The sequence below is a fragment of the Vulpes lagopus genome, chromosome 1 (assembly GCF_018345385.1).
Source record: "Vulpes lagopus strain Blue_001 chromosome 1, ASM1834538v1, whole genome shotgun sequence".
NCBI lineage: Eukaryota > Metazoa > Chordata > Mammalia > Carnivora > Canidae > Vulpes > Vulpes lagopus.
Window position 1 is genome coordinate 67,018,704 of NC_054824.1, and position 140,980 is coordinate 67,159,683.

Here is a 140,980-nt window from a genome sequence, read left to right on the forward strand (position 1 = left end):
CCCTGAGATCAGCACCTGAGCCCAAATCAAGGTCGGAAGCTTAGCCACCTGAACTGCCCAGGCACTTCTAGACCTTGCTTTCTTCACTTCATAGATCTTGGACATTGTATATCTATATCTATATCTATATCTATATCTATATCTATATCTATATCTATATCTATATCTATATTATATATCACATGCAAAGAATGCCCCAGGTTGTATTCCAGCTGAATGTTATTCCACTTGAAGAAGACACCTTAACTTATGTTGCCAGGCCCCCACTGATGGACTTCATCATATGTATGTATAGAAGTGTGTGTATGTATGTATTTTTTATGCAGCTTAATCGTAGACTTGTAGAATCTGGAAGGTCCACATTCCCACCCTGCTTAGGAATTCTTTTAGAGTATCCTCCTGCACTTCGATGACAGAGGTCAATGTCACCTCCTCTGGGAAGTGCCACCTCCCTCTCCCTCCCATAGCTTTGCCAGAGCTCTAATTACCTGTTAGTATTTAGGCAAAGGCAGAATAACAACCGCTTTTGTATACTCTTGAACCATCTCATCATAGCACATAGTAGGTGCGCAACCAAGGTGAACAGAATTGAATTGACTATCCCTGAGAGGAAAATCCTCCAAATCCGGCTGCCAGATCCCTCTAGTGACAGAGATCTCACTGCCTCAAATGCCCATTCTGCCTTTCAGAGGCTGTATCAAAAGTCCTGGATGAAGCAAAATCTGTTTGCCAATGACTTTTATTCCCAGGTTCTAGTGCATCTTCTCAAACGACGTGGAAGTTGAATGCCTTTATCAGGTATTTAAGATACCCATCTTTCTCCAAACCAAATACTCCCAGTTTTCTATGGGTCCTGGTTCCACAGCCTTTCCCTTGTCACCACATTTTAAAATCTTTGTTCTGTGTATGCCAAACCTCTTATAATATGCTCTCTCTATTTGATTAGAAGACTTCCACACTTTTATTGGAATTTTTTATTTTTACTTTTTTGGAATTTTTTTTAAAGGTTTTATTTATTCATGAGAGACATACAGAGAGAGAGAGAGGCAGAGACACAGGCAGAGGGAGAAGCAGGCTCCATGCGGGGAGCCTCATGTGGGACTTGATCCCAGGTCTCAAGGATTACGCCCTGAGCTGAAAGGAGGTGCTCAACCACTGAGCCACCCAGGCATCCCTTTTTGGGATTTTTTTAAAAAAGATTTTATTTATTTGAGAGAGAGAGAGAGAGATGGGATGCCTGGGTAGCTCAGCAGTTGAGCATCTGCCTCCAACTCAGGTCATGATTCTGGCTTCCCAGGATCGAGTCCCATGTCGAGCTCCCTGGGTGGAGCCTGCTTCTCCCTCTGCCTGTGTCTCTATCTCTCTCTGTGTCTCTCATGAATAAATAAAATAAAATCTTTAAAAAGAGAGGGAGAGAGAGAGAGCACATGCAGAGGGAGGGGCAGAGGGAGAGAGAAAAACAGACTCCCTGATGCGAAGGGAACAGGATACAGGCCTCGATCCCAGGACCCTGTGATCATGACATGGGCAGAAGGCTAACAGACACTCAACCGACTGAGCTAGTCAGGTGCCCCTCGAATTTTAAAAAAGTTTTATTTATTTAAGTAATCTCTACACCAAACTTGGGGCTCAAACTCACGACCCTGAGATCAAGAGTCATACACTCTTCTGACTGAGCCAGCCAGGCACCCTGGAATTTCTAATATAAATGCTGAAATGAGCCAAGTCAAAATCAACCCCATGGCACACCACCACTGAGGTTCCTCTACATTGATCTGCATTCCTTGGGTTGAAAGCAATGAGGTTAGCCCTCCATTTTTTTTTTTTTAAGATTTTATTTATTTATTCATGATAGACACAGAGAGAGAGGCAGAGACACAGGCAGAGGGAGAAGCAGGCTCCATGCAGGGAGTCTGACGTGGGACTCGATCCTGGGACTACAGGATCACGCCCTGGGCCGAAGGCAGGTGCTTAAACCTCAGGGCCACCCAGGCTGCCCAGCCCTCCATTTTTTAGTGTGACAGCTAATATGCTGGCTAATGTAGAAACTGTCAGAGGAGCGAAGGTTGAGAGTAAAAGTAGAGCACCAGCTGTGGAAAATAGAATGGCAATTCCTCAAAAATTAGACATAGAATTACCATATGATCCAACAATCCCACTCCTGAGTATATATATCCAATAAATTGAAGGCAGGGAATCAAACACAATTGCACACCCATGCTCATAGTGACATTTTCACAATAGCCAAAAGGTGGGAGCAGCCCAAGTGTCTATTGATGGATGAATGGATAATGAAAATGTGGTCTATATATACGATGAAATATTATTCATCATTAAAAATCAAATTCTGACACTTGCTACAACATGGACGAGCCCTGAAGACATGTTGAATGACATAAGCCTGACACAAAAGGACAAATATTGTACGATTCCACCTGTATGAGGTATGTGGAGTAGACAAATGGATGGGTGGTGGTGATGGTTGCACAGCACTGTGAATGTACTTTATGCCACAGAATAAAGAATACTTGAAATAAACCATATACTTGAAAATGGTTAAAATGGTCAATTTTGTGTTGTATGTATTTTACCACAAGTAACAAACAAATGGAGCAGCAGGCTGTTGAGTGGTGGGAAAGGCCTGGCTCATAGGCCAGATGGACAGCTGAGTCAGGATGAGCTGGAGAGTAGGTTGGCCCTGTCAGAACCAAGAGGAGATGGAAGAGGAGACTCAGCCTGCCCTGGTGAGCCTTAAAATCCAGGCTGAGAAGCTAGGATTTGACATCCTCACTGAGTCACTCCTTGGGGTTTAGCCCTTGTCTCTTTGGAATGAACAATTTCCTGGGAGTGGGGTAGCTCAGGAGCTTGATAGCTAGCTTATTATGTTAGTGAGGATAGGTTTGCTAGTTGGCCATTAGTCGTGGGCTTATGGTCAGAATGAGGACAGGTGGCACAGCACAATGCCTGGCGAAGTCTGGAGGAGGAAGGTTTGGAAGACCCCTCATTGTCCCAGGAGCCTCATAACTCTGGACTCATGATTTCTCCATTCACTGTCTACATGCTTGTAAGTGTTCTATCCCTCAGTTTCCTCATCTATAAACTGGGGATAATAGTGACCTTGTATAACGGGTATAAAATAAAAAATGTACATGCTAAGTGTTTGTCACTTTTCTATTCCACCCTCCCTGCCAAGGCGGAAGCCTGACCTACTAGGATGCTGTTTCAGGTGAAGTAGGCAGAGCAAAGCCCAGGGTAGGTGAAATTTCTTTCTTTCTTTTTTTTTTTTTTTTTTTTTTTAATTTTTATTTATTTATGATAGGCACACAGTGAGAGAGAGAAGAGAGAGAGAGAGAGAGAGAGGCAGAGGGAGAAGCAGGCTCCATGCACCGGGAGCCCGACGTGGGATTCGATCCCGGGTCTCCAGGATCGTGCCCTGGGCCAAAGGCAGGCGCTAAACCACTGCGCCACCCAGGGATCCCTCTTTTTTTTTTTTTTAATCTGAAGAAAACTACAGATTTTTTTTGTTAAGATTTTATTTATTTATTAGAGACACACAGAGAGACAGGGAGACAGGCAGAGGGAGAAGCAGGCTCCATGCAGGGTTCCTGATGCGGGACTCCATTCCGGGTCTCCAGGATCACGCCCTGGGCTGAAGGCGGCGCTAAACCGCTGAGCCACATGGGCTGCTCTGAAATTTCTTTAAATAAAAAAGGGGTGGAGGTGCCTGGCTGGCTCAGTCAGTAGAGCATACAACTCTTGCTCTTGGCATTGTGAGTTCAAGCCCTACCTTGGGCTTAGAGCTAAGAAAGAGGAAGGGAGGAAGGGAGGGAGGAAGGGAGGGAGGGAGGGAAAAAGGAAGAGAGGAAGGAAGGAAGGAAGGAAGGAAGGAAGGAAGGAAGGAAGGAAGGAAGGAAGGGAGACACTACAGGGGAGAGGAGGAGGGCAAGGGAGGGGAAGAGGGGAGGGGGGAGAGGGGAGGACAGGGGAGAGGAGAGGAGGCATGTGGGTGGCTCAGTCAATTAAGCATCTGCTTTCAGCTCCGGTCATGATCCCAGGGTCCTTGAATCGAGTTCCACACTGGGCTCCCTGCTCAGCAGGGAGTCTGCTTCTCCCTCTGCCCCTCCTGCTGCTCGTGCTCTCTCTCTCTCTCCCTGTCAAATAAATACAATCTTAAAAAAAAAAAGAAGGAAGGAAGAGAAAGATGACGTGGGAGGGAGGTAGACAAGGCCAGCAGAACCATAACTTCCTGTGTAGGTGTTGGAGGAGAGGGAGAGCAGAGGGGCTGGAGACGTTCAGTCCCTCTGTTGATATATTTTCCCCTTTGTGCTCCCTTGGGAGGTTTCCAGAGAACACCTATTGTGTTACTTTCCAAGCTGCATTAGAATCCTGAGCTGAATGCTGTCATAGACTTTGAGGTGACCCAATACATCTGGGTTCCATTTGCAAAATGTCAATCTCATTTAGGGGCTCAACAAATACTCCCAGTGATTATTCTGGAAGAAGACAGACCCAGCAGCTGAGTATCTCTGAAAAGTAGACAGAACACTTTCCTGAGATACCAGGATGCTAGGCCAGGTTATAGGAGTGTCAGGCTCCCAAGCTGTCTCTCTCCAGAGAGCTGCACTGTCCACTACAGTAGCCACGAATCACATATAATATTTACATTTACATTTTAAATTTTAATTTATTTATTTAATCTAAAAAAATTTTTTTTTTATTACAAGAGACAGCTGGGTGGGAAGCAGCAGAGGGAGAGGGAGAGAGAGAGAGAGAATCTTAAGTCTTAAGCAGACTCTTAAGTCTGAGCACTGAACATGGAGCCCCAGGGGGAGCTCGATCTTATGACCTAAGACCATGATTTGAGTAAAACCAAGAGTCGGTTGCTTAACTGACCTGTGCACCCAGGTGCCCCTAAAAAAATTCTTTTTAGGCACCTGAGTGGTTCAGTTGTTTAAGTGGCCAACTCTTGATTTCAGCTCAGATTATGATCTCAGGTCGTGAGATTGAGACCCAAGTTGGGTTCCTTGCTGGGCATGGAGTCTGCTTAAGATTCTCTTTCTCTTCCTCTGCCCTTCTCCCTACTTGTGTTCTCTCTCTCTTCCTGAAATAAATACATTTTTAAAAAGATTTTATTTATTTATTAGAGACAGAGAGAGAGAGAGAGAGAGACAGGCAGAGGGAGAAGCAGGCTGAAATAATTTTTTTTTAAAATTCAGTTCCTGGGCAGCCCAGGTGGCTCAGCGGTTTAGTAATGCCTTCAGCCCAGGGCCTGATCCTGGAGACCAGGGATCAAGTCCCACATCAGGCTCCCTGTGTGGAGCCTTCTTCTCCCTCTGCCTGTGTCTCTGCCTCTCTCTCTCTCTCTGTGTGTGTGTGTGTGTGTGTCTCTCATGAATAAATAAATAAAATCTTTAAAAAAAAAATTCAGTTCCTAAGTTGTATTTAGCCACACATTGAATGCTGTTTCAATAGCCACATGTAGCTGGTGGCTTTCAAATTGGACAACGCAGATACAGAATATATCTGTCAGCAGACTCTTCTATTGGACAGTGGTGCTCCAGGAAGATGAGGGGAAAGCCCAAGTAGGTCAGTTTGTTTATACCCTGACTTGTTCCTGAAAGGATCAGAGGCTGCTGAGGACAGCCCTAGGCCATCAGACTGAGGCCAACAGACCAGTGCCCTCTGGACGGAGATGGGAGGGTTGGCGTATGGGCTGAACTCTGTCCTGAGTGGAGCTCTGAGCTGCAGCCTCCTGGGGCCCAGATAGGAAGTGGGAGGGAAGGTGGAGGTGGGCATGCAGTGGGAGTGACTGTCAAAGGTCAAGGCCGTGAGCACTCAGATATTGAGCAATGAGCCAGCTACGGGAAAGGAGCTACAGGAAAGAAGTTCATTCCTCTCAGCAATACATGCTTATCAGACCTGTTTAATCAAGGAGTCCCCTGTGCCCTTCTGTTCTTAAATACAAATTCCAAATTCCAGCTAATCAGATGCAATTAAAGGATATTGTTGGTTGGGTGCGAGTTCTGACTTGCTGCACTGTGGGTAGGATGCCAGGCCTGGATCTGTGCTCACATTCCCCCCCCAGCCCCCCCCCCCCCCCCCCCCCCGCCGCCCCTCCACCCCACCCCCCACTCCCACCCCCTACCCCACCCCCAGTGTTTGAGCAGCTATGCTGGAGGGAGCAGGGCTGGGAGATGTCCTCCCAGTGGGTGATGTAAGTGGAGAGGATCTCACCCAAGCGAGCCAGGCCCTGAGTGCTTACCTGTGGTACTTTAAAAAGAAATTTTTTTAAAAAAGATTTTATTTATTTACTCATGAGAGACACAGTCAGAGGGAGAAGCAGGCTCCTTGCAGGGAGCCCAGTGTGGGACTCGATCCCAGGACTCCAGGATCACACCCTGGGTTGAAGGCGGTGCTAAACCTCTGAGCTACCTGGGCTGCCCCAAAAGATTTTATTTACTTATTCATGAGAGCCACAGAGAGGGAGGCAAAGACAAAGGCAGAGGGAGAAGCAGGCTCCTTGCAGGGGGCCTGATGCGGACTCTATCCCTGGACCTGGGATCAGGCCCTGAGCCTAAGGCAGACGCTTTAACTCCTGAGCTACCCAGGCGTCCGTCCACCTGCAGTACTTTGAAAGCAAAGACACGCTCTGGGGATGAGTTCTTTTTGAGAGGACATCAGAGTTTTTTTTTTTTAAACTGTTTACTAAATTTGACTTTTGTGTTAAACTCATTTCTTGGGATTAAAGACAAGCCAAACATAAATTAAGATATTTTGGGGCGCCTGGATGGCTCAGTCAGTTGAGCGTCTGCCTTTGGCTCAGGTCATGGTCCCGGGGTCCTGGGATCAAGCCCTGCATCAGGCTCCCTGCTCAGCAGGGAGTCTACTTCTCCCTCTCCCACTCCCCCTCCTTGTACTCTCTTTCTCTCTCAAATAAATAAAATATGTTAAAAAAAATGACTTGAAGTTTTGCTAGGAAGTTCAAAAACATCATAGGATGGGGTGTTGTGCCAAGGGTAGCAGTTTATTGCTTAATTTGAGATAATCCCATCATCTTTATTTTTACTTTTATTTGAGGTACAGTAGAGTGCAATAAACTTTACTGTTTAATGTACAGCTTGGTGAGGGTTTTTTTTTTTTAAGATTTTATTTATTTATTCATGAGAGACACATAGAGAGAGGCAGAGACACAGGCAGAGGGAGAAGCAGGCTCCCTGTGGGAAGCCCAATGCAGGACTCGATCCCAGGACCCTGGGATCACCACCTGAGCCAAAGACACTCAACCACTGAGCCACTCAGGTGCCCCAGCTTGGTGAATTTTTACATATGCATATACCTGTGTAATCCCCGCCCAGATCAGGGTACAGAACATTTCCAGCACGCTTGAAGTTCCCTCATGTTCCCTCCTGGTCCATTTTCCTCCCCAGAGATAATTGCTATTTTGATGTCTACCACTGTCAGTTTGCTTTGCCTGTTCTTGAACTTCATATAAATGGGATCATACCCTATCTGTGCTCTGTGACTGGCTCCTTTTACTTGTAAACCCATGAAGTGTTTCAGGGAAAGCTTTGTAAAAACAGACCCATAATCCTTTACCTGAAACATGTGGAGTCAGAAAGGTTTCAGGATTCAGAATCTGTCATAGTTTATGGAATCCTGGGTGACTCAGCAGTTGAGCTTCTGCCTTCGGCCCAGGGCGGGATCCTGGGGTCCCAGGATCGAGTCCCGCATGGGGCTCCCTATATGGAGCCTGCTTCTCCCTCTGCCTATGTCTCTGCCTCTCTCTCTCTCTGTGTCTCTCATGAATAAATAAAACTTAAAAAAAAAAAAAAAGAATCTGTCATAGTTTAGAAAAGGGCCACCGTGGGTTCGCTTACCCTGTGTGCTGTGAAATAGCCCTGGCAGGGTGTGGGGCAGCACCTGGTAAGCACAGAAACAGTGCTGAGCAAAGTCCATGAATGTTCACACACTAAGTGTTGGGAATCAAGGCTGCTGTAAATAGCCTCACATTAATTGAGGTTCATTTTGCTGCCAAATGAGTTCATGTCAGGTCAGGCTTTGTAGTAAAATGCCTTATGACAAAAATGGCTTTATCATACACCTTTCAGCGGTTTGGGGATTTTGAAACAGAGAGTCAGGGATACTGGACCTGGTAGTTTGCGACAAGCCATCAGCCTGTGCGAGGCAAACTTACTGGGTAGCATGAGGTTCTAGTCCTGGAAGAGGGTTTCAGAAAGCAGCCACCTCCACTGGAGAGAGTCCAAGCTCGGTCTGCCAGGACCGGCTCTCTCAGCCAGGCCGCTGAGGCAATCCACGCATGAGCTGCTGACACTGGAGGGAGAATCTTTGCCATGTGCCTGGGCCTTTGGGCATCTTCCTGGGATACTCATCTTTGCTTAGATTTTCAAAAGAAATCTGCTATACATGTAAGGTTAATTGCCGGTTGGAGAGTGCCCTTGAGGATCCCAGCCGAGCATGGAGCCTCTCAGCTTCGACCCTGGATTTCCAAGGGACAAGAGTCTGATGACAGATTCTCCATGACTGTCAGGGCAGGGAGGGCAAGGACAAACAGGGCAGAGGTTTAGGTGTGGAGGACAAGCAGGAAGGGGGAAAGTTGCAGTTAAGATTAGGATGATGGGGGGCAGCCTGGGTGGTTCAGTGATTTAGCGCTGCCCCAGCCCAGGGTGTGATCCTGGAGACTGGGATCGAGTCCCATGTCAGGCTCCCTGCATGGAGCCTGCTTCTCCCTCTGCCTGTCTCTGCCTCTCTCTCTCTCTCTTTCTCATGAACAAATAAAGAAAATCTTAAAAGAAAAAAAAAGATTAGGATGATGGTGGGGGGGATTGGGCGTGGACAGGAAGACAATACACACAGACCCCTGTGCCGGGCTGAGCCCAGGACAGACTCTCCTAGGGGCTGGGGATTACGTCTTCCCTTCAGGAGCCTGTGCAGGGCACCTATTTTATTTTGTGCCTAGTGCCAGGGACACAAAGATGCATAAGACCTGTTCCACACTGCGGGGCCTGTGGGGGGCCATAGCCATCCTCTCTGATGAGCTCCCCGTTCACGTCTGCCCCCTTCCTCCTCTCCACCAAAGAAACACACACCAGGAGTGACCCCACCTTGCTGGCCTCAGGCTCCAGTCCTTTCGGAGTCTATCCCCCACCTCCCATCAAAACACCCAAGTCCTGTGTCCCATGTCAATAAAGCCCGATGTAAAGGAAGGAAGGCCTTCTTTGCTGACAGCAGCTTGCAGGTGTGAAGGTGATGTGTTGATTGGAGGCATGGAGTGGGGTCGCTGGGGCCTGGTTCTGCTCCACCACGTAGCTGTGTGACCTGGTCTCCTGCCCAGAGTCCTAGTCTCCTCATCTGTGGAATAAACTTACGAAGTCTACTACTCCCTACCTCACAGAGTGTTGTGAGGACCAAGTGAAATAATAGGGAGGAAGATGTCAATGGCAACGCTTGCACACATCTGGACTGTGCTTCCATCATGCCTACTGTATGCCTACTGTATGCCCAAACAAGGAGCCTCCATCCAACACTGTAAGTAACCACTTCATTCCACCTGTTAGGCACCCAGGGATGCACCAGGGCTACATAGCCCTATGGGTGACCCAGTAAAAGGTTCTCCACACCCCAAATACGGCTTTACTCTGTGGTTGCAACAGTTCTTTGGAAAATAGTAGTTGCTGACAGATGTTTGTTACAGTGTTACTTATAATAGTCCAAGAAAAGTTATTTTTCACTGTAATCTCCAAGGCCCAGTGAGTGCTCAAGAAATGCATAAGTTAAAGACTTGCAGACCCCACTCCTCACGTTCTCCAATGCTCCCTTTTGTGGTAGAGGGGTAAGTCCTTTTGCTGTTCCTGAACGAGCTGGGTAAGGATTTGGAACAAGAGCCACAGGGACCCCGGAACCTGAGAGTTAAAAACGATCTCTTATGTGGGCAACAGTCCTACTTCTTGGAATGTTCCCGTGTGATGAAGGGGGAGCACGAGGATGGCCACTGCAGAATTATTTGGAATAGCATAAATTGAAAACAACCTTAAAGCCCACCCACTGAGGGATGCTGTGGACACATGCAATTGGCTTCCATGCAGCCAGATGAAGAATGTTACAGAACAGCATTTCCTGCATGATGTTCCACAGACCCAAGCCTCAGGAGGATCCCTGAAGGGATTTCATAGTGAAATCTTCTTAGGAAATGCCAGTCTCCTCTTGATGATTCAGAATGCACATTAGTAAATTAAAGACTGAGAAATCCTCCAGGAAGGAAGCCCATTTAAGTTGGTGTAAGTCAGTATAGCCCAAACAGGTGGGGAAGGAGTCTCCTATTAACAGCAAAATGGTTCTGGGGTTCTGTGGGACGAGTTTGGGAAACGCTGGGATAGTAGCCTTGCCTGCAAAGAGCTGAGTGAAAAATACAGGTTCTGAGAGTCTCCTGCGGCATGATTGAGACTAACAAACCTAGGTACCCATTAGTATTTGAAAAAAGTCCAGCAGGACGCTCCCCAGAACTTTAATGGTAGTTGGAGTGGTGGAAGACAGGTGATTTTTATCTTTTTGTTGTTGCTGTTGTTTTCATCTTTTAGCTTATTTGGGGTTTACAAAACTGCCTTTCATTAATGCACATAACTTTCATAATTAGAAAAAAAGAGAGAGAGAGAGAAAAGAAAAAGAAAAAAAAAAAAAAAAGAAGGCACCTGGTGGGGCTCAGAGGTTGAGCATCTGCCTTTGGCTCAGGGCGTGATCCCTGGGTGTTGGGATCGAGTCCCGCATCGGGCTCCTGCAGGGAGTCTCCCTCTCCCTCTGCCTGTGTCTCTGCCTCTCCCTCTGTGACTTTCATTAATAAATAAATAAAATCTTAGAAAGAAAGAAGAGGAAGAAAGAAGAGAGAAAAGCCAGCCGGGGATCCTGGGCGCGGCCGGCGCGGCCCGGCCCGCAGCTCCGCAGCTGCCCGAGGCCAGGCCTGCTTAGGCGGGGGCCAGCCCCGCTCGCGCTCCAGCGGGAATCCTTCCCGGCGCATTCCTCCCGCCGCGGCCGCTGCAGCCCGACCCCCCCCCCCCCCCGGGGGCCGCCCTCTCCTCGGGTAGCCGCCACCCGCCCGGCCGCACATCTGGACCTCGTTAGGGGCCGCCGCACCAAAGCCGGCACATCTGGCCGCCCGCAGGCGAGGCTCGCGGCGGGGCAGCGGAGGGGCAGGGGCACGTCAGGACAGGGCCGCCGGCGCGCTCCCGGGCATCTGGAAGCCCCGGGCGGTGCCCCGCCAGCCAGGCCGGCCCGGGCCTCCGCGAGCCGCCAGCGGGGCGCCCTTCCTGGCCGCGGGGACCCCCAGAGCAGAGCCGGGGCCTCCGGGCCCCCTGCGCGGTGGGCTCGCGCGCGCCCCGGGAGGCCTGCCCGGTGGGGAGCAGAGGGGAGCGCGCGGCCGCCGCCGGAGGAGGGATGCGCAGGAGCGGCTCCGGGCCGAGCCTTGGGGGGCGGGTTGGGAGGCAGGGTCTTCCACGTTAGGACGGAGAAAAATTCCTGTTTGAAAAGAGCGAAGAAGGAGACGCAATGAGGCCTGTTGGAAACTGCGTCCCCACTGCCTTTTCCTTGCGCTGGGACAGGACCAGGTCCCTGGCTCTACCCTGAGGTGCCATCATTTGTCCTCTTTGGCCTGCTAATCTTTTTTTTTTTTTTTTTTAAGATTTTATTTTATTGGGATCCCTGGGTGGCGCAGCGGTTTGGCGCCTGCCTTTGGCCCAGGGCGCGATCCTGGAGACCCGGGATCGAATCCCACGTCGGGCTCCCGGTGCATGGAGCCTGCTTCTCCCTCTGCCTGTGTCTCTGCCTCTCTCTCTCTCTGTGACTATCATAAATAATAAATAAAAAAAATAATAAAAAAAGATTTTATTTTATTTATTCATGAAAGTCACAGAAAGAGAGAAGAGAGGCAGAGACACAGGCAGAGGGAGAAGCAGGTTCTCTGCGGGGAGCCCAATGTGGGACTCGATCCCAGAACCCCGGGATCACGCCCTGAACCCAAGGCAGCCGCTCAATCACTGAGCCACCCAGCCTGTTAATGTAAGGCTTAGCAGCCCTGCCGCTTCTTGCCCTGAGACAGCAGCAGATGCTTTCCAGATCTTTTCCAAAGTAAGGCCAAGATAAAACAGCCAGTCAGTGAAAGGGAAAGCCCGTCAGCTCAGCCCCTGTGCCTCCTCCCCTTTCTCCTGGCCTTAGAGAAAGTTCTGGCTCCCACCTGGATGGTCCCTGTTATCACTGGGACGTCTGGGTTCCCCTGCCTCTGCTCCTCATCTCCCCACCTCCTCTCCACCCACCGGCCCCTCCCCATCACAGTAAGTGGCTTACCAGTGGGTCCACCCACACTAGTGTCCTTGGGAAAACTCTCAGGGAGATCTAATGGTGCCGGTTGTTCACGCAGAAGCCAAGGAGTACAGCAGGAACCTCAGAGGCTTCTAACCAAGCAGGCAGGGCTCCAAATCCCACTGCTTAGCCCCCTGAACACGGGTTTCCTCATCTATGAGGACAATATCTCTTAGAGAACTCTTTTCAGCTCTGCAATAGAAATACAATAGTAGGGACACCTGGGTGGCTCAGCGGTTTGGTGCCTGCCTTCGGCCCAGGGCGCCATCCTGGGGTCCCGGGATTGGGTCCCACATCGGGCTCCCTGAATGGAGCCTCTTCTCCCTCTGCCTGTGTCTCTGCCTCCCTCCCTCTCTATGTCTCTCACGAATAGATAAAAAAAAAAATCTTAAAAAAAAAAGAAATACAATAATATTGGGGCACCTGGGTGACTCAGTCGGTTAAGCATCTGCCTTTGGCTCAGGTCATGGTCTCAGGGTCCTGGGATCGAGCCCCATGTTGGCAGGCTCCCTGCTCATTGAGGAATCTGCTTCTCCTGCCCCTCCACCTACGTTTCCCTACCCTGTTCATGCTTTCTCCTCTCTCTTTCAAATAAATAAATAAAATCTTTTTTTAAAAGAAATACAATAATATTATATATTTCTCCAAGAGTAATTACATATTTAATTGGGGGAGTATTTTACACTTTTCATTTTGGAATCATTTTAGATTTGTCGAAAAGTTGCCAAGATTGTACAGAGTTTCAGTAAACCCTTCACCCAGCTTCTCCTAAGTTTAACATCTTGCATAACCAAGGGTACAATTGCCAAAACTAAGAAATTAGCATTGGCACAATACTATCAATTAAACAACAAACTTTATTCAGATTTTGCTGTTTTTTCAAAACATATGTAATTTAAAATGCTCTACTAGACACATTTTTTTTTTTTTTAAGGTAAGCTCTACACCCAAAGTGGGGCTTCAACTCATGAGCACAAGATCAAGAGTCTGGCTCTACCGACTGAGCCAGCTATGTGCCACAACTGGCCACATTTTATTTTTTATTTATTTATTTTTTTAAAAAGATTTTATTTATTTATTCATGAGAGACACAGAGAGAAGCAGAGACACAGGCAGAGGGAGAAGCAGGCTCCATGCACCGGGAGCCCGACGTGGGATTTGATCCTGGGTTTTGATCCTGGGTCTCCAGGATCGCGCCCCGGGCCAAAGGCAGGCACTAAACCGCTGCGCCACCCAGGGATCCCCCCGCCCTTTTTTTTTTAAAGATTTAGGCCACATTTTAAAAGAGTAAAATGAAAACAGGTAAAATGAATTTAATATCTTTTATTTACCCAATATACCCCAATATTGTCATATAAGCATTCTTCAATATAAAAAATATTATTGAGGTATTCAACAAAATTTTTATATTCAATTTTTGAAATCTGTGGATTTTACATCCACTGGCACATCTCAATTTGGACACTATATTTTCATTGGAAATATTTGATCTACGGGTGCCTGGTGGCTCAGTCAGCTGAGCGTCAGGCTCTTGTTTCAGCTCAGTTCAGGATCTTAGGGTTGTGAGATTGAGCACCACATCAGGCTCTGTGCTCAGTGGGGAGTCCGCTTGGGGTTCTCTCTCTCGTTCTGTCCCTTCCCCCCTACCCTTTCTCTCTCAAATTATTAATCTTAAAAAAAAAAAGGAAATATTTGGGGCACCTGGGTGGCTCAGCAGTTGAGCGTCTGCCTTTGGCTCAGGTTGTGATCCTGGGCTCCTAGGATCTAGTCCCACATCAGGCTTCCCAGAGGGAGCCTGCTTCTCCCTCTGCCTATGTCTCTGCCTCTCTCTGTGTGTCTCTCACAAATAAATAAATAAAATCTTTAAAAAATATATTTTCCTGAGGGCACCTGGTAGCTCAATCAGTTAAGCATCCTACTCTTTATCTCAGCTCAGGTCTTGATCTCAGGGTCGTGAGTTCAAGCCCCGTGTTGGGTTCCATGCTAGGCGTGGAGCCTACTTTAAAAATGTAGTTCTTCTGTTGCTCTAGCCACTTTTCAAGTGCTCAGTAGCCATGTATGGCTAGTGGCTATGATATCAGCTCAGATTTAAAGGATTAAATGCGGTACTGAATGAAGAACAGTGCCTAGCACATAGTGTGCATGCATTAAGTGGCAACTAGTATTAAAGCCTAGAGTTGCTGCTGGTAAAATGCAATTTCTAATCATGTTATCAAGACTTTTGTGCCCATTGACTGCCACATGTTATAGAAAGAAGAGAAGGAGGATATTGCTGTGGAAAATGAGGAGGAGGGACTAGACAAGGGGATCCCATGTTCTTTAGCTTCTCCACATGCCATGCATCCACAACATGGGCCCCTTCACCTTCTCTTGCCTTCCGTGTCCGGGCAGTCATCAGAGCAGCAACTGTTACCTCTGTTCACAGGTGAGACAACCAAGAGTCTGAGAGTTGAAGCAAGGGGGAGGCAAGAACCTTGAGTTCCCACTCAGCCACTGTTTGCCATATTCTCTGATCTAGGGGTTTGTTTTCCTCCCTGGGGCTCAGTTTCCCCAAGTGGGTTAGGGGAAATTGGTTTGGTTACTAGGTCTATCAGAACATTTTAGAATTATTCAAATCAGGGTCATTTGGCCGCCCTCACTTCTCAGAAATGTCCGCGATGCTGATTTGGAAATAAGCAAAATAGGTAAGAGAGAAAGAGGACTTACTTTTAATTCACATGTAGTTTGTAATATTTGTGTCCACAGGTTGGGACACCATCTCCCAGTCTCGGGGTGCCTAGGAAACCTAATTAATTATGGAATTATGGAGCGCCGCTTGTGCTAATATAGAATCAGGGCTGAGGGAGTTAGGTGTCTCAGGGGATATTTATAACAAGCTGTGGCAGTCTGGTGAGTCACTGCTCTGCTCTCCAAGAGGACACACCTGCCTCCCAGGAGGGGAGGGTATTGCTCACTGGTCAGGTCCCCTTCCCTGGGGAAGGGCCCAAGACACCCACACACACTGTTGGGGGAACACTCCCCTTTCCCTGGGCTCCCCTGGAACACTGATCAATACAATCCATCCCCTTCCTGCATTTTAGCAGAATTTCCCAACAGCCTCCCACTTCCCAGACTGGGGTGGTGATGTCCGTCATCGATGATGCTACAGACCCACTGTCCCCTGGGAACATCTCACTGCAGAGGGACTCCTTCTGGGAAGGGTTTCTATGGTCAAGCCCAGCTGTGCAGCCAGACTCTTGAGCAGCTTCAATCCAGGGCTAGTTCTTCCGGGATGCAGAGAAACAAAGGCCAGAGAGGGGAACATCAAGCCTCTTCTCTGTGCCAAGTCCTGGGCAGCACACTTGGCATCCCTTAGCTCACTATAGTGTCACAATAAGCTCTGTGACATTTTACACACTTTACAGCCAGAGAAACTGAGACTCAGGGAAAAGCAGCTAGGAGGGAGCACAGAAATAGAAAGTGCTAGAGCCAGGATTCCAGCACAGGCCTGTCTAACTCCAAAGGTCTTATTTTTACAAGATCATCTCAAGCTATCCTACTGAGGTACAAAACACTTTCATATCCATCTCTCTCTCTCTCTCTCCATCTCTCTCTCTCTCTATCTCTCTCTATCTTACATAATCCTCAAAATATTGAGGGCAGGGCCAAATAGAGAAAGAGGAATAACTTCCAAAATGATTTTTTGATGGCAAAAAAAAAAAATCATAAATCCAGAAGAAGGAGAAAAATAAAACAGGGGGTAAAAAACACCATAGAACAGATGGAACCAATAGAAAGTACAGAGTAGATATAATCCCAAATATATTTATCTTACATTAAGTATAAATGGACTAATGTTCCCCCAAAAAGCTAAAGATCATCAGAATGGAGAGAGAACAAACTGTCTGGGGCTTACAAGACATAGACCCAAAACATCATAAAGATTCAGTAAGGTTGAGGGAACCAAAGTCTGAAGTCCCTGAGGCTGCATGTAGGAGATGATCCCTCTCTTAGATCTCAGCCCTCTGACTTGTCCCTTTCTTTGCCTTGGTGACCATGGTCCTGTGAGCATGTGATTTAATGGCAGACATTCAGGCATCAGCATTAGATGAACAAACCATGTGACTCTGGGCTTTCTTAGGTGATCTGAGCCTCAGTGTCCTCTTCTGAAAAATGGAACAATAATTCATACCTAATAAGGCTGCTGTAAGAGCCAGAGACAACTTATTCTGGCACCGGGCACACAGTGGAACTCTTACTATGTTTAGTTTTTGTTTATATTATAATTTTGTGTATCTATGTAATTGATAAGACTCTATGGGCTGTCCCTGACAGTCTGATAGAATATTAAAATCTTTTCTCTGTGTGTTTATGGTAGGGGCGGAGCATGGTGGGCTCTTCCTTCTAGGCTGGGAAATTTGAGTGAGGTCAAGAGGTAATTCCAGGATGCCCTCTTCCTGTTTGTTTGCAAGTCTGACTAATCTGTTGCTCTGTCTTCGATTAGGTCACACTCTTGCTCAGATCCTAACCTTGACAATTTCCCACAGTCCATGTGTCAGGGTCCCTTCTGTCTCCAAAGCACCTGATGGCTTGCTTTCTGCCCTCTCCTCCCCCCTGCAGAGAGACAACTGCTTGGTCTTCCCTGCACTGGCAGGCTCTCTCTAGGGTCCTTACCAGGGCCTCCCCTCCTCCTTTATCATCCAGGTTCACACTCCCTTTTCTGCAGTTCTGAAATCTGAAAGCTTTAAAAACCATACTTAAAAAAATAAGCCTGATATAAACTGATTTGGCTGCAAATCTGGTCTGCCTGCCATGAGGTTATTTAAAGTCTTTATTATGTCTCTTACTGCTCATACATTTCACCACAGCAACTTTGCTGTGTTTAATTGAGGGTGCTGCCCCAGACCCTGCTGGGGTGTTATGTAGCGTCAGCATATGCACCACGTGACCCTTCTGAAATCTGGAAAGCTCTGAAAACCCACCCGTGCCTGAACCCAGGGCTATGAATAATGACAGCCTGAGTGCCACCCCCTCCTGCCCCCCCCCCCCCCGCCCCCGCCATGTGGGTGCTTTATGTACTTACCACTCATCCTGGTCACAACCTTAAAGTGAGCAGTTGCCCTCCATTTCACAAATGAAGATACTGAGGTCCAAGGTTACAAAGCAGGGAAAGTGGCCAAACCAAGTCCTTCTGAGTGCCCAGCCTCCCCCACTTTCTCCTTATCTAGTTCCTCTTCTTTCCTGGGGAGTGCCCCGCCGCCACCCCCATCGCTCCCTCTTCTCTGTCCTTTGGATGCTTCTGGGACTTCTGTATACAATATTGCCAAATTTTGTTTGTTCACTTGGCAGTATTCACCGAGAGCTTCTCACACCCTCATGTGCACACAAAATCTTAAGATGCTGGTTGGTTCTGGTTCTGATTTAACAGGTCTGGGTGTGGTATTGTGCATTTCTCACAAGCTCCCAGTTGCTGTTGGACCCCACTTTGAGGAGTAAGGGGCTAGGGGACAGGTGAGGATACAGAGCTGAGTAAGACTCCATCCCTGCTCTCATTGCGTCCATGTGCAAGAGCTCTATATGAGCCTAATGGGACATCAGATGGATGGATACTATTATTATCCTCATTTGACGGATGAGGAAATGAGCACAGAAGTGTTAAGTAATTTGTCCAAGGTTACACAGCTTAGGAGGGACAGAGGCTTTGAACCTGGTGAATCTGGCTCCAGACTTCACGCTGTTAACTACTACACATGACACATGTAGGAGAGATGGACCCTCTCAGTGCACAGTGATGAGTCAATCATTGAGGGCAGGACTGGCAATGCCAGAGCTCCGAGCGAGGACTGGGTTCCTTCTTGGCACATGGTGAACTTTCAGGGTAACTGGGACTCTTCCATTTAAAAAATATTTTTAAAAGATTTTATTTTTCAGCAATCTCTTTTTTTTTTTTTCCAGCAATCTCTATACCCAATGTGGGGCTTGAACTCACAACCCTGAGACCAAGAGTCATGTGCTTCACTGACTGAGCCAGCCAGGCACCCTCAAACCATTCTCTTTAGAAGCTCTTTCTGGGGCACCTGCATGGCTCAGTTGGTGAAGCATCTGTCTTATACTCAAGTCATGATCTCAGGGTCCTGGGATCAAGCCCTGCATCAGGCTCCCTGCTCAGCAGGGCATCTTCTTCTCCCTCTCCCTCTGTCTGCAGCTTCCTCTGCTTGCACTTTCTCTGTCAAATAAATAAAATCTTAAAAAAAAAAAAAAAAGGCTCTTACTGAAATGGATTGTGTATCTTCCTATCTTCCTACTGTCATAATTTAACCTTGTCTCGAATAACTAAAGGCCATGATTATGATTAATGATGTGACTATTCTGAAACCTCCATTCTCAAACCATTAGCTTTCAGTTTCTCATTGCTGTTCCTACGCTTGTTTCCAATAAACTTGGGCAGAGAATCCAAGTGACCAGTCTTGTTAGAATTCTGTGTAAAGTAAGGGTATATAGGCCCGGAGTGAGACATAAGCAGTTATTTTGGGTTTTTTAAAAGACAAACATGCTTTAGCTTTTGTGCATGGAATTTATGAGATTCCGTTTGGTTACTGATTTACATAGTTTTGCTTATTTCCTGGTTCATAGATGTGTTTTTTTTTAAATATTTTATTTATTTATTCATGAGAGACACACAGAGAGAGGTAGAGACATAGGCAGAGGGAGAAGCAGGCTCCACGCCGGGAGCCCAATGCGGGACTTGATCCCGGGACTCCAGGATCATGTCGTGAGCCCAAGGCAGACGCTCATCCACTGAGCCACCCAAGCGTCCCTCCTAGATGTGTTTTTGAGAGTCAAGGGGACTGGATAAGCATCCTGTATATCTGATTTTCAAATTGGAATGTAATCAGACTCCCAGGGGAATTTTTCAAAGCTGCCTGGAGGCCCATTTTGTACTCTCAGGTGACTGTGGACTCTACATTTTGAAAAATTGCGTTTGGAGCCATTGGCACTTATCAAGCACTTAGTGTATCCTCCGTGCACTGGGCACTATGGATGAGAAAACCTGTGAGCCCAGTCCTCATGCCATACAACATCGAGATGAGTAGACACGATGAAACATGTGAAGTCAACTGAGGCTTGTTCACTTTCCAGCAGAGAGGGATAGTGACAGTGGTACAGCAGCATCTCAGGACGTGGGTGGGGAGGGGAGGAGATGCCCCTTGATGTGGTGTGAACAGCTTGATTGTGGAGTCAGCAAACCTGGCTGTGAGCTGCCGGCAGGTTCTATGCCCTCTGAAGGTCAGTGTCCTCATCTGTGAAATGGGGATAAGCTGCTCTGGCTCCCAGGGTGGTTGTGACGACAGGATGTCTGGGAAGGCGCCATGCCCAGGGTGTGCAGTGAGACGCTTGCAGGCTGCAGGGAACTCAGACCCGCTGTGCTTGCTTCCATGAGGAGGCTGCACGGTGAAGCTGTGCGGGAAGGTAGGAAGCCCAGGACGCGGGCTCCTCACACAGAGGAGCCATCTGGAGCCCCAGGGTGCTCCTTCTGGAGTCCTTGGATGCTCATACCCAGTATGGTGATGGCCTCCCTCCACCTCATGTCTTCTGCTGCCTCCTGGCTCCCACCTCCTGGCTCCTTCCCCTCCCTCTCCTGAAGTCGCCCTCAGCTCCTGCCCACCTACTGGTCCTCTGGTTTGCGAGCAGCCCGGTGAGAGGGCGCCGCGTGGGAAGCCACCGTGCAGTCCGGGAGGGCTCCCCGGGCCTGGGAACCTGCTCTGCGCCAGCCGGCGGGCCTGGGCCTGTGGGGCGCGCTGTCCATCGGGGAACCCGAGCATTTTTCTAGAAGGAGGACAGCACGTAGGCATTCAGCCGGCCGGCAAACGGCCCCGCGCCACCGCTGTGCGTTGAGCGATCTGGGGAAGGCTGTGATGCCCTCCGCCCCCTCGTTCTGCAGGCTTCCCGGGGAGGGGGTGACACTTCGTCTCAACCGTCTCTGCCCCAGACCCTGGCATTGCCGCGTGTGCTCCCGGAGCCCGTGACTGAGACCTGCTCGCACTTGTCCGCGAGGACGTTCACTGCAGCACTGGCCATAGTAAAGTTCCAACCAGCTTGTAGGTTCGGCCGTGGGAGGCCGAGCGACCTGCACCGTATCTGGGTACATTTATGTGACAGCACGCACGTATACAGCGAGAGTTGTAGGATCAAAGAATATTTAATGACATGAAAAAATAGTTATTTTCTTAAAAAGGTTTTTTAAAATTTTATTTATTCATTAGAGACACCCAGAGAGAGGTAGAGACACAGGCCGAGGGAGAAGCAGGCTCCCTGCAGGGAGTCCGATGTGGGCCCAGGACCAAGACCCAGGCCAAAGGCAGCCGCTCAACCACTGGGTCATCCAGGTGCCCTAAAATATATTTTTTTAAATGCCAATTTGGTCTTATTTGTATGTGTGTATGCAAATGTGTTTGTGTCCATCTACCTATATATACATAATCTACATAGAAAAAAGCTAAATTGTAATAGGAAAAATGTTAGTAGTGCTTATTTTGGGGGTGATATGGCACATTCTGTTTTGTTTTCTTAGTTATGCTCTTCTCTTTTTTCTACATTTTCCACAACAAATGTGTTATTTTATAATCAGGAAAAGAAAACTATCATTTAAAAAAAAAAAAAAAAAACTGTTTCTTCAGGGGAAAAAAAAAACTCACAATGCATTGTCTATTCCACACTTTTAAAAGATTCATAGTTTCCCTGAGGGAGTTGTATTTTCAAGGAAAATGCAGTTTTCCATTAAAGTTACAATATTCTGATGGTGGAATTTCCAGTGTCAGTGACCTAAAAGGTGTTTGGAGGACAGCAAAGCCTCCTGGTTGCCTTGAAGTCAAATCCCAGAGGCCTCCTCTTCTGGATTTCCTCCCGGGGAAGTTGTAAGGGTGGCTAGAGGTCAGGGAGGTAGAGGCATCCAGAGTGGACAGAGCCAGGACACTTCCTAGGCAGGGCACCTTGTGACCAACATTAGAATAAAATGGACGTTTATGTCATCATTGACAACAGTGACTGTGTCTTTGCTTCCCTTCCTGGGAAAATCCCTCCCTCCAAAGGGAAGAGAAGAAGAGAGAGAGAGGGAGCCTCAACAAAGTCTATCAAGCTGCCACCACTGATGACCTCAGGTATGTGGGGGAGGGGACAGTAGGAGGAAGAAGAGGGCATTTTTGAGGGGGGAGGGGCAGAGGGAGAGAAAGAATCTCAAGCAGACTCCCCACTGAGCTCAGAGACCTCCACCGGGGCTTGATCTCACCACCCTGAGATCAAGACTTGAGCCGATACCAAGAGTCAGACACTCTATGCCCCCCCCCCCAGGTGCCTTGAGGGCATTTGCTTTTTAACTTTTGTCCTTTATAACAGTTTTTTAAAAAGAGCATTGCAGGGACCCCTGGGTGGCGCAACGGTTTGGCGCCTGCCTTTGGCCCAGGGCGCGATCCTGGAGACCCGGGATCGAGTCCCACATCAGGCTCCCGGTGCATGGAGCCTGCTTCTTCCTCAGCCTGTGTCTCTGCCTCTCTCTCTCTCTCTCTCTGTGACTATCATAAATAAATAAAAAGAAAAGAAATGGATCTGTCCCTTTAAAAAAAAAAAAAAGAGCATTGCAGGTAATTTTTATTTTGTTCATATGTGGTGGGTTTTTTTAGTAGTCCCCCCATTTTTTTTTAAATCATGAACACAAGATACTTTTGTAAGGATGGGGGGAAAATTGTCATAATGAAAGGACCAAACAGATGTGGTTGGCCACAGGGAGGCCATCCTGCTGCCCCCACCTGCAGGCTGCTGACTGCCCTCACTGGAGGGCTGGAATCCTTGGGCTGGCAGCTGCTCACACTTGGCAAGAGGGTGCAAAATAGAGCAGAGAACAAGCAGTGTTGGTCCTCTGCTCCCTCCAGCCCCTCTGAGCAAATCTCTGACCTCTGGGTGGTAGGCCCGGTAGTCTCCTATCAATATGATAGCCTTAGCTACCTCCCCAGGCTTGACCTCCTTTGTGCCTCCCTGCCCCGTGCCAGCTGCCTGGCCTCCCTGCTTAGCTGGACTCTGGCCTGACCCCTTCTGACCGGCCCTTTCCTGGGGCTGGGAATGCCCCGGCCTTTCACTCACTGGCACATGGTACTTGGCTGAGCACTGATGTTACAACTGCAATCTCAAGAAAGGCACATCCAGCCTTCACATGGGCCATCCAGAGTTTATTTGGCCTTGGAAGTCAAGGCCCACTCTCGCTTAGCAGGTGAGGGTAGCACAAGATAAACAGAGAACCCCGAGTGAGATGGGGTGCCTGGCCCTAACTTTACAAGGCTGCCTGCAAAAGCATCATGGATTTGGAGGTCCTAAGACACCTGTCAAGTCATTGCCTCCCATAATTGCAATCCTAGCTGTGGGACCTCGAACATGCCCCTCTGAGCTGTGCTTCCCTCCTCTGTAAAAAAGAGATGATAGGGATCTCTTTAACCCCAGATGCTGTCAGGAGCAAAGAGGTTAACGTTTGTGAAAATGCTTTCTGAGCTAAAGGGCTTACATCGTATTTTCTATGAAGACCCATTCTGGCACTTTGAGAAGTTTAAAAAACTCAGCTGTTTCTCAAGTGTTTGTTACCCACTAACTGTGCGTGCCCAGTACTTGACTCACTCCCCCTTAGCAGGTCAAGAAACAGGAGAGGATCCATGCTGCTTGTCAACAAGGCACTTCTTATCAATTTGGGGAAATGGAATACTCACGTTAAAGGTCTGTTTTCTTTCAGTGACTAGCAGCTTGAATCCGTGGTAGTGAGCATGGGGCAGCGGAACCTCAATTTGGAGGTAGACAAACCTGAGTACAAATGGGGCTCTTTGCCTCAGTAAATTCCAAGAGACTGTGGATAAGTCTGTTTCTTTCACTGGGCCACAACTTTCCAGGTGATGAGAAAGAAATAGCAATGCCTGCCACATGAAGTCGTGGTGAGGACTAAAATAATGCATAGAAAAGTGCCTAGCGGGGTCAGTATTATAAATATCTGCAGAGTGAGGAAATTAACAAGGTTCCCCTTGCTTTTGATTTATTTTTATAAACATTACTTATTTTTAAAGATTTATTTATTTATTTGAGGGAGAGAGAGTGTGTTCAGGGTGGGGGGAAGGGCAGAGGGGGAGAGAGAGAGAGAGAGAGAGAAGCTCAAGCAGACTCCCTGCTGAGTGCAGAGCCCAACCCGGGGCTCAATCTCACGACCCTGAGACCACAACCTGAGTGGAAGCCAAGAGTCGGGTGCTCAACGGACTGAGCCACCCAGGCAACCCTAACTTATTTTTATTTAGGATAAAAATAAATATGTATTTAGCATCTTCACAATTTTTAAGTATCCAGTTCAGGAGTGTTAAGTATATTCACATTATTGTGCAATAAATCTCTAGAACTTTTTTATTTTGCAAAACTGAAACTCTATGTCCATTAAACAACGATTCCCCATTTCCCCTCCTCCCCCCAGCCCCTGCTAACCACCATTTTACTTTCTGTTTCTCTGAACATGACCACTTTAGATCCCTTCTGTAAGCAGAATCATGTAATATTTGTCTCTTCGTGTCTGGCTTATTTCACTTAGCATAATGTCCTCAAGGTTGAGGCAGGTGACAGGATTTCCTTCCTTTGGAGAGCTAGGTAATATTCCATTGTATGGATGGACCGCCTTTGGTTTATCCATTCATCCTTGATGGACGTTTGGGTTACCTCAACCTCTTGGTGGAACTGTGAATAACACTGCAATGAACATGGGTATGCAAATATCTCTTTGAGACCCTGCTTTCAATTCCTTTAAATAGATATCTAGAAGTAGGATTGCTGGATCAAATGGTACTTCCGTCTTTTTATTGTCTGAGGACCCTCCAGACTGTTGTCCCTAGTGGTTGTACCATTTCACAATCCCACCAACGGTGCACGCTGGTTCCAGTCTCTCCACATCCTTGCCAATGCTTGTTACTTTCTCTTTTCTTTTTTTAAGAGTGGCCATCCTAATGGGTGAGAGTAAACAGGTTCTTTTTTTGTAAAACTATTATAATTTCTTCTCACTGCTCCAGCAGTGAGACTATTGAGTCTGGTTACATGACTGACCCAGTATTTGGCCAAGGGAATCTGCTTTCTTTGCAATCATTGGAGTACCAAGCAAAGTTAGGTAGCCACACCAGTGCTTTTGACCTGCTGAGAATTGTCAGCTGTGGCCTGTGGCTGGAGAAATGCACACATGAGCTGTTAAGGCAGGCCAAGTCTGCCACTATCTTTGCTTTGATTCAAAAGATGCCCCAAAGGAAACAAGGTCCTCTTAATGGGACCAGATCCCCTCATGCGGCCCCTGTCACCCTTTTCAGTGGCCTGTCGTTGATGTTATCTTACTCCTGACATCTGTCCCAAGATTACCTTTGGTGAAGAAATTGTTGTTGACAAATTCAAAGCCAGGACAGTTTGGCCCTGTTGAAGGAGCTTTGTAGAGCCTCGAGGTATGACTGAGGGCCAAAGAGGCGGCCTGTATTGGGGTGCTGCACAGCTCGTGAGGACTCCATGCTTGGGAAGCTGGATGGAAAGCTCAGGTGCTGCCCAGAAGAGACAAGAGAAAATTCCAGATTGGGGGGCGAGGCCTGCAAAAAGAGAAAATAAGCTGGCTGTGCAATTGAGTGGAGCCAGTGCTATCTCCTAAAAAGAGATGGTGTGCGCAGTGGTCAGTGCATGGCTTGTAAAGTGAGTTAAGATTTGGGTTCGAACGCAACCAGCTCCACCAGTTACTCAATGTGTGGTCCCAGGCAAATTATAGAACTTCTTTGAGTCTGTTTCCTTATCTTCAAAATGGGATTATTTTTGAAAAAGCAGTGGGGGCATGTAGGGGTTGGGGTATGCCTGCCCCGCTCAGTAGGTAGAGCGTGTGATTCTTGAACTCGGGGTTGGGTGCAAGGGATTACTTTTTTTAAAAAGGGAAACAAAAGTGCAACCTCAATGAGATGTTGTGAGATCTGTATTGTTTATCAAATGGCTACTATTTATCAAGCACCCTTTGGGTTCTAGTGGCTTTGTCAAGTACCTTTTAAGCACACAGTATGAGACAGTGGTCAAGAGTGTAGGTTCTGGGGTTTGACAGGTTTTGGCCAAAAGCCCAGATCTGCTATTAACTGTGGGACCAGAGATGAGACTGTTTACTTCTCTGGGCCTCAGTCTACTCATCTTTAAAATGGGGATGATAAGTGGCAATGATAATGCCTGTCTCTCCAGGTTAACATAGGCATCGGGGAGGCATCACCCAGTGCTGGGTACCCAGTACAGGTGCTTTCATTCAACATGTTCATGACATGCCTACTGTGTGCTGGCGCTGTGCTGGGGACAGGTGATCAAGGACGGATTAGGCACAACTCTGCCTTCAGGAAGTTATACTTCAGTGGACAAGACAGACAAGAAAACAGCTCATTTCAACACTGATCTGGAGTGGGCAGGATCGGATGAGTGCTCTCCACTAAGGCAGAGTCTTGAAGCTGCCTTTGCAAGGAGCTTTTACATACAGTAAAGACATTTCTGATCAAAGCTTGGCAGAGCTGATGGAGAGGGGACATTGCTTCCAGCCCCCTCTTGATGCCTCCTGTTTTTCCGGACTCCTGTTGGAGTTTTGGGCGTGGGAGGAGCCCTTCATTCTTTTTTGTCAGTTGTATCTTTCCAGTATAAATGGGAGGAGTGTGATGGAGCATCCCGAGGCTTTTTTGAAAATCATCCTGGTGTCTATTCCAAGCTGGAGAAGAGGTTCACTAGAACTTGCTGGAGAGTTAGCGTTCTGGAATGAAGATGCCATGAGAGTGAGAGCAGCAGGAGTGGGCTGTGGTGCTGGAAAACTGTTGGCCCGGTGTCTGGGGGTCAGGAGAGAGGGCAGTCGTCTTGCCCAAAGGGCCTCCCAAGAGACCCACCACTGATTGCTTGGTACCCTTGTTTTCCCTGGAAGAGTATCCAGCCTCCCGACTGGCTGAGAGCTGGCTCATCAGCTCTTGGCTACAGAGCACCTTTCACCCACCTCCTGGCTTCCAGCACATGCACCCTGCCTGTGGGGCACCAGGTTCATGTGTTTTCAAGTTGACAGCCTCCTGACCCCAGATGCAAACCAGAGGATTTGGACACATGAGCCTGATACGGTGTCGGTGGCGAGACAGTCTCTTGTCAACCTAGACAGAGGAAGAGAGAATGGGAGCTGGGATGCCCCCCACCCCCGCCCCACCAGGCCCAGCTGAGCCCAAAGGGGCCGGAGACTGGCCTGGGAGTGTCACTAACCCCAGCAGCCAGGCCAACCCTTCTCTCCCTCGTTGAGAGGGAGGCTCCAGGAATCAGCCAGCCTGGTTTCTCCTCCTCCACCAGGCCTGTCACCGTTTCCACACACAGCAGTGTCTGTGGGGGTGGAGGCTTTTTCCAGACATGTATTTAAGTGAGGAGAGAAAACAAGGCGAGTCACCCAGGATTTGCCAAGTCAGTAGGCAGGAACGCAACCCGAGAAGCCAAAAATAAGACACCGGTGAGGGTCACCCTGCTGTCCCGAGCTGCAGACGGTTCACGGCCCGTGCGGAACAGTCTATAATCACACTTTTGTTTGAGGCCCCTGATCCCAAGGCATCGGTCTCCTGGTTGGAAGGTAGTAGAGCCCTGATTGTGGGCAGTGAGTAATGGTGACTCAGGAAAATTCACAAGGACACAGGGAACATCCCCGAAGTCATCTGGGGACATGCCCTGGTTCCCCCTGCCGGTCAGGGAGCCAGGAGTACTGGTCCCCATTGTAAAGGAGGAATTTCTAAAGTTTTCTCTGGAACTTTGGCAGAATTCTATGGGATCTTTCAGAGGAAGTATCAGACTTTGGGTGTTTTTCTGGGGGAAATTACTAAAAAATTTTCATCTTTACATCTATTTGTGAATTCTCTTTACTCTGCATTTGTTACTGCTACAAACGGTACTCCAGAAAGCAAATTATGGCAGTAATAATAATAGCTAACATTTATTTAGCTCTTATGACATGCCAGGCCCTGGTCTCTCCATGTTTTTTTGCGTTCTATCATACCTAAGGCTTCATCAGTCTTCAGATAAACCCTTATGGATGTACTACTAAATAATGCTGCCAATTAGGGGCAGCTGGCTGGCTCGGTTGGTGGAGCGTGTAACTCTCTGTCTCTGGGTTGTGAGTTTGGGAGTCACACTGGATGTAGAGATTACTTTAAAATAAAGTCTTTTTTTTTTTTAAAGGTTTATTTATTTATTTAATTGAGAGAGAAAGAGAGAGAGAGAGAGACAGAGATAGAGGCAGAGACACAGGCAGAGGGAGAAGCAGGCATCATACAGAGATCCCGATGTGGGACTCGATCCCGGGCCTCCAGGATCACGCCCTGGGCTGTAGGTGTCACTAAACCGCTGAGCCACCTGGGCTGCCCTAAAATAAAGTTTTAAAAAAAAAAAAAAAAAAAAAAAGAATGCTGGCAATTAATCCATGGCATGTCATTGATTTTAAAATTCACCCTGATTCCAGAAATGTTATAATAGGAATCTTAGGATCAGTGAAATCCAATAACTAATTCTCAGTTGCCATCCTTGCTTTACAGATGGGTTAACTGAGGAACAGAGAGGTTGAGTCAACTTGCCTCAATGTCACATAGCAAGTATATGGTGGAAATGAGATTTGAACCCAGAGTCAGGTTCATAACCCCTGTGATATATTGCATCTGAGGAAGTAATATCTGTCCATGGGCCGATAGAGGGAAGGACACAAAAAAAGAGGGGAAAAAGAGGACCCTGCCCTCTACTCCTTCCTCATCACTGCCTGGGTCAGTGCTGATGTCTCCTTTAAAAACTTCTCCTAGATCTTGCTCCTCCTCTCATTCTCCACAGCTAGCATCCTGGCTTTGTCCTTCCTCACCTCTCTCTTGCTCCTGCTTGGACTATTGCAGTAGCCTGTAAGCTGCCATCCTCCTCCAACTCCTCCCACCCCCAACACAAACTGAGTCAGTGTCATCTTCCAAAAATGTGAATCTGTTCTTGTCACTCTATTCCAAAACATCTAAGGGATCCAGATCCTGGTTTGCATTTGTTCATTCACTCTTCTGTTTCATCACCTACTCTGTTGGGCTCAGAGGATATAAAGGTGAGCAAACCCCAGTATGGTCCACAGCCTTGGAGAAGCAAGATCTCTCAGTGGTCAGATATGACCCAGTGTGAAAATGTGCTGGGCCCATGGGAGGCACATCTACTCTGGGTCTCAGGGACCAGTTGGTGGAGGATGAGTGGGAGTTCACCAGGCAAAGGATGGCAAGGATTCCCAGGGAGAGAGAACAGCATGTGCAAAGGCCCAGAGGTGAGAGAGAGGTTGTAGCAGAGTGTCAGATGGGCTATGTTCCAGATTAATCTAGAAAGACAGGTTTTTGAGGTTGACAGCTGGGCAAGGCTGGCCTCCCCTTTCTTTTTTGGCCTCTACTCCCTTTTCTTTCTTTCCCCACAATATCCCTCTGCAGGGATAAATGCCTATTTATTTCCCAAACAGACATCTCCCTCTTCACACATCCTCCACAGGCAGCAACCCTCAGCTCAGCAAACTCATCCTTCCAGACCTTTCCCAGTGAAAATACTTCTGACCTTTCACTTAGCTCTCTGAGCTCAGAGTTCTGAGCCAGGCAGGAGAAGCCTGGGGAGTTGGTCTTGTGTTCGACTGGCAGGGGGGCGAGGGTGGGGGGTTGGAGCATTTTTACAGCATTCAGTTGAGTAAAAGCTGAAGTTCTTATAAAGGCCTACAAAACCCTGCACAGTCTAAACTAGCGCCTCCCTCTGACCGCATCTTCCACTGCTCTCCCCTTGGCCAACTGCTTCAGCTACACTGGTCTCTCTGCTGTTCTTTCAGTAGGCCCCCCCACCCCCACATTCCTACCACAGGTCCTTTGCACTTGCTGTTCTGGTATACCTTTCTTATCTTCACCTTCATCTGATTTTGCTAGAATATCATCACCTTCTCAGAGAAGTCCCCCAGGACCCCTTATGTAAAACTGCAACCTCTATTTCACACTCTTCCCTGCTTCTTCTCCCTAGCACTCACCATCTTCAAGAGCTTGTGTGATTCACTTATTTATTTGTTTACTGTCTGTCTTTCCCCACAAGACTGTGGATTCCAGGAGGGCAAGGATTTGGGTCTGTCTGGTTCACTCCATATCCCCAGCACCCAGCACCCTGTCTGGCATACAGTAGGTGCTCAATTAATGTCTGTCGGTTGAATGAGTAAATTCTGAGCTCTGTGTGACAGGCAGGCTCTGCCTTAGGTGCCATGGAAGACAGCGGCCGGAAGGAACAAGGTCTCTGCCCTTGCGAGGGCGCTGGCCAAGCTGGTTCTGGCGGGCAGTGGGACAGGTCCCTGACAGCCAGGTGAGTCCTAGGTGAATCACCGCTAATGAGATGGTGAGGGCCACGCCAAGCTGCTTCCCACACGGGCAGCCGACAGGTCACTGCCTGTCGCCAGGAAACTCCTCAGTAAGGATTGAACAGGACCCTGGGCTGGGGCTGGAGGAAGTGCCTGCCTCCCCTTGAGACCCCACCCATTCCTGAGGACTGAGTCGGCTCACCTGGGCTCCCCCACCCCTAGGCCTTGGCCAGACGCTAGTTTGTTAAACTCGGCTCCAAGATTTCCTTCCTAAAAGGAGTTTCGGTCCTTGCGTCCCACACTCCTCCTGGGCAGGGCCTGTTTGTCGGCTAGCCCTGTCTGGGTCACTGTGCCTGCCGAGGGAAGGCAGCTGGGCCTGGCTGGATCCCCCTGGGCAGCCAGGAAGAGTCAACCGACCAACTGCCCAGAATTTATCATGGGTGTAGATGGGATCCATGGGGCTTGACTGGAGTTTGTGAAGTGAAGTGGTCTTCATGGCCACATCCCACCTGCCCCACAGCAGGGCATCGGTTTCCATGAGCCTCCATCTCCTCATCTGCAAAGTGGGGCAAAGCCTCCTGCCCTGTGGGCAGCTGCAGGGCCAGGATGAGATCATGGGTAGACAGAGTGAGGAATGCAGGTGTGTAGCCAGGCCTCCGCCCCGCAGCCCAGAAGATGTGGCTGGTGTGGCAGATGTCTGTGGCCAGAGCTGGCCAGGCTGCGTTGCAGAATGAAAGCGGCCTGTCCATGAGTCCCTCCCTCCCTACCTCTCAGGTCAGGTCCTGGGGGCCCCCGCAGGCCCTCCTGCCCCAGAACCCAAGAGCCTCACCCCAGCCTTCTGTCCAGGTCTGAAATCCCACCCTTGTTCGTTCACTTCACAGTAACGCATCCAGAGATTTCAACAAAAGCATTTGTCGCTCAGTTATCAGATATCCAGGGGGCACGGCTCAGCTGCTAGGCATGGTGCCTGGTGGGTGGGTGCAAAGAAGGGGGCACACAGTGAGGGGTCGGTCTGGTCCATACACCATGCGTGCAAACGCCAGTAGGGCTCTCATACACGCACGTCTCCACGGAGGGGTCCGCGGGTGCTCAGAGAAGGGAGGGTGCTGAGGGTGGGTGTTGGCAGCCCCTCGGAGAAGGGGCAGGGCCGCCTTATGCTTTGCTGACTGCATTTGTCATTTATCCTCACCACAGCCCTGTGATGCTGGCAGCACGGGCACCATCCTGCCCATTTCACGGATGATAAAACCCAGGTCCAAAGAGGGGAAGTGACTTGCCCAAGGCCTCAGTGATGGTGAGTGGCAAGGGCTTATCTGGAATTCCAGTCTCCCAAGTCATGTACAGAGGTCTCTCACGCCCTGTCTTCAATTTCTTCCTCTTCTCACGTATTCGTTTGTGCCATACACACTACACAGGTACTTACCATGTGCTAGGCACTGTCCACAAGCTGGCGACGGAGAGGCAGCAAGAAATAGTCTAGAGGAGAAAACACTCACGTACACACATAGTGAAAGCTTTCATTGAGTCCTCCATTCAGCTTGTTTACTGAGTACCCGTGATGCACGCCTGCAGTACTCCAGGAGCTGGGGATGTAGAGTGAACAAAATAGGCAAGGAATACTGCCCTCGTGGAAGTTTCCTTCCCATAGGAAAGCAGATAATAATCAAGCAAGTGAGAGGATACTCCTGAAGGAATATGACGCAGGGTCAGGGGACAAAGGGTGGTCAGAGCACTATTTGAGACTGCGTGGTCAGGAAGGCCTTTAGAAAATAGGTCAGATTTGCTTGTGGTTGTTTTTTGAGATGACATTTGAGCAGAGGAACCCTGAGGTTATCTGAGAAAATACTCCAGGCAGAGAGAACAGCAAGTGCAAAGGTCCTGAGGCAGGAGTGTGCATGGGGGGTGTTCTGAGAAGCATCAGGAAGCCAAGTAGGTAAGGGAGGGAGTGATAGGAAGTAAGGTCAGGGAGGTCGTGGGAGTGAGGGAGGCATAGATCTTTAAAAGGCCTTTATAGGTCATAGTGAAGTCTTTGCTTTTATGCCCAGTGAGACAGGAGCCACTGGGGGTTTTGAGCTGAGGATTGACGTGGTCTGGGCTAGGTTTTATTTTGTTATTTTGTTATTTTGTTATTTTTTAAAGATTTTACTTATTTACTCATGAGAGACACAGAGAGAGAGGCAGAGACTCAGGCAGAGGGAAAAGCAGGCTCCCCAAGGGGAGCCTGATGCGGGACTCCATCCCAGGATCCCAGGATCACGACCTGAGCCAAAGGCAGTCACTCAACCACTGAGCCACCCAGATGTCCCTTGGGCTGGGTTTTTAAAAGATCTCTTTGGCTGCTGTGGAAAAGAGACTCTAATGAGACAAGAGATAGGGGTGGGCAGGGAGACTGTGACGGGCTACTGAGATCATCCAGGCAGAGATGGACCAGGTTGGTAGCAGTGGAGCGAGGAGAAACAGTCACATTCAGAATGTTCTAAAAGTAGTTCTAACAGGGTGGCTCAGTTGGTTAATCCTCCAACTCTTGATTTCAACTCAGGTCATGATCTCAGGATCCTGAGATGGGCCACTGGGCTCTGCACTCAGCTGGGAGTAGGCCTGACATTCTCTCTTCCTCTCCCTCTGCCCCTCCTCCCCCGTTCCTGCACCTGTCCTCGCTCTATAACAAATAAATCTTAAAAAAATTAAAAAGTAAAAGTGGTCCCAACAGCCCCTGCAGGCAGACTGGACGTGAGGTACGAAAGCGAGGACTCAGCAGCAACCTTGGCTCTAAGAGCAGGAGGGAGGCTCTGCCCAGGCTCTGCTTCCCTGGTCTGTCGTTTGAAATAGCGTAAGTCGAAGCTGCCATCATCTTCCCGTCTAATGTGGGACTGTCAACCTGCACAAGAGGCCTTTTTTGTTTGTTTGTTTTTAAAGATTTTATTGATTTGACAGAGAGAGAGAGAGCACAAGCAGGGCGGGGGGGGGGGGGGGGGCGGGTAGGGGGCGGGTGGTACAGGAGGGGGAGAAGCAGGCTCCCTGCTGAGCAGAGAGCCCTGGGCAGGCCCAGATCCCAGGACCCGGGATCATGACCTGAGCCCAAGGCAGACCCTTAACCCACTGAGCCACCCAGGTGCCCCTGCGCAATCATTTAGGAAGAACTTTATCCATATGTGTCAAGAGCCTTAAAACTTTTCATGCTCAAAATAAATAAATAGAGTTCTAAAAATGAAACTTTTCATGCTCTTTGACCCCAGCGAGTCCCTTTCTAAGAAATGCCCCCTGGCGAAGTTGACCTGAAACACAGGCAGCATTTGATGCCTCAAGACCTCTACTTAGACTGTTGCACTGTCCTTAAATTCATGTTTCCTGAGCGTTTCAATGGCAAAGGACAAGACGTCTGCTACAATGTCAAGTGGATGCCGTATTGCGCATGAGACTCGAGGAAGCGGAGAAGAAATCAGAAATCGGTTGACAGTGATTATCTCTGAGTTGAGTGGATCTTGGATTGCTATTTACATTTCTTCTTTACACTTTTCTGCATTGTGTTGATGCTCTAAGATGGACGTGCGTCACCTTTGTGATAATTTGATTTAAAAAGCAGTATTAAGGGATCCCTGGGTGGCGCAGCGGTTTAGCGCCTGCCTTTGGCCCAGGGCGCGATCCTGGAAACCCGGGATCGAATCCCACGTCGGGCTCCCGGTGCATGGAGCCTGCTTCTCCCTCTGCCTGTGTCTCTGCCTCTCTCTCTCTCTCTCTCTCTCTCTGTGACTATCATAAATAAATTAATTAATTTAAAAAAAAAAGCAGTATTAAAAAAAGAGCGAGGAGATGTGGATTCTCAGAAACTGAGGAAGCACAGCAGCGGCCAAGCCAGGAACAGAGAACCAACCTACCGACCCATCCCTTCCAGGGAGAAGAGACAGCAGCCACGTGGAGCTGGCCCACCTGGTGTCCGGCAGCCTTCCCCCCTTCCCCCCTCACCTCCTCCAGGGCGGTTGTTCAGACCTGGAGGAAGGAACAGAGCCAGGTCCAGAGGCCCCCCCGCCATTGTCAGTGTTACCTGCCCCCCTACCTCCTCCCTCAAGCCCCTGCAGCCCTCAGATTTTGCTGCTCCTCCTCTGCATCCATTACATCTCACCAGAGGCCTGATGCTTCCATCCTTGGTGTGTCTCCCCTGACTGCCTCTGAGCATCCTGTATCCAGCAGTTCTCAAAGTGTGGTCCCCAGATGGCAGCAGCCCATTAGCCATTGAAATTCACGGGACCCACCCTAGACCCACTGAATCTGAGCCTCTGGAAGAAGCACCCAAGCAATCTGTGTTTTAACAAGCTTTCCAGGGTTAGTTTGAGAACTGTGTGGCCTTATGGTACAATCTCGCCGTGGCCCATGTTTGACACTGATTATGTCACTTTACAAATTGGCATGATTCCCGCTTAAAGAAATGAATTAGGAGAGGGTCGGGGACATGCTCAAGGTCACACAGCCAGCCAGAGGCTGAGCAGGAACTTTGAGCCCGTGCTTTTGTTTTAACCTTTATGCTTTGCCGTTGGCTGGGACTTCAGGCTCTCCTGTGAGGTCCAGCTTGGCACTGGGTGGACAGAGTGCCAGGGACCTGGGTTGAACTGGAGTTTGGGCACTATGGTGTCAGGGCCCTGGCTGCTCAGCTGGAAGACCAGACTGGCTCCCCACGCGACCCAGGCCGCCCTGGGCCCCCTAAGGGAGGCTGCTGGGCTTGCCTGCTGAGGCCCCTGGGCCGCGACAGCCAGAGCCAGTCAGGGGTGGACCGACGCCGCAGAGGAAGGACGCAGCGCCACCTGCTGGCCCGGGGCACGTCATCGGTGACGCTGGCATCTAAACACGGGGACCCACAGACACACGTCTCAGGGACACCATGACGGATGTGCACGTGCCTCCTCCCACTGCACGTGGGCATCCACATCCACACGTGGATGTCTGGGCCTGTGGGCACGTGGGTCTCTCAGCCACCCGGCCTAGCAGATAGCACTAAATCCACTCATTTATTCATTTATTCCCTCACGAAATGTTCGCTGAGACACGCCAAGCCCACAGTTGCTGTCGCTCAGGATCCCACAGCCTGGGTGATGGTTAAGAGACCAGAAATCATGAGGTGATGTGGATGAGGGTCCTGAGAGTGGTGCGCCCAGTGAGGTCATGAGGGCAGCCTCCAGCCCACCTGAGCTGGAACTGGGGGCAGAGAAGACTTCCCTAGGAAATCCCTGCCCTGCTAGGTCTCGTGTGAATGGGAGATGGCTGGGTGAAGGAGGCAGAGGCTCATCAGATCAACGCTCAGAGGAGAAGCTGCAGAGGAGAGCTGGGCCCCTTGGCAAAGGGTCTGATGGCCGGGCCACGGAGCCTGGACTCTGTCCTCCAAACAATGGGAAGCCACGCAAGGATTTCAGCACGGGTACTAGGCCACATTCTGGGGCCATATCATTCTGACACATTCCTACGAAAGCCTGGGACCTGGAGGTGTCTCCGCTTCTTCTGGGGCAGGGCCCAGGATGTGATCGATGCCTGTGTACTGTTTCTTGTTGCTACAGCAGCTGCCCTTGGTAGGTCAGAGAGGGGGAAAGGCACCCCAGTCCCCAGAGAGAAGCCCGCGTCCCATCTAGAAATGAATGAAGCAAACAGAAGCCACTGTTAACTCAATGTCGGGTAGATGCCCTTTCTTCACTCACTAGGCCGTCAGAGATAGCACAATAGGTGTGGCCTATTCCAGAATGTGGCTCCTTGTGCCCACTGGGTACCCCCAGTGTCCTTCCTGGAGAGTCAGTCTGAGAAGTGGGGACTAGATGGAGGAGTTTTGACAGGTGGTGAATGTAGTGGGGGATCTAGAGCACAGACCCAAGGGTGATTCGGTTAAAAGACTGGGGAAGGGGCAGGCAGTGGGATGGGAACCTGGCAGCTGAGAGGGAGGGGAGCAAGAAGACCCCTAGGAGGAGGTGGCAGGTGGTGCTGGGGAGCAAATGCTGGCAGCTCCTCAGCTCTGCTCAAGAGCCCAGCTAAAGGGCACGACTTTGTCAATGGCCGGTTCTTCACCAGCCTGGCCCCCCGCCTGGCCTCCGGCCTGTGGTTTTCCTCAGTAGAGAAACAGTGGCAGCTTCCGAGAAACCCCACCAAGACTTTCCTGTCAGGGCAACTCCAAGTTCCTCTTACTGAGGAAGGGGAAGTGGTGGAGTTTCTCCTCAGGCCTTTCAGTTTCTTTCTAAGAAGCCGGAGTGTCCCAACCCGAAGGCCCTTGGCAGAGCCACATGTTAAAGGGGGAGACCTTTTGACTTCAGGGGCTTTCCCACCTCAGTTCCAACCAAAGCGTGTTTTGTTGGGGCCCGGTGTCAGAAGTTCCAGAAGAGGAAAGCAAGGACGTGTGTTTTGCTAGCCCTTTCCCATGGCCCCTCCTTTCTTCCTCTCCAGGGACACAACCCCAAGCCCAACTCCCCACTCCCCATTGACAGGCACAAAAATGTGACCTGCCTTCCCTCAGCAACACCAGGCTAGGAAACTTCTTTCTTCAAGCCTCAAAGCCAGCCTCTTCTGAGTCTTGCTTCCTCAGGGCTCTGCTGGGCAACTGAAAACGTCACCTGAATGAAGAACCGACAGGTGTCTTCAGCTCAATGCCCATTCTGGTCCAAGGGGGATGTGCCCATTTAGTAGGCCCAAAGCTTCCTGAGGACAAAGCGTGGGAGCCCAGAAAACTGAGAGCAGCCTTCTGAGGAAGATCCACTGGCTTCGGGGTAAAGTAAAAAGCCCTGACATTATTCAGACAATAGCCACCATTGATGGTGAGCGCTCACTGTGTGCCAAGCATTTTGCATTAATTTCCTCCTGTATAACTCACAGTGACCTCCCCCATGAAGATACAATCGTGATCCCTGAAGTCAAGCCACCCGCCCAGCTCACAGGCCAACAGCCCATCTTCCCAGAAGACCTGTTCTCAGAAGGGTGGGAAGGAAGACCATCAGACCCTCAGAGGAGCTGGCTGGGAACGTCTGACTGCGACTATCCCGAAGATTCTCACAGCAACGTGTGCCTCTCTGAGAGGCGAAGAGCAAGCAGTGAGGTTGACACTGCCTTCCCAGAGCCGGCAGGGCCGGGGCTGTCCCCACGGTGGTAGGAACTCCTGTGACCCTCTCATTTTCCTCTCATGGGCATCGTTCTTTGCCAGCACATATGTTATGGGGACAGTGGGGGGACTCCCCCGAACTGTGATGCTGTTCGTTCCAAAACATTTGCCTGGAGGCCTGATGCTGCATGACTCACAGGCTGTTGAGGTGGCAAGAAAATCCACAGCTGCTGGTCAGAAGGGCCTGACCCAAATGAAAACGGGGGCTCAGAGGGTGGCCAGGTGTAGTAAATAAAAACACAGGATGCCCAGTTAAATTTGATTCTCAGATAAACAACAGTGTTTGGGATATCCTTATACTAAAAAAAAATTGTTGTTGTTGTTTATTTAGCTAGGCATCCTGTTTTGTATCTGCCAGTCCTAGATACTCAGCACCTGGGGCACCCCAACCCCCACCTTCCCCAAGGTTCCAGTGGGGCTCTGCCGAGAGAGAGAGAGAGAGAGAGAGAGAGAGAGAGAGACAGACAGACAGACAGACAGACAGCTGGGAGAAAACCACTGGCCTGGGATGAAAGCAAACCAGGGATTTGTAAAGGTTACAGAAGAGTAGACACACTCAGCTTCTAGGGTTCCTCCTGAGTAATCTTCAAGATCTCAATCTCAACCTAGGGCAGAGCTCTGTGTTCAAATTCCACAAAAATGCAAGGGTGGTCCTGAAGAAGTCTCTCCTTTCTCTGGGCACCAGTTTTCCCATCTCTAATGGAGATTTGAGTCTATGGTGGCTGAGGACTTCCTAGCCCTTGGCTTTTCCAGCTGGGGGAAATCTTCTGGAAGCAAGGGAAGGTGCGAGCTCACCAAGAAACAAGTTTTCGGAGGAGGAAGAGGCCAGCTCTGTTTGGAAAAAGGTGCAGCCCTCTAACTCTACAGCTTCAAAAGGGGATGAAGGCATTGCAACCGAACATTGGGTACTCAGGGGGCTCCTCTTGGATCAGGCACACCAATGCATGCTGGACCTTCTTGGAAAGGGCCCTAGGACACACCACAGCTGTGTCCATTGCTGTGGCTCCCCAGGACCAGCCAACTTTCCAAGCATCCACGGAAATACTTGAGCCACAGTGGGGATTGCTACTAGCTCCAAAATTAGGAAAGCATATTATAAAGATGAAATGATTAAGTGCCTACAAAATGTTAACTAGACAATTGCAACTTGGCTTCTATGGTTTATGCAAATTATTGGTGATGTGGCACGTGGGTGTATTTGAATACGTTTGTGGGACATGGCCTTTGAAAGTAAGAATGCCCAGGACCTTCACTATTTTTTTTTAAGATTTATTTATCTATTTTAGAGAGAGAGAGAGAGAGAGCAAGTGAGCAGCAGAAGGATCAGAGAGAGAGAGGGAGAGAAGCAGACAGGAGTCTTGAGTACAGAGCCCAACGTGGGGCTCTATCTCATGACCCTGAGATCATGAGCTGAGCTGAAATCAAGAGTCAGATGCTTAGCCCCACTGAGCCACCCAGGAGGCCTAAGAACACCCAGGACTTTAAGGCCCCACAGAGGGCAGTCCCTGGAATGTGGTGACAGCAAGTTCCCTCCAGACCAGCAACAGTATTCCAGGATCTGACGGTGATGTGGGGTGAATGTTAGCAGCCAGCCTCTCTGGGGTTAGGGAGGTGGGCAGGTCCAGGAAGGCTCCCTCTGGGAGGACGGTCAGGGTCCCAAAATGGTCCCTGGAGGGGGGACTGGCAAGATTGTGCAGGGGCCTCAGGGCTGCAGCCTTGGCAGGGAACTGGAGGCCATATCCCGAGCCCTCAGGCTGGATGGATGCCAGGATTACTTCTCAGCCTCCACCTGCTGGAAAGGCCAGCGATGCTAACGCACAGCCCGCAGTGGTGGCACCTAAGTGGTTAGGAGTGCCCCAATAACCACCACCGGCTCCATTCCTCAGAGCTACTAGCAGATGATCATAGCCTTCACTATGGACAATGGGCATTTTATCAATCTTACGTAAAAGTGTGTATCTAGGATACTTGGTGTATTAGTTTGCTAGAGCCGCCATAACAAAGTACTGCCGCCAGGGTGGTTTAAACAACAGAAATTAATTTTCTTACTGTCCTTACTGGAGGCTAGAAGTCATGGATCAAGGTGTTAGCAGAGCTGGTTTCTTCTGAGGCCTCTCTTCTCTTCCTGGATCTTCATACAGTCCTCCCTGTGTGTCCGTCTATGTCATCTCCTCTTCTTCTAAGGATACCAGTCATATTGGATTGGGGCCCACCCATATGGCCTCATTTTACCTTAATTACCTCCTTATTTATTTATTTATTTTAAAAATATTTTATTTATTTTAATTTTTGTAGATTTTTTGTTTATTTATTTATTTAGAGCGTGCAAGCAGATGAGAGGCAGAGGGAGACAGAGAGAGAGAATCTCTAGCAGACTCCTCGTTGAGTGCAGAGCCTGACTCCAAGCTGGACCTCATGACACTGAGATCAAGACCTGAGCCAAAATCAGACATTTAACCAACAGAGCCACCCAAGCACCTTTAAGATTTTATTTTATTTAAAATATTTTATTTATTTATTCATGAGAGACACACAGAGAGGGGCAGAGACACAGGCAGAGGGAGAAGCAGGCTCCCTGCTGGGAACCCAATGCAGGACTTAATGCCTGGACCTGGGATCATGACCTGAGCTGAAGGAAGACTTTCAACCACTGACCACCCAGGTGCCCCTAAGATTTTAAGTAATCTCTCTACCTAACATGGGGCTCAAACTCACAACCCCAAGATCAAGAGTCACATGCTCCACTGACTGAGCCAGCCAGGCACCCCCTTAATTCCCTCTTTAGAGATCTATTTTCAAATATAGTCATATTTTGAGGCACTGAGGGGTTAGAACTTCAAATATTTCAAATAATTCAAATATTTGGGGGGGGGGGACACACAATTCAGTCCATAACACTCGATTTTTAACCTACAAATGGAAGTTAAAACAGTATGTTGACTTTGGAAATGGAAGTTGGAGACTCATCCCAAGATCCCTCCTCAATGATGACCACCACCATTCTCTAGAAATTCTTGAGGCTCCCCTGCCTACCAGTGTTGATCAGGAGTATTCTGGGGACATAGCTCCCACCGGCCAGTGGGCTAGGAGGACGTCAATGTTGTGACCAAGGACTTCTTAGCAGAGTGGGCTTCTCTCTCTACTCAATGATGGTCGAGTGATCTTTGCTCTTTAAGAACTGTCCTTAAAAAAAAAAAAAAAAAGAACTGTCCTTGTTAGGGGCACCTAGGGTGGTTCAGTCAGTTAAGCATCTGCCTTTGGCTCAGGTCATAATCCCAGGGTCCTAGGATGGAGCCCTACATTGGGCTCCCTGCTGAGCAGGGAGTCTGCTTCTCCCTCTCCCTGTGCTTTTTCCCTGTCTTGCTCTTTCTCAAATAAATAAATAAAGTCTTAAAAAAAAAAAAAAAAGAATAGTCTTCTTTAAAAACAAAGTTTCTAATTCTCTACCCAGAGCTGCTATTTATAGAATCATCCATGAATCTTAAAAAAAAAGAAAAAGAGAGAGACACATATAAACTTTTAGCCTTTGTGTTTTTACAAATGTGGCACAGGTTTATTGTTGAAAACACAGATGAAACATGAGAAAACAAAATTAACAAGATTCAGACCTCCCAGAGATAATCATTGCTAACATTTTGGTTTATCTCTCTGCACCTATTCATGTGTCTTGATCTCATCTCCATCTACCTTCATATAGTTAAATTTACTTTAAAAATAAGATTAAAAAAAAAAAGATGAAGCCATACTATTTCATAACTTCTTGACAATTAGTATATCATGATCCCTTCATTGGGCACTGAGTTGTACTCCCTGGCACCGTTTTTTTGTTTTTGTTTTTTTTTTTTGTTGTTGTTGTTGTTGTTGTTGCTTGTTTTTTAAGATTTTATTTATTTATTCATGAGAGACACAGAGAGAGAGAGAGAGAGAGAGAGAGAGAGAGGCAGAAACACAGGCAGAGGGAGAAGCAGGCCCCATGCAGGGAGCCCGATGTGGGACTCGATTCGGGGGTTCCAGGAACACGCCCTGGGTGGAAGGCAGGCGCTAAACCGCTGAGCCCCCCCAGGGATCCCCATCTGGCACCGTTTTTGATGGTGGCAGATTATGAGAGTGGCATAAGCTCTTCAGCGAAGTTCCTATTGCTGAATACTTGGGTGGTTTACCATTAAAGTTTATTTATTTATTCAAGCAACCTCAACACCCAACATGGAGCTCGAACTCATGACCTCAAGATCAAGAGCCACATGCTCCTCTGGTTGAGCCAGCCAGGTGACCCACCATTTTCACAATATTAAATGAAGTGGTGAGAACATCATTGTAGCTACATCTTTGCCATAATTTAAATTCCTAGAAGTGAAATTTCTGAGTCGAGACAGCCCTGGTGGCTCGCTGGTTTAGCGCCGCCTTCAGCCCAGGGTGTGAACCTGGAGTCTTAGGATCGAATCCCACGTCAGGCTCCCTGCATGGAGCCTGCTTTTCCCTCTGCCTGTGTCTCTGCCTCTCTCTCTGTGTGTCTCTCATGAATAAATAAATAAAATCTTAAAAAAAAAAAAAAGAAATTTCTGAGTCAAAGAGAAAGGATGATTTAAAATTTTTAAACTTAATTTTTGAATATATTCACAAAGTTCAAAATTTCAAAGGCATCTCCCTGCCTCTGTTCTCGAGTCACCCAGCTCCTCTCCAACCCAAGACAATCACTATTACCAAGGTCTTATGTTCTCCTCAGAGATATTTTGCATGTATATACATTTTACATATATATATACACACACACACATATATATATAATATGTATATGTATATATACACACACAAGTGTAAAATACAGGTGTATTTTCGGGGCACTTAGGTGGCTCAGGTGGCTAAGCATCTGCCTTTGGCTTAGGTCATAATCCCACAGTCCTGGAATCCAGTCCTGTGTGGGGCTCCCTGCTCAGTGGGGAGCCTGCTTCTCCCTTTCCCTCTGCCTCTCACCACCCCCACTTGTGCTCTCTCTTGCTCACTCTCAAATAAATAAATAAAATCTTTTAAAAAACACTGATGTATTTTCCATAAATATGCTACATACATATCTATACATATATCTAGATACATAATTTTTTTCACAAATGGTAACATTTTCTATATATTATATTGCACTTTGCATTTTTCACCTAATGAATCATCTTGGAGAACTTTCCATGTCAGTACATACAGAGCTTCCTCATTTTTTCAGCAGCCTTTCATTATAGGCATGTACTATACTATATTTAAATAGTCCCTCATTGATGGACATGTAGGATGTGTATTAATTATATATGGCTCTATGCCAAATTACTCCAAAACACAGTGACAAAAAAAAAAAACAATAAAAATTTATTTTTTGTTTTTAGGTTTTCTGTTGATCAGGAATTTGAGAAGGAATGAGCTGGATGATTCTCACACGAGGTCTCTCATGAGGCCGCAGTCAGATGCTGGGGCTGCTGTCATCTGAAGACTCAACTGGGATGGGAGGATCTACTGCTAAGGTTACTCACTCAGGTAACTGGCAAGGTGGTGCTGGATGAAGGCTAGCAGCCTCGGTTCCTCTCTGCATAGACCTTTGTAAGGAGCTGCATGTGTGTCCTCCTGACAAGGAGGCTGACTTTTCAATGTGAGTTTATCTAAGAAGCCTAGATGGAAGCTACAATGCCTTTTATAACCTAGCCTTGGAAGTCACACACCTTCACTTCCACTAGATTCTACTGGTCGTAGCAACTATGTAGATTTGTCAGATTCAGGGGGAGGGAATAGACCCTGCCCTTCAGTGGAGGAGTGCTAACATCACATTGTAAAAAGAGCATGAGAGATGGGATATATCAGTGCTCCATCTTTATTTATTTTTAAAAGATTTTATTTATTCATTTATTTGAGAGAGAGCAGGGAGGAGGAGCAGAGGGACAGGGAGAGCATCTCCAGCAGACTTTACACTGAGCTGGAGCCTGATGCAGGGCCTGATCCCACAACCCTGAGATCATGACCTGAGCCAAAACCAAGAGTCTAATGCTTAACTGACTGAGCCACCCAGGCACTACTAAAGATTTTATTTATTCATTAGAGAGAGAGAGAGAGAGAGAGCAAGAGCAGGAGCCAGGGGAGGAGGGGAGAGGCAGAGGGAGAGGGAGAAGCAGACTCCCCACTGAGCAGGGAGCCCAACATGGGGCTTGATTCCAGAACCCCAATATCATGACCTGAGCCAAAGGCAGATGCTTAACCACTTGAGCCACCCAGGCACTCCTGTGCTTCCATCTTTAGAAAATTTAAGCTACCACATACCATTTCCAATATTTAGCTATTATGTTAAAATGATGGTAACTACATTTTAAAGACCTTTGATATGTATTAAAGACTTTTCCTTGTAGAAAGGCATGCCAATTTAGACTCCCGCCAGCCAGTGGTGTTTGAGAAAGTCCATTTCTCTACATCCTTTCTACAACTAAATTTATCTTTTAAAAAGCTTTGCTAGGCAGCCCGGGTGGCTCAGTGGTCTAGTGCCACCTTTGGCCCCGGGCGTGGTCCAGGAGACCCGGGATCGAGTCCCGCGTCAGGCTCCCTGCGTGGAGCCTGCTTCTCTCTCTGCCTGTGTCTCTGTGTCTCTCTCTCTCTCTCTCCTTGTGTGTCTCTCATGAATAAATAAATTAAATCTTAAAAAAAATAAAAAGCTTTGCCAACCTGATACACAAGAAATGGTATCCCATTGTTATAAAAAAATTCCTACCAAGAAAATGGAAGACCTAAATTTGAGTATCACTGTTTGTTGGGGCTGCCAGAACAAAATACCAAAAACTGGGTTGCTTAAACAACATAGATTTATTTTCTCCTATTTCTGGAGCCTGGGATTCCATGATCAAAGTGTCAGCAGGGCTGGATTTCTCTTGAGGCCTCCCTCCTTGACTTGCAGACAGTCACCTTCTCGCTATGTCCTCCACGGCCTATTGTGTGCGTGTGTGTATCCCTGGTGTCTCTTCCTCTTTTTATAAGTTCTATCAGATTGGGGCTCACTCTTATGATCTAATTTAACTTTAATTACCTCTTTTAGAGGCCCTGTCTCCAATTATAGTTACATGCGGGGGGTGGCTAGGATTTCAACCTATGAATTTGGGTCCATAATAATATCTCTACTGACTTGCTGAATAATCCTGGGACAGTCATATAATCTGCCTGTGCCTCAGTTTCCTCATGTGTTTAATGAAGATATGCCACATCCCCTCTCTCTCTTCTTCACTGGATTGTCATGACATTGAATTACATGTGAAAGCGTTCAGAGAATATAATTATTAACACATAGGATATTTGTAATTCTAGGTCTCACCATTCTGAGTTTGTCTAACATGAGAGATCCCTGGTAGACTTACCTAGTGAACGTATGGGGTAAAGGGATGTGTAAGTTATCTGTTGCTGTGTAACAAACCATCCCCAAACATAATGACTTAAAACAATGATCTATTATTTCTTGCAGGTCTGTGAGTTGGGTAGGTGGTTCCTCTGCTGGTCTTATTCACGTAGCTTCAGTCTGCTGACTGCTCAGCTCACGTGGGTGGTTAGAACAGCTGGGATGCCTAGCCTTTCTCTCCATGGGGTCGTCTATTATTATTATTATTATTATTTAGATTTTATTTATTTATTCATGAGATAAACACACACAGAGAAAGAGGCAGAGACACAGGCAGAAGAAGAAGCAGGCTCCCTGCAGGGAGCCTGATGTGGGACTCGATCCCAGGATCCCAGGGATCATGCCCTGAGCCAAAGGCAGACATTCAACCATTGAGCCGCCCAGGTGTCTCCATAGGTCTTTTATGCTGGGCTTCTTCACATGGTGATAGAAACATTTGGCAAGGGAACCCTGGGTGGCGCAGCGGTTTGGCACCTGCCTTTGGCCCAGGGCGCGATCCTGGAGACCCAGGATTGAATCCCACGTCGGGCGCCCGGTGCATGGAGCCTGCTTCTCCCTCTGCCTGTGTCTCTGCCTCTCTCTCTCTCTCTCTGTATGACTATCATAAATAATAAAAAAAAAAATTAAAAAAAGAGAGAAACATTTGGCAAGAGAGAAAGCAAGACACTCGCCTCAGAGGCTGTACAATGTCACTCCTGCCACATCCTATTGGTCAAAGCAAAGTCACAAGGCCAACCCTGATTCAAGGGTAGGTGAAGTGGATTCCACCGGTGGAAGCAGAAGCAGTAAAGTCACGTGGCAAAGGGGCATGGGCACGGGGTGGGGCTAATTCTGTTGGGGGCTGCTATTGTAACAATGCTCTACAAAGCCCATGTGCTGGGTGGGCACACTCCACACATGCACTTAGAGACCAACAAACTTTGTCCTCACTCTTGGCAACAAGCTGGTGCCTGCCAACTTGTTCCTAACTCAGCCACGCCAGCTCTGAAGCTCTGCCTGTTGGCTGAGTCTTTGGCTTGGGGCCCTATTTATGCTCTTTGGCCTCACTGATGCATCTGAAGACTTTGATTTGGATTATCTTCTAGACTTCCCGCTCCTGACTGCACCCTACTCTGCTTCCTGGAACTCACAGCCCAGCCCAGTCCCTCAGCTGCCCTCTGGCAGGGCTGACCTGCCTTCCCCTCTAGGGAGGTTCACACACCAACAGTGGATCCTCTTGACCAATTTCCCAGGAAAACTGTTTAATGCATCTAAAAGCACAAAATATTTCTTTTCCCTTTAATTCAACCCAACCTAATAAGCTCCAGTAATTCAGACCTTTGAGAAATTCCACAGTTTACACTCCAAACTTTAGTCACTTTTTTGGGGGGCGGGAGAGGGTCTCTCACAACGTGTCCTTTAGAACTCATAAGTTATTGAGAATCTAAACTCATGATATTGTTATTGAAAAGGGCTACAAAAGGAAAAGCTGATACCAATAAGATAGAACCTCCCAGGATGGTTTATAGGGTGGGCTATGAAAAGTGACATGAATCACATTTGCCTAATTGAATCGTATTTTTTGATGTAGTGGCAAGACTTGCCACCTAAGGACCCTCAGAGGGTTGTAAGACAGAGCAAAGAAATATTTGGTAATAAAAATTTGGATTTTTATATAAACCCAATTTTTGTAAGGGGCAGTCTTTTTGTAAAGATATTAATTTCCTAATTATTAAAATCATTCTAATTTTTAAGATATTAAGTAAGGAAACACAACGTGCACAACAATTGTATAGTCAAGTACTTTTTGTATAAAAAGGAGAGAATATATATACAATATAACACAGTATAACATAACTTTATGTATTTTTGTGTGGGTGCACCTGTCTCTTTCCTTTGGAAGTATCCTTAAGAAACCAGCTATATTGACTCTCTGGAGAAAAAAAAAAAGATGTCTGACAACAGGATGGGAAGGAGATTTTTCATCTTATCCTTTGTCCCTTTTGAATTTTGTGCCAAAAATAAGTCAATACTGTGGGAGCAGGTATTGCCTGGGGTGGGGGGCATGAGGGAGCCCTCCAGGGTGCTGGAAGTGTTCTGGCTCTTGGTCTGAGTGGTGGTGATGTAGGTGAACACATGTAGAAACTCATCAACCTGTACACTTAAGATTGGTGCACTTTGTTGTAAGTTATATTTCCAAGAAAGTGATGTCTTTTCACAAAAAATGTTAAATATATTTAAAAAAATTTAAAGACAAATACAATCAGACCAGGATTTATTGCCTTGTTCCATAAAAGTAGATGTATTTCTGGAAAGCTTCCATACACCAATTTCTAGAAAATGAAACATCATTTCCAATTGGTTCCTCCTATGATGTCTAAGATGTGTTTGTGGGCTTAATTCCAGTGCTGGTCTTGCTCTGAGCATTAGAAGCCTGCTAGGGTGGGGTGCCTGGCTGGCTCAGTCAATTGAGCATCTGCCTTGGGCTCAGGTCACGATCTCGGGGTCCTGGGATCGAGCCCCACATTGGGCTCCCTGCTCAACAGGGAGTCTGCTTCTCCCTCTCCCTCCATCCCTTCCCCTGCTCCGTGCTCTTTATCTTTCTCTCAAATAAATAAATAAAATATATTTTTTAAAAAAGCCCATTAGCGTGAACCCTCCACCTGCTGAGTCTGTGTTCGATGGCAGTGGGAGAAAGGGACATGTGGTGAGTCTCCCTGAAAAGCTTGGGAAATAAGAACCCAATAGAGAAGAGAGGAAGAGAAGTCACGCTTCCCAAGGCCTCCATGTCCTGGAAGGAGCCTCTTGGGCACCACACAGCTGAGGCAGGGGACCCTCCTGAAAGGCCAGAGAAAATGAAAATTGGGAAACAGAACTATATGCTAATCATCCACTCATGTACTCAGCACTTTTTTCTTTTGAAGCCCTTTAACACCCACTATATCCTTTGACCCCAAAATAAGCCTATGAATGGATGGGGCACGTGCTGGTCATCCTGCTTGATGAATGAGGAAGGAAACTGGGGCCTCTAGACTGAAGTCACAAGGGGGTAACAGAACCCAGACTCCACACCATGGTTTTTTTGTTTGTTTGTTTGTTTTTTGGTTTTTTGGTTTTTGTTTTTAAGATTTTATTGGTTTATTTGAAGGAGAAAGAGAGATAGTGTGCACTGTGGGGAGGGTGCAGAGGCAGAGGGCGAATCAGACTCCCCACTGAGCAGAGGAGCCTACATGGGGCTCCATCCCAGGACCCCAGGATCATGATCTGAGCCACCCAGGTGCCCCTCAACACCATGTTTTAAAATTCTCAGTCTGATGTGCTTACTTCTGCTTCCCAGTAAGGTCACAGAGCGTGGACGGGCAGCTCTGATTCTCAACTGTGCGACGTGGGGCAAGTTGCTGAATCTCTCTGTGCCTCCTTCTTCTCATCTTTATGATGGAGCTGGTGTGAGGATTACATGACTTGATACGTGGAAAGCACATAGTAAGTGCTCTTTACAAGGTATTTCTCTTGGGGTGCCTGGGTGGCTCAGCCAGTTAAGCGTCTGACTTTAGCTCAGGTCCTGATCTCAGGGTCCTGGGTTGGAGCCCTGGTGTGGGGCTCCCAGCTCAGTGGGAGCCTGCTTCTTCCTCTGCTTCTGCCCCTCCCCCTGTTGTGCACGTTCTCTCTCTTAAATAAATAAAATCTTAAAAAAAAAAAAAAAAGTTAGCTCTCTTGGGCTCCTGGGTGGCTCAGTCAATTGAGCTTCTGGCTTTTGGTTTCAGGTCAGGTCATGATCTCAGGGTCGTGGGATTGAGCCCCATGTGGGGCTCCTCACTCAGTAAGAAGTCTACCTGGCCCATTCCGCTCTGTCTCTCCCCCACTGCTTGTGCTTGCTCTCTCTTTATCATAAACAAACAAACAAACAAATGAATGAACAAATAAAATCTTCCCAAAAAAGTTAGCTCTTATTTTTATTCTCAAAGAGGGGCATGAGGAGAATGGCGAAGGTGAGAAAGAAGAGAATCATGGAAGGAAGAGAGTGAGGGAAAAAACTCAGAGGTAGAATGGCACCAGCACACCAGTGCACAGTTCACATAGTGAGAGCGGGAAAGAGGGTGGCCAGGAAGAGGCCAGGGTCAGGCCAGGAGCGCCATTAGGAAAGTGCCTTCACCCCCACCTTGGCCTTCAACCTGCAGAAGCTCACAGTTTGCATAGGCCCAAGGCCAGCTGGCAGCTGGCCCAGGACAGAGTGTGAGGCCAGGCAGGGGAGAAAACAGGGATTGGACATCTGGGCCACCCTTGAGGGTTGTGAGCTCAAGACATGGAAACGTGGGCTGGGGGTGGCTTCAGTAAATCTTCTCTGGATGCCGGACAGGGTGTCCAATGGTAAAAAGGAACCACCAGCTTTTTGTTGGGGGCTGAGGGGGAAGAGGGGCTGATCTGCCAATTTCCATGGTGCCAATACGCCCACCATGACCAGTTTAAAAAACAACCAGGGTCCTGAGGTCCAGCCATGGGAGAGGGAGGCAGCAGTAAGGAAGAGCCCACAATCAGAGTTAGGGGCCCCTCGTCCTGGTCCCTGAGAGAGTCCACAGAAGTGCGACATGACCTGGCACATGCCATTTCACCTCTTTGATCTCCAGTCACCCCAATGGAAGAAAAATAGCACCCGCATGTTGGTGGCCTGACAGTGCTAGCGTGAATCCAGGCCAGAGGCTATTTTTTGAGCACTTGGTATGTGCCAAGTTCTGGGTGAATAAAAGAAGGTCAGCACTGGGGAAGGGCAGGCCTGAAGGTTCTAGGACCGAAGCAGTGTGGCCACAGCTAGGATAAGTAAGGACAGTGACTGCCTTGCCATATCTGAGCCACACAATTCATTCCAATAGTCCCTAGAACTTTACCAAGGATGGACTATGTGTGGGCCAGAGGCTGGGAAACATGCATGATGAACAGGAGGCCAAGTCCCTGCCCTCCAGGAACTTATATTTTTAGCCATGGAGATAGATACTAGTCTCACTGCAAACTAGATAAAGCAGTAGAGTGGTGGTATGATGGTGAGAGTGAAGCAGCGTCAAGGGACAAAGTGGCAAGGGGCTCTGGGCACAGCAGGTGGACAGGGAGCTGTCTTTAGGGCAGACATCTGAGTGAAGTAGGGAGCTGTGCCAGGCAGGTATCTGGGGGAAGGGCATCCAGGACAGGAGATTTCTCCTGGTAGACTGTGGGAGGGAGGCATCAGATGGACTTCAAATCGTGATGCCACTGGAGGCTTGGGACCAGGACCCTGGAGCCTCGGGGGTGGGGGATGGGAATGTTGGGGGAGAGCAGTGGGTTCAAATTGCAAAGAACTTCTTTGATGGCTGTTTGGAGTAGGACCACGGGGGGACATGTGTGGGAGAAGGGAGCTCAGGTTTTGTAATCCCCCCAGGTGGTGGCTTGGACCAGAGTGGTGGTGTGTGACAGGTATGACATGTGAGGAGGGGCTCCATTAGAGTAGGAAGGTAGAAGCAACCAGACTTGCTGCTGGAACAGAACTTTCCAGGTATTTAGCTACATAAAGAACAAAGCCTGTAACAACTCCCAGCTGTTGAGCTTTTCCTGTGAGCCAGCAGTTTCCCTGCTCTATCTCCTTCAGTTTTCACACCAAATCTCCAAGAGGGCATTACTCAATTTAATTGCCATAAATAAAGGGAAGCTCATTTATTTAGAGAGTTGAGTGATGTGCCTTAAATTCCACAGCAAGCCCACAGCAGAGCTGGAATTTGAGCCTTTCAGGCCCTCATGCATTCCCTTCCCATCGTATCAGCTGCTCCTGGGACTTAGGAAGAATTAGGATACTTCCTGGCAAGTAGTAGGTGCTCAAATGATTATAGAGTTTGCAAAATATTTACTATTAATGGCTCTTATTTTTTTACATTCATAAATTCACCCCCAGATTTATTGAGGTATAATTGACAAATAAAAATTATATAGATTAAAGGTGTACAACATGGGGCACCTGGCTGGCTCAGTCAGTGGAGCATGAGACTCTTGATCATGGGGTCATGAGTTCAAGCCCCACATTGAAGAAGAGCTTACTTAAAAAAATATAAATGTGTAAAACATATTTTTGATACTTTCATTAACTTTAAAAAGATTATAAGCACTACACACCCCCAAGAATGGCTGAAATTAAAAACAAAACAACCCCCCAAGGGTGCCAAATGCTAGGAAGAGTGCGAGCAAGGGGAGCCCTCAACATTGGTGATGGGAATGAGAAATGGTCCAGCCACCCTGGAAGACAGGTTGGCAGTTTCTGAGAAAGTTAATCATATGCTTACCATGTGGCCCAGTGATCCAATTATAGATATTTACCCTAGAGAAATGAAAATATATGCTCACACAAACACCTGAGCATGAATGTATATAGCTTCTAGCAGGTTATTCCTAATTGCTGGAACAACTGGAAATAACCCAAATGTCCTGCAGCTGGTAAACAGATAAAGTGTAAGGTGAGTACGAGTCAGCAATGAAAAGGAATGAACTGCTGATCCATGCTGCAACAGGAATGGGTCTCAAATATATAGTTCTGAAAAGAAGCCAGACTCAAAAGGTTGCATACCACTTGGTGTGGTCTATGTGTCCTCCTGAAAAAGACAAAACTATAGGTCAGTGGTTGCCAGGGACTGAGGGCAGGCGGAGGGGTGACTCCAAAGGACAACTTGGGGGGTTGGAGCTGTTCTATGTGTTCATTGTGGTGGTGGTTACCTGATGGTACTTTTGTTAAAACTCATAAAACTGTACGACGAAGGGCAGTCCCGGTGGCGCAGCGGTTTAGCGCCGCCTGCAGCCCAGGGCGTGATCCTGGAGACCCGGGATTGAGTCTCACGTCAGGATCTCTGTGTGGTGCCTGCTTCTCCCTCTGCCTGTGTCTCTGCCTCTCTCTCTCCCTGAATAAATAAAATAAAATCTTTATTAAAAAAAACTGTACGATGAAGGGTGGATTTTACTGTATGTAAATTATACCTCAATAAACTTAACTCGTTCAGCGCCCACAGTAAGGCCACTTCCCACACCTTCACTCAGCCCCACCAGCCCGACCTTCCTCCCCCACCATCCCTTAGGGATCAGAGTCAGAGCTCACAGGCTCAAGAGCTGGTCCTGCCTTTTCTGAGTGGGCTGTCCATCAGAATCACCAGCAAGCGTTAAAATTCTGATGCTCAGCCCTAGCCAAACTCAGGGGTTCTTATTTGGGCTTGGGGTGCAGCCTGGGCATTGGGGGTATTTTGAAAGCTTCCCAAGTGATTTTAATGACCTAGACACTGAGCTCTCTTAGAGCAGGGACTATGATTTATTTCACCTTTATATCCCTGGATCCTCCATAAATACATACATTGTAGGGCAAGGAGGCAGACAGCGCAGTGATAAAGAGCTGATGGCTGTGAATGTCTCTAATAATCACATGTGACCGCCACCGGGCTGAGTGCGGGACATGTATTCATTCAGTTGACACCCCAGTCCCTAGAGAGGTAAGACCACGGTTACCCTCCTTTGACAGGTGAGGAAACCTCTTTACAGAGTAGTGAAATCTTGCCCAAGACCACGTAGCCTGTAAGTGGAGTCGACCGGGACCTACTAACCTTTGGGAGATACTGCCCCCTAGTGCCAGCTGGGGCCAGACTTTGGAATCAGATGGGCCTGGGTTTGAATGTGAATTCATTCGTGATTTACAGGCCCAGGTGTGTGGGGGGCGGGGGGGGGGGGCACGACGACATGGATAAGTTTTTTAGTTTTGCTCGGTTTCACCTTCCTCCTCTGCAAAACGTGGTCACTTGAAATGATGTCAAAAGGCTGTTGTGGAATGAAATGAGATGATGGGCGCCAAGTGCTCACAGCATAGTACAATAATAACACTAGCGCTGATGAATACAGCAAGAAATGAATGAATGAGGGGCACCTGGGTGGCTCAGTCAGTTAAGCATCTGGCTTCAGCTCAGGTCGCGATCTCAGGGTCCTGGGATCGAGCCCCGTGTTGGGATTCCCGATCAGTGAGGAGTCTGCTTCTCCCTCTTTCTCTGCCCCTCCACCCCCTGCTCATGCCCTCCCCCCACTGCCCAGCTTGTGCTTTCGCTCCCATTTGTGCCCTCTCTCTCTGTCAAATAAACAAAATCTTAAAAAGAAAAGAGATGACTGAAGGTATGTGTGCATGCCTGTGCGCCACTGTCAGAGCCCTGGGGTGCTGGCAGCAGGGCCAGCTCCCTGTGTTTGTGGAGGGGAGAGCGAGGCGAGGCCATCCAGCTGACTCAAGGTCCCCTCGGCCATCCAGGGATGCCCCCACCCTGGCATCTGCCCACCTCCCCTCCTCCCTCTGAGCTCCTCCTCCAGGGTGGGGTGCATGAGCACCAAGCCACCAGACTACTAGGGGAGCCTCCAGCCTTTAACAGGTAGGGACCTTTAAGAGAAGTTCAAAGCCCTTAGAGTCTTTACTGCTGATGGCCAGAGCCCAGGATGCACAGTGTCAGGGAGCGAGTGAGTCTGGGTTAAGGAACTGCCAGCAGAGGTCAGGGGCTCCCCTAGGTCACACTGGGCCATGTGAGCTCCCAGGAGAAGGTCCTGGAGGATGGTACCCTCTCAGTGTCTGTGGCTTTCCGGTGGGACCCCGAGTTCTGGTAAATGCAGGCCCTCCCCTTCCCTCTGGTCACTACACGTTTCTGTGTCTCCACACCCATCCATGGAATAACAAGTGACCCCAGTCCCACTGGGTGCTTCCAGGGAGTGTGTCCCCACAGCCACTGGGGCTTGCAGCCTCTGGGCTCTAGCACTGACGTCTTAGCAACCCTGCTCCATAGAGAAGGGGGATAGAACAGATGAGTCTTCCTTTGTTCCTTCCTTTACTTTTCCCCTTAACATGGGAAAGTGCTTTTGTTCTTGGGGTTGTAGAAGTAATATAGGATAATGAGAAAAAAAGTCAAATACCACAGAAGCATCTAAAGAAGAAAGCAAACCAATCGCTCCTAAAGTATGTTGGGTAGCCCCTGAGATGGTGCAGATATAACATATCTTCATCCAGGCAGGACTCGAACATTCCACTGCACAGTGGTTTGAAATGCTGCCCCTTCCACCCTGTGTTGTGTGACCACAAACAAGTTACTCAACCAACGATGCCTCGGTTTCCTCATCTGCAGAATGAGAATCCAAATACAGTATCTACTTCTAATATTTTTAAGAATCAAATGATAGGGTGCCTGGGTGGCTCAATCGGCTAAGTGTCTGCATTTGGTTCAGGTCATGATCTCAGGATCCTGGGATCGAGTCCTGCATCAGGCTCCCTGCTCAGCGGGGAGCCTGCTTCTCCCTCTGCCTCTGCCTCTGCTCCCTGCTTGTGCTCTCTCCCTCTCAAATCAATCAATCAATCAATCAATCAAATCATAAAAAAGAAAAAAAAAGAATCCATTGAAATACTCTCCTCCGAGGCCTTTTACAGTGCTTAACACACAGTGAGTACTTAGAAGTGTTAGCTCCTGGGGCACCCGGGTGGCTCAGTCAGTTAAATGTCTGACTTGGCTCAGGTCAGGATCTCAGGGTCCTGGGATTGAGTCCTGCATCGGGCTCCCTGCTCAGCGGGGAGTCTGCCTTTCCCTGTCCTCCAGCTCATGCTCTCACCCTTAATCCCTCTAAAATAAATAATATCTTTTTTAAAAAATGAAGTGTTAGCTCCTTCTGCAGTTATTCCTCTTTTAAAACCTTACGGCCGTCTTCCCAAGGCAGCACGTTAAGATTTAAGCCTTCTTGTCCAACAGCCTCACGGTTCCCCCTGCGTAGACACAGCAGTTTGTCTGTGAGTCCCTCTGGGTGGGTATAAGTTTACAGGTCTAGGTCTCCTCATTTGGATGGATATTTATGTAGTTCTCAACTTGGGGGAACTATTGTAAATGATGTCCAGGAGTCTTGTCACACTGGCTTGTCTGTCTCCTTGGGAGAAATTCTCAGAATGGAAACCATAGGTCAAAAGGTTAGCATGCTGGGTGGGCAAGTTCAGAATTCCGGGGTGTGCACAGTAAAAAACGTTAGGAGGTGCAGGACTTGGTACTTGGGCCTCTTCCTTCCATTTCACGCACACTTTGAACTCCATCTCCGGGATGCCAGCTCCACACTTACATCACCAGCCCAGGTCTGGTGCCTGGGCTCAGATGCCCGACTACTTACTGGATGTGGCCATGAGTGGGCGCCTCAGCTGTCACTTGTCCACGTCAGAGATCTGATGTGTCGCAGCTCACCGACCTGCCCCTTCCAGAGCTTTCCCATCTCGATCAGCCGCAGCTTCATCCTCCACACTTTCTGGTCAGTGGCCTTGCTCAGTGTCACCTTTGGCTCCTTCTTCCCCTCTCACCACATTCACTCTGTAAGGGAATCTCTGCTCTACCTTCAGAATAAATCCAGAATCCAGTCCCTTCTCGTCATCTCTCTCACCTAGGTTGCCTCCAACAGCCTCAAAACTGCCTCCACCCTCAGCCCATCCATCTAACACAACAAGCAGCAGAGAGTCTGTCAAAACAAATCATGCCCTGCCAGCAACTCTCCATCTCACTTGGCTCTTGCCAGGCCCTTGCATCTGCCTCCTCTGACCCCACCCTTAGTTTAGCGATTATCTGATGTCTTCTCCTCTTATCTCCTTCCTGCCCACTGTGTTCCAGCCACACTGATCTCCTCACAGTTCTCTGCATGTGCCAGGTAGATTCCTACCTCTGGACCTTTGCACTTGCTGTTTCCTCTGCCCAGAGTGCTCTTTCCTCCCATATCTGTGTGGCTCCCTTCCTTACTTCTTTCCTTAAGGTTGTTTTTCAAACATCAACCTCTCAGTGAGGACTTCCTTAATTTTCCTTTAAAAATAGACAAACACACACACACACACACACACACACACACACACACACCATTCTTCTGTTTTCTTTCTTGTTCTTTCCTTCCTCTAGGGTGACCAACTATACAACTATTCTGGTTTTCCTGGAACTGAGGGGTTTCCTGGTATCTGAGAACTTTCAGTGGGTTTTTAAAAGTTTTATTTATTTAAGTGATCTTTACACCCAACATGGGGCTTGAACTCATGACCCTGAGATTAAGAGTTGGATGCTCCACCGACTGAGCCAGCCAAGCGCCCCTGAGAACTTTCAGTTTTAAAACTAGGAAAGTCTGGGATGATTTGTCACCTGATTTAAGCATTTATCACATCTGATAGGCTCTACATTTTATGTATGTATTTTTTTTTAATTTAAAGATTTATTTATTTATTCATTCAGAGAGAGTGAAGAGAGAGGCAGAGACACAGGCAGAAGGAGAAGCAGGCTCCATGCAGGGAACCCGATGTGGGACTCGATCCGGGGTCTCCAGGATCACACCCCGGGCTGCAGGCGGCGCTAAACCGCTGCACCACCAGGGCTGCCCCATTTTATGTATTTATTTTGCTGTATAAGAATATAAACTCCATGAAGGCAGACATTTTTATTTGTCTCATTCACTGCTGTACATCCCCAGTACAGGAACTGCATTTGGCTCCTAGAAGATGCTCAACAAATATTTGTTGTAAGTAGGAACGAAGTCATGGCCAGCCTGGTTCCAGAGAGATGGTGCCACTGAGGTTGGTTTTCTTGGGCGTTTTAAAATACCCTAGAGCAGGGAGGTAGTCTCAGGTTGGGAGCCCGCAAATCACTGGGCCTGGAATGGAGCAAAGATCTATGACTTGTCCAGTTTGTCTTCTTCTTCTTTTTTTTTTTAAGATTTATTTATTTATTAGAGAGAGAGAGTGCACGGGGAGGCGCAGAGGGAGAGAGAAATGTTGGCAGACTCCTTGCTGAGCTCAGAGCCCAACTCGGGCCAATCCCACGGCCCTGAGATCAGGACCTGAGCCTAACACCCAACCGCCCAACCAATGGCACCCCCCAGAGCACTCCCTCCCCTACCCTCGTTTTGCCTTCTTTAAGGGCAGAGCCCGGCTGTGGCTGGCTGGCCTGATGGAAAGCCATCCCCCAGTGGGCCCTTAGGGAAAAGCAGCCTCACCCAGGAACCTAGGGCCAGACCGCCTGTTCCTGCCCTTCCTTCCTCTTCCGACCCCTCCATACTCCTTTTTAAATTTTATTTTATGTATTCATTCACAAGAGACACAGGGAGGCAGAGAGGCAGAGAGGCAGAGGGGCAGAGGGAGAAGCAGGTTCCCCGCAAGGCGCCCGATGTGGGACTTGATCCCAGGACCCCGGGATCATGACCTGAGCCAAAGGCAGATGCTCAACTGCTGAGCCACCCAGGTGCCCCATACTCCTTTTCCCTCTTTCCCACTCTCCTCCCCTCTTTGCCTGCCCTATTGCACTGCTGCCTGATGAAAACAGCTTTGACGTAGCTCAGCACCCACCAGCCGTAGGACCTTGAGCCAATGACTAAAACCCTCTTTAGGATTCAATGTCCTCATCTAGAAAATGGGGATTATAACTCCTGAGGGTGAAATGAGATACTCCATATGACACACCCAACACAGTACCTGGTTCAGTAGATGTTTGTTATTTATTATTCTGATTACTATCATGCCTGGCACTTGACAGGTACACAACCATTGCTGGTTTGCTTGCTCTCTTTTTCATCTGGGTAGCCCAAGCTGAACATGAGACTCAGGATGGTACTCCTAAAACATTCCTGTGCCTCCCTCATCCCAGACTAATGAAATCAGACATCTTTGTAATGGATATGGACATTGGTACTGTAAATTTTTTTAATTTTATTTTAAATTTTATTTTCTAATTTATTCATGAGAGACATACACAGAGAGAGAGAGAGAGAGAGAGAGAGAGGGAGAGACAGAAACAGACACAGGCAGAGGGAGAAGCAGGCTCCCCACAGGAAGCCTGATGTGGGACTCGATCCCAGGACCCCAGGATTACACCCTGAGCCAAAGGCAGATGCTCAACCACTGAGCCACCCAGGTGCTCCTTATTTTTAATTTTTGAAGATTTATTTATTTGACGAGAGAGAGAGAGAGAGAGTATGCATGCACAAGGAGGGGGAGAAGCAGAGAGAGAGGGAGAAGCAGGTGCCCCACTGAGCAGGGAGCCAGACACAGGGCTCGATCCCAGGATCCCAGGATCATGACCCGAGCTGAAGGCAGAGGCTTAACCGAGCACCCTTTAGTTTATTTTTATATTTATTTATTTTTTTAGAGCTCCTCAGGTGATGCTAACATACAGCCCAGGCAGAGAACCATACTGGTGACCAACAGTCCTGGGTTATCTGGGACATTCCAGATGTTAGTACTATAAGTCCTAAGTCCCAGGAACCCCCTCAGCCCTGGGCAAACAGGGTCACCCCTGTTCACCCCTCCCCAAAGGAACAAACACGCACTTTCTGAATCCTAGATCAAGACACACAGTCTGGGTGCCAATGACTAGAAATTGGTTGTTTGTTTTAGTTTATTTTTTTAAGTAATCTCTACACCCAACATGGGGCTCAAACTTATGACTCTGGGATCAAAAGTCGCATGCTCTACAGACTGAGTCATCCAGGTGCCCCTGGAAATTGGTTATCTGAGAGCTCAGGCTGGCGTGGTGGATCACAGAGGCTGCAGGTCAGCCAGTGCCAGGAGCCTGGCTCTTAAGGGGAGAGTGGCCGGCTGTGGGTCAGTCAGACAGGTCCCCATCCTTGGGCCCCCTGGGGCTCCAGCCACTGGCCGCCCGCTCCATGGCCTTCACCCAGCGGTCCCTCAGCTCCTCAGTCTCAGCCTTGAAGGTGTAAAGCTGGCCTGACTGTTGCAGCTGGAAGACCCGGGGATCTGCCTGGGTCCCAGCCGTCACCTGGTAGCCCAGCAGCGGGATGGAGGTGTGAGCCCGCATGTCCTGAGGGAGAGGAAAAGGAAAAGGATAAAAGGAAAGCCATGGGCCACTGTCTTTCTCTTCAGCGCCACCACCTCGGACAGCCAATTTGAAGTAAAAGCCATATACCCGCTTCTCACTCCCCCAAACACCCACGAAGCAGGGTGGACTGGTAAGAGGGCACCAAGGAAGGGGAGGACTGGTTGCCTGCTGGGCACAGCTGTTGTGACCTGGAGTCCGGGCCCAGCTCTGCAAGCCACTAACCCTCTGCCTTGGAGGGAACCACGGACTCCCTGGGTCTCAGTTTCCTTCTCTGGCATTTGGAGCCAATACTACTCACCCCCATACACACACATATTCTGAGAGGGCCAGGGTCTGGGAGGCAGGCGGTGGCATTACCTGAGGGGCAGCGTAGACATAGAGGACCAGGGGGTCGTCCCGGGGGATCACACACCAGCCCCGGGGGCTGCTCTTGCCCCATTTGTCCCCAACCAGCTGAAGGAAGCTGCACATCAGGCTCTGCTCAGACCCTGTCGTGGACCCTTTCTAAAAACCAGAGAGAGAGAGAGAGAGAGAGAGAGAGAGAGAGACTGTCGGGTAACAGAGTACCCAGTGTGCATCAGACACTACTGGACTGGGGGCTTGACAATCACTATTTCTAATCCTTGTGGCAACCCTACAAGGAGGAGCTAATTGTCCCTGAGTCTCGGAGGGGTCCCATCAGGGACCTGGGGTCACTCAGCTGACCTGTGGCAGAGCCATGGTCAAGCCCCAGCCAGCCTGAGCTTGGGGCAGGTGCTGGGAGGGCCCCAGGAACAGAACAGAGGCCTGAGAAGGGAGCGAGCTGTGTGGCCTCTTGGGCAGGGCAGGCAGGGAATGGGGGAGATGGGAACGTGGTCAGAGGTCCATGAAGGGAACCACCTTGCGACGTGGGAGCCACGTTCGGCTGGGACGTGTGGGGGGGTGGGGGGGCTTCTCCCCTCCCGGGGAGGTGCGCAGAGACAAGGATGGGAAGTGTGACCCCCGCGGGCCTGTTCTTCAGCACCCAGGACAGGGCCAGCTCGCGGAGGGCGCCGCACGCATTTGCTGAGTGGTGGCCCCTGGCCCTCACCTCCAGAATGCCCCGCCTCCTGTCCTCCCTGTCCTCCGGGAGCACGTTTCCGGTGAGGAACGTGTAGCAGTGGAAGCAGACCCGGTTGGGCCGGTTGTCATCGTATTTGAGCTCAGCCCGGTAGTCGGAGCACTTGGCACACACCACCTGGGGGAGGATGGGCAGGAGGTGGGGCGTGAAAGCACCCAGGGACAGGAAGAAGACAGAGCAAGCTTCGGCAGAGGAATGGAGGCAGAGGCAGGTGGTCCCCTGTGCTGGCAGAGGCACAGCGGGAGAACCCAGGCTCTGAGCTCCGCCAGGTGGAGGCTCAAGAGCTGGCCCCCCCTGCAGGTGCCTCTTGATCCCCTTTTGCAAGGACGGCTGTTAATTCCAGGGGCTTCCCTGCACACAGCCCTGCATCTAATTCACTTCTCCAAGCTCTCTCTCCCCTCTGCCATCTCATCTGATTGTCCCAGCCACCCCGCTGGGGCTTTCATCCTCACCCAACAGCAGGCGGGCAGTGACCTGCCCAGGGCCACTTGGCTCACCGGCAGCAGCTGTCCCTCCACAAACAGGACAGGTATTTAAAGTCCCAGGTTTTGCTTTAAGATTCAGGCAAATCTTGCAATCTGCGCAATCCTAGAGTCAAGCGTGTTCTAATAAAAAGTGTTGGGCTGGTCGTTTTTGCCGGGAAGACCTGTCATGTGTACTCGGTGGAATGGGGCCCATCCCCATCCCAGCATGGAGAAAGCCCTGAGGCAGGCCGACATGGATCGTGCTGGGGAGGCCAGGAGACTCTGACAAGACTCAGAGACAAGCATGGGTGCTGCAGGATGTCACTTCCCAGGAGAACGGGGTGTCACAGTGAGCCCCGGATGTGGAACTGGAAATGGAGAGCACGACGCAGAGATCAGGGGCTCATCTGTGTGCCCAGCACAGCACAGTGGCCTGGCAGGGACCCATAGGGGAAGGGCTGGCCTCCTCACCCTCACCAGGATTCCCGTCTGGCAGGTGGGGAGACAGAAACTGGGCATCCAAACCACTGAAAGGATGACTCACAGAATACAAAGGTACGCACAGGCATGAGAAACCCTGAAATTGGGCTCAGAGTATCTCATAGAGCCCCAAAAGAGGGCTTCAACTACCTTGGGAACATTTTACTTTATTGAGATTTAGACTTTTTGTATTGTTGGTGTGTACTTATTTTCTCCTCTACCAGTTGTTGTTGTTGTTGTTGTTTTAATATTTGGTTTGTTTATTCATGAGAGATACACAGAGAGAGGCAGAGACATAGGCAGAGGGAAAAGCAGACCCCCTGCAGAAAGCCCGATGTGGGACTTGATCCCAGGACTCCGGGATCATGCCCTGAGCCAAAGGCAGATGCTCAGCCACTGAGCCACCCAGGTGCCCCACCAGTTTTTTATTTTGAAAAATTTCAAACCCATGGACAAGTTGTAAGAGTAAGGCAATGATACTGCCCCCACCAAACTCACTGATTGTTAACATTTTTGCCACATTTGCTTCATCTCTCTCTATATATATATATGTGTGTATTTTTTTCTGAATCATTTGAGTATAAATGACAGTCATCATGACCACACCCTCAGATAAATAGCCTGTGTCTCCTAAGAACAGGGGCATTTTCCTGCCTATTCATTATGTCATGATCATATTTGGGAAATTTAACATCGATACAAGATTACTGTCTATAGGTGGCTCATGATCAGATTATCCCCAAAGTTCCCAGTAACAGCCTCTGCAGCTGGTTTTGTTTTTCCCCATCCACAATCCCATCAAGGATCGTACATTTCATTTAGTTGTCAGAATATTATATTTCTTCCCTGTACCTTGAAGGCAAGTCCATGGGAGTTGTTATTCTGGGTGCGTCTTCATATTTTTAAACTCTTTTAAACAAGTTCTTTAGGAACCACTTACCCAGTTGGCAAATATCAGTAGACTCAACCCTTATTTACAGGCATGAATCACCAAGAATAGCAGCGAATCCCCAGATCCTTTCTCTTTGGCTCTGATAGAACTTGTCGCTCACATCAGAACACAGGTGTGTCCCCAGTCCTTGAAATTTACTCTGTGTCCCAACTGCCATGTGATACATTTTGGGGACACCTCCCTGACTGGCCCCAACCTGCCTGGCCGGTTGTCTCCAGCCCCATGGAGCTCATTAAAGACTGAGATCAGAAAGAGCTTCTCTGTTTGCAGAGTAAACGGAAGGGGGTTGTCATGTCAACAGAGAACAGCTCAAGTGCAGCAGGTGCTTCAGAAGCAAAGCAAGATTTGTCCCTGATAACCAGGCCTGAGCTGATAAGAGGAGTGGACAGGTTCCTCAATCAGCTAGTGGGTGCTCCTCTGAGTGAGCCACGCCTAAACTGCTGAGGAAGGAAAGGAGGAGCTCACTACCACCCTGGAGGTACGTATTATAATCCCCATTGTACAGGCAAGGAAACTGAGGCACAGCTAGCCACAGAACTGAGCAGGTGCTGGAGGCCCGAGGACTTCCTTGGAGAGGAGTGGCCTCTCAAAGTCACTCAGGAAGACAGGACAATGGGCGTAGGGCTGGTAGGGTGGTGGATGCAAGGTCTGAGGGGAGCTGAGGGGTTTGCAGGCCCCACCTGGAATGGGAGACCATCTCCTGGTGTAGGGTCTGGGGCTCTCAGGAAATGGTGGTAAGAACAGATGAAGGGGGCATCTGGGTGGCTTAGTGGTTTAGTGTCTGCCTTTGGCTCAGATCTTGATCCCAGGGTCATGGGATCGAGTCCCACATTGGGTTCCCCCCAGGGAGCCTGCTTCTCCCTCTGCCTATGTCTCTGCCTCTCTCTCTCTGTGTCTCTCGTGAATAAATTTTTTAAATCTTAAAAAAAAAAAAAAAAGAAAAAGAAGAGATGAAGGAGTAAGGGCCAGCTTTGGGGAGCATCTTGAGCACATGGTCTAAGCCCTGGCAAGCCTCATCTCCCCAGGTGCAGAACAGGGGTCACAAAAGCCCCTGCATCCCAGGTGGGTACCGTCAGGTCCGAACAAGGCCACTCACGTACCTGGCACAGAGTTAGTGCCCAGCACCTCTGGGTTGCACGGGTTGAAGCCGGCAGAGTTGGCGGGAGGGTGGGGGCAGAGGAGGGAACACGCGGAGTCAGGGTGCTGGTGGGACTACTCACGAAGCCGCAGGCTCGGCAGTGGTGGCGGCGGCGCCGCAGGGCATTGAAGGGCTCCCGGCAGCGCATGCACATGGTCACCATCTTGTCCCGGACCCACTGTGGCGCCCGGAGGCCCAGCTCCTCGGACTGCAGCTGTTGGGCAGTAGGTGGGCACCTCATGACCTCATGACCTCTTTGCGCACAGGCCCCGAGCCCTGGGCCTCTGTCCATCCACCTGCTCATGGCAGGGGTTGTGTGTCCCGCGCTTCCCAGGGGCTCCGCATGAAGCCAACTGGACTGACAAAGACTATGTGGTAAGTCAGTTACTATTACTCTCCTTTTCGAGGTGAGGAAACTGAGCCCAGAGAGGTCAAGGGACTCAGCAGAGATGCCCAGCAAGCCAGAGTTGGAGCTCAGAGTGGAAATCAAGTCCCAGATACTCTCCCTCTCCGCCATACCCACCTTCCACCTCAGTCTTGCTTTCAACCCGAACCTGCACCGCCCCACAGCCCGAGCCACCTGGATGTGAAACCCTTCCTAGGGAGGGTTGCATATAGAGGCTCCCAAAGGAAATTTCTGCTAATGGGAGAGCCTTTGGCCCTGAGTTTCTGAGGTTGGGGTGGATGGGCTTTCCCTGGTCTCCCTGAAATCACTCCTGGTGGGTGACACTCCCCTGCCCTCCAGGCTGGGCTGGGCAGAGCAAAGAGAGGGAATAAGCGTGTGTGGCTGGTGGCTCCAGTGAAGGATGCAAAGGTTTCATTTACCTCCTGCTCCTGGGCGTCTCCCTCTGGGCCCTGGACCGCAGCCTTGAAGGTTTCATTCCGCTTCTCGATTTGGTCAATGGCTGCTTGGCAGGCCTAAGGGGGCATGGGAAGTGGTTAGGGTTAGGGAGTGACAGGGAGGGCTCATCTGCCCATCCATCCACACTGTGTCAACAGACATTGCTGAAAGCCTACTGGGTGCCCATCCCAGCTGACTAAAGGAAGGAGAGACTGCTAGCCCTAGACTACAGAGATGAAGACTGAGTCTCAGGGACATTAAGTGACTTGCCCAAGGCCACCCAGCTAGACAGTGAAAGGCAGCAAGATTTGAACGCAGGTCTGATTCCAAACTACCACAGAGCGATTCCAGAGGAAGCAGAGGGAGCTTCGGGGCACACACTTTCTCTCTCTCTCTTTCACACACACACACGCACGCACGCATGCATTCATGCACGAACATGCACATGCACCCCTCCCTCCCCCTCAGCCTGGGTGGGTAGGCTGGGTTCAGAATCCCAGGGGCCCTGGAATGTTCTGATACCTGCATCCAGGAAATCATTTCTTCCTGGGACCTGCTCGGAAAGTGAACACAGGTTGAGGAGAGCAGCCCCTCCCAGGTTTTCCCCACCCAGCTGGGCAGCTCCATGCCTACCGGGCTTGCAGCTCCAGGGTGCGCTGCTTCCCGGACACCAGGAAGGAGTGGGGGAACTCTGCATCCGTCAGCTCCCGCACCTGGTTGGGGATGAGAAGGAGGCGACTGGTTCAGTCACATCCTGACCCCAGGCACTGTCGGATGGATGGAGATGGCTCATGCTCAAGGAACAATTCAGGGATCAGGACTTTCTCCATGGCCTCCCTAAACCTGTGGAGCCGAGCAAATGCACCTGCAACCAGGCTGCACTCTAAGCAAACAGGACATGGAAGCTCCTGGAATTTCAGCAGCAGCAAAGTTGGGTTAGTGTGAGGTAGGAGTGACAGTTCTGACAAAGGAGTCACCAAAAAATGGAAATTGGGTCATAAATTGGGTTTGGGGCACACAGCTATTTCAGGAGCAGACCTAAGGCCTAGAATAAGACCCTCTATCCCATACAGTGAATGAAGAAATTGGTTGCCCGATTCAGAGAGTCAACAGACAATGCCATTTCCCGTCTTTCTCTCTGTCCTCTTGTCCCAGAGCCCCACGGCCACTGAGAAGGCTGCCAGTCAGAGAGCGCTTACTACGCGCTGGCCACTGAGCTCAGAGCTCTCCATACGTGTTCTCATTTATTTATTTACTTTTTAAAGATTTTAGTTATTTGACAGAGAGAGAGAGAGAGAGCGCACAAGCAGGGGGACCAGCAGGGAAGGAGAGAGGGAGAAGCAGGCTCCCCACTGAGCAGGGAGCTCTTATGGGACTCAATCCCAGGACCCTGAGATTGTGACCTGAGTCGAAGGCGATGCTTAACCGACAGAGCTACCCAGGTGTCCCAATATATGTTCCTATTTAACTGATACAATTGTTGAACCCACCGATCAACCCTAATGTTTAGCCATGACATGCCACCTGAGGGCAGTGACAGCCAGCGACCGTCTTGCATAGCTGAATCTGTTCAGGCCTCTAGGCTAACTACCAGTTGACGAGAAATATGGGGGACCATGGAACATGTTGAATGATAACACAGGGGTGCAAGCAGCAAAATCCAGACTGTGAGAAATGCTACTGGAGAATGAGATGATTTCTTTAATTAATAAATGAAAAAAAGGAGGAGGGGATGTGTAACAGATGAGAAGGGATGTAAGAAACACATCACAAATGATTCAAACACATCAGCTGTGAGAAGACATTTACAAGTCAAGGAAAACCAAAGGATCCTAATATTATTAAATAATTAGTATTAATTTGCTAGATGTGATAATGGTACTGTTGTCACCTTTTATGGCAAAAAAAAAGAGTTCTTATCTCTTTTAGACACATACTGAAGTATTTATAGGTGAAATGATTATGGGTCTCGAGATTTGCTCTTAAATAATCCAGTGGAAAGAGGATTAGGAAGGGGAATGCTGGGGGAAAGACTGGCTTTGAGTTGACGATTGTTGAAGCCAGGTGATGAGTGTACAGGGGTTCATTGTACTACTTTCTTGGCTTTAAATTGTCCCTAATAGAAAGATAAAGAAAATCTTCAGAGTAATCTTGGGAGAGAGATGTTACTACCCTCATTTAGGAGATCCGGAGATGGAGGCTCAGAGAGGGCAAGAGACCTGCCTGAGCTCACACAGTATCTAAAGGGAGATGGAGGATTCGAATCAGGTTTTGGTGCTCCAAGGGGAAGGGCGAGGAATATCTATTTCCACCCCGCCCCCAGAGTCCCTTAAGCACAAACCGCTCTCCCAGGCAGTATGTGGAGTCGCAAAGGGAAACTAAGGCATAGACAAGAGCCCGAGTGTGATGGAACTTTGTTGTTCCACCTGACACTTGAGCCTCTCCGTTGCTCCCTGCCATGTGGCGACCAGGCGTTTGCCCACTTTCAGGGTAGCCTGCCGTGTCCCCGAGAACACTGACTCTGGGTGCATCCTTCTTCACGTTAGGCCTGCTCTGCCCTTCAGGCCTTTGAAATCAGTCTGTTCCCTCTGGAAGGGGCCTGATGTGATTTGGACTGGAATCTGAGGCTCTAGAAGGTTTACGAGTGGAGAGAAGCTCATGTGGAAAGAGGTGTTTGGGAAAGCCATCCCAGTGGCTGCGTGCAAGGGGTGAAGAAGGGCTGGATCCAGGGGAAATGAGCCTGCCTGCACTTGGGAAGAGAGAAGCTTTCTCCCTGGGGGTCCATATCAGGGAATCTGGCAAGACTCCATGACTAACTGGTGAGGGAGAGGGAAAGAGAGGAGAAATCTAAGGTTTGGGCTCCAAAGGTAAAAAGAAATATGATGCAGGATGCCTGGGTGGCCCAGTCGATTAAGCATCTGCCTTCGGCTCAGGTCATGATCCTGGGTGTCCTGGGATCGAGCCCTGCATCGGGCTCCCTGCTCAGCAGGAACCCTACTTCTCTCCCTCTCCCTCTGCCATTCCCCCGCTGGTGCTCTCTGGCTCTATCTCTCTGTCGAGTAAATAAATAAAATCTTAAACAAACAAACAAAAAAGAAATATGATGCTTTTAGTAGAGAAAGGGGAGCTTCTGACCAGAGCAGCAGGGACCACCTCTGCAGAGGGGGAGGATGAAAGCTTCTCAAGGACATTTCCAGGATCTGCTGCACCCAGTCTCTACCACTCCCTAGGTCTGGGCTGGTTCAGGTGCCTTTGTGCTAATTAGAAAAAGACACCCTTTCTTCAAAACACTTTACTGACATCTGTTGGCAAACCAGCATAATATTCAGATTTTGTTGGAACAAGACACTTGACTGCCATCTGCCGGGCAATGAGAATTGCAAATAAACAATCCATGATGTCTGCTGTGGAGGAGGTGTGCTCATCCTGTGGAGTGCCCAACCTACACAGTTGTACATGGAAGCTCTGGGTATCCCTTCCTTCTTCCTAGGCTGGCCTTGTGCAGGATGGCACAGTGTTAGGATCAACACAGACCTTGGGGGAGAGTCAGCTGCTGAGAACTAGGCCTCCCTGCTGTCCAGAAAGGAGGAAGCCAGGGGATCATAGGCTATTAGGAACCATCATGGTGGTCAAAGGCCAGACCTGCCTTCAGACTGCAGACTCAGAAAATGGTTCCTGTGCAGATGGCGGGCAGGTGGATAGCTCTGCACCTGCCCGGCCTGTGCCATTTGGGAGAAGGTGCTGTGCAGCCTCTGGAGCATCAGGTACAGTGTGCAGGAGATGCACTCACTGGGACTGGCAGGTGCCAGGAACCCAGCACGTATTGACGCTCTTGGTCCTGTCTCTATGTATTTTCTCTTTATGACTCTGTCTTGGCCTATTTCTTTGCTTTTCTATCTGTCAATCTCTGCCTCTTTTTCTATGTCTGGGTCTCTGCCAGTCCTAAGACAGGGCTACTTGTCTCCACTTCTATCTGTTACTCTCCATAAACCTGCCTTTCTCAATCTCTCTCACCAAGACTCCCAGAGATACAAGCCTGCACACACTTTGGCCTCTGGGACATTCCAACGACTCAGGAAGGGAAGCTGCTTGCCCCAGGTTGAGGGGCTGCATTCATAAAAGACCTCAGTCATCTCAGGCATGGGGAGTGGGATGGAATCCCCACAGGAACCCAGGTCCCCTCATTGGCCTTCATCACTCTCAGGCTGTACCCCATTTCCAGGCCCTTGATTGGGCCCAAATGTCAGTCAGGAGCAAGCCTAAAGCCCTCCTGCTGAGGGCTCTCAGAGGCCCAGAGATTCTCCAGTGGATGGGGGGTCCTGGCTCAACTCCCATCTGCCCCTCCTTCCTGCGGCAGATCCTCGGAGAGGGCTGGAAGGGGGTGATAGGGATACAGGATGGGGGAAATGGAAGGGTACCAAGATAATCTAGACTTGACCTCTGCTTCTCCCAGCCCCAGGCCTCAGGACATACTGGGGCTCAGTGACCAGAGAGGAATTGTCAAGAAAGCTCCTGGCCCCCTGACTTACTCCACTAAGCCTGCAATGCTGCATAAGCTTTGCTCCTCTGCGTTGAAGCCTTAATAGGACACAGTCCAGTATGGTGATTAGGTATAGAGACTCTGGACTCTGCTATACCTGGTTTGATTGCTGAAACCAGGATTTGCTGTGTGCCGCCAAGCAAATTATAACCTTTCTGGGCCTTGATTTCCTTTTAAAAGACTTTTAGGGGGACCCCCTTACTCTGTTGATGGAGATGCAAATATAGCCACTCTGGAAAACACCATGAAGGTTCCTCACAAAGTTAGAAATAGAGCTCCCCTATGATCCAGCAATTACACTACTAGGTATTTATCCAAAGGATACAAATGTAGTGATCCAAAGGGTCATCTTCACCCCAATGTTTATAGCAGCAATGTCCACAATAGCCAAACTATGACAAGAGCCCAGACGTCCATCGACAGATGAATGGATAAAGAAGATATGATATATGTATACATATATACTTGCCGTGGGTTTTTTTTTAAGATTTTATTTATTTATTCATGAGAGACACAGAGAAAGAGAGAGAGGCAGAGACACAGGCAGAGGGAGAAGCAGGCTCCACGCAGGGAGCTCGACATGGGACTCGATCCCGGGTCTTCAGGATCAGGCCCTGGGCTGAAGGCGGCGCTAAACCACTGAGCCACCCGGGCTGCCCTTTGCCGTGGGTTTGAACAAATGAGTAATGACATGTATCACTATAGTACCACATGAAATAGTTTTACTGCTCTTAAAATCCTCTAGGCTTTGCCTATCCATCCCTCCCTCCCTGCTAACCCCTGGAAACCACTGATCTTTTTTACTCCCTCCATAGATTTGCTTTTTCCAGAATGTCAGATAGCGGGAATCATACTGTGTGCAGCCTTTTCAAATTGGCTCCTTTCACTTAGAAAAATGCATTGGAGTTTCCTGCATGCCTTGCCATGGTTTGATAGCTCATTTCTTTTTATCACCAAATAATAATATCCCGTTGTCTAGATGTGCCACAGTTTATTTCTTTATTTTTTTAAAATAGGATTAACTACAGATACACTTACACACAGGCATGTACATAGTTATTCATTTGTAGTTCTTCACTGAGGATGATCTAAATGTCCCTCAGGAGTGGGTTGGCTAAATGACTTATGGTATCTTTTGCACATGGAGATGCTCAGTAGCTATGCAGAAGGGTGAGGGAGCTCCTAATGTACTGATGTGCACCAATCACCAGAGTTAGTGCTTTGTTGAAAAAGCAAAGTGCGGAACAGTGTCTATGGAAAACTGTTTCACCGTTTATGTGAAACATAAGTAACAAAGCAGTAACAAATAGGGGTACCTGGGTGGCTCAGTTGGTTAAGCATCTGCCTTTGGCTTGGGTCATGATCCCAGGGTCTTGGGATCGAGCCCCAAGTTGGGCTCCTTGTTCAGTGGAGAGTCTGCTTCTCCCTCTACCCTTCTTCCCTGCTCGTGTTCTCTTTCTCTGTCTCAAATAAATAGTCTTTTTTTAAGGAAGTAATAATATATATATTATTAGTTTGTGTCTGTAAAAACTACCTCTGGAAGCCTTCATAAGAAGCAAAGCCTGTCTCCAGGAAGGGAACTAGGGGAGAGAGTAGCAAGGAGACTTCTTATATATATTTTTTACATTTGATTTTGGGACATGTATTATCTATATTTTTAAATAATAAAAGTGTTATTTTAAAAAAGAAAAAACCCAAAAAATGCAAAGGAAAATAATAGCCCCTCCATTATAGGGGTACCGTGAGAATCTGATGGGATGGTGCAGGGCCCAACCCACGGACACCAGGCAGTCGGTGGGCACTATTATGGGCTGCTGTTCCTGCTCATTTGTGGTCATCTCTGGCTGGGAACACACACGATCCAGCAGCTAAGCTGACAGTGTAGACCCTTACAACTTAAAGTGCGGCCTGTGGACATGCAACAGTAGCATCCTCCCCGCCCCTGCCTGAGCTGGTGAGGAATGCAGAGTCTCAGGCCCCACCCCAGACCTACTGAATCAGGACCTGCATTTTAACAAGACTCCTGGTGGTTTTATGTATATATTAAAGTTGTCAAAGCACTGTGTAGTTAATAAAGAAAGCAGAGAGAGGCCAAGCCGGGGTGGGCATTGCCCCAAAGAGTGGGCCAGGCCTATGGGGGCCCATATGAGAGAACTCCAACCCCAAACTTTTCCACCTCCACATTGGTCCAGGACCTGCCAGATTTGGGTTCCTGGACTGAGAACCCAGCATGGACCCTCCTGCTATTCCTCATCCTCAATCCCACCCTTGGGATGAAGCCTGACCATGTGTGGGCAGTCTCTCACCTTCATTCCGGCCACGTCGATGCGGGTCCTCACCTGGAATTGGGCGCCCACCTGGATGACCTTGGGTATACAGTAGAGCAGCATGTTGTTGAACTGTAGGAGACATGAAATGGTGAGTGGGTGTGGTGACTGGTTGTGCAGCAGTAGGGCAAGAAGGATGGGGAGCAGGGCTTCTGTGGGAGTGGGTGGAGCACCACTGCATCTCCCTCTCTTGCCACACTCTGGGCCAGCTCACAGGAGTCACAGGTATGATGAGGAAGGGGTTGTCTAGCCTCCAAACCAATGAGGATGGTCATTGAAGGGTTGCCATGGTCTGTGGGCATCAAACTTACAAGGCCTTTCTCATGGGGGCTCAGGGCTGCAGGGGCCTTGGGATGTTGCAGTTCCCTGCCCCCGACCTCCAGGCAGGACCAGGTGACTCCCTCCCTAACCCCCACCCCCTACCCCGGCCTTTTTAGTGCAAATCTAACTGTTGCTTCCTAGGGCCTATCTGAGAGACCCCTCAGTTGGAAATCCCTGAGGCCCACAGGCACCATGTGACTTGTCTAAAGTCACTCCAGCACCAAAGCAGAGAAGGACAGAGAAGCAGGCTCTTCCCTGTTTCTCGTTGCAGGTAGACACCAGGCAGGCAGGACCTGGGCCAGAGTGGTCCATGAACTTCCCTCAGGGCGGGCTGCTTAGCATCCCTGTACCAGGAAAAGGTAGCGTTCCATGGGGTCGCTGCGGCGAAAAGAGATCTTGAGGACAGGGCCTTCGCGGAGCAGGGTGTTGGAGGGGTCCACTATGTCGCCCTCGAGGCCCAGGCGCTGGTACACCTCCCACAGGTCCTGCAGCCGCTCCTGGGACAGGGAGCAAGCCCTCAGCCAAGGCCACGCAGGGCCCACCTGCTTCTGGAAGGTTTGCCTTGTGTGGACGAGGATGGGATGTGAAGGGAGAGGGCAGCAGGGGGCCAGGTAGCATGGGGAGAGATCAGGGGATGAATGGATAGAGACCTGGCTGGGCTGGGGGAGGCTGAGAGCTGCGGGGAGGGGGTACAGGACCCCTGGGGATGCCTGCGGCTCCGCCCTGAGGGCCGGCCACTCACCATCTCACTGATGGCCGCGTTGGAGTGCTGAGCGGCTGAGAAGATCATGTCGAGCGCTTCTGAAGGGAGGCGCAGGGCCAGAATTAACTCCTGAAAATTGAGGGCTGGGGGCTGAGGCAGGAAGTCCTTGAGGCTTAACAAAGTGGCCTTAGGGCCTGCTATGAGTGATGGTGGGAGTAGCCCGGCCCAGCACATGAGATGACCGGATGATGGGGGCCATTTCCCACCCAGAGTGGAGAGACTGGAAGCCACTGAAAGACAGGACTTAGGCTTTGGGCTTCTGTGACTCCCCCATCCAAGCCAGACCCAGAGGGTGCTGGGGAAGGAGCATGGACTTTGGCATAAAGAGGTATAGCTTCAAATCCCAGCTCTGCCCCTTTCTGGTCGTGTGACATTGGCCAAATCACTTGATCTCTTTGGGTCTGAGTGTCTGTAAAAAATGGCCAATGGTATAGATAATGTCTGTGAAGTGCCAACAATCACTGCGGATAGCTGATAGTTAGTCCAACCATTTTAGCAGGTGTTCAGTAAGTAAACGGGAGTGGCTCAGGCCTCCCTAGCCCCGTGGGTTCCTTGGGGGTATCCTCACTCTGAGCATCCGCCCGGTCTGGGGCCTGGGCTGGCAGCTTCTGAACATACTCCTTGAGCAGCAGCTCGTAGCGTGGGATTCTCTGCACGGGTTCCAGCATGTGGTGTTGCAGAGTCAGGCTGCCGGAGGCCTCGCTGCTCTTGGGGAGGGATGGAAGGAGGAAGAGTGTGGGGTGAGGTGGGGAAGGGCGGATCAGGCTGCCAAGAGGGTCAGGGGAGGGGGCAGGGCAGGATGGCGCTGGAGCCTGTGCAAGCAGCTGAGCCAGAGGTACCCCAAATCCCTCAGGGAAACCAAGCCAGTACACGCCGGGGGTGGCAGTGGAGACTCGGCCCCACCCCCCACCCAACCTCACCTGAATGCGGGTGATCACCTCCTGGAAGGGTGCAGACTTGTCAGTCCAGGTGGCCAGCAGCTCAGCAGCTCGCTCAAAGTTCTTGACATACTCACTGTACATCTTCAGGAATGGGGCCAGTTTCTGGATCACGTCGCCGATGCGGGGGGTGGCTGTCCTGCAAGAGGGCCACCCAGGTACTGCCTTCAGCCTGAGGACCTCCTCTCTTGACTTCAGGCAGGGTCAGGTTAGGTCAGAGCCTCTGAACCATGGGGTTCAGAAACCCAAACTGTCTTTCTGCTGCACTTCTGGGTGCAGGTATGGGGGCATGTCACCCCCACGCACATGTGTATGGTCCAGCCTCCTTAGACTGTGAACCCTGACAGCAGATGCAATTCTCTTTCACCAGAAGACCCAATGCAGTGTCAGGCCCAAAACACATATCCCATTAACCACTTGAGGCTTCTGCCGTAGTGGTAGCAAGGACCACAAGCCAAGCCCTGCCCAAGACACACTGCATGTCTCATCCCATTTAATTCTCACAACTCTGCAGGGGGTGATCATCGGTCCATCTTAGAAATGAAGAAACAGCCTCGGAGGGGTAAGAACATATCCAGGGTCATGCTGTGTGCTGTTTACAGCAGAGTGATGGGGGGGCCCTACAGTCACTGAAGCTGGCCTGCCTGAGTTTGATTCCCAACTGTTCCACTTACTCTAGCTGTGTGTTCTTGGACAAGTCACCTAACTTCTCTGTACCTTTATTTTCCCATTGGGAAAAAATAGGAATGATTAGGAATGATGGTAGGCATAGGATCATCTTTCAAAAAAACAAAAAACAGGGATGTCTGGGTGGTGCAGTTGGTTAAGCGTCTGACTCTTGGTTTTGGCCCAGGGCTGTGGGATCGAACCCTGTACCCAGCTCTCAGCCTAGCATGGAGTCTGCTTCAGATTCTCTCTTCCTCTCCCTCCTGCTCACACACTCTCTTTCTCAAATAAATAAATAAAATCTAAAAAAAAAAATATCTTGAGGATGCCTGAGTGGTTCAGTGGTTGAGCATCTGCCTTTGGCTCAGGTCATGACCCCGAGGGTCCTGGGATTGAGTCCTGCAATGGGCTCCCCGAAGGGAGCCTGCTTCTCCCTCTGCCTGTATCTCTGCCTCTTTCTGTGTCTCTCATGAATAAATAAATAAAATATTATTTTAAAAATCTTAAAAAAATAATAACAAAAACAAACCAACATTTTATTGTGAAGAACTGATGGGAAAAGAATAAAATAATGAACCCTATCTATCCATCACCAGATTTAACAATTACAGACATTCCTCTTTGCTGAAGAATTTTAAAGACATCCCAGACATCATGGCATTTCTTTGGCAAAATATATAAAGCAAGTAAGTCCATCACCACGTGCTTCAGTGGTCATCTCTGAAAATGAAGACTGTTTCTTGCATCACTGTGATGGCATCATCACAAAGGCGGGGTGCCTTTGAAGATTAAGTGTGTTAATAGGTCTGAAGCCCAAGGCTGGGCATGTAGGAAGCCCTCAGTTAGCACCAGCTGGTTCCACTGGCTCCTAAGTTTCTCAGTCTAGTGGGGGCCTGACCCATCCCTTTCCTAGGACACACACATGCTCATTGTCTAAGTCCCTTGCTGTGAGGACAGACGGACACCAAAGGAAGAGACAGTCATGGCCAATGGCAAGGGCAGAAACCTAACAGGTCAAACCCAGTGCCCTGGGGGTGTCACACCCTGACCTGGCCTGGGCTGCAATCAGGGGACCCCAGGGGCTTGTGGTGTGCCCTCACCAGTCATCCAGTCGCCGCTGCAGCTCCGGGAGGAAGAACTGAGCGTGGAACTGGTAGATGGAGGAGATGTTGGAGAAGATGAGCCTGACCACATCCTCAGGGAAGGCCTTGCTGCTGCGGGCTTCCCTCAGTAGCTCCTGAAAGAACACCTGCAACCGCCACTGCCGGTCACTAGGCCTGTGGCAGAGGAGGGCCCCCCAGCCACATAGCAGCCTAGAGGGACAGGAGCACAGCCTGGGGTCTTAGGGGCCCCTCCCCAGTTTACTGAATGCTTTCACCTCTTCAGTCTCCCATCATACTTGAAACAAGCTCAGGAAGAGAGAGAGCTGTGTTCTGGCCACTTTACAGATGGGCAAATGAAGCCCTAGAGACTCAGGGACTTGGCCAGGGGCTCACAGCTGGTGAGTGTCAGAAATGGGCCCATCTAGGGTCACTCAGGGTCTTGGACTTCACCAAACTAAAGATCATGCTCCAGATTTACAAATATTTAACATTCCTGCTTGGGGCTTATTAGGAGAGTGTGAAAGGAGGTGGCGCTTGGATGGCTCAGTTGGTTAAACATCTGCCTTTGGTTTAAGTCATAATCCCGGTGTCCTGAGATTGAGCCCTGCATTAGGCTCCCTGCTCAATGAGGAGTCTGCTTCTCCCTTTGCTGCCCACTCTGCTCATGCCCTCTATCTCTCTCTCTCGCTCACTCTCTAGTCTCTCTCTCAAATAAATAAAGAAAATCTTTTTTTAAAAAAAGTGTGAAGGGGTAATAACAGTGAGAATGTCAGGTGGTAGGGTGACAGATGAGGATCCTGTGTGGGGCTGGGAAGGACATGTGCACTCTGCTACATGTGAGCCCAGCCCAAGCACGGGGGATGGAATGGCCAAGTGGCATAAATGCACTAAATCCTGATTTTTGCCCCAACTCCAGCCAATGGAGATAAAGGACTAAATTCCTAGAATCATACCCCGGGTCCTAACTCTCAGTGCTGGTGAGGTGTACAGAGGGAGAGCAGAGGTGGGGTGAGGAGACCTGGGTGCTGGGGCTTGGGGCAGCATGGGGCAGTATTCTGGCCACTGACCTGGTCTAGCAGATGAAGGCGTGCCACATAGGCCTTCTCTGTCTCCAGTAGCTCCTGGACGATCCTCTTTTCCTCCGGCTCCTGCAGGTGGGTGGAGGGGGAGAAGGAGAAGGAGAGAGACAGCTTTGGTGTCCTCTGATGGGGACCCCCAGTGCAGTCTCCAAAGATGTCCCAGTGAATGCCCACCAAACGGCACTCATGCCCTCGCACAATGTATCTGGGTTAGTGGTGGGATCGCTTGAACAAAGAATGGGGCAGGAGTAAGGCTACACCAGTTCTGGGCCTAGGAAGCTTCTTGGAAGCTTATGCTCTCGTGGGAGCCATGAACCACCACATCTGGAGGTCTGGCTTTTCTGATGGAGAGGACACATTGAGAGGAGAGGTCCAAAGACATCATAGAGAGAGAGCCGAGGGTCCAGCCATGCCAGCATCCAAGCAGGACCCAGCTTCTACTGTCCCTGCCCAGGCACCAGGCTTGAGAATTGAGCTACCTTGGGCATTCCAGCCTCAGCCACCCTCTGGAGAGACCCTAGTATATATATCTGGAGAGACTGAATTGTGCCCCTTCCTCCCCAAATCCATACATTGAAGCCCTCAACCCCCAATATGACTGTATTTGGAGATAAGACCTTTGAGGAGATAATTATTGGTAAATTAAGCCATAAGGGTGAGCTCCTAACCCAATAGAACGGATGTCCTTATAAGATGAGGGACAGAAACCAGGAGAGTATGTGCATGGGGACACAGTGAGAAGATAGCCATCTATAAGCCAGGACAAGAGGCTTCACCAGAAAACAACCTTGCCGGTACCTTGATCTAAGACTTCCAGAATTGTAAGGAAACATATTTTTGTTAAGTCACACAGTCTATGGTCTTTTATTATGGCAGCCCTGAGCTGATTAAGACAAGCCCCAAGTGAGACCAATAGAAAAACACCCCAGTAGCATTCCAGTCAACCCACAGAACTGTGAGAAATAATAAAATGCATTCAGCCACTACATGTTGGAGTGATTTGTTATATGGCAACTGGTAACCAGAACCTACTACTATGATCGCCATCCCTATTTTATAAATGAAGAAACAGGCACAAAGATGTTAAAGTGCTTTGCCCAAGGTCACACAGTTAGGAAGCAGAAGAGCTGGGGCACGATCCCTGGCAGTCTGGCTCCGGGGTACATGGTATCACACAGCCTAGCCCTTGAACTCCACAGACAAGCCAATTGACACCCAGACCAGGGAGGTGACCTGTCCAAGGATCAGTCTAAGGGCAGGATTAGTCCTAACCTATATTTCTAGTTGGGATTATTGCCTCCTTCAGTGAGTAAACTGAAGCCACACCTGGGAAGGGCACCAGGTTCACAAAATGGAGACTATTACAAGTGGTGTGACCTTGGACAAGTTCTTTAAGCTGTCTGAGTTTTCATGTCCTTGTCTGAAAGAATCCTACAGTGGGGGGGGGCGGATGTGAAATCATGCCAGCAGTGGGGTACATTGTAGGCATTTCATCAAAGGCCATCAAGAAAGGAGAATCTACTTTCAATGGATCTCTGGTGACATAAGACCCTCGCTTAGGGAAGTGCTGGCTTTGGCTGGGAGAGAATTTGCTGAGAGGAGGTTAGTGAAGTGGTCCCCCCCAGCTCCCCACTTCTACTCTAGCCCTCAGGCACCTGTGTCCCTGGCCCAGGGTCGGTCCCAGGCTGGCAAGATTTTCTCCAGGCCCCACTGGACAGCTTGTTCTTCAGGGAGCTCAGGTACCTCCTGCTGACCATCCTGGGTTCGGACACCCTCAGGGTCTCCCCAAGGTTAGGCTCCTTCAATGGCTCTGCAGGTGGGGGAGACCTGCATCCAGGGTGGTGATGTTCAATCTCCAGCTTGCTGACTCTGGATGCTGCTCCTGGAATCCTGGGGTAAACAAAACAGACCTGAAAGTTTCCTGGCTGTAAAATAGAAAGAAGACTAGCACTTTCCTGGTGGGGATTTAGAGGTGATTAACGCAAATCACAGTTGTGATGGAGTGGTTCCCCAGTGCCTGACACTCCCGAGAAATTTGCTAAGTAAAACATCCACTTCCTTCCCCAACATCTTCTTGGAGGGAACTCTAGTCTTCAAGATGAGTCAGTGTAGACTTGTTTTGTTTCCTGGGGAACTACATACTTCCTTCTTTAAAATGCAACGAGGAACCCCCCCCCTCTGCATACAGTGCTTTCTAAGTGGTAGCAGATCACCCTCATCTGTCTACCTCACCTCTGTTTTTAGTCTCTGCAGCAGGAAAAGGCCCTAAAATCTTAGTAACTTACATATTGAGAGAAGTTGGGAGCCATGGAACACTCTAAAGAGAGAGCAGAGCTGCTAAACCTGGGGCTTATCAATGGGAGCTGTGCCCTCCACACCTCTAGTAGAGGGGAAAGCCAGTCTGGAAGCAGTTTTGCTGTTCCTCCAGGAACGGGTCTTTGAAAGGGAGCTTTGTGTGTGTTTATCTTACCTACAGAGTCTACAGGCCAGTTAAATGCTTTAGGTAAAAGAGGACACCCTCACTGAGTATATCCCATGATTGAGGCTGTGCCCATTCCCTTTGGTATGGAAAGGCTTGCAATGAGAAGACAGGCTGGTTGATGGAGGACCAGAGAGGTACAAAATCTCCAAAATTCTGAGAAAGGTTTTCATTACTCTGGTTTTGTAGCTAAGGAAACTGAGGTACAGTGAGCGTAAGTAACCTGCAGCTATGGGTGGCAAAGGTGGGATTCATCAAGCATGCTGGCTCTCGAGCCTTCGCCCTACGCTGCCCCTTCCCATTTGAATCAAGGAGAAACATGTCCGCCCCAAGTCACACCAATGGTTGGTGGTCGAAAGAGGATTGGAAGCCAGTCCTCAGTGGCTCCTCATGGGCTCCTCCATCTCTCTGGCACCCCAGGGCCTGGTTCCTCAGCTCGCAGAAATAGCTGGGCCTCGAGCTTTCTGTTCTACATTTGGTTTCAGCTTCTGCATTTCCCTCCAAATGCCCCAAGCCAGCTTCTGTTTCCTTTTCACCCCTCAGTTTCAGATCAGCTAAGGTGCTAGAAGACCGCACAAGAAAGCCAAAGCCAAGGCCACTGGCCCAGGGCCTCTCACCTGATAAGGGGAGACTTTGACCCTGCGGGCAAGGTCTCCTCTGACCCCATTCTGGTCTGAGGGCTGCCTCCCCCTGCCCGCTGTTGCCTGGGCACAGCACACAGGTTGAGGGTCTCCACTGGGCATGCCTGGCATGTTGAGTTGGGTGGTACTCTCTCCCCACACCGCAGGGGCGGGTGGTGGCCCCGGGAGGTGGTGCCGAGAGCTGTCCTCGGTGCTGAACTAGAATGGGCTTGGCAAAGAACCCTGGGAGAGGTGGGGTAACGTCACCGGCGCAACAAGCTGCACAGCCCTTCTAGGTCCACATCTATGCCATGTCCACCTTGAAGTCTCTGTCTGCTCTGAGTGCCCTCAGCACCGAATCCAGGCCCCTCTCAGGAAATCTACTGCCTATGACTGGATCACAGTAATTCCATGAGCTTAGTGCCCAAAACAAATCCTCCTGGCAGGGATCATTCTTTCACCTCCTGTGTCCACTACGGTTCCTGTATGATGCTATGCTGTGCCACCCACACCCCCTTCAGGACTGAGGCTCTCTTCCCCCAGCTGCTGGCAGTATGGTGGCTGACAGCCACTGACACGGTCTCTCTCTGGGGTTGCCCTGGTTGAAAGACAGGTGCCTCATCCCAGGTCAAGCCCATATCCAATGACTAGTCCATGTAGGGGTACAAAGACCCCTTGCTTTGCTTCTGTTGAAACAATCTGAGGGGCAGCTCAGCTCCAGAGCTCCTTGGGACAGGTTGAGGCCTCTGTTGCAAGCTCACACAGTTCAACTTCTCCCAGTACTTCTAGCCTCACCCTGACAGCTGTCGTTTCCAAAACTATCCCCAGTAAACCTACTGAAACAGATTTCTACCTTACGGTCTATTTCCAGACAATGCCACCGGCAACAGTCCCTAACACAGTCCCAGGTTTAAGAAATGTCTGCGGAGTAAATTAACGTTACACACAGGCACACTCACGCACATGCGTGCATACACACACACACACCACCCCTGCCAGGGCCACCAATGACCTCCACACATCTCGCCCAGTTTTTTTCCCTTCAGATGGAAGCCTCTACCCATGAATTTAAAGCATTTTGAGCCCCCCTGCCTCTCTCTCTCTCTTTTTAAAGATTTATTTATTCAGGAGAGACACAGAGAGAGGTAGAGACATTGGCAGAGGGAGAAGCAGGCTCCCTGCAGGGAGCCCTGTGTGAGACTCGATCCCAGGACCTTGAGATCACATCCTCAGCCAAAGGCAGATGCTCAACCGCTGAGCCACCCAGGTGCTCCCCTGACCCCCTGCTTCTCTGTACATCCATTGTCTCATCAAAAGATGGGAATAGAAATAGACCTGCCCTCAGGAGGCTGTTAGATAATTAAATGAAATAAGTCAGACAAGTCACTTAGAATACTGCCCCAAAGGTAGGCTGATGATACATCCAGATTTGCCCAATACAATCTCAGCTTTTTCTATTGTCCCCTCCCCTCTGCCAAAAATATTTAACGGCGTCCACTTCCAGTCTTAATTGTGTGCAGACTTGAATGACAAACTATATGGCTGTCCTACTTACAATGAGTAAGTGTTTGATAAGTATTAGCTATTGTTTCTGCTGGAGAGGCAATGGGTGGAGCCCCGCAACCCAAACACTATGTTTGGTCCACCCATACTCACTCAGAACTACACACGTCTGGACTCTCCACAACATATCGGTGCACATACCCTCACCATTGCCCAGCTCCGGGGACCTGACCGCACTCCTCTATGCTGGGAGGAACCACCTAGGAGGTGTTCAGGATGGGCCCAGAGAGGGAACTGCTCACTGTGAGGGCCCAAGGTGGCCCCAGTCCTGATCCTCAGCCTGGAGACTGGGAGGGCCTATGCTCTAGGGCCTGGAGGTGGGCAGATGGGGGCCCGGGCCAGGCAGAGGAGCTAGAGGGAGGTTACCAGTTGGCCCTGGTGACCCTTCCCACCCCCACCACGCCATACCTGCTGTTCTCAAACACAGTCACCAGATTGGACACAGATGACAGCTTCTCCTTACTCTCTCCCTCCATTCTGCAGGTCTCTGGGGTGGTCCTCGGCTACCCCTGAAACAGGGAGGGAGGCCTCCAATTGGCACCCTCTGGCACTCCCACCTGGGGTCACAGACAAGCTAAGGCATCCTGGAAGGTGCTCTGGTCTTTCCAAGGAGCTCAGCAGGCCTGCTCCCTCCTTCAGAGTGAGGAAGGAGGAAGTGGTCCTGGAGCCACAGCCCTGAAGGGGAAAGGCCTGTGCTTCCTTGCAGGGGGGAGGAGCCATTGAGGCCCCAGTCCTCCCTCACAGGGCCTGACCTTTCACTCCTGTACACCTCATTCCAGAGGCCGCCCCCAGGGGGCAAGGGGGCCCAGACAAATTTTCTGGAGCCAGCCTGTGGCTGATCTTGGCCAGTCACACTTTCTCTTAAGGCCCAGTGGATTTTACTTGAGGCTTTCTCAGCAACTTATTTTCTGCATCTGACCTGCTCACTGCTGTGAGGAAACCACTTTTTTTTTTTTTTAAACTAAAAATAGATCCCAAACCTGTTATGGGTTAGCAGCCAGGAGTGCAAGGCTGTTCTCATCTCCCCACTGGGGCTCTCATTTTAATGGCTGCTGTCTCCACCTCCTTGCCCCAGGGGAGGACAGCTTCCTCCCTGAAACTCTGATAATAACAGCTAACGCATACTCTTTTTAGTGCTTTACAAGCATTTTCTCATTTAATCCTACAATAGCCTTATGAGGCGGATTCTTTTCCTACCCCCATTTTACAGAAGAGAAAACTGAGGATCAGAGAGATTAAGTAACCTGACCAAGGTCACCCAGTAAGAACACAAAAGAAGTCAGATTTCCAAACCAAACGTAAGTAATGTATAATTCCAGCAAAGATTTGGTTGAGAACCTGGATGACCACGTTCTTGCTGTGTCATCCTCATACTTCTCTGTTCTTAGCATGCTGGGTTGTCTCTGCAGGAAGCTTCCTTTACCACCTGGTTTCCCAACACTTCCACAACAAATGCCCATTACCTGTATTCCCCTTATTCCAGCCTTACTAGCCCTTTAGGGCTCTCCCACTGGGTTCTGGTCTCACTGGTCCAGAACCAGGGCCCTCCATTGAGACTCATCTTTGTCCTGAATTGAGCCTTAGTCATCTTGTTACCCAAAGTGCCTGGCACAGCTTCACACTCCAGCACCTTTAACCCCCTGGGACCTTACACACCCACCTGCCTGAGCTTTGCCTGAGCAGTTTCTTCTAGCAGATGCCTGGCTCCTACCCCCAACCCTAAACTTCACTAATCCTCTTCACTTTTCTAAAAAAAAGATTTTATTTATTTAATTTTTTAAAGATTTATTTATTTAGGCGGCGGGGAGCAGGGGGAGACAGAACAGTGGGAGGAAGGGTGGAGGGAGAGGGAGAGGGAGAGAGAATCCTAGGCAGAGTCCATACCCAGCACTGAGCCTGATTTGGGGCTTGATCCCACCACCCTGACCTGATGATCAGACCCAGTCTGATGCTCAACTGACTGAGCCACTCAGATGTCCCAATCCTCTTTACTTTTTGTTTTTCCCTTTTATTATGGAGAATTTAGAACACATGCAAAAACAGATTGAATAATATAATGTGCTCCCATGAACCCATAGCCCAGACCCAACAACCATCAATTCATGGCCAGTCTTGTCTCCTCTGCAGCTACATTCACTCTCCTTTACCATTTTGAAGCAAATCCTGGATGTCCAACAATTGCACCCATAAATACTTTGGTGTGTATCTAAAAGATAAGGAGATATATATATACTCTCACACAGTATCATTCTACATATGCATACATACGTATATATGTTATATACATGTGTATGTATAAAAAACAATATTACCATTATCATACCCCAAGAGATATTTACCAATAATTCCTTAATATAATCAAATACCAAGTCAGCATTCAAAGTGCCAATTTTCTCATAAACATCTGCAGGGCAGCCCGGGTGGCTCAGCGGTTTAACGTCCCTCCAGTGCAGGCTATGGATCCTAGAGACCCGGGATCGAGTCCCACGCTGGGCTCCCTGCATGGAGACTGCTTCTCCCTCCTCCTGTGTCTCTGCCTCTCTCTCTCTCAGGAGTAAATAAATAAAATTTTAAAAAATCATCTGCTATAAGCTGAGTTGCCTCTCTAAAATGTATCTATTGAGCCCTAGCCCTCAGCGTGTCTATATTGGGAAATAGGGCTCTTAGGAAGTAATTAAGCTTAAATGAGTTCGTAAGAATAAGGTCCTTCTAAAGATTGGTGGCCTTATTAGAAGAAGAGCAATCTTTTCACACCCACCTCTCCTCCAACCTTGCACACCCTCTGAGGGGAGGCCATGTGAGGCTAAGTGACCAGCTGCAAGCCAGGAAGAGAGACCTCACCAGAAACAGAGCCCCGCCAGTGCTTTGATCTGGAACTTCAAGCCTCCAGATTGTGAAAAACAAATTTATGTTCTCTTAAACCTCTCAGGTTGTGGTATTTTGTTATGGCAGGCTTAGCAGACTCATCCATCATTTTTTAAAAGATTTTACTTACTTATTCGTGAGAGACAGAGAGAGAGAGAGAGATAGAGACACAGGCAGAGAGAAAAGCAGACTCCTCACCAGGAGCTTGATGTGAACTCTATCCCAGGACCCAGGGTCATGGCCTGAGCCAAAGGCAGATGCTCAACCACTGAGCCACTCAGGCGTCCCCCTTTTTTTGTCTTTTTAATTAGGAGCCAGGGCACCTGGCTGACTCAGTTGGTAGAGTGTGTGATTCTTGATCTCAGGGGTCGTGAGTTCGAGACCCATGTTGGGGGTAGAGATTACTTAAAAAAAATAAAAATCAGGATTCAAATAAGGTCCACATGCTATGATGTCCCATCTATTAACCAACCCTCTTTCCATTCATTGGTTTACTTCATTCTTTTTGTTTTCCCACACAATATAGGTAAGAGGATACTGGGTTGCTGGCCCTACAGGTCCTACAGTCAGGACTTTGCCAGTTGCAAGGCTGACCTCTGGATTTCCTGTCCCTGGTGCTTAGATCTAGGGGCTTGCTCAAATTCAACTTTATTTTATTTTATTTAAGTTTTTTTTAAAATTTATTTATTTATGATAGTCAGAGAGAGAGAGATAGAGAGAGAGAGAGGCAGAGACACAGCAGAGGGAGAAGCAGGCTCCACGCACCGGGAGACCGATGTGGGATTTGATCCCGGGTCTCCAGGATCACACCCTGGGCCAAAGGCAGGCGCCAAACCGCTGCGCCACCCAGGGATCCCTCAAATTCAACTTTAAATGCCACTTTTCCTGGACCATCCTTCCAGGTCTGGGGAGGCTTCTCTCTTTGGTACTCCTCTTCCCTCAACTGCCATGCCCAGTTTCTTCCTCTGCCTCCCACTAGACTGTACACTGGCTCCCTGTGGGCAGGGCATGTCCCCAGGCCCTGATCCCCAGCCCAACCCAGTGTCCAGAATGTAGTAGGGCCTCCGAAGGCATGTGGAATGGACAAATGTTACATCCTGAGCCCAGAGGCTTATCTAAGCCCTCAGCTCCCAGTATTGTGGGCTTCTAGAGCAGAGTCTAGGCCCCAACAGCATGATCAGCCCCTCATGTGGGGCCAGGAGAGTGTACAGGGGCACCTGCAGGAGACCACCTAGGAGCCCAACTCTGAACGTGGCACAGCCGCCATCAGATCTGCATTGGCCCAGGAAGGAGAACGTGATGCCCACACCCAGAACAATCTTCCAGAGCTCTGCCTCCCTGGTACCCCCCTTCCGTGATCTCAGCTTCTCACTGTACTCCCAGCCTTCTTCCCTGACTTCTCATGTCCAGGCACCCCTGAGGCTCTGTCCAGACCTTGGGGCCTCATTTACACATAGCCTCCACAGCCAATTCAGAATCTACCCCAGGGTTCCATAGGCACCCCTTCCTGCCCTCCAACCTCAGCCTCAGTATGCCCATCACTTTCAGGACATCACCAGGGACACATCCACCTTTGCTTCCAGCTCAACACACAGTCTCTAAAACTGGAAGAAATCCCAAATCCCTTGGTATTGCCGTGCAGACCCTCCTGGTCTGGCTCTGGTTAACCTTCCCAGCCAATTTCTACCAGGGTGAGATTGTGACCTTGAGGGGTGGCTCTGGGCTGCGTCAACTGCACTCAAGTGGAACCACAATTCCAGAATGCTATCCCCCACAAGCTGACCATGGATGGGGGGGGGCATAGCAGCCATGCGTGGGCCTGATGCCAGTAGCTCACTCACACTTGTTGAAGTGGGTCTGTGGGTTCTCCACCCACCTCCATCAGCTTGTCCAACTCCTGGGACAGCTGGGTGGTTAGCTCTGGGATAAATGGTGCCGGCCACTTCTGCAGTTCACCTGTGTCATCGAGGTTGGTGGCTTGGAGATGGTGACCCATTTGTTCTGCAGAGCCCCAGTTCTTCCTCACTGGTTCAGTTCATTCTTGCTCCCTCCATTTCACATCCATCTTCCCTTCCCCGCTGCCTGCCATAATGAGCTTATACTCAGAGGCACAGATTCTTTAAGCAACTTCCCTGGCAGCGCCTGGGTGGCTCAATTGGTTGAGTGTCCCATTCTTGATTTTGGCTCAGGTCATGATCTCAGGGTCATGGGATCAAGTCCCACATCAGGCTCCTGCTCGGCGTGGAGCCTACCTAGGATTCTCTCTCTCTCTCTCTCTCTTTCTCTCTCTTCCTCCCTCTGCCCCTCCCCCACCCCACTCATGTGCACTCTCTCTCTAAAAAAAATAAATAAAAATAAAAGACTCTCCTGAAGTAGCTTTCCTGTTGTACAAGGTTGAATCCCATACTCTCGATCAGTTCTGGTTTCTCTGCTTCTTTCATCAAATCTGACCTATTTGCTTTGGGCCAGTAACTGAGCCTCACTTTTCCTCATGTGTGAAATCACTTTTCCTCATGTGGGGATCATTATAGCACCAACCTCCTGCAGTGGTTGTGCAGATTAAAATAGGATAGTAACCTGTGTAAGGGCCCAGAGTGAGGCCTGGTACAGAGTAGACACTCAGGGAGTGCTGGCTGCAACCATTCCTGCTCCTGACCGAAGACCTTTGCTATGGTTATCCCCTGCCTTGACCAGTCAGTTCCTTTTGCCTGGAATGTCTCCACTCTGTCTACAGCGTGCTCACTTCCTCCAAAGAGCCCTCCTTGCTACCTACCACAGGAATTCCTTTCCCTCCTGAGAGAGCTGGTGTTCCTCTCTGATTTTTGTTTTGTTTGTGTGTGTGTGTGTGTGTGTGTGTGTGTGTATTCCTCTCTGTTTGCTCTGATCCCTCCTGCCCCACTATTAAGTAATGCACACAGTTAACAAGTATTTCTTGAGCACCTACTATGTGTCGACCTTGGGATAGAAGTTATAGATGAAAGACAGTCCCTTGCCCCTTAGCTCATAGTTTAATGAGGAAGATGGGCCCCTGGTAACCAGTAAAATATGATGTGGAGATGCTTTGAACAAGGGATCCAGAGAAGGGGCACCAAAGTCTGCAGAGAATGGTGGATGTTAGCAGAGTGAAGGATGAGTTAACTCTTCAGGTGGACAAGGTAGGAAAAGGCATTCAAAACAGAAGGAACAGCATGTGCAAAGGGGTGTGGGCCTGAGAGACCAAGGCTAGACAGAGGAGAAGAACAGACAGTCCAGCACATCTGGGTGTCCAGGCGCTGCAGAATGGTGGGACATGGGCTGAGGGGAGGCCGGGGGTCTTATAGGCTCCCCTGGCAGGTTCTGTCTGTTGAGCTGAGCTACTTGTGAGCTAAGGAGAGTGGGTGCAGTTTTAAGCAGAGGAGCCCCTGATCTGATGGGCATGAACACATCTCCTCTGAGTGGAGGCAACATCAGGGGTCTTGGGGTCCTTGGCATGGGTAAGTCTTATGCTTTCTCTCCTCTGCTTTCAAGCCCTAAGGAGGCTGGAAGAGCTCAGTCCCCTGCAGCTCAGACAGGGGGAAAGAGGGAGGGACAGTGGCAGGGAGGGATGCCCAAGCAGGAACTGCAGGACTGGGCAGTCACGTGGCTGACCCATAAGAAAGCTCTGCCCTGGGATGCAAAGAGGGCTTTGTGTGCAGACTAGGGACACCCAAAGGGCCTCTCCTTGGCAGCCCTGGAGCAGCAGGGGGCATTTGGGTGCTGCCAGGAAAAGAAGTGTCAAAGTTTAGGACCTGGGTGCTGTGTGTGTGTGTGTGTGTGTGTGTGTGTGTGTGTGTGTGAGATATGTGTGTGTATGTTGTGTGGTATGAGGGCTGTATACGTGTGTGTATTTGGTGTGTGATATGTGTATGTGGTATGTGTGTACGTATGTGTGCACACACAGGAAATTTCCAGGGCTTCATGAGGGCATAGCTTCTTCAAGGGGGAATGAAGCCTCCCAATGGGAACATTTATCTCTAGCAAGCCAAGGCCCAGGAGAGGATAGACTGGTGTGTTCCCAAGTTCCCCCCTTGCCCCCAGTCCCGCCCTCAGCCTCAGTCAAGCACAGCACCTGCTGAGAGCTTAATGGCCTGTGAGGGACAGGCTGGCCAGCGCTGTGGGATGATGTGGCTCCAGGGAAGATGCAAGCAGCCAGCTGAAACAGGTTCCTCTGGCTGGTACAGCCTTGCCACCCCACCTCGTGCCTGCATCTCCCAGCCCCTCTCCCTTCCCCCACTACTGGTCTTTGGGAGGCCCTGTGGGGGGACTGTTGGGGGGGCGGGGGAGCGCTCATCATACAGGGGCGGAGGCCACACCACCAGTGCCAATGGGAAAGCTGGGCCTTTTTGCCTGACCTGACTCAGGGGGAGTACACTGAAAGAGCTAGGGTCCTTTGTAGACTCAGCTTGCCTGCCCTCCCCCAAACAGCCAGAATTTTTTTTCCACTTGTCCCTCTGCTGGAAATTCCACCAAAGCTTTCTCCTAGGAGGACTGGGTGCTGCCGTGTGCCCCTTTCATGGGCGTGGGTGCCAGGCCTCAGGCAGCCGTCCCTTCCTTCCCTTCACCCTTCTCATAAAGCCTCCCCTATTTGGCTACTGTAGACCTCTGCCCCTCTGTGGTCTGGGTGGTCCTACATCTTTTCATCCTGAGTCAGTTAGCTCCGTGAGGGACACAGGGAGACCAAAGCAAATTCCCAGTGTGTGCTAGCCGAGGGCTGGCTGCCCAGGTGGAGGGTCTGCTCTCAGGTTGTGAAGGTGGCTGAAGGACAAGACAGCAGATATGTGTCAGCCCTGACGTGGGTGGCCAGGAGGACGTCAGCGAAGAGCATAAACAGCTCTTTCTTCTTCAGCGTGTGAACGATCAAGTTTCAAAGTTGGCATTCTCAGGGATTGGGCAAGGTTTGTGCCAGGCCCTGGCACCCACCCCACTATTCAGGAAAGACTCAAGGTCACCAGAGGCAGGCATCAGCTGGGGCCGAGGGAGGCGTCCTGGGAACCCGGGAATGAAGAGGGAGGGCCAAGTGTGTGAAATCGCAGCGGGGCTGGGCTAGCAGTGATTGTGCAGGAGGCAGGAGATATGCCCCTGGGAAGCTGAGACAGGGCAGAGGGAGGAATTGTGTTTCTGAGGGAGGAGAGGCCTCTCCCCGCCCCCTGCTCCCCCTGCAGAGCCAGGGCCCAGGTCCGGGCAGAGAGGCGCCAGAAGGGAGCCAGCCAGGCAAGGCCAGAGCCCAGGAACGGTGCCAGGCCTCGCCTGAGAAGACGCCCAGCATGTGAGCACACGGTCAGCGCGTGGGGCCTCACCCCCAGGTCACCCCTTTTATCTCCAAACAGCTGTGGGCCTTTCTTGAGATCCACCGGGTCCTCGGCAGCAGTGACACACGGAGAAACACAGCAGCTTGGGGAGAATAAAAACAGAACATGTTGCTCCTTCACAGCCAGCTGCCCTGCTCACGGTGACCTTTCTTCCACAACCCACTTCCCAACCTGGGCTACCTCTCCCCATCTTCCCACACAACAGCGGGACTCACGCTCTGCCTGTGAGCCCCCAACTAAATGCACCTGCTCTGTTACTAAGGTCCCCCCTTACATGTTTCCAGGAGCGCTGTTCTATCACCAACCACATGTGAACCCACTCAAATCCATTTCTCCCACAACGAGCTGCAAGATTCCCTCCTTCCTTCCCACCTGGCTTCTCCCTTCCTCCTTTCAACAGATAGCCCCTGTCCTAGGAACAAGGGCCAAGCCTGAATACTTGGCCGAGGCCTTAGTCCTTACAGAACCCTGAGCAAGCAGGACCACTGTGTCCTGGGAAGTAAGCACAGCACCTGCCATGTGGTGGCCCTCCCCAAATCTCTCCTGAGTTGGCAACAGGATGTTCTGAGCATGGAGGAAGGGATCTTGGGAGAGTGCAGAGTTCTCTTTCCTCAATCTTCTGCCTTCTCTGATCTTGGCTTTTGGTGTCCCCCCAGCACTCCAATGTGGTGAGCCCCCCACCCTCCCCCTCAGTTCCCCCCAAGGTAAATCTGAAGGAAAGCTGGCTGAATGTCCACTACTCTAACCTCATTTCCCCACTATTTTCCAAGTCTACATGAGGGATAGATCCAGCTTACATCTCACTGGGAGTCATAACCAAGTCCACAGCCAATGGCCTACAAGGCCCAATTGCCCGATCTCATTTCCAACACTTCCCTTTCTTGCTCTGCTTGAGCACTCAGCCTCTTCTCTGCCTTCCAACCTGTCAAACACCCACCTCCGGGCCTTTGCACTTGCCATCCCTCCTTCCTAGAACTCTCCTCTGCCAGATAGATGTCTGCATGGCTAACCTTCTCACCTCCTTCAAATCTTTGCTTTATGTTACCTTCTCACCAAGGCCTTTCCTCTTTCCCATACACTCCCCAAATTGCAACACCTTCACACACTCCCAGGCCTCCCTCCCTGCTTTATTTTCCTCACTTCTCACTTTCTCATATACTGACTTTTTGCATCTCCCTCACTAGAATATCAGTGCAGGGGACACGTGGGTGGCTCAGCAGTTGAGCTTCTACCTTCAGCTCAGGGCGTGATCCCCGGGTCCTGGGATCAAGTCCCACATCGGGCTCCCTGCATGGAGCCTGCTTCTCCCTCTGCCTGTGTCTCTGCCCCTCTCTCTCTCTGTGAGTCTCTCATGAATAAATAAACACAATCCTAGAAATAAAAAAAGAATGTCATTGCAGGAAAGCAGGCTTTTTTTGTTTCTTTTGCTTACTGCTATATCCCCAGCATCTACAACAGTGCCTGGCACACAGTAGGTGCTCAATAAATGTTGGTTGAAAGCTTCAAGGGGGAATTTATTTTCACAGGGCAGAAGTTCCTGGGCACCACAGCTGCACTCACTGTGAGCCCAAGCTCATTCTGCCTCTGGTCCCTGCTGGGACCAGTGGTAGTTTCCACTCCATTCCCAGGAGCGGGGGTGGGGTTGGGGGTAAGCCACACCTCCTTCACTGCCCCGCCCCTTTATACAGGAAAGGATGGGAGTTACACCCTGAGGATGCAACGCTGGCCATTGCACATGACTTTTCCCTTGGTTCAAGGAACCTGAATAGTTCCTAAACAATGCTTCCTGAAAAAAAAAGAAAAGAAAAAGAAAAAGAATAGGTGCACACTGGAATCACCAGTACGGGTTTTTTTGTTTTGTTTTGTTTTGTTTTGTTTTTTACCAGTACGGGTTTTTATAAAACATTTTATTATTTGTTTTAATTTGTTTTTGAGAGAGAGAGAGAGAACGCACTTGCTTGCATGAGCAGGGGGAAGGGCAGAGGGAAAGGAGAGAATCTTAAGCAGGCTGTGCACCTAGTGCCCAGAGTCTGAGGCAGGGCTCAATTTCAGGACCCTGAGATCATGATCTGAGCCAAAATCAAGAACCAGACACTTGGAAAGGAGAGAAAATGAGTGGGAAATATCAGTGAGGGAGACAGAACATGAGAGACACCTAACTCTGGGAAACGAACAAGGTGTAGTGGAAGGGGAGGTGGTGGGGGATGGGGTGACAGGCACTGAGGGGCTACTTGACAGGATGAGCACTGGGTGTTATGCTATATGTTGGCAAATTGAACTCCAATTAAAAAAAATATATATATATATACAAAAAATAAACAGGGGAAAAAAAAAAAAAGAACCAGACGCTTAACCAACTGAGCCACCCAGGTGCCCCAGAACATTTTAATTTCCAGACTCCATCCTCAGAGATTCTTAGTCAATTGTCTGGAATGAGGACTGGGTTCTTTCTTTTCTTTTCTTTTCTTTCTTTCTTTCTTTTTTTTTATTCCTTTAATGATTCTCATGTTCAACTAGGGTAGGCAATCAGGGGTCCAGATAATGTCCTGGCTGGGTTTTGGTATCCCTGATATCCCAAGGCTTGCAAAGTACCCAGAGTGAGCACAGGTACCCCAAGATGCCAAATGGCATTAGGTTCCTCCAACTGGGCAAGTTGTGGGCATGCATGGATATTCCTCAGCTCACCTCACAGGTAACTGTTCATGTGGGTGCATGCACACATGAGCACACGTGCATGCACACACACACACACACAAAAGACCAAACTAATTCTCAAAGGAGGCACAATCTCAACTAGGATTCACAAACTCAGATGCCAACTAGAACCACGTTGCAGCAGGTGTGTTGCTGACATGGGGAGAGCTGTTGACTTCTCCTGAGGGCAGCTTTTCCTATGCAATGACCTGTTGTCAAGACAGAATGCAGGTCTCCTGGTGCCAGATTTTGTTTTTCGTTTTCCCCCAAAGAATTTAAATTTGGGAATTTTAAATGCAACAATCCATATTGTCACTTAAAAATCCCGATGCTGCCAAAGTGTTACCAACCCCAGTTATAAAGTTGCTGACCTGCCGTATTTTGCAAGGCTGACCCCTGTCACAATGTGGTCAGGATTTCACCCAATCACTTTGGGGCAGTGTCCACCATCCTTCACATTCAGGATAGTAGGGAATTGCTGCCTCCTGAACCACACAATGCTTAACAGCTGCTTGCTCAGCTCTGTCAGGATTTCCCTGAAGTTTTACAAGAAAGGCTTGTCGCTGCTCTATGCTGGAGTCTGTTCCTACTAGCTTGTACAAGTCACTTGGGCCCATCTCTTCCCAACTCCATGCCCAGTAACATGTCACATTAGCAGCCTGAAAGCAGTCCCAGTGAGAGTATTCCCACCTTGTGAATTGGCAAGTGCTACAAATTGGGATTTTTTTTTCTTACTAGAGAACCAGTTCTCGAACTTACCAGCACAGGGCTGCAAACAAGGGCTTGGTAGGGGAGCAGTGGAGAAGGGAGTCGCTTTGTTTTTCTGGTTACATAAGAATTCACATGAATGTGTGCAGTTGACATTTTGACAGCACCTTCCCCCGGATACCCGCTAAGGGGAAACAAAAATCGTAGTCCTGAAATAGGTTTTCCTCAATTAAGGAATCATGGTCATACAATAAAATGCCCAGGTTTCATAAGAGTACAGCTTGGTGAGATTTTCCTAGTGCATCCAGGTGTGTAATCACTACCCCAACCAAGATGAATGTGTTCCTACCCCCCTAGAAAGTTCCTCATGCCTCTTTCCAGTCATTCTTCCCCTCTAGGTAACCACTGTTCTGATTTTTATCTCCACAGGTTAATTTTGCCTGTTTAAGAACTTTGTATAAATGGAACCATACAGCAGATGCTCTTTAATGTCTGGATTCTTTCACTCAGAATTATGTTTTTGGGACTCATCTGCCTCTGCCTTTGCCTGTATCAATAGCTCTTTCCTCTGCAGGGCTGAATAGTCTCCCATTGAATGATACCATATTTTTTTTTTTAAGATTTTATTTATTTATTTGAGAGAGAGAGAGAGAACACGGAGCTGGGGGAGGTGTAGAGGGAGAAGCAGACTCCCCACTGAGCAGGGAGCTAGATGCCAAGGCTCCACCCAGGACCCCAAGATCATGACCTGAGCCAAAGACAAATGCTTAACAGACTGAGCCACCCAGACATTCCTATATTTGATATTTATGGATTGCAGCAGAAGAAACTTCCTCTCACATTTTAGGACAAACAGGCCATGAGAGATTCAGATAGACATATCTTTATTTCTGGAGAGGAGAATGGTGGGGCGGAGCACAAAGCAAACAGGCATTTGATCCTTTCTGACACGAGGGTGAGTGCCATGCACAGTGAGATGCCACATCTCCTCACAGCGCAGAGGCCCTAATTCCCCTCTCCACTCTTGCATGCTTCATCCCAAGGCCTTGGAATCTGTTAGTCCCAAAGCTGTCTCCCATGTTTCTCCCAGAAGGCCTAGTGATGTCTCATGCCAATACATTCCTGGTGACCTGCACAATTCCTGAGATGATCAGTTATAATGTACCTTCTTTTGGCATAGTTAGAACAAGAGGTGTTTCCTAAATGGGTGGCTCTATCTTAGCACAGTTCTCTGCTGCCTTTCAGAGTCCCCTTGGACAGCAACTGCTTGGCTGTTACCAGCTAGTGAGAAGCCTCTTCCTCCTTGGGTGGAAGCAGTCCTACACCAGCAAGGTAACCAACCTGCTTTGCACAGAAATGGGTTGGATTGTACAAATGAAGGCCTACTCACAAAGAAGGGAAGGGTGGGAAGCTGGGAAAATATTCAAAGTAATCCATGGAGGAGATTTTCAAATCCAAAAATGAGATATCTCTCCCCACCCTGGGTGTTGTTTTTCATTTTTTTGTTTTTTAAGATTTTATTTATTTATTGGACAGAGAGAGAGAGAGAGAGAGAGAGAAGAAGCAGGAGGCACAGCAGAGGAGAGGGAGAAGCAGGCTTCCTGCTGAGCAGGGAGTTCTATGGGCAACTTGATCCCAGGACCTCAGGATCATGACCTGAGCTGAAGGCAGAGGCTCAACTGAGCCACCCAGGTGTTCCCCCACCCCTGAGAATTTTGACACTAATAACAGCCAGGATTTATTGAGTGGTGGCCCTGCCACTTTGTCATATTTCTTATTCCCAGTTCTTTTTTTTTTTTTTTTTTTAAGAATTTATTTGTTGGGATGCCTGGGTGGCTTAGCGGTTAAGCGTCTGCCTTCCAGCTCAGGGTGTGATGCTGGAGTCCTGGGGATCGAGTCCCACATCGGGCTCCCTGCGTAGAGCCTGTTTCTCCCTCTGCCTATGCCTCTGTTTCTCTCTCTCTCTGGATGTTTCTCATGAATAAATAAAAATATTTATTACAAAAAGAACTTATTTGTTTATTCATGAGAGACAGAGAGAGAGAGAGAGAGAGAGAGAGGCAGAGACATAGGCAGAGGGAGAAGCAGGCTCCATGCAGGGAGCCCAATGCAGGACTCGATCCCAGGACTCCAGGATCAGGCCCTGAGCCAAAGGCAGACGCTCAACCGCTGAGCCACCCAGGGGTCCCTTATTTCCAGTTCTTATTGCAGACCTTGGGAGTCAAAATTCAGAGAGGCTCTTGGGGCCACACGGCTGTGAGCAACAATGACAGAATTCAGAGCCAGACATGTTTGACTCCAGACTCATGTTTCCTTCGCCAGGGGGGCTCTTTCTAGAGAAGTCAACAACTGTAGAGCTCCAAGGCTGGAAGTGGCCTGCAGAGACTGTAATCTCAGGGAGAGAGGGATGGCCCTTTAAGCAGGGGCCATCTCCACACCAGCTATGAAAAAATGAAGGAAGAGTACCAGAGTGAGGCTGGCATCAGTCTGCCTCTCTGGCTTACATGTGATGGTGGCTACCTGAGGTATTGTTAGGAGATGTAAACTGCTGGGGGATGTGTGGTGGTGCTGAAAACTTGCTCTGTTATCAGAACTTGAGTCCAGAAGGTCTTTGTGGCAGCAACACCCTCCAAGTGACTGGCCTGCCCGGCAGTAGCCCCTGAAAGCCCAGGGTCATCACTCTGGACACCTGCCCATTGCCTCCTCCTCTTCCTCCTCCTCCTCCTCCTCCTCCTCCTCCTCCTCCTCCTTCTTCTTCTTTTTAAGATTGTATTTATTTATTGATGAGAGGCACAGAGAGAGAGGCAGAGACACAGGCAGAGGGAGAAGCAGGCTTCTTGGGGGGAGCCCAATGCGGGACTCAATCCCACGGGATCACGACCTGAACCGAAGGCAGAAGCTCAACCACTGAGCCACCCAAGTGCCCTCACCTGCCCATTTGCTGCTTTTGACCTCTGTTCAAGAACATGGGGTATCAGACTTAGGCAGATCTGGATCTGAATCCTGGCTCTGCCTCTTATTAGCCGTGCAGCCTGGGCAAGTTAACCTCTGTGGGTCTCCGTTTCATCACCTGTGGAAAGAATCCCCTGAGGGTAATCATCATAGCCTTGGCCTCATATTGTAATAATAAATGGAGTTAATACTTGTAAAGCCAGTAACAAGTGTCTGGCAGGACCTGGTAACCTGTGAAGGCATGCCTCACTTCCCTTAGCAGAGGAATCCCTGAATACAGGACAGTTGGTTGAATCTAGCTCTTGAAACTGCTCAATAGAATCCTACATGTTTTGGGGGAGGGTGGGAAGAGGTGGGGTGCCAGGACTTAAAGCTTGGCCTCTGGGTGGGGTTGATGTCTTGGTATGGAACCCCAGGGCTTAGTGGCAGTAGGAAGGCCCATGCTCCCTACCTCCCACCCAGAGCGAACAGAGACAGTAGTCAGAATGTTCTCACCCAGAACTAGTAATCAGGGAGCCTACATCCAGAACAAGCCCATCTTATTTACAGCAGGGTTAATTCTCCAGTACCCGGTGTGGCTTGCCCCTCCTCGTGTGAGGTCTGAACCCTCATGCTGACCTTACCATCACTTCAAGTCCACTCCTAACCTGGTTAGTGTGATGTCAACCTAGTTGCAACAATGAGTACTTACTATTTTGTATTATTCTCTTTTCATTATAATATTCAAGGCTCCAGGGATTGGTGGTTTATATACTTGGCAACTCTCAAGGTCTACAACAATCTTATTTCTTGTGAATTTTCTGCTGTGTGATCCTACTTTGGGGCATACAGGCCTTCCTAAAGTTTTCTTTCGATAAGTGTTGCTACCATAATAACTTTGTACAGTTTTTAAAAGTATTTTGCTTATTCATTCGTTTTCTAGAAAATATGTAGTGGGTTTCTACCATGTGCCAGGCACTGTGCCAGCATGAATAGGACGGTCCTGCTTTCAAGGAATTTACAATCTAACAAGAGAGACAGATAGCAGGCAGCCACAGAACTGTATGGAAAGAAATTGCAGGTGGTATTGACACCACATGGGGCCACTAACCCAGCCCAGAGCTAACTGCTTTATAGCTCTAAGTACTATTAAGTTTAAGTACATAAGTATATCTCTAAGTACTATTGCTAAGTTGCGCAGTAGAGGAAATCCTGAGCAAGATTTTATTTGATTCAATCATTCCAATAAGTATACTTTTCATTTCTAAACGATCTGTTTGGTTTCTTTTGAAATATTCCCGTTCTTTTTTCACACTGTCCTTTTTTCTAGTACTTTTGATTCTTTATTTCTAGTCGCTTGAAAATACATTTCCCCCTTAAAGTTTCTTCCAGATTGCCTTACTACGTCAAGTTCCCAGGAGTATTAATCTTCCTGTTTTGCCCATTCACTTTCATGATGGAATGTGTTTCTGAGTGGTCTGTAATTTTTTTACTGTGAGGATTTTTTTCTTCCTCTGGGTGTCCCTACAAGCCCCAGGTTGTGGAAATATAGCTATGGTGCAGTTTGCATTTGCTTCTGCTCAGTTTCCTAGGGATAGCATTGCTTTTAGCGATCTATTTTTACTTGAATTTCTGTCCTTAGGGAAATTGTTCCGTCACTTAAAACCAATTTACTGAACATTTGTTATATATTTATTTCCATATTTGGTGCTGTGGAGGATACAAAATAACATAAGGCAGCTACAGACTCAAAGGACCAAATATCCCCAAAAAGTTAGGTGACCACGTAAAGAAGAGTAAAAGGCCTAGTGGTGAGCACAGTCAAGTTCAGAAGGAAAAGCAGGTAGAGGGCAGCCTGGGTGGCTCAGCAGTTTAGCGCTGCCTTTGGCCCATCGCATGACCCTGGGGGTCCCGGGATCAAGTCCCGCATCGGGCTCCCTGCATAGAGCCTGCTTCTCCCTCTGCCTCTCTGTGTGTGTGTGTCTCTCATGAATAAATAAATAAAATCTTAAAAAAAGAAAAAAAGAAAGCAGGTAGACAAAGATGGTGGGGAAAAGCCCAGGAAAGGTGGTTTGCGTGAAGAAGTTTCACAAGTAAGGGAAAGTTAAACTACCCCCCTACACACCCTGACTTCTAGGTGGAGAGTTTATGTGCTTCTGCAACTTTACATGAGGCGGTGAATGAACTTTTTTTTTTTTAAGATTTTATTTATTTATTCATGAGAGACACAGAAAGAAGCAGAGACACAGGCAGAGGGAGAAGCAGGCTCCCGGTGGGGAGCCCAGTGCGGGACTCCATCCCAGGACCTGGGGATCACGACCTGAGCCAAGGGCAGATACTCAACCACTGAGCCACCTTGGTGCCTCTGAACTCGATTTTAAGGTTTCTGTTGAGAAAGCTAAATCAGAATCCAGGCAAAAGGAAGTCATTTATTTTTTATTTTATTTTTTTTTTTAAAGGAAGTCATTTAAAGTGCTCCTGGGAGCTGGAGGTAGTTTTGATGAAGGTTGTATTTGAAGGGGAAAATGTGTAACTTGAAAGGGCTAGAAAGCTCTGTAGTGATTGAGACCAGAAGACGCCTGGGTTACCGAACCCAACAAGGAGAGGACAGAGGAAGGGAGGGAGGTTGATGGGCAGGACTTGGATGTGGGCAGAGTGTATGGAGTATTCATTGTCAGGAGTGACAAGGAGGGAGGTGGCTCCTTAGAGGGCAAGGCAGGAAGGGAGTCAGAGGAGACTCCAGGAAACCTGGACTAAGTAGTCAAAAGACATACATCTATTGTGGAGAACTTTTTCACAACGAATACAGGATAAGTACAGGCCAAGAGACTAGGTGCTCCACTGCTGTGTCCTTGCGGACTCTGGGATACTCCATTCTTTTCCGTATAAACATTTATTGAGCACCTTCTCGGTGGTCTTGCTGGGGGTGAGGGTGGGCACGGTTACAGACAGGGACAGGGCACTTGCTGTAATTAATACCTTCCTTGCAGGGTTGCCACGGGGATCTCTCTCTCTTTTTTAAGTAGGCTCCACACCCCGCATGGAGCCCGGCGGGGCTGCGGACGTAGAGCTGGGCGAGGCCGAGAACCCCCGCAAGCCCCAAGCCCGCGGCCGGGCCGCCCAGGCGCCGCTCGGGTCCTCCTGCAGCCAGCGCGCCGCACAGCACGACCGCGTCTGGCACAGGGGCGAGACTTAAGGGCCGGCTAAATTTTTAAATTTAAATTCGAGGCTTCCGAAGCCTGGCACAGCGCCTGCATGTCCTCCCACTTCAAGACGGGTTAAAACCCTTGGCACCGCCTGCGGGAGATAAGCAAGTACTTTAGGGCAAAACACCTTTCTGCCCCTGGGCTCTAAGGAACGTCCGCGAAGGCTCAACTCCAAGGGCTACGGGGCGCCTGGGCTCGGTCCAGCGGGGACGGCAAGGGGGGAAGGAGGGCCCGGAGGCCGCGGAGCAGCTCGGGCCCCGCGGGGAGGCCTCGCAGGCCGCAGGGCCTGGCGCGGGGCCGCAGAGGGGCGGGCCCGCAGCTGCCGAGAAAACGCCAAGCCGGGGAGGGGGCTTGCAGGCGCGGGCCTCGGACCCTACCGGGGGCGTCGGGCCGGCGGGGCCGCCTTCCGAGGGCGGGCGCGGGTTCCGGGGGAGCGCCCGCGCCGGCCGCAGCCTCCACACCCCGGGAAGCCGCGGCCCGCGCCGCCTGCGCCCACCGGACCCCGCCCGCCGCCCACGGTTAGGCCAGGCCCCCAGCCCGCCCGAGGGCCACGTCCGGCGCGTCCCACCCGCCGCGCCGCACGCCCCGCCCCCCCCGCGGCCGCCAGTGGTGCGGCCCGGCCCCGCCCCCCGACGCCTGCTGGGGGCGGGGCGCCCTGCCGTCACGTGACGGGGAGTGACCTCGCCGCCCGGCGCCATGGGGGCCTCGGACCCGGAAGTGGCGCCCTGGGCTCGCGGCGGCGCCGCGGGGATGGCGGGAGCCGGAGCAGGAGCGGGAGCTCGCGGCGGAGCGGCGGCCGGGGTCGAGGCTCGGGCTCGCGATCCGCCGCCCGCGCACCGTGCGCACCCGCGCCACCCTCGGCCTGCGGCGCAGCCCTCCGCCCGCAGGATGGACGGCGCGTCCGGGGGCCTGGGCTCCGGGGACAACGCCCCGACCACCGAGGCCCTGTTCGTGGCGCTGGGCGCGGGCGTCACGGCGCTCAGCCACCCGCTGCTCTACGTGAAGCTGCTTATCCAGGTGGGGGGCCGGGGGCGCTGCGGGCAGGCGGGGGCTGCTGTGCAGGTGGCAGGCCGGGACCTGGGGGAGGATGGGGGCAGGGAGGCCGTGGCGACGGAGTTGGGGAGAGGGGCGAGGGCGGCAGGTCTGGGGGGCTGGCGGAGTGGGAGACGAAGGGAGCGTTGAGGGGCTTGGGGGTGACGGCGGCCAGGGGGTCGAAGCGACAGGTTTGGGAGAGGGTGGAAGGAACAAGGGGTGGGGTGGGTGCAGGGGAGGGGCCGAGGGCCCGGGGGGGCTTGGAGGATGAAGGAAGGGCGGCGACGAGCTTGGAGTAGGAGGGAAGGGGCAGCGTTTGGCGGCGAGTCGGGACGCCGCGGAATGGGGGAGGGGCGGGGAGGAGGGCTGGGGGCCGAGGCGGAGTATTCGGTGGAGAGCGCGTATTTAGGGGAGAGAGGTCTGGGTTTGACAGAGATGGGGACAAAGGACTGGAGGCCGGGGCCCAAAATTTAGGAGGGAGGAAAGGGCATCAAGGCCCGGGCGGGGGCGGTGGATGTATTGGCGAGGGAATTTGGTGGGAGAGGGCGGAGGCGAGGGATTTAGCGGGGGAGAGCTACGGGCTCGCTGGAGATGGGGGCTCCGGGTTTGATGGCGACGACAGGTTTGGTGGGAGGAGGGAACGGGGTGACGCGTTTTGAGGGAGGGGAACAGATAGGGCGACGCAGTGGGGGAGGGTTGTGGTGGAGATTTGCCTGGAGAGGGGACCGAGGAGGAGGAGGAGGAGGAGGAGGAGGCTTTTAGGGGGAAAGGGATGACGCATTTGGAAGAGAAAATGAAAGTCGCAGTTGGAGGGTCGGGAGATGGCACTCGCAGTCCTTGTTTGCGGGGGGACGGGTTATGGAGTGTTGGAATTGGGCAGAAGGGGCGGTTGGGACACACGGTGGCAGGATCGGTCGAGTGGCAGAAACTGAGGCCAAGGTCGGGATGACTCTGGAATGGAGCCAGTAGGGGCCCTTGGCCCGTGGTTGTGGCCAGCAAGGCCTTGCAGATGAAGTGGGCTGCTTGAAAAAGGGCGAGATTGAGCTGGAGGGAGGCCAAGTGGAAGGAATGCATTTGGAATTAGGTGGACAAGACTGAGACCGCTCGGTTTAGATGGGGGTGGCCCAGGCCTGCACTGATAACTGAGGAGTTCGCCTAGAATCTTCCAGTTAGAAGGGTAATCTAAGGGGTGAACACTGACATGGAGACCAACCAGAATTTGAGATTTGAGTGGAGGCAAGTGGGTGCCAGGTTTGCCGTCTTTGCAACTGGACGGAGAGTGTGATACACAGTTGGAATGGGAGCTGTTGAAATCTGGGGTCTGAGGAATGGGGCAGGTGTGACTGTGAATAGGACAAGGAATGAGGAGATCCTGTCCGGGACATCAGGTGCCTGACTAGCATCTGATGGGGACTGATATTTGAAAACGGCTGGTGGGGGAAGATTGAGACTGGCATTTGAGCGAGGGCTGTTTTACGGAGGGAATTAGGATTGAAGTTTTGGCAGTAGAGATTATAGGTTTGGGAGAGAAAGTGGGGGGCTTTGGAACTGATGTTACCTGAGAAGTAAGGGTACCAGGGAGCTAAGTTTTTCGTCTCAGGGAGTGAGATTGAGTGAGGGCTGAGTTTTTAGAGTGGCAGGTAGGAAGGTCTGTGGGGTAGAGGATGCTGGAGTACACAAGGAATTGGCAGGGTAGGGAGTGCTCGTTCACATGAACGAAATGGCTTCACAGTGGATTTGGCATATGGGTTCGAGAAGAGAGTTGAAAAATGTGTGGCTTGAAGAGGGGACTGGGAACGAGGGAGGCCGAAGGGTAAAAAGAACTGGGTGAGGTAGGTTGCTCTGGTCTGAATCTAGCTGGTGCTCAGGGTAGCTTGTTTTAGGGCAAAATCCTAATACAGTTTAGGAATCAGCAACAGTTTGCAAAAAGGCAGCTCCCAGTGTGTGCGGGCAGGTGGCAGGATTGGCAGGGCAGATTTGGGGGTTGGCTAGCTCACGGGGCCTCAGATTAGGGTTCATCCAAGTCAGGTTGCAGGAGTTGGAATTTTGAGGGTGATAAACTGGCCCCGCCAGTGCTTGATGCAGAGCCATAGCTCTGGTTGTGGTCAGGACTAGGTTAACACATTTGGGGGGAAATAGGGTGCATGTGACTTGGGCATAAGTCATGGAAATTTGAGGAGGAGGGGAATGGGGCTGAGATGTGTGCCTTTGATAAACCCAGGTGGAAGTTAAGAAAAAATAGACTTGGGGTGCCTGAGTGGCTGAGTGGTTGAGTGTCTGTCTTCGGCTCAGGTGGTGATCCCGGGGTCCTGGGATGGAGTCCCACGTCCGGCTCCCAGCATGGAGCCTGCTTCTGCCTCTGCCTGTGTCTCTGCCTCTTTCTCTCTGTGTCTCTCATGAATAAATAAATAAAATCTTTAAAAAAAAAAAAAAGACTCAACGGATTGGGGGCCCTGGGAGGAAGGGACATAGCAGATTTAAAGGTGCAGATGGAACCATTAGGACTCCCAAATTAACTAGACTGAGTGGGACAGCAACAGAACAGCAGCTCAGAGTTGAAGGTCTATAAAAGGGAATACCACCTATAGAAGGGGACAAGATCAAAACTTAAGTCAGAACCTTGGAGCGTTTATCCGAGAAGGGGAAAGGTCTAGAAGGGGAGGGCTGATTGCTAGGGTCAGCTGGCTCATCCCTTTCCTTCAACTCCCCTGGGCTAGGAATTTTTTTTTTTTTTTTTTTTTAAAGAAAGTGGCCATCGTGGAGGGGATTTCTTAATTTATAGTCAGTGATCTGTCATGTAGCTCAGAACCACATCCACAATGCACAACCTTCAGAACTTTCAAAAACACTTGACTCAAGCAAAGAAGAGAGGGAATTGGACCAGGAAAACACCAGAAGCATACATAGTCCAGTTTTTAAGGCAGAGCTTCCCAACCCTACCATTTCTGCTCCCTCCTGCATCCAAAGGGAGCTGCTCTGGTCTGGGGGCTTGGTTGGCCTCCTGTGAGAGATAGGGCTTGTGTCCTGGCCCTCTGCCAGGGAAGGGGACTTCTCGCACCCCACTTAAGTGCTGATCTCCTAGATACCTTGCTTCCTGCCTGGCAGCAGAGAGTCTCTCTCCTCATCAGCTGGCAGCATAATAAATGGCCTCACCCCTCAGGAGAGACACCCCCCTCCTAGGGGTGTGAGTGGCTGTGTCCTCCCTCCTCTATAGATTTAAGGGGTACCATAATTATAACCATTCTACAGCAAGAATTATGATAGCCCTATGGAAATGAGGGGGTGATTCTGTCTCAGGGATATGAAGTGATCAAGATTAGAACACAGAGGAGGAATTGTTTGAGGAGCAGCCAGGATTGGAGGTAACAGTTTGCTCTGTCTGGGAGCGAAAGGGACAGGTTTGTTGGCATCTGCCGAGGGTACAGTAAGGAACTTGAGTGTCAGGTGCATCTGGGGTGGGTCACTTGGAGCTGCGCTCTCTGAAGTTCTGGCCTGAGATGTGGGGGTGGTGTGTTTTGGTGTTGGCACATTGGGGATTGAGATCAGACTGAAGTTTTAGCTCAGAGGTGGGAATTAACTAAGATTTATTCCACGGTGAGTGCAGGGTTCGAAGTACGTAACAGTGGGGGATCTCTGCCCTGGAAATGTCTGGAACTTGAAAGTGCAAATGTTGGGGGACAGGGTGGGATCTGGGGCTAGACATTTCCCTTTGTCAGGAGCTTACACATTGCTGATGGTTCTGGACGCCGATGATGTTTCTGGTGTGTTTTGCTGAGGACACCACCAAGAACGGCATTGGAATTTGTGGGAGAAGAGGCAGGACCTGGGGGCATGAGCGGCAGGGGACTGGATCCGCAGTAACATCTGACCTTCCTTTTGTGTTTGTTGATTCTGAAGGTGGGTCATGAGCCGATGCCCCCCACCATTGGGACCAATGTGCTGGGGAGGAAGGTCCTCTATCTGCCGAGCTTCTTCACCTATGGTGAGTCTGCTTCCCAGGCAGGAGAGCCCACACGGACAAAAACAGGGAGCAGGCCCAGCTGGCCCCAGGGGGAACAGGCTGGGCAGTGTGGCCCCCAGAGTCGGAACTGGCAGGGCAGAGGGTGTGGAAGCAGCCAGGACGGGAGCAGGTGAACAATACAGCTATGGTCCAGCTCCACTGCCCGCAGCTGCCAGCTGCCAGCTGCCAGCCCAGGCAGCCCCAGGGGCCACCCTGGGACACTGGGCCCTGTCATCCCTGCTGCCCCAAGTCGTGCCTGGAAGTGGGGATCCAGGGAGGTTTCCTTTTGCTTTCTGAGCAGCCTGGTCCCGTTACCAGTTTTTCTGCTTCCCTCTTCTCCAGCAGGAGGCCTTTTTTGGGGAATTCCTGGGTTCTTGTCCTTCCGGCTCCTTCCCCTTCCACCCCTTCTCCAGGTGGTGGGCCCCGCTTGGGCATCTCCTTGCACGGGGTGCAGAGCACACCATGCGGTGCATGGCGCTTCACCTCTGGCATGCCCTGGCCAGCTGAAGAGCTCGGGCAGGCCGCCTCCCTCCTCTGGCCCGTGCTCCTCGTCTGCACGGTTGTGCAGCTTCTGCGTGCAGGTCCTTCTCGCAGGTACCCCCAGCTCCTCCTGCAGCTCTGCTGGCTAGTGGGGAGGGTGGTCTTTCCCCAGAAGCCCGCCACAGGCACAGCACCCGATGCCACCTTGCCCACCTGGCTGCCCCTCACTGCTCGTCCCCGGGCCCCCCGGGTGCCAGCTAGCTAAGGCCTCTCTAGCCCACTATCAGGATCTCCCTCCCAGGGCACCCTCACTGAACTTCTTGACATGTGCCCTAGCTCTCCACGTTCACTGCCGGGCTGATTGCCTCAGGCTTCCTCCCTGTGTGCTCTTCATACCTATTTGGTCAGTCTAGAATGTTCTCTGAAAATCTTTCTGCTGAATAACCGGGGGCTTTGCCTCCTACCCCTTTTTTTTTTTTTTTTTTTTTTTTTTTTATGCCGCACGCTCTTGGCAGAATCTGATATCCTGAGTTTCTTTTCCATTTTTGCCGCTGTGATGTTGAGTCGTCTGAGGCCAGGCAAAACATGTCATTTTGTGGGGAAACGTGTTCATACTTGGTTTTATTTAGAAACTGTCAGTGAAGGGAAGGGGGAAGTCATAGTCGTAGGCAGGCGCCCTGACCATTGCACAGTGAAGCCGGTACACAAAGCTAACACTGGGGTCATGGGAAGCTGGGGTGGCGGGCTGCCAGGGCCCCGCTGTGGCTTCTCTGCGTTTTCTAGCCTCATGAGGGACCCCAGGTGAGAACCCAGACTGCCTCTACTCGCATCACGCAGTCATTCCCAAAAGGACTCAAGGTGGAGGGTCTTAAGCTGCATCTTGCCTCTTGCAAAGATGATGAACGGAGTTCTGAGGTGCTTCTGCTCACCCTGCGTATATAATATTTAGTCCAGATGCTGTAAACAGATGGCCATTGGGCGGTTTTGGATAACCCTGCCTGCTCTCGCGTGAGCGAGGGGCTCAGCTGTCTGTCTACTGTCTGGATGATGTCTACTTCTCTCCAGACCATGATCAAAAATGCCACAGCCGTCACGGCATTGTTGGGCGCAACAGAATGAACTTCCTGGAGAATTTTCCAGGGACTGCAGAGAAATCATGGAATGACAGGCCCTGGCTGGCCATGGGACTCTTTGGGCCCACTTACGCCCCTGTAGACATTTTTGCGTTAATTTCTCTGTTCTCACTTATTCATAAATCGTCTCTAGTTGAGAAGAAATAGGGGTCTTTACTCCTTTTTTACTGGTGGGCAAATTGGATAGAAAGAGGCTAAGTGACTCACTCGATTACACTGAGGCTTTATCCTGCCTGCCTCTCGTTGCTGGCTAGAGCTCCCCTCCCCCAAAATAAACCTTCCTTCTGCCTGTTCACTCTGTGAAGCCTGGCACCCAGCCACGTCACCCAGTGTCCTGTCCCCTCCTCTCTCTTCTTTCCAGCCCCACCCCCATCTCAGAAAGCCAAATAGGTGGAGAACATGTGCTCCCCGGCCCCAGTCAAGCCTCTTCTAACAGTAGCATTGAATTTGCTGGGTTGGCAGACATGTTGCAGTGGAAAGACATTTTTGCTGGTTCCTGCCACTGCGTGGTGCTAAGGAGCTGAAATCAAGTCTGGAAGGGGGAGTCCAGTGTCTGAGAGAAAGTTCTGCTAGCTTCTAGATATAGAGAAATATATAAAGTGTTTATAAGAATATATCACCTTTTGAGCTTAGTTTGAAAGTTTATATTAAAAAAGGGGATCCCTGGGTGGCTCAGCAGTTTGGCCTCTGCCTTCGGCCCAGGGTATGATCCTGGAGTCCCAAGATCGAGTCCTGCATCGGGCTCCCTGCATGGAGCCTGCTTCTCCCTCTACCTGTGTCTCTGCCTGCCCCCCCTGTCTTTCATGAATAAATAAATAAAATCTTTAAAATAAATAAATAAAATAAAATAAAATAATGGAACATTGGAGAACCTGGCTGTCTCAGTCAGTAGAGCATGTGACTCTTGATCTTGAGCCCCATCTTGGGTGTAGAGGTTACTTAAAAATCTTTAGAGGCACCTGGGTGGCTTAGTCCGCTAAGCGTCCGACTCTTGGCTTTGGCTTGGGTCATGATCTCAGGGTCCTGGGATCAGCCCCATGTTGGGCTTTGTGCTCTGCTGGGGAAGTCTGCTTGTCCCCCTCCCTCTGCTCACCGCTCCCAACAGACATGCGCGCGCGCGCTCTCTCTCTCTCTCTCTCTCTTTCTCAATAAAAAAAAAATCTTTAAGAAAAGAAATGAAACATTAAGTATCCTTTTAAAGACCCTAATGAAAAAGTACCAACTATCAGGGTACCTGGGTGACTCAGTTGGTTGAGCTTCCAGCTCTTGATTTTGGCTCAAGTCATAATCTCAGTGTCCTGAGATCAAGCTCTGCAGCAGGCTCTGTGCTCATCGAGAAGTCTGCTTGAGATTCTTTCCTTCTGCCCTCCCCCTGCTCACACACATGCTCACTCTCTCTTGCTCTTTCAAATAAATAAATCTTTTTTTTTTTAATTTTTTTAAAAATTTATTTATGATAGTCACAGAGAGAGAGAGAGAGGCAGAGACACAGGCATCGGGAGCCCGATGTGGGATTCGATCCTGGGTCTCCAGGATCGCACCCTGGGCCAAAGGCAGGCGCCAAACCGCTGCGCCACCCAGGGATCCCTCAAATAAATAAATCTTTAAAAAAGGGGTGGGGGGGCAACTGTGGGTGGCTCAGTCAGTTAAGTGTCTGCCTTCAACTCAGATCCTGAGTCCTGGGATCAGTCCCCGCATTGGGGAGCTGCTTCTCCCTCTCCCTGTCTGCTTGTGTTCTTTTTCACTCCCACTCCATGTCAAATAGATAAATATTAAAAAATAAAATTAATACAAAACAAAAGAAAAAGGAAAAAACACTGACTCACACAGGTAGGGTCTAGCTTCCCTGACTGCTTAAATTTTTTCTGTAGAATAGTTCCTTGGTGCCAATTCTGGTTACTTCTCCACTAGTTATGTCGACTGCCTCGCCTATCCCCCCCCCACCTCGTGTCTGATTCATAAATGCTAGTGGATTCCAGGTGGGGGCCCCGGTGCAGCACAGGGACAGGATGAGGACAGTGCTCTCCATGGTGTGCTCAGAGGACAGTCCTGAGCCTTTCTTCCTTTCCCTTTTTTCCTCCCTTAGGTTGCATACTTCATCATTGCTTGTAGGCACTCTCTGCCTTTTTCTTTTTCTTCCTACTCCAAGAAAACTTTTTTAAAAGTAATCTGTACACCCAACATGGGGCTTGAACACACAACCCCGAGATCAAGCGCTGAATGCTTCTCTGACCAAGCTGGCCAGGCGCCACAAGGAAAAACATTTCTTGGGCACCCCCAGTGACTTAGCGGTTTAGAGCCACCTTTAGCCCAGGGCATGATCCTGGAGACCCCGGATTGAGTCCCACATCAGGCTCCCTGCGTGGAGCCTGCTTCTCCCTCTGCCTGTGTCTCTGCCTCTTTCTCTCTCTATCTCTCTGATAAATAAATAAATAATCTTTAAAAAAAAATTTCTTTTTTTTTTTTTTAAACATTTCTTATAAACAACAGAATTGGTTTTTGGGTTGTAGCACTGAAGTTGCTGAGTTGAAAGACTAGCTGAGCTTGCCAGATACTTTTTCCAAAGCTAAAATGTGTGAATTTGTTGGTCAAAAATACATTTTGAAGGCTTTATAAAAAGAAATGGGTTAGAGAAGATTTGGGGGCTGGAGCCTGATTACGTCTGGAGTTTTGAATAGATAGCTGTCCCCTTCTGTGACTGAAGTCTGCCTGCACCGAGGGACAGGCTGCAGCTGGCCTGGGTGTGAATGTGCCCAGGGTGGGTGTGTCTGGGCTGGGCATGACATGGCCACCTCTGCTTTGTTACAGCCAAGTACATAGTGCAGGTGGATGGGAAGATAGGGCTGTTCCGAGGCCTGAGCCCCCGACTGATGTCCAACGCCCTCTCCACTGTGACCCGGGGCAGTATGAAGAAGGTGAGCCTGGGGTGAAGCCAGGAGCAGTTGCCTGAGGTTTCCCCAAGCTCCCTGCTAGCCCCAGGAGCAGCAATGTACACTGGTCCATCTCTCCTTTCCCAGTCTACACCCCAGCACTGTAGCCAGGCTCTGAGCCCTGGGAGTCTGACACTACATCTCCTTGATTGGGAAGGGCCCTGCCCTGTAGACCTGCTGCTGCTTGCCCACTGTGTGACACCAGGTGTCGGGTGTGACACCAAGCAGGGGCTCCCCCTGCCACACCGAACTCCAGCCCTGGGGCTATCCGGGGTGGACCCAGCTTCAGGGAAAACAGGAGCTGGTTTCAGCTGTCCCGGCCCCATAAGAGTTACGTTTAAGAGGCATAGCTGTACTTTGGTCTTGGCCCTCCTTTGTTTTCTTTGTTCTTAATTAAGCTTTACCCCAATGTGGGGCTTGAACTCTCCACCCTGAGAAGAATCGCATGCTGTACCGACAGAGCCAGCCAGGCACCCCACTCCTTTGTTTTTTTGTATCTCAGGTTTTCCCTCCGGATGAGATCGAGCAGGTGTCCAACAAGGATGACATGAAGACTTCTCTGAAGAAAGTAGTGAAGGAGGTGGGTATCTGGAGTCGGGAGAGGCCCTAGGAGAGGAGCTGATTATTTTTTACCACTGAGTCAGGCAGGTCACTGAAGAGACACAGACTTGGCTCCTCGTGTGTGCATGGGCAGGGTGGGACGTGGAAGGAGCCCTGGCACCGGCACTGCAAGGAATAGCAGAAAGCCTCTCAGCTGTCACGGGGCTTAGTCCAAGACTCAGCAGCACTCCTGGATGATAGGAATGGAGGATGGGTAACGAGGGGTGATCCAAAGTAGGCCGAGTCCACTGGAGGGTGCAGGATCCCAGTATTCCCCCATCAGAGCTTGTGGTTCCCCTTGCGTGCCAGTTCCAGAGAGAGGCCAGGCCAAGTCCCCACCCTCTGCTCTCTTCCAGACCTCTTACGAGATGATGATGCAGTGTGTGTCCCGCATGCTGGCCCACCCCCTGCATGGTGAGCCACCTCATTGAAGACCTCAGATGTGGGATAACCCCTTGTGAATGGTAGCTGGGTGGTGGTGGATCACTGGGAAGTGGAGTGTTCCACTGAAACCACATTGAGGACAGATTGGTGAGGAGTCCTGTCCGGAGGGAGCTGGGGCCCTTCCCAGGCAGAAGGACTGGGCCTCTGTGGTCACGGGGTGCAATGGGGACTCCCCGAGGCCCTTCTCCCCTCCTGCGTTCTGACACAGGCCATGTGCGGTGGCCACTGCCCTGGGCACCCCACAGCTGGGGGCCATGGGCTTTGGCCACCATGTTACCCTTGTGTGTTTCTTTTTCCTCAGTCATCTCAATGCGCTGCATGGTCCAATTTGTGGGACGGGAGGCCAAATACAGGTGGGTAATTCTTCTAGGACTGGCAGGAGTGGCCCTGTCACCAGTCAGAGTCTGCCAGGACAGGCCGTGCTGGAGTCAGTTGCTGTCCCTTGTCCCTAATGTGCTTAACTTCAGAGGAATTTGGTAATGGCTGCCATAGTCGTGTCCATTTCATGTCCAGGGCTGTCCTGGATAATGCTGGCAGCCCTGCAGAGGGGGTGCGTGGGAGTGGAGTTGGCTCGGATTGTGCCATTTGGGACTGAGCTAGGTTCCATACTGAGCCCCCTAGTCAGACCCAAACCATTTCTCCAGCTGTCATAGAAGTGGCTGGTAGCTCCTTTCATTTTTTGCTAAGAGGTTGTCCACCCTGTGGGTGTGAGCCCGTCCCTTCAGTTGTTTACCAAATACCCAGCATCTGCTGTGCCCAGCACTGAGCTGGGTGCTACGGGGGCATAGCTATGGGCACACAACCCTTCCCTGTGGCACCTATGCCCTCCCTGTCCCAGCAAAGCTCAATACAGGACAGGAGGCGGATCCTAGAAGCACGTGGCAGGAGGACAGTCTCTGTGACCTTTCCTTGGGCTCTAACCTCCTGGCTTCTATCGTTTTCTGCAGCTGTCCTGTGGGACCACTGCTCCAGGCATCTCTGCTGCCACAGCCTCATTTTGGGTTCACTAATGGGAAATTGACCCATTCTCCCAAACTGAAACATGAAGTTGATAGGACCAGGAGACTTGGCCCCAGTGGGCCAAGCCACTGTTCCAGAAAGGGCTGTGGGGCCTGGCAGGGCTGGGTGCCTTGGGAGGAGCGCTAGCCAGGGCTTTGGTTCCCTCCATCTCCATATTTCTTCTAAGCTTCCTCTGTCGCCTAGGCTTTGAAGGGCTTCCGTGTAGGACAGGCCACTTTGCATCGCATCACTAGCCACAAGTCCCAGACATTGCTCTTGAGCCTCCTTTGCATTTCATACCTAAGACCCCAGCCTGTCCTTTGATCTCTGAGCTTCTCCTGGGGAGGGCCAGGTGCTTTTCCCAGGCTGTATCCGTGGGGTCTGGTTCCAGGGCCTCCTGCTGCAGGATCCTGTGTTCCTTCTCTGCCCTCTGGGCAGGAGGTTCCCCTCTTGGCGGCACCCCCCACGCTGTCAGGAATGCAGGCTTCTCTGTTGGAAGGCTGCTTCAGAGATAAGCCCTCGGGCCAGGTAGGAGAAAGACCCATTGCCTTTGCAGTAGCCTGGACTGGCAGGCTAATTCCCAAATTCCAGATCCCCAGATAGCAGCAGTAGGGAACCGCTGGGCTTCTGTCCTGGGATGAGTGGGTTTTCTGTCTCCATGAACTGTGTAAACACCCCTTACCCCCAGACAGGTGCCCTCTAATCTTCTGCACTTGGCTTCTGCCTGGTAACAGAATCTCCCCTCCCCGTCCCAGCCAGGACTAGCCACGAGCAGGGACGAGCAGGAGCAGGGACGAGCAGGGACGGTGGGCTCTCCTCCACACCAGGGGGCGGACTTCTCCAGGGTGACGGGGTCACCTCATAGCCCTGTCTTCCCTTCTTCACAGTGGCGTGCTGAGCTCCATTGGGAAGATTTTCAAAGAGGAGGGGCTGCTGGGATTCTTTGTGTACGTGAGTTTACATACCCCCTCGCTGGCCACTTGGCATGGCTCTACTAACATACACATTCTCAACCTCTTAGGCCGTAGCCGCCAGGCTCAGACTAATCATGGGGCTCTGTCCCTCCTGCGAGCTGCATTCCGGCTCCGTAGAGCTCCATGGCATGTGTGAGCCACGGATCATGGGGACCAAAGCTGCTCAGCCCTTTGCAGATCACGGCTCATGCAGAAATGGTACTGTTTGTCCAGAACACAGGGAACTGGACCAACTGGCTCCTCCCATTGGCCCTGGGAGTGGGAGTGGGCCTGGGCCCAGGGCACTCTGTGTAACATTTTGGGTATTTCACATAGCAATCCACATCTCTGGCTTCTCCTAAAAGATCTGACTCTGTTGAGCCCCCATGGCCTCCCGAGAACCACAGACCCCTGCCACCCTTGGCGTCTCACACCCGCCTTACATTTACCTATAAAACAGAAAGTTTATACCAAAAAATTGCGTCTAGTCAGAACAAACCACAAGCAGACCCCAAAGCCAAGCCCAACAGATGTCTTTTGTTTTGCCTTAAGGTCTTGGCAGTAACAGACATGCTGTTATGTATGGAACATACTAGATAATGTGGTTCTCTGTTAATTCACTGTGGTTTTACAGTTGGTCAGGAGTTTTTATTTAGGATCTCCTGCAACCGAGAAATGGCCGTGCAGGTGGATGTGTGTATGTGCATATGTAATACATGGTTCTCACCAGGATGTGAATTTTGCCCCCAAGGGACACTCGAAATATCTGGAGACATCTTTTGCTTGTCACAATTGGCATCTAGAGGGTAGAGGCCAGGGGTGCTGCTAGGCATCCTGCAATGCAGAGGTCAGACCCCCACAAGGAGGAATTATCCAGCCCTAAGTGACAGTAGTGCCAAGATTGACAAAGCTTGATTAATATACACACACACATATACTCTCACACTCATATATTCACATATACGTGTATGTATATGTGTAAATATATGTGAATAAATATTTGCTCACATGACTAGTACATCAGACATAAAACTACATGTCACCACGGCTGACAGTTTCCATGCTCATTTTACAGAGTCCTCTTCCAGCATATGAAGAGATTCTGAAACAGAACACACTTACCTGTCAGGTTCTGTTGTTCTTCGCGTATTTGCAGACTGGGTGATACTAGTACGTGTTCCAACACAGAGAAAGCACCAAAGCATGTGGAATGGTTAGTCTGAGCACAGGTGGAGGAGTCAAGATTGGAGATTGCATTCACGAAACTTCAGTTTCTTCATATCCCTTATCACGTACATGTGTTGCATATATTCTTTTGACCTCCTCCAATATTTTGAAAATAAAATTTTTAAAGATTCTAAACTCTCTGCCACCCCTTCCCAAGAGGTAGGCATCCTTCTCCTGGAGAGTTTTCCAAGTTGCTCTGTATCTAAACAAGCACATAAACACATTAAAAACAAAAACAAAAACAAAAATAATAGCACATGGGTCCTATTGATCTCAGCCTGGCTTTTTGCCCTTAGTGTATTTTAGGGATCTTCCATAGCAGTTTGTAGGGCTGTTTCTTTGGAAGGCCATCCCTTTAACAGCCCTCCTTGCAAAAGCTTGTATGGAATGTCTTTAATGGAACATTCTAGGGGTAAAGACAACAGATGCATCGAGCAGAGTGTCTTGTGAGAGTTGATTAGGTAAAGAGACCAGGAGAAAACTTAGGCCCTGTTTCATAATCTACATTTGAAAGATCCCAGATTGAGCAACATTCACATTTTGAGGCGTGGCCTCTGTAGTTTGAAACCACTTGTGAGACCGTAAACCAATTGTGGCCTCATGCGGGTTGTGACAGCCATGGAGAAAAGAACACCTTCTTCCTGGTGTGGTTAGCTGTGGGCCCATGTGGGCCCCTGTAGGCTTTCTTCCTGAGACTGTACTTAGGATATGCTGAAGTTTTGAGCTTGGAACATCCCTGCCTCCTTCCTGGGCATGGAGCCTCCAAGAAATGGTCCCCTCCCTCCCCTGCTCATCTTTGCTCACCTTGTTTTTTAGCGGCTTAATCCCTCATCTCCTGGGCGATGTGGTTTTCTTGTGGGGCTGTAACCTGCTGGCCCACTTCATCAATGCCTACCTGGTGGATGACAGCGTGAGTGACACCCCAGGGGGGCTGGGAAACGACCAGAATCCAGGTTCCCAGGTTGGTTGGAACAAGGACTTGTCAATCTTTCCATGTACTGTTGATACCCAGGGTCTGGGGCAGACTCAGGACCCTGGGATCCTTAGCACAAGGCCCTGAGGACTAGAGAGGGTCTCTGGGGAGTAGTCTAGGAGGACCTTTTTTATTCCCCCCAAAATTTACTAATTTATTTTAGAGGGAGAGGGTGAGCAAGCACAGCGGGGAGGAGGGGGCAGAGGGAGAATGAGTCCTAAACAGACTCCTTGCTGAGCATGAAGCCCAATAGGGCTTGATTCCCAGGACCCCGAGATCATGATCTGAAGCTGAAATCAAGAGTCAGACGCTTAACTGACTGAGCCACCCAGGCACCCCCTATGAGGACCTCTTGTCCTGGGGTCAGCTTTGCCTCTGGGGAGATTGGGCTCGGGAGAGAGGAAAGATTCAAGATCCGTAACCAGACCTGGAGGAGCTCATGGAAAGCCCGTCCTTGGGCAAACTAGAAATAAAACAGATGCCAGCTTATCCAAGGCAGTAGCCCAACTATGAATCAGGAAATCAGGGCACAGACTAGCTAATAACCCTTTAACTTTTGCTTAGCGTTTTATGCTTTTCAGAACCCTTTTGTGAACACTATGACACTTGATCCCAATAGCACCCCAGTTGTGAAGGAAACAGTACAGGTGTAATGTCCCATTTTACCGGTAAAGAAGTTGAAACCCTGAGATAGAAAGGCTCTCCAGAGGCACTTGGCTAGGAATCAACAGGGTTGGGACTAGGTCTTTCCCTTTCCCAACAGGGTTGGGACTAGGCCTGTGCCAGGCCAAGGGCGTTTCGCCTGCCTTGAGGCTTTTTAGGTCACCCTAGGAAGTGTACGATGCAGGCGCACCTGGCTGTTTTGTTAGCAGTGGTCTACACAGCCTGGTCTGTACAGACCTCAGCAGGCTGAGTCAGGTGTGAGGAGGCATTGGTCCTTCTGAAAGGATAGGTGGGCTGAGGGCCTGTCAGAGTCCCCTCATGGGGTGGTCTGGGGGTTTATAGGTCTGTGTCTGAGCCCCAGAATGGCAGCTCCTGGGGAGTATATGTCTGGGCATGTGTCTGTGGTGAAGAATATCTCACCCCAACTGAGAATCTCTCAGGGGGAAATTGGGTCTGGCCGTTTGATTTGGGTAGGTGAGTCCTACCCAAGCAAATTCAAGTAGTTCCTTGGAGACCAGCTCACACTCAAACATACAGGAGCGCAAACCCATGGCCCTGCCGTGGGTTTCTCGGGGCCTGGTGGACAGGGGAGCTGCTAATGTCATGTACAGAACAAGGCTGGAGTACTGGGGGTAGTTTAGTGGGGGTGGGGTGTCCCACAGCAGATTGGCTTTCTCTAGCTTTATGGAAAGGGGTTTCGAGTACTCTTCTGCGTGTGGCTTAAAGGCTAAGACGAGGCTACCCGTGACAGAACAAGCCTTCATCCAAGGTTACAGGGCCTCCAGCTGGTGATATGGCCATGCCACGGGTAGTCCTCCCTACCCCTTCCTGGTCGGGGACTGTTTTCTGGGCAAAGTAGAGTTCAAATGTTGGGGGTCCAAAGGGAGTGAGAGTTTGGTAAGGTAGGGAGTGGCAGGAAATTTCGAGTTTCCCCTTGCCCTTTGCTGCAGGACCAGGATTCCATGTCTGGGGTGTTTGGGCAGGCAGGCGTCTGTCTTTTCATTCAGTGAGCACTTAGCCTTGACTGTGTCCCAAGCCTTGGATACTGATCAAGGCAGACACGGGCCAGACCCTGGGAACTCAACAGCTTGGTGGGGTTCACAGTGGGCGGCCAGTGGTCCCACTTAGGCTGTCTGTACCTCTGCTCCTCACCATCCTGGCTGGGTCTTGGAAGTCTTCTCAGTCTGCTTACCTCACTTCCGCCTCCCGGGGCTTCTCTTGGCTCTGACTCCAGGGCCACAGAAGCCACCGGCAGGCCCTAAAAGGGAACACAGTATATACAGCAATGTGCAAGGAGCCAAGTCAAGAGGGTGTATGAGACCAGGGTGCAGGGTGGGGCTTGGGGGCCACAGGCCAGGCAGCATGGGGCAAGGGCACTTATCTGAAGGGCAGCCCGAGGTACCTGTAGCAAACTGGTCTTCCTTTCTGTCTCCAGTTCAGCCAGGCCCTGGCCATCCGGAGCTATACCAAATTTGTAATGGGGGTAAGTCAAGCCAGCAGCTCCACCAGCTGCCCTTTTTACTGCCCTGTGGGCCTGGGTGGGACTTAGTGGTGGCTCTAGTGGTGGCTGGAGGCAGGCCTGGGTGTAGGGTATGGGCACAGGATACCCTCGCTCCTTGAGCTGGAGTCGGGACTGGTGGTGGCAGTGGGGTCACTGCCACTCAGGTCTCCCTGGGTTTCAGATTGCAGTGAGCATGCTGACCTACCCCTTCCTGCTGGTTGGTGACCTCATGGCTGTGAACAACTGTGGGTAAGTGTGCACCCCTCCCTCAGGCACCCTGCCAGGGCTGTGGGGGGCGGGGGTCCAGCTCAGCCTGTCCAGTGCTCTGCTTTCTCCTCCCTGGGCTGTGTGTAGGCTTGCCACCCCCCACTGCCCACCAGGTAGCTTAACATCCTCTTTCACCCCTCCACTCTGGGCTGAACCTGTGATTCAGGATGTGGGTGGTGGCAGCTCCACACCATTCCTTGAGATCTTTTTCTTGGCTAGTCCATCTCCCGTCATTCAGTGGGTCTAATGTGTTGTCCTCCCTGGGCAGGCTGCAGGCCGGGCTCCCTCCATACTCCCCAGTGTTCAAGTCTTGGATCCATTGCTGGAAATACCTGAGCGTGCAGGTAAGCAAGCTCCCAACAGAGGAGGTTCCCCCCCCCCCCCCCCGTTCTTCCCCCAGACCAATCAGGTGAAATGGTGTCGGCTTTACATTGCATGGAAGAATGAGGGATTGTCATGGGAACCAATGTTGTTGGTAGAGAGGATAAGGAATATAGACTCTTGGTATAAAGCATTTTCATTAAATTTTCACTTTCCTTTTGAAAGGATGTGAAGTTACTAGATCTGAATGTACTTACAGATTTTACCGTAGACACAGTCTACTTTTCTCCTTCAACTCTTAAAGATTCTTAGAAGGGCGGTAAGGGAGCCCATGGGGTGGGTGGTAAAGCTCAAGATCTTAGCCCTTGAGTAATGTGGCTGAAAACATAGGGGCCGAGAGCACTTCTAGGGAGCAGCCACTGGGTCCGAGGCTAACACCTCCCTTCTTCAAGACATCCCTAGTGCCTAGGAGAACCTGAGGCTCGAGTGGGGCCACATGACGAGGGTGCCAGTCTTTCTTGGGATTTCATGTTCTCTGCCCAAGCACCTTCCTGTTTAGCTGGAGCTCTTAGGCACAGAGGTCAGGGATCCAGGTGTCTGGCCCAGAGCAGATCCTTGCTTCACCTAGCCTTGGTTTGCCTTGAAGTAAAATGGGGCGGTGATCTGGGAAGGAACCGGCACAGCGACAGGCCTCAGGGTTGAGAAGAAGACGGATGGCAGGGAAGCAAGGGGTAAGAGTCAGACTCAGTTCTTCCCAGTGTTTCCAGACAGGTCTATGTGCATCACATCCCACGGGCGTTAAGGAGTCAAAGGAATCTCTGAAGCCAGAAGGGCAATGAATCTCCTCTTTGGGGATTTCCTACCGAGTACCCCCAGTGACACCGGACACCCTGTGAGATAAGGCCACCCACTCTTGTGCTTCAGTACAGAGCACATTCTGATCTTGCCCTCTAGGATTGCAAGCCTACGGCCTCCCCTACATACCCCGCCTGTGGGATCTCTGAGCTGCTGGACCTTCCTTTGTCTCATGCTGCTCTGGAGCAGGATGAAAGCACAGCCTCCCCTTTCACTGATCTGATTGTTCCTTCCAATCCAGGGCCAGCTTTTCCGAGGCTCCAGCTTGCTTTTCCGCCGGGTGTCATCAGGATCATGCTTTGCCTTGGAGTAACCTGAATCACCTGAATAAACAGTGTCTCAGCCTGGCCACCGTGGGTGGAGCCCAGTCATCTCAGGCACCTGTCAGATGAGTCCAACCCAGCAACACCTAGATGTGCTCCAGCCAGCTGGGTTTTGGTTTCCATATTTGCCGTGTGTCTGTCGAGAAGTGGGGGTTGGGTGGGGGTGAGGCTGCACCCCATGGGTTGGTTGCCTGGTAGGCCTGGGGAAGGTGGGGGTAGAGCTAGGGAATTGGGATAGAATCCCCTTCCTTCACAGATTTGCCCAGTATGTCTTGTGCAAGGGGCCAGAGAATGGTGAATGGAGGCCCACGTAGAATGGGAAGAGGCTCGTGGGGTCAGGTCCCACCCCCTGCTCATCTCCCCCGTCAACCCCAGCCCTCCCCCTGTAGCTGGGCTGGGAGTATTGCTCTCCTGCTTTGTAAATAGGGCACAGTCCCCTTTCACAAGGCCGCCATCGCATCCAGGCCTGTGCTAGGAAGCTCCTGCTGGGTTCTGCCTTCGTGTTTCTCAACACTACTTTCCTGATACAAAGGCAGCATCTTCTGAGTGAGAAATCACGTGACTGCTCAGAATGTGTCTCCCTCAGCAAATGCTCGTCTGTTTAATGGTGATGCCTTACGTGCAGGATCTGGTTACTGTGCAGTGGTCAACACCCAGAAATTAGGCAGGCCAGTGTCTCGTATCATGCCGTTTAAAAGTTCCTGATCAAATTTGACCTTTCCTCCCTCAAATAAATGTATTGGTGGTGATTTGGAGTTTTGTGGGGAGTCTGTTATTTTTATGAACTTAGCGGCTCTCCGCAGAGTCCTCCTCAGCCCTCTGTGTTGGTGTGAGAAGGAGCTAGGAGCAGCTTAGCCTGAGGATGAGAAGTGCTGGGCCTTGGTGTGGATCAGCACTGGGGGGAGGCCGGTGGATGATTTCCTGAACTAGACGAAGTCAAGATGCCAGTTCACAAAGCAGCAGCTTGTGCGGAGGCCTATGACTGGGAAGGCAGTGCCTATAAAGTCCCTCCTGGCTTCAGAAAGTGTTCCACCCACACCCCGGTCAACGCAGCACCGTTTGCCAATGACGTTCTCCTGTTTTGCCAAGAGTTATCCCGTATAATGGTTGCTTGGTTACAGCATCGGGTAGACGTGGGCCCAGCTCAAGTATAGAGATCTCCCTTAATTAGCTCCTGCTGGTTTGTAAACCAGCAGAACTTACCAGATAGGGACCACAGGTTTCTGTCTGGTGGGGTTTGAATACCAGTTGGGACCCATCCGAGTTCCTCAAGTGTTCTAGGGGCCTTGTGTCTGCCCTTGTTCTAGGGGAGTGGTTTTGGAGAGGTGGACTCTGGCGACTTTGGTCCTACTTCTCGCAGATGTGAGCTGGATCACCCTGAGGGAAGGCCTGGTGCTTTGGCAGAACTGGCTTTCCCCGGTGGCCTCATACAATTGACTTGAGGGCTATTTACTTTATATATCCTTGGCCCCCAGAATGCAGGAGCGTGCCTGTGTGGGCGTCCTCTAAGTGTCCATTGGTTGAGGCTTCCAGGGGTGCCATCCTCACTTAAGACTACTGACGTGGCAGGGAAGGGAAGGCACATGGCAAGGTGAGCAGGCCAGGCCTGGCTGGCACCATTCCTTAAGGGAGGCCCTTCAGAGGCATTCCTGCTTCATGGCATGTGACCTTTCTTCAGCCCAGTGTGGCTTCCCCCCATAGCACTGACCACTGTAGTGGGGCGACCTTTCTTCCTATCACTCCACTCTCAAATTGTATTTTTTTCAGATTGAGGGCGCTCTGGAACCCGAGCTGGCTCTGAAGAGCCCGTCCCTCTGACAGCCTTCCTCTCAGACATTTGGAGCGGCTGCCTCTGGTAAAGAATGGGCTGAGGCTGGGTGTGGCAGTCACCCTGAGGAGAGCCAGTGCTGCCCCCAAGTAGGGCCTGGGGACTTGACCTTGGTCTGGACTCGCTTCCCAAGCTGTCTTCCACACCCAGAAAGGCAAGAAAATCCCTTTGGTGTTCTGTTTTTAGTTGAGCAAAGTACAGGTTTTTACCGCTACTGTTTTTCAGTTCAGTGTTCAGATGCGGGTCTTGTGCATGTTAAATACTAATACTCCCTTTGTTTGCTGGACCCTTCTGTGTTTGAGGGCTGAGGTCTCACCTACATGTTGGAGCTCCTGGTCTTCCCATCAGTCCTGAAAACTAGAGTGACAGGGTCTTTCACTGAGAAAGGAGATGGGGTTAGATTGGGGAGGGGAGCTGAGCTGTCAGCAAAAAGAGGGCTGACAGGAGTGGGAATGTCCTTGTGGGGATTAATGTCCATCCATTCCTCCTGGAAAACTCAGTTCTAATGGGACAAAGCTGTGAAGTCCTCTGATCTGCCTTTTGGGGTCCTCTGGTGCAGCCTGAGTTGGCAGTAGTGGCCTATGCTGGGTCCTACTGTAGCCCTTTTGCTTTGCTAGTCCCCAGATGCCTGGGAGCCACGTGGCATAGTGCTGGAGTAGAGTGCTCCCCACTCTGGTCCTTGAAGCCTCTGAGTGCCAGCCACCCTTCCCCTGAATGTGCCATCCTATCTTCAGGGGCTGTGCTGACACATCCCCTCCCTGCCCATTTGTCACAGCCTTGCCTGACTACTGTGGGACACCATGTCTTGTTTTCTGTTATTTCCCCAGCAATGAACTTCCAAAGAAGTCCCTGCTTCTGGTCTTGGATGGGTTCTCTCATGTGACAGGTTTCCTGAGGGCTGGCCACAGATACTTTTGCTTTTGTAGGAGGCAGGTAGAGCCTATCCCCAAACAAGGAAAGTTGGGTTTGGCCTTACATAGGCCTGTTCTGCTCAGAGGCTACCTCCCTTGACTACCTCATAGTACCTGGGGCTAGCTTGAGAAAACAAGCCCAAGAAGGGAAGGACCCCTGCGCTCAGGAATACAAGCTAGGTCATCTGAAAAATAATGTAACACCCTCTATACATAGAGTATGAAAGAAAAGCATATGACCATCTCAATAGACACAGAAAAAGTATTTGACAAAATTCAACACCCCTTATGACAAAAACCTAAGAATATAACTTGCCCACCCTGATAAATGGCATCTATGAAAACCCTAACATTAAGTAATTAATGTTAGACTGACTGATAAAAAACCTGATATTTTCCCCCTAAGATCAGGAGCAAGACAAGTGTGTCTCCTCTTGCCATGACTCAGCATTGTACTAGAGGGTCCATCCAGGGCAATCAGGCAAGAAAATAAACTTATCTGGGTTAGAAAGGAAGAAGTAAAACTATCTCTACAGATGACAGGATCTTGGATTTAGAAAATCCTGGGGCACCTGTGTGGCTCAGTTGGTTAAGTGTCTGCCTTCAGTTCGGGTCATGATTCTAGAGTCTTGGGATCAGAGCCCTGTGTCACGTTCTGCACTCAGCATGGTGTCTGCTTCTCCCTCTCCCTCTGTCCCTCCCTGCTGCCTGTGTGCTCCCTGGCTCTCTCTCTCAAAAAAAATCTTTTTAAAAAATCCTAAAGGGAAAAAATAAAAAATAAATCCTAAAGGGCAATCCGGGTGGCTCAGTGGTTTAGCGCCACCTTCAGCCCTGGGTGTGATCCCGGAGACCCAGGATTGAGTCCCACATCAGGCTCCCTGCATGGAGCCTGCTTCTCCCTCTGCCTGTGTCTCTGCCTCTCTCTCTCTCTCTGTCTCTCATGAATAAATAAAATCTTTAGGGAAAAAAATTCTAAAGAATCCACTAAAAATACTTTTATAACTAATAAATGAATTCTGCAAGGGTACAAGATATAAAATTGATACATAATCATATTTCTTTACACTCACAATTGCACAAAGTGAGAATGAAAGTAATAAAGCAATTTCACATAACAGCATAAAAAAGAATAAAATATGGACAAATTTTTTAAAAATCATAGTTTACACTTTGAAAACTACAAACATTGCTAAACAAAAGTAAACAAATAAATGGAAAGACAAGCCATGTTCATGGATTGGAAGATTTATATGGAAGATTATGCAATCCCTATCAAAATCTCAGCCAGCTTTGCAGAAATTTGACAAGCTGACAGTAAAATCCAAATGGGAATTCAGGGGATCCAAAATAGCCTAACCAATCTTGAAAAAAGAAGAACCAGGACACCTGGGTGGCACCATCAGATAAGCATCTGCCTTCGGCTCAGGTTGAGATCTCAGGGTCCTGGGATGGAGCTCCCCCAACCCCCCAGTTAGGCTGTCTGCTCAGCAGGGTGTCAGCTTCTCCCTCTCTCTCAAATAAAATCTTAATTAAAAAAAAAAAAAGAACAAAATCGGAGGACTCACACTTCACAATTTCAAAACTTAATTACATAGCTATGGTAATCAAGATGGTATGTGTGGCACTAAGGGCACCTGGGTGGCTTGTTTGGTTAAGCTTGTGCCTTCAGCTCAGATCATGACCTTGGGGTCCTGGGATCAAGCCCTGCATCAGGCTCTCTGCTCAGCACGGAGTCTGCTTCTCCCTCTGCCCCTCACCCCACTTGTGCTCTCTCTCGTTCATACTGTCTCCCAAATAAATAATATTTGGAAAAAAAAAAGATGGTGTGGTACTGGCATAAGGTAGACATACAGATCAGTGGGACAGGATTGAAAATCCAGAAATAAACATTCACATTTAAAGTCCATTGATTTTGGATAAAGGCAACGAAAAAACTGAATGGAGGAAGAATCACCTTCAAAGAAAAGCGCTTGGATGTTCACATGTGTAAGAATGAAGTTGGACCCACCTCACACCACATAACAAATATCAACTAAAGATGGATCAAAGGCTTAAATAGAACTGAAACTATATAACTCTTAGAAAAAAAACACGTAGGGCAGCCCGGGTGGCTCAGCGGTTTAGCGCCGCCTTCAGCTCAGGGCCTGATCCTGGGGACCCGGGACTGAGTCTCATGTCGGGCTCCCTGCACGGAGCCTGCTTCTCCCTCTGCCTGTGTCTCTGCCTCTCTCTCTCTCTCTTGCGCACACGTGTGCGCGCGCACGCTCCTGAATAAATAATCTTTAAAAAACCCCACATAAATCTTTGTGACTTTGGATTAGGCAGTGGTTTCTTAGATATAACACCAAAAAGCACAGCAACAAAACAAATTGAATATCACCAAAATTAAAGACTTGTGTTCAGAAGACATCCTAAAGAAAAATTGAAAAAATTCACAGAATGAGAGAAAATATTTTAAAATTATGTATCTGATAAGGGAAGGGACTTGCATATAAACTATATAAAGAATTCCTACAACTCAATAATAAGACGAATATCCCAGGTAAAAAATAGGCAGAAAACTCAAAGAGACCTCTCTATAGACCGAAGGCCAATAAGCACATGGAAAGATGTGCTTGGCATCATTAGCCATCAAGGAAATAAAAATCAAAAGCACAATGACATGATACTATACACTCACTAGAATGGCTATATTTTAAAAAGACATAGAGTGTTGGTGAAGATGTGGAGAGACAAAAACCTTTGTACATTGCTGGTGTGAATGTACAATGGTGCAGCCACTTTGGAAAGCATGTTGGCAGTTCCTAAAAAATGTTAAGCATAGAGTGACCGAATGATCCACAGTTACTATATGATCCTGCCCCTAGGTATATACCCAAGAGAAATGAAAACATAGGCCTGCACAGAAACTTTTAACATGAATGTTTATAGCAGCATCATTCATAATGGCCAACAAGTGCAAACAACCCAAATGTCCACCAGTTGACAAATGGATAAATAAAATGTATTCTATACAAGGGACATTGGTAATAAAAAGGAATGAGGTACTGTCACACACTACAACATGGATAAATCTGGAGAAGATTATGCTGAGTGAAAGAAGCCAGACAGAAGAGACCACCATTTATTGTATGATTCTGTTGATACAAAATACCAGAATAGACAAACCAATAGAGACACTGGGTTAGTGGTTTCTCAGGGCTTGGAGTGGTGGGGGGATGGGGAGTGGCTGCTAATGGAATGGGGTTTCTTTTTGTCATGACGAGAATGTTCTAAAATTGTGCTGATGGTTGCACCACCCTGTGAATATACTAAAAACCATTGGGTGGTACACTTTAACTGGGTGAATTTTATATGAGTTACATCTGAATTTATATTATGTCTTAATACATTGTATCACACACACACACACATTAGCACACAGTCTGACTTGCATGCTTCCTGTTTAACTGCTTCCACTCCAGCTTTGGCCTGTAGACAGTTGCTCTGACCCTCCCCACCAGCCCCATCTGGGTCCCAAGCCGTCCTCTGTTAACTTGCTGCTGCTAGACACACACACACACACACACACACACACACACTTTCCTCCCCTGCAGCACTCTGCACAATCCAGTTGTGCTCCCCTGGGGGAGTGTGCCTGGGACTCCAGAAGCCTTTTTCAGCATTCCTCAAAGCACCCAGCGCTGGCAAAGCCTTTTGACCTTGTGTACCAGATGGGCCCGAGCCGCAGCACCCCGTAAAGAGGCTGTATGCCACTCCCTGACTTGGTCTAAAACCCAACTAGCCAGTGACTCCTGGAGCTGGCTGAGTCAGCCCTGGGCCCTTCCTCCTTCCTGCTGGCCACCTGAAAGTTTGAGTTGGGGGGCGGGGGGATCCCTGGGTGGCTCAGCGATTTAGCGTCTGCCTTCAGCCCAGGGCGTGATCCTGGGGTCCTGGGATTGGGTCCTGCATCGGGCTCCCTGCATGGAGCCTGCTTCTCCCTCTGCCTGTGTCTCTGCCTTTCTTTCTCTCTCCTCTGTGTCTCTCATGAATAAATAAATAAAATCTTAAAAAAAAAGAGTTGGGGAGGGAGGCCAGGTTACAGAAAGGAAAAGAAAGGTGCCCCCAAAGGACTAGATGTTGTGGGGCGGGGAGGGGACAGGTGCTGGGGCCTGGGAGGGGAGCCTCTTCAGGGCTCTCAGAGACCCTCCTTCGCCCTCTGCCCCGCATAAGCACAGACACTCGGTAGTCTTTTTTTTTTATTTTTTTTTTAAATTTTTTTTTAATTTTTTTTATTTATTTATGATAGTCACAGAGAGAGAGAGAGAGGCAGAGACACAGGCAGAGGGAGAAGCAGGCTCCATGCACCGGGAGCCTGATGTGGGATTCTATCCCAGGTCTCCAGGATCGCGCCCTGGGCCAAAGGCCGGTGCCAAACTGCTGCGCCACCCAGGGATCCCGGCACTTGGTAGTCTTACGCAGGCTTTTATTCAGGAGTCCGGGGGCGGGGGGGGGGGGGGGGGGGGGCTTCCCTTCCCTGTCTCTGCCTATCAACTCATGGAACCCCATTCAGATGAGCTTGTCCTTCATCTGCCCTTCACAACTCCACCTCCCCAGCTACATCTGCAAGTAGGGGGAGGGGGCACTCAGGGAGAGCCCCCTACCTGCAGTGGCAGTCCATCCAGGTAGGCAGGGATCTCCCCTGAATCTCCACCTACCCCCTAAGATTAAGACTGGAGGGGCAGGAGGCGTGCTGGGTGGCACCCTGAGCTCATAGCCAGCCAGGCCTCATGCCCCCAAGGTGTTTGAGGATGAGGCAGGTGCCCTGCAGCCTTTCCCTTTCAGAGCACCTTCAGCCAAGAAGCATCTTGTTTGTGGGGTGAGGGGCAGTGTGGGGGAGATGGCAGGAGGACTGTTGACCTCTTCAGCCTGGGAAGGCAGGAGGTATTCCTGGGAATAGCCCCAGACTCAGATGGCTGAAGGAAGAAGCCAGGGGCCTAGGAGGGGTCAAGGGGTTTCTGGGAAGCGCTGAGATCTGTTCCTGGAAGAGCAGAACCATGGCCACCAGGACACTGGAGGATGAGCACAAGCAGCCACAGGATCACTGCTCAGAACAATCTGCACCTAGCTGAGGGGTGGACCTCCATAGGGACAGAGGCACTCCTGAGCCAGTGCCAGGAGTCGGGCTTATAGAGGCCTCCTGGGGCACAGGTCACTGGCCTGGAGTCCGGCCAGAAGCTGGGGTCAAGGGGGGCTAATGGGCCACAGAGCAGGACCTGCCCAGGAAACTGTGGCCTCTTACTTGGAGAAAGACAATGCAGTGTGGGCATAAGGCCAGGGTCTCCCCACAGGCCTTGCCTTTGAGTGGTGACCCCTTCAGAAGATTCCAGCCAGCACGAGGGGAAGCAGTAGCAGCAGTCCCAGAAGGGGGCCCCAGATATGACCAGGGCCCAGGTTCAGCCCTGACTTGACGCTAGGTTTTTCAGGGCCCTCTGCACCTGTGGGGAGGGAGAGGCTTTGTCTCAGCCTGGACAAGGCTATGCCTGACCTCCCACCCTCCCTGCCAGGGGTGCAAGTGGGGTCCAGCAGCCGGGGAGGAAGCTCTTACTCAGAGGGTGCATGCCCCGCTGTGCGCATAACCTATGCTGGGGGCTGGGTGCTGACATTCTGGAGACAAGGAGGGAAGGTGGGACCAACACTACGGGCCTTACCTGGCAGCGATGACTGCAGGGCCAGGGTACGTGTGGCTTTAGCGCTGGCAGAGGTATTGGGGGAGTTGGACAGGGACTTGGAGGAGGTGTGCCCCATGTGGTCCCATGTGGCCAGCAGCTCACCTGTCTTGTCCTGGCCTGGAAAAACTGAAGCCAAGACCTCACTGGAAGGAGATAACTTTGCCTCAGCCTTGCCCACCTTCTGGGACTGGGGTAGTGGCTCCCGTGTCCCTGTCAAGAACATCTTGGGGTGTGGAGAACTCTCTGGGCTCTTGGAAGGCATTCTTGTCCTGCTGGCCTCTTTGTCTGCCAATTTGGAGATAGGCTCATGGGTTGATTTGGGGGAGGTAGCTGGCCCCTCATCCAAGGAGAACAGGCTGTGAGACACCAACAAGGAAGGGGTCTCAGTTGTTAAGGAAGGTGGAGCCTCCCTTGCGGTAGAGGGGGGCTCCTCTGTTGCTACGGAAGATGGGGCCTTGGTTTCTACAGCAGGTAGAGCCTTGGTTTCCAGGGAGCCTGAGGCCTCTGTTACCAAGGAGGCTGGAGTTTCTGTTGCCAGGGAAGAAGGGATACCGCTTTTGCCAGAGCCTGAAGCTTCAGTTGCCAGGGAGGATGGGGCCTCGGTTACCAGGCCAGGCAAATCCTGAGCCTCTTCCTGGCCCGCGATGGGTTCTGACAAGAAACAAGGCCCCGTGTTAGTGCTGCGGCGGGACTCCACATCCCTGCCCCACCACAGTCACTGTGAGGCGACCAAATGTCCTGTGATCTCTCACACACACACATGCTCTCCAGCGAATCTGTCCTTCATTGATAATAAGTTTTATTTTATTTTAGCTTTATAACAGTGTCTCCTCCATCCACCTCTGTGTCCAAATCTGCCTTTCTCCGCACTCACACAACCACTTGTTCAGGGGACTCTCCAGCTAGCTGTGTGTCCCTAATGTGTCGCCCTGGCCATGCCCACCATAGGCACTGCCACCTCGGGGACCCTTTCCTCGAGCTCGAGCTCAGGAGCCCACCCCCCTCCTGTCCTCCACCCTCCCCTGGGAGGGCTGAAATCCAGTCACTTTGAATGACAGGGCGCCGAAGTGACTGCGCAAGGCAGGCAAAGTGGGCTCGGGAAGCCTGATAGGGTGGGCCCACCACAGTCCCCAGGTCCCCGGAGGTGGTGTCCTGCCCGGGCACCTCTGGGGACTCCACCGACGCTCTAGGACCACCCAGCCTGCATCCCTGGCCGCCCCTTCCTACTTCTCCCCACCCCAGCCCAACTCACCGCAGAGGGAGCTCTCGCAGCGGTAGCCAGATGGACAGAGGGAACATGGAGTGCCTTCCTCGTAGGGTTTCTTTCCCTTCACATTCCCCCTGTGGGAGGCGAGGATGATGCTGGGGGCCGGGGCGGTCCCTGCAAACCTAAGTCCCTATCCCTCATACACACACCTAGGCCTGAAGTACCCCGGGTCTTACTTGCTCCCACTAGCTTGCTGGGTTCCCACCGGTGCCCTCGCAGCTCCCCCAAGGGTATGAAGTATAGGCCCAGATTGGCCCCCTCCCACATTCTTAGGCTGCCCAACTCAACCGTCCCCTTGGCTCTACCCATCCTCTATCCCCGGGGCTCCCTGGGCACTCACGGGGGCTCATAGTTGCAAACCAGCAAATGGATGTTGGTCTCCTCGACACCCTGGAGCTTCTCACAGAAATGGGAGCCACAGCCAATCCTGTCTGTCTTGGCCCAGACCACCTGAAGAAGGGCAAACCCAACAATTTAGCCTGGGTGGGATGCCAGTAGCTAGTGTCTGTCTACACCAGTCTTCTATGGATGAGGAGAAGAAGATCTCTACAACCTGTCAGATCCAAGTCTCTAAGGACACACAGCTTCAGGATAAAACTCTAAACAGGGAGTTTTGTAGGAATTTGTCCTGAACCACACACACTGTTTCACCAGGCCTTTCTCTGAAAAAACTTCATTTTGTATATACCCTCATGAACTCCTCCTGTGCGTTTTTTTCTTTGCAACTTCCTGTGTACTTTAAACAAGGAGTATATCCCAAAGGAATGAATCTCAAATGGGAGAATTTTAGATATCAGCAACAAACAAAATCTGAGAAAGAGAACAGAAGGAGCCATCTTGGATGTAGAAATTCCTCCCCAAAGCACAAGTGAGTGCTTGCGGGGATCTGTTCTGCTCTTTCTAAGTCTGGGTCTCCTAGCTGCTAGAAGGAATTCTGTCTTAAGTGTAAAATTTTAGAAGTCCAAACAATCTTTGTGCACCACCATGGGCTGAGATCAGCAGCCTCCCCTTGCTATTTGCAGGCCCTGGTCTGCTCAGGAGACACTCAAACGGAGGCTAGTTTTTGTTGTGAGATCTGACTCTGGCTATTAATTCTGCACATAGCCCCCAGGACTGGTGGTTTTTCTGTTTAAGTTAGCTGAGGATAGCAGTGGTGAGCATCTCATAGGCAGAAATGCCCCCAGAGTACATGTGCACTCAGCCCTGGAGAACACTGGGGTGGGAGTGGGCCAGACCCATTCCTGCTGGGCACTTACAGCAATCATAGCAGGAGGAAATGTGTGTGTGTGTGTGTGTGTGTGTGTGTGTGTGTGTGTGTGTTGGGGGTAGGGGGGTAAAGTGAGATGTGGCAGGGTACAGAGGGAAGAGGACAGGGAGGGCTGCTGTGCCCTCACAACTTCTTCATCTGGGTGGGTGATGTTGGGATTTTATTCTCGAAAGATTAGCACTAAAAATACCACTCAAAAAAAGCACGGGAAAGTGGAATTGGTGAATATGAGGGGGAAGAAGGTTGAGCTTCCTTTTCTTTTTGTAAGAGAATTGTCATGCTACTGTTTGAACAATAAGCATTGGGTGGAGAAGAACATGAATTCAATAACACTAATGTTAATTCCCCTACACACCCATACAAACTTGCACCCAACATCTCTCAGCTGGAAATGCAAACGTTCAAAATGCAGTGAGAGCACTGACATAAGCAAAAAGTGACTGGGAAGGGCAGGAAATGCTCTCAAGGTCTCCCTGAAGCCTTTATACAGTGACCATTTGTTCTTATTTTACACATGGTTTTGTTGCTTTTTTTTTTTTTTTTAAGATTTTTATTTATTTGAGAGAGAGAGCATGCGCAGGAGGGAGGGGTAGAGGGACAGGGACAAGCAGACTCCCCACTGAGCAGAGAGCTTTGATGCCAGGACTGGATCCCAGGGCCCTGGCACCATGACCTGAGCAGAGGCAGAGCCTTAAGCCACTCAGCCACCCAGGTGCCCTCACACATAGTTTGTAAAAGAGGAAGAAGGTTAAACACACGCAGGGGTGTTTGCTTATCGGTCCCCGGCTGATTAGAAGCAGCACCCCAGACGCCATGAGAGATGATAAAAGAGGGACACTGAAGAAAAAAAAAAAAAAGAGGGACAGTGAGAGAAGCCAGAAGCCCTGCCCGACCTGGGCCAGAGGACGGGACTGCTTAGAGGTCGGTCAGGATTGCCCAGGACAATAATTACGGCCCCCGAAACTGGCTCTGCGACACCTCACTTAGGTCCCCTCTGTACGAGGAGGCCCAGAAGGCCACCTAGGTTTTCAAACGATTGTGGTTCTTCAAGAGTTAACTGGAGATGGTTTGGGCTGAGTCTGAGAAGCAGACTTCCTCAGAGGCCTGCACCACACACGCGCACCGCGGAAAGACTTCTACCAAGGGGCTAGCGGGCTTAGAGTCCTGGGGTGGGAGAGGCGGCCCCCCTCGGCGCCCCCCCCACGCCCCGCCCCGCCCCCTACTCGTACGGCCCCGCCCCTCGGCCCTCCGCCCCGCCCCCTGCTCATACGGCCCCGCCCCTGCGCACGAGGCCCCGCCCCCTCCTCATACGGCCCCGCCCCTCGCCATGTAGCCCCGCCCAGTGCTCTGGGGCCTCGCACCTGCGTGTAGTGGCCGCACATCTGGCCCTGGTCGCAGGTGGCGGCGCTGAGGTTGTAGTGCTCGCGCTCGTGGTGCCACTCCTCCATGGCCAGCGGCACGTCCAAGCCGTGGCCCGTGATGGCGAACAGGTTTTCGCCGCGCCTCCCGCGCTCCTTGTTGTGGCCCCACACGCACTGCTTCGCGTAGGCCTTGGCGAAGGCGGCCAGCTCCTCGTTCCACCTCTGCGGGGCAGGTCGAGGAGGAAGGTGAGGAACGCCTTGGGCTCCGTGGAGGCAGAAGGCGGGCGAGGGACGTGGGGATGCCCACAACTCTGGGGTCAGAGAAGAAGGTTGGAGGTGTCCTGGGGGCCTCTGCAGGCGGAGCCCTCCCCTCCCTCGGGGTGACCCTGGCCGTGATCAGGAACAGGTCTGTGCTCCTGGTGGGCTTCGGTGGGGAGGTGGGAGGCTGCCTCGCCGGGCCATGGAGTTAGCCGAACTTGGGACCATTTACCAGCTATGTGGTTTCAGACAGATTGCCTCATCTTCCTAAACTTGCATGGGGCTTTGGGAAGAATAAATGAGTTGATGTTTGTAATGGTGTTATTATTAATTAATATTAATATCCTTCTATGTGAACGGGGGACGGCTGTGCCCTGCTTACCTCCCACGGCTGCCCGACTGCTTTGAAGACCACAGGATGTCCAGTAAGGTGTTCAAGGGCTGCATTGTTTATTCCACCACCCTCCACCCTCTTACCCACACATCATAAGTAAGAGGGGGTCAGCACTCCCCTCTCAGGTCCCACTCTCCCTTTGGGGTTGCCCAGCCTCCATGGCTTTACCAGCTCCGGACTTCCCTCCCAAGTGCTCTCAACCCTTGTCAACCTATTAAGTGTCTCCATGTGACCCTCACTGAGAGGCCTATTTTCAGAACTTTGGTGTCTCCAGGAGCTATCAGATCCCAAAAGCACCGTTCTCCTGGGGGGGGACCTCAGGTGAGGCAGACGGAGGGGGCATTTTAGGTTAAGGGACCCTGAGGTTCTCTGTGTCCCTGGCTGGGAGGACAGGCCCAGTGTGGGTGGGAAGAGGGATTAACAAAGGATTGAGGAGAAAGGTCTGGATCCCATTAAACTTTGTCCTTGGCCTCTCCTAGAAATGGATGCCTGGCGGCAACTCTTGCTCCACCCTCTGGGGGCCCAGCCAGCTGTGGGAGCCAGACAGCCTATAAAGTGCCAAGAGCTTGGGTGACCCTGAGAGGAGGGGATTGTGTGGCTCCTCACCCACACAAGGCTCTCAGGAGCAGCTGCCTGGGGTGGAGATGAGAACACAGGGCTGGGACAGCCCCATTTTGTGACTATGGGTGAATCCCATTCCTTCCCTGGGTGTTTTTGTCCCAAATCACTGGTCCCTGAGGTTGTCTCAGACTCTGGCAGTAAGGGGAGCTGGGGAGTGAGAAGTGGCAGGGTGTAGGGGACCAGGATCAGGGTTTCTGGGATGACCTGCGGGACCTCAGACTGAATAGTCAGCTCCTTCAGGGTAAGACAGTGATGTGGCCCCAGTGTCTGGCACAGTGCTGGCGCATAGCAGGTGCTCAATAGACATTTGTCAGCTGTTGATGACTGGCTCTGTTTTAAGTGGTCTCCCTATGGAGGCTGGCTGCGATTCCTATTCTGCCTGGATGTGTGGAATCTCACCAGTAGAGTCATTCCTATGGGTCTCAAGGCTTCTCAGTCTTCCCGAGACCCCTGTGGATTTTTGAGTCCTGGCATCCACCCACACTGGCCACATGGTCACCATCTGAAAACAAGTCTATTCATTCATTTACTCATTCATTCACTCATGCAACAGTCTGGGGGCCCTGTGCCAGCCTGGAGGTGAAGCCCAAGTTCACATTGTCATAAACGACTGGGCTACCACATGGTAAATGACAGACTCGCAATGGGTCATGAAGAGGCACCAAGGAGGGTCATTTAGCCCAACCTGAGGGTGGGAAGGAGACACTAAGCTAAGGGTTAGAACTGAGGCATTGGTCAGGTGGAGAGGGGAGGACATCCTGAACAGAAGCCATAGCATGAGAAAAGGTGTAGAGGTGAGAAACACCATCTTAGCTGGGGAAGGATAAGCTGTTGAGGTAACTGAGGGAGAAACTGAGCAGGAGAGGAAGCTGGCGGTGTAAGCAGGGCCCCGGACACACAGAGCCTTCTCAGGAGCTGGTGTTTTATCCCGAGGCAGTCAGGAGCCATTGGGAGCTGTTGAAAGGTACTGAACAAGGTCAAGACCATGTGTTGGATTATTCATTCTGGCAACGGAGGCCAGAGCCTGGCGAAGCAGGTAGAGGCTCTTCTAGGAGTCTTGAGAGAAGTCTTGAAAGACTGGACCAGGGTTGTACCAAGGGAGCAGGATGTGGGAGTAGGAGTCAAGGAAGATCGAACCTTCTGGGAGGTAAAAGTGGTGACAATTAGATGTGGAAACTAAAAGAGAGAAAAGAGTCCACGAGAACTGCCACCTGCCTCACCCTGGACCCGTTCCCTCTTTTGTTAATCACATACTTACTGAGCACTTACTATGTGTCACACATGTTCTAAGCGCTTTCTACATATTCATTCAGTCCTCCCAACCATCCTACAGGGGAGTTGCTATGTTGTCATCATCTTCAATTTACAGATGAGGAAGCTGAGGCACAGAGAAGTTAAGTAACTTAGCCAAGGTCACAGAGCTAATAAATGGCAGAATTAAGATTTGAGAGAAGCCATCTGGCTCCAGAGTTTCTGCATTTACCACTCCTGATTTGAGCCTGAGCCTTGTTCCAAATTTATCCTGGTGTCCCAGCCCCTCCCCTCCTCCCATCACTTTCCATCAGACAGCAGCATAACCGCTGAACTGCTTCCCAGAATGTTATCCCTCCACCAAGGTCCACCTCTGTCCACAGAGCAGCTCCTGGGTGATTAGCCCCCAGCCTCAGCCAACAAATCTGTAGGGCATCAGGGATCTACAAACGGGGAAACTAAGGCTAAGTGGGTTCCAAGCCTCAATCAGGGAGCTACTGGCAGAGCTTATCTTTTGTCTGTAGTTCCTGGTTGAGCTGTGTGCATTTCTAGGGGACTTCCTGGATCTTTGTCATCCTGTCTGACCCTGAGGGTAGGGATCATTAGTCTCCAGTGATAGGTCAGGAAATGGAAGCCTTTGAAGGTACAAGGACCCACCCCTAGTACTTTGCCAGATGGAACAAAGCTATAAGAACTCCAGTCCCCAGACCCTCAGGCTCACTCCTCTGTTTCCCAGGTGTGAACTTGCTCTGAGGCATGAGCTATGGGGTCCCTGGACATTGCTCATGAACCTTCCAGAGCACCTGAGGGTGGCCAGAGAGGATGGGCCTGCTTGGTCCTCAGGGAGAGCAGGAAGGAGGTGAATTTCCGACTTTATCTCTTTTCATCTTGAGCATTAACATCTTGCCCCTAATTCTACCATCGAATAATTCTCCCTTTCGACAGAGGTAACCACCACCCCAAATCTGGCTTCCATCCCAAATCTGGTTTCCATCATCTATAGGCATGTCTCTGTGTGTTTACTACATCTGCATGTGTCCCCACCAGTATACAATAGTATATTTTTTTACATTTTTAAACTTTATGTAAATATGCCTTACTGTGTGTGTATGTATGTATGTATATATATATATATACATACACACACAGTATATATATACATACACACATACATACACACACAGTATATATATATATATATACACACACACACACATATATATATGTGTGTATATATATATATATATATATATATATATTCACATTGAGATTTCCTTCCCCACCCCTATCAGTGTTATATCTGTGAGATTCAGTCCATGTTGATATATAGGTAGCTCTAATGAAGAAGATGAGAAACTGATGGTCCTTATTAGGTTAAAGGAGTCACCCCAAATCGCAGGTCTTGCGGTGTGACCGAGACAGAATGTGACCTGTGTGATGCAGAGCCCTCTCCGCTTCTGGCTCCTGTTCTCACCCACCTCCTTAGTACATCCCTCCTACCCTAGTGCTGGGTGGGACCCATCCTGCTGCCTGCGTTTCCTCTTCTCATTGACTTGGAAGGCATCTGAAAGACCGTTTTCACCCAGGTGTTAGGAACTTGTGTTCCCCCTATCACAGGCACCTGGATTTTAGGAAGGGGTCACTGGAGTGGGAATCTGGGTCTCTCAGGCCTGGCTCTACCAGCTGAGGGACTTGAAAGCCCCTGAGGGACCAGCAAGTCCCTCTGAGCCTCAGTTTCCTGATCTGTTTAATGGGACTACTTCTGGGGACCTGTGAATTATATAATATGTCTCTGTCACTGACCAGAGACATGAGTCTCTGAGGTAGCTTCAACTCAGGGGTGGGAGGGATTGGGGGGCCTGGCCCCAGCACCCCTCAGTCCTGGCAGGTGAGTGTCCCTGGCCACACTTACCATTTGCAGCATATCAGCCGCAGGTGGGGATGCCTGGGACCGGTAGAGGTTGTGCAGCTCCACCATTGCACGTTTCTCATCTTCAGTGAGGGCGCCAGCAGGGCCCACGGTGGCCGCCAGCAGCAGCAGCAGCAGCAGCAGATCACAGGAGCTGTGCATGGTGGCCAGTCCTCTCAGCCTCTCCCGGCCAGGGGTCTGGCAGCTGGATTTAAAGTCCTTCCCACACAAGCACCACCCTGGCTGGGGCGGCGGGAGGGGCTGTCTGCAGGCCTGGCCCAGCTCACACAATGTCTCCAGGAGGGCTGGGTGCTTGGGTCCTGACCAGAGTTGAGTTCGCTCCCAGCATTTATCTCCCCTCAGAGTCCTTGGCAAAAGCCTTCTTTCTCTTGGTAACGGGGGCTCAGGCCAAGTGCTGTGTGTGTTCTGCAGTCCTCCTGAGTGGTGGACAGGTCCTCAGGGGCAAAATATAGTAACCCAGGTCACACCTACTGGGTGCTGAGGACAAGTAAGAGGACGGGAACCACATGGACCCTGCCCCTGAGGACTGGGCAGGATAAAGAAGCTGTAGTTGGCTTATGGGAGGACAGAGGAAGACAAGATGTATTTTGTAAAAAAGATGGGCCAGCCAAAACCTGAATCCTGGTTCTGCTCCTTTGCTGGCTATGTTTTTGGCAGTTTTCTTAATCAGATCAGTGGCAATAATAGTACCTACCTCATGGTGCTGGAAAGAAGATTAAATGAGATCAAATGTATGTAAGACACCCAGTATGGTACCTGGCACTGAGTAGCAGTAGACAGGAACTACCCACATGGCATGCATGGCCTTGGCCAGCTCTCAGCTCCGTGAGGAGGCAGGACTCCTGCTCACAGAAGAGATGGGGTGTTTCCCATTCTAGTTGTCTCCTGGAATAGGGCTTTTCACTATGGTTAAAATATTGGCTTCTGCGTACCCTTTGTGAATGCATGTACTTGAGGTGCTTGTTTAGAAGTGGGATACTGGAACCTTTCTTGCTCTGAATATCTAGAAAATTGAATGTGTCTGTTTTTGAAATTGAGAGAGCAGAAAAGCAGAGGGAAGGGTGAGCTGATGCAGTAGGAGCTTGGAGGGGAGGGTATTAGAGGGGAAATAGGCCCAGTGGTCAAGCACTTGCACCATAATGACCATGCAGGGCAGGGACCAAGGTCTTGGCCCTTCATAGGTCAGGAGTCTGGAACTAGTACTATTGAGTTTAGCTGGGATCCTTAAAACCTGTACTCTTAGTGAATGGGGACCTAGGAAAAGCCTGCTCATTGGCTTTGGAAGAAAACCCATTTCTGCTCACATCTCTGGGTTAAAACAAAAGCAGAGACAAAGACAGCTTGGATCACTCACACACACACACACACACACACACACACACACACACCCCTATTGTGTAGAACTAATTTTAAAATCCAGCAAAGTTGTAAGATATGAAATCAACACACAACACAAGTGGTATTTCTATATCCTAACAATGAATAACCCCAAAAAGAAATTAAGAAAATAATTCTGTATACAATAGCAATACAAATAATAAAATACTTAGGAGTGAACTTAACCAAGGAGGCAAAAAACTTATACATTTAAAACTATAGGGGCAGCCCCCGTGGCTCAGCGGTTTAGCACCGCCTTCAGCCAAGGGTGTGATCCTGGAGACCTGGGATCGAGTCCCACATCAGGCTCCCTGCATGGAGCCTGCTTCTCCCTCTGCCTGTGTCTCTGCCTCTCTCTCTCTCTGTGTCTCTCATGAATAAGTAAATAAAATCTTTTTTTAAAAAACTATAAAACATTGCTGAAAGAAATTAAAGAAGATAGGAAATAAATGAAAAGACATGTTCATGGATTAGAAGTCTTAATACTACCGAAAGCAATCTACAGAGTCAATGCAATCCCTATCTAAACCCCATTGATGGTTTTTTGCAGTAAGAAAAAAAAAAAATCCATCCCAAAAAATCATATGAATCTCAAAGGACTCCAAGTAGCCAAAACAATCTTGAAAAAGAAACAAAGTAGGAGGTCTCACATTTCCTGATTTTAAAAATTACTTCAAAGCTACAGTAATCAAAACAGTGTGGCATTGACAGACAGACATATAGACCAATGGAATAGATTACAGATCCCAGTAATAAACTCTTACATATATGATCAAATGATTTTTGAGAAGGGTGTCAAATCAAGATCGTTTAATGGGGAAAGGGCAGTCTTTTCAACAAATTGTGCTGGGAAAACTGAATATCCACATGCATAAGAATGAAGTTGGACCCTTACTTTGCACTGTATCAACTCAGATCAAAGACCTGTGCATAAGAGCTAAAGCTATAAGACAAGAGAAGAAAACATAGGGGAAGAGCTTCATGACATTGGATTTGTCAAGGATTTTTTCGATGTGACACCAAAATATAGGCAACAAAATAAAATATAGATGAATTTCATTCAAAGGATGAAATCGATGGAGCAGAAAGGAAACCCATGGAATGGGGGAAAATATTATCAAATCATATATCTGATAAGGGATTAATATATATAAAGAACTCCTATATTCAAGAACAAAACAACATGATTAAAAGATGGACAAAGGACTTGATAGATATTTCTCCAGAGAAGATATACCAAAAAGCATGTAAAAAGATGCTCAGTGTCACCAGTCATTAGGGAAATGCAAATCAAAACCACAATGAGATATCCCTTCACACCCATTAGGATGGCTATTATAACAATAACAACAACAACAACAACAATCCCCCCAAAATAGTGACTGTTGACAAAGAAATAGTGAAATTAGCACCCTTGGGCCTTGCTGATGGCAATGTAAAGTGGTACAGCCACTGTGGAAGACAGTATGGTGGTTACTCAGAAAAACTAAACAGAATTACGTTTTGATCCAACAAGTCCACTTCTGGATATATATCCAATAGAATTTAAAGCAGAGATTCAAACAGATGGTGGAGCACCAATGTTCATAGCAGCACTATTTGCAATAGCTGAAAGGTGGAAATGACCCAAATGCCCATCAGTGAATGGTAGATGTATACAATTAAATATTATTCAGTCTTAAAAAGGAAGGGAATCCTGTCATCTGCTACAACATGGATGAACCTTGAAGACATTCTGCTAAGTGAAGCAAGTCAGTTACAAAAGGATAAATATTGTATGATTCCACTTATATGAGGGACATATAGTAGTAAGAATCATAGAAACAGAAAGTAGAACGGCAGTATCCAGGGGCTGGAGGAGAGGAAAATGAAGAGTCTTCTTTTTAAAAGATTTTATGTATTTGAGAGAGAGAGAGTGAGCAAGCGCACACATGCACAAGTGGGGGGGGGGGACAGAGGGAGAAGCAGACTCCTCACTGAGCAGGCGGCTGGATGTGGGGCTCCATCCCAGGATCTCAGGATTATGACCTGAGCCAAAGGCAGATGCTTAACTGACTGAACTACTCAGGCGCCCAAGAGTCATTTTTTAATGGGTACAGTTTCAATTTGGGAGGATTGAAAAATCCTGGAACTGGATGTGATGATAGTTGCACAACAATGGGAAGGTACTTAATGCCACTGAACTATATACATAAAAATGGGTAAGATAGGGGATCCCTGGATGGCTCAGCGGCTTAATGCCTGCCTTTGGCCCAGGGCGTGATCCTGGAGTCCTGGGATCGAGTCCCGCATCGGGCTTCCTGCATGGAGCCTGCTTCTCTGTTTCTCCCTCTGCCTGTGTCTCTGCCTCTCTCTGTCTCTCATGAAAAAATAAATGAAGTCTTTTTTTAAAAATGGGTAGGATGCCCACCATTTGTAAAAAAAAAAAATAAAAAATAAAAAAAAATAAAAATGGGTAGGATGATAAATTTTATGGTACATATATTTTACCACAAACAAAACAAAACAAAACTTGGGGGAAAAAAAACTTGGAAATTCTTTTTTAAGATTTTCTTTCTTTATTTATTTATTTATTTGAGAGAGAGAGAGTGAGTAGGGGGAGGGGCAGGGGAAGAGAGAGAAAGAGAGAAGCAGGCTCTCCACTGAGCAGGGAGCCTGATGTGGGGCTTGATCCTAGGACCCCGAGATCATGACCTGAGCCAAAGGCAGACACTTAACCAACTGAGCCACCCAGGCACCCAAAACTTGGGAATTCTTAAACTGGTCCAGAGTGAGATGGATATGGAGTAGTAGTGGTGGTGGTGGTGGCGGGAGTAAGCTCAGCAGGAGTAAGTTAAAATCATGACTGGAGGGAGCTTTCACAACCCAGGCCACTTGGACCATCCACGAGGGAAAACAATACTCAGGTTTAGTGCACAATCAAAAATTATAAAACACGTGAGGAACTAAGCTCCTGTGAGCAGCAGCATACAACACAAATGGGAGGATTTCTGTCTCTCAAATTTGAGATAACAATCTGGAAACCTTTCAAATAACTATATTTAAGATGTTGAAGGAAATAAATAGGTAGCTGGAAAAGGGAGCAGGTGTAATTAATTTATTTATTTTTGGGTGGGGAGCAGGTGTAATTTAGGAGGGAGAGTGGAGTATAGTCGGAGAGAGAATGTGAGTCTGTGGGGAGGAGAGAAAGCTACTGGGTAAAGTTCCAGAGTAGGAGAGAAGGGTAGGAGCCACCAGATTCACAATGGCTAAGCCCTCAAGGGGGCAGCTCTTCCAGCGTGTTTAGCTGATGAAACTGCAAGATGGGGTATCTTTCCTCTAGGGACAGAAAAAAGTAGCAGGTGCCAGACAGCAGCTTGAGCTTGAAATAGAAATAAGGAGACTTACGGACACCTGGGTGGCTCAGTGGTTGAGCGTCTGCCTTTCACTCAGGGCGTGATCCTGGAGTCCTAGGATCGAGTCCCGCATCGGGCTCCCCGCAGAGAGTCTGCTTCTCCCTCTGCCTGTGTCTCTGCCTCTGTGTGTGTCCCTCATGAATAAATAAATAAAATGTTAAAAAAAAAAAAAAGAAAGAAAGAAAGAAAGAAGGAAACTCAGAAGAATACCTCTCAGGGAGTAAAGTGCTCAAGAGTCAGCCTGGGAGGTGCTGGATGGAAGTGGGAAGGATAAGGTTCTCAGATGCCTCTCGGGCAGAAGCAGGCAGGTGCTCAGGGTGCCCTGTGTGGCCACCCCCAGGCCTCTGCCTTGCCCCTTAACAGCAGAGAAGAACAGCTTTGTAGGCTCAGTACGATGGGCAGCATTCACTCGCACCTCATTCATTCATTCAACAAGTAATCACGGAGCCTCCACTGTGCCAGGTGCTGAGCTGGAACATGTAGACCCGGTTCCCCCTGTCACAGAGCAGGAGACCTAGCAGGCAACATGGATAGCATTGCGGATTAGAGTGTGGGGCTTTCAAGCTGGGTGGCCTCTGGCAAGTTATTTCTCTGCTCTTTGGCCTCAGTTTCCTCATCTGTAAATTGGGTTTATTTTATTTTTTTTAAGATTTTATTTATTCATGAGACAGAGAGAGAGAGAGAGAGGCAGAGACACAGGCAGAGGGAGAAGCAGGCTGTATGCAGGGAGCCCAATGTGGGACTCGATCCCAGGACTCTAGGATCACACCCTGGGCCAAAGGCAGCGCTAAACCGCTGAGCCACCCAGGGATCGCCATGTAAATTGGGTTTAGAACAGAACCCACCCCATAGGATGGTTGTGGGCATTAAATGAGTTAATACACGGGTTAGGGCTTGGGATAGTGCCTGGCCCTTCTAAGTGCTCACTGACTTAGCCAGTGTGACTGTATTCATTTTTATTATCATTCTTGTTATTACAGGTGGGAGTGAATGAACAGGACCTCAAGTTGTAGCAAAGAAAAAAAAATACAGTGGCCTCGTTTCGCTTTACCCCTGGGCAGCTGGAAGGGGAGGCACAGGCCTAACTCTGAGGGGCTGGGTTGCTCCTGTGAGTCCGGGGCAGAGGGGCCAGAGAAGGAGGAGCCTGGTTTTTTTTGAGAGGGACGGGGTTAGATGGGAACAAAGACTGAGAGGTGGACCAGAGCTAGCCTCCAAGTCTGGGGACAAGGGCGGGCTGCCAAAAGGGCCCGCTCTGTACGTGCTCATTCCCAAGTGGTTCTCAGAGCCCTCACCACGTGGGCGATCTCATTTACTCCCCATACGACAGCTCCAAGGAGGGTCTCATTAACACCGCACGCAAGGATCTGCTCAGAGAGGGAATGACCCTGATACTGGCGGGGGGGGGGGGGGGGGGGGGGGCACGCAGTGTGGACCTGGTGGTTTGCAGGCCACAGGGAGATCGGGAGGTGCAGTAAAGAGAAGGCGATAGGGAAGGAGACTTGGAGGGAGAGGGAACAAAATCAGGCACATGGAGGATTGTGTGGTTTCCATCAACTGTGTTTTTTATCTATAAACCAGGATTGGGGAGGAAATAAATATTTTAATTATTTTAAAATTTCATTTAATTAATATAAATGTATATATAATTTATTTCTAAATGCAATTTTATATAAATGTACATTTATTAGGATTTCTTTATTATTATGGTGTTATCAATCTATAGTTTATTATTATATTTTAATGATTTTTTAAATTTATTCATGAGAGACAGATACACAGGCAAAGAAGAGATACACAGGGAGAAGCAGGCTCCATGCAAGAGCCTGATGCAAGATTTGATTCTGGGACTCCAGGATCACAACCCAAGCCCAAGGCAGACACTCAACCACTGAGCCACCCAGGCGTCCCTCAATACATACTTCAAATCAAGTTTCATTTCTAATAGCAAAATATATCTTCACTGCAAAAAAATTAGGCCTCTTTGGGGAAAAAAAATCCACCTCTAGTATTTTCTTCTTATCTCTGAGCAGGTGCTCCTCCAAGTGTGGTCCGTGGCCTGATGCCACTCTGCCAGATGTTCATGACTACCCCTCAGCCCGAGGTGCAGAAAACAAGAATGAGCATTGAGAAACTCCTGCAGCAAGCCAGCATACTTGTTCTACATCTGTGCAATCTGTGATCTACAAATTGGGCTTTGAGTTTTGTTTATCTGCTTTTTTTGTTTTTAAGGTTTATTTATTTATTCATGAGAGACACACAGAGAGAGGCAGAGTGGGAAATATCAGGAAGGGAGACAGAACATAAAGACTCCTAACTCTGGGAAACGAACTAGGGGTGGTGGAAGGGGAGGAGGGCGGGGGGTGGGGAGGAATGGGTGACGGGCACTGAGGGGGACACTTGACGGGATGAGCACTGGGTGTTATTCTGTATGTTGGTAAATTGAACACCAATAAAAATTAATTTATTAAAAAAAAAAAGAGGGAGAAGCAGGCTCCATGCAGGGAGCCCAATGTGGGACTCAATCCCAGGACCCTGGGATCACGCCCTGAGCCAAAGGCAGACGCTCAACTACTGAGCCACCCAGGTGCCTCAGTTTATCTGCTTTTCATTTCACTTTCCTAATAACTAACTTTTTAACTTTTGATTTTGAAATAACATAAACTCACAGAAAAACACAAAAATAACACAACCTTCCATGAATCCTTTGCCTCGTTTTTCCTCACGGTGACATCTTCTATAACCATGGCACAATACAAAAATCAGGAAATTGATGTTGGTACAGTACTATTAACTAATTATAGATTTTAGTCAGATTTCCTCAGCCACGTATGTGTGTATGCATATATACAGCTGCGTGTGTCATTCGTTCTGTGAAGTTTGACCTCAGATGATCGTCCTCACCACAAATAAGGCACAGAACTTGAAGCAGCTCTCTGTTTCTACCCCTTTAAAGTCACGCACCCTACCCCAACACTGTCTCTGGCAACCACTATTTTGTTCCCCATAACTATAGTTTTATTGTTTTAAGAATTTATGTAAATGGGGACACCTGGTTCACTCAGTCAGTTAAGGGCCTGCCTTCAGCAGGTCATGATCCCAGGGTCCTGGGATGGGGATCGAGCCCCACATTGGGATTCCCTGCTCACTGGGGATTCTGCTTCTCCCTCTTTCCTTTCTCATGCTCTCTCTCTCTCTCTCATTCTCTCTCTCTCTCAGATAAATAAAAATAAGATTTTATATTTATCTGATAGAGAGAGAGAGAGAGAGCATAAGCAGGGACAGAAGGGAGAGGGAGAGGGAGAGGGAGAAGCAGGCTCCCCACTGAGCAGGGAGCCTGATGCGGGGCTAGATCCCAGGACCCTGGGATCATGACCTGAGCCGAAGGCAGATGCTTAACTGACTGAGCCACCTAGGCGCCCCAAAAATAAGATCCTTAAAAAAATTCCTTAAATGGAGTCCTACAGCATGTAGCCTTTTGAGATTGGCTTTTTCACT

The 140,980-nt window shown here is 49.8% G+C and overlaps 3 protein-coding genes and 1 long non-coding RNA gene across 6 annotated transcripts; 2 read left to right on the forward strand and 2 right to left on the reverse strand.

Moving 5' to 3' along the window:
* Window positions 1–29,645: 29,645 nt before the first annotated feature.
* LOC121484604 lies at window positions 29,646–33,073 on the forward strand. Its single transcript, XR_005986079.1, has 3 exons — window positions 29,646–29,754; window positions 30,944–31,043; window positions 32,986–33,073. It is a non-coding gene; the product is annotated as an uncharacterized LOC121484604 (long non-coding RNA).
* Window positions 33,074–57,325: 24,252 nt separating this feature from the next.
* FGD2 (FYVE, RhoGEF and PH domain containing 2) lies at window positions 57,326–80,117 on the reverse strand. 2 transcript variants are annotated; one of them, XM_041727239.1, is made up of 16 exons: window positions 79,891–80,117; window positions 76,476–76,710; window positions 74,809–74,889; window positions 73,739–73,887; window positions 71,955–72,111; window positions 71,603–71,741; window positions 71,014–71,072; window positions 70,622–70,768; window positions 69,930–70,022; window positions 63,717–63,796; window positions 63,606–63,636; window positions 63,068–63,160; window positions 62,205–62,456; window positions 59,179–59,325; window positions 58,467–58,613; window positions 57,326–58,091 (listed from the first exon to the last, which is right to left on the reverse strand). In XM_041727239.1, the coding sequence occupies exons 1-16, from the start codon at window positions 79,956–79,958 to the stop codon at window positions 57,876–57,878; spliced, it is 2,094 nt and encodes a 697-aa protein (XP_041583173.1). In that variant the 5' UTR covers window positions 79,959–80,117; the 3' UTR covers window positions 57,326–57,875. The 2 variants fall into 2 exon arrangements, with proteins under 2 accessions (XP_041583173.1, XP_041583182.1); XM_041727248.1 differs by having other exon boundaries at window positions 57,329–58,091; window positions 62,325–62,456.
* A 17,771-nt stretch (window positions 80,118–97,888) lies between these two features.
* Window positions 97,889–116,669, forward strand: MTCH1 (mitochondrial carrier 1). 2 transcript variants are annotated; one of them, XM_041761480.1, is made up of 12 exons: window positions 97,889–98,230; window positions 102,143–102,227; window positions 106,667–106,773; window positions 107,291–107,368; window positions 107,745–107,802; window positions 108,134–108,185; window positions 109,719–109,778; window positions 111,828–111,921; window positions 114,083–114,130; window positions 114,330–114,397; window positions 114,684–114,759; window positions 115,833–116,669. In XM_041761480.1, the coding sequence occupies exons 1-12, from the start codon at window positions 97,910–97,912 to the stop codon at window positions 115,902–115,904; spliced, it is 1,119 nt and encodes a 372-aa protein (XP_041617414.1). In that variant the 5' UTR covers window positions 97,889–97,909; the 3' UTR covers window positions 115,905–116,669. The 2 variants fall into 2 exon arrangements, with proteins under 2 accessions (XP_041617414.1, XP_041617405.1); XM_041761471.1 differs by having other exon boundaries at window positions 97,890–98,230; window positions 111,828–111,972.
* Window positions 116,670–122,655: 5,986 nt separating this feature from the next.
* PI16 (peptidase inhibitor 16) lies at window positions 122,656–132,890 on the reverse strand. The gene is made up of 6 exons (XM_041726151.1): window positions 132,696–132,890; window positions 128,260–128,481; window positions 125,972–126,081; window positions 125,617–125,705; window positions 124,344–125,015; window positions 122,656–124,130 (listed from the first exon to the last, which is right to left on the reverse strand). Exons 1-6 carry the CDS (start codon window positions 132,852–132,854, stop codon window positions 124,009–124,011), a joined length of 1,374 nt encoding a protein of 457 aa, XP_041582085.1. The 5' UTR covers window positions 132,855–132,890; the 3' UTR covers window positions 122,656–124,008.
* Between the last annotated feature and the right edge of the window lie 8,090 nt (window positions 132,891–140,980).

Bases quoted from the DNA above. Each gene is read 5' to 3' on its own strand.
- FGD2 (XM_041727239.1), bottom strand. From the start codon at position 79,958: ATGGAGGGAGAGAGTAAGGAGAAGCTGTCATCTGTGTCCAATCTGGTG. The intron at 70,769-71,013 runs GTGAGTGGCCGG...TCCCTGTCCCAG, and splicing joins ACGCGGCCATCAGTGAGATG to GAGCGGCTGCAGGACCTGTG. The intron at 58,092-58,466 runs GTAATGCCACCG...CCTCTCCCTCAG, and splicing joins ATGTCTACGCTGCCCCTCAG to GACATGCGGGCTCACACCTC.
- MTCH1 (XM_041761471.1), top strand. From the start codon at position 97,910: ATGGGGGCCTCGGACCCGGAAGTGGCGCCCTGGGCTCGCGGCGGCGCC. The intron at 108,186-109,718 runs GTGGGTAATTCT...CCTTCTTCACAG, and splicing joins GGACGGGAGGCCAAATACAG to TGGCGTGCTGAGCTCCATTG. The intron at 114,131-114,329 runs GTAAGTCAAGCC...CCTGGGTTTCAG, and splicing joins ATACCAAATTTGTAATGGGG to ATTGCAGTGAGCATGCTGAC.
- PI16 (XM_041726151.1), bottom strand. From the start codon at position 132,854: ATGCACAGCTCCTGTGATCTGCTGCTGCTGCTGCTGCTGCTGGCGGCC. The intron at 126,082-128,259 runs GTGCGAGGCCCC...GCCCTTCTTCAG, and splicing joins TGTGCGGCCACTACACGCAG to GTGGTCTGGGCCAAGACAGA. The intron at 125,706-125,971 runs GTGAGTGCCCAG...CGCCTCCCACAG, and splicing joins GTTTGCAACTATGAGCCCCC to GGGGAATGTGAAGGGAAAGA.